General features: G+C 39.2%; 2 protein-coding genes and 2 non-coding genes across 7 annotated transcripts; 2 read left to right on the plus strand and 2 right to left on the minus strand.

Moving 5' to 3' along the window:
* Positions 1–21,263: 21,263 nt before the first annotated feature.
* LOC103696405 (probable 3-deoxy-D-manno-octulosonic acid transferase, mitochondrial) lies at positions 21,264–75,342 on the minus strand. Its single transcript, XM_039129871.1, is given in 13 exon segments — positions 21,264–21,870; positions 21,872–21,964; positions 22,436–22,506; positions 22,605–22,724; positions 36,979–37,069; positions 60,486–60,583; positions 61,091–61,207; positions 61,487–61,565; positions 61,638–61,757; positions 68,134–68,256; positions 68,512–68,554; positions 72,486–72,579; positions 72,680–75,342. Coding segments are annotated over 13 exon segments (1,356 nt in total). The 5' UTR covers positions 72,891–75,342; the 3' UTR covers positions 21,264–21,774.
* TRNAD-GUC lies at positions 51,155–51,228 on the plus strand. Its single transcript has one exon. It is a non-coding gene; the product is annotated as a tRNA-Asp (tRNA).
* Positions 75,343–116,359: 41,017 nt separating the features above from the next.
* Positions 116,360–116,442, minus strand: TRNAL-UAA. The gene has a single exon. It is a non-coding gene; the product is annotated as a tRNA-Leu (tRNA).
* An 83-nt stretch (positions 116,443–116,525) lies between these two features.
* Positions 116,526–142,530, plus strand: LOC103699064 (splicing factor U2af small subunit B-like). 4 transcript variants are annotated; one of them, XM_039129874.1, is made up of 7 exons: positions 116,526–117,056; positions 139,845–139,931; positions 140,103–140,184; positions 140,325–140,451; positions 140,544–140,977; positions 141,100–141,110; positions 142,160–142,529. In XM_039129874.1, exons 1-5 carry the CDS (start codon positions 116,820–116,822, stop codon positions 140,959–140,961), a joined length of 951 nt encoding a protein of 316 aa, XP_038985802.1. In that variant the 5' UTR covers positions 116,526–116,819; the 3' UTR covers positions 140,962–140,977; positions 141,100–141,110; positions 142,160–142,529. The 4 variants fall into 4 exon arrangements, 3 of the variants coding, with proteins under 3 accessions (XP_038985802.1, XP_038985801.1, XP_038985800.1); XR_005513251.1 differs by having other exon boundaries at positions 116,528–117,056; positions 141,100–141,442; positions 142,160–142,530; XM_039129873.1 differs by lacking the exon at positions 141,100–141,110 and having other exon boundaries at positions 116,527–117,056.
* The last annotated feature ends 1,649 nt before the right edge of the window (positions 142,531–144,179 follow it).

The following is a 144,179-nucleotide window of genomic DNA, read 5'->3' on the forward strand; positions in this document are numbered from 1 at the left end:
CAGGGATGTCATTTCCAATTAGGAGAATGTCATCCACATACAAGACAAGAAATGTGATCACTGAACCGTTAGCCCACTTGTAGACACAAGGTTCTTCTTCATTCTTAACGAAACCATACGTTTTGATAGTTTTATCGAAATGTATGTTCCAACTTCGAGAAGCTTGCTTAAGTCCATAAATGGACTTTTGTAGCTTGCATACTTTGGACTCGTCTGTGGATGTGAAACCCTCAGGTTGTATCATATGCACCTCTTCTTCCAGCTCTCCATTTAGAAAAGCTGTTTTCACATCCATTTGCCAGATTTCATAATCCATATATGCTGCTATAGCTAGCATAATCCGAATAGATTTTAGCATTGCCACAGGGGAAAAAGTCTCGTCATAGTCGATACCATAACGTTGACGATACCCCTTGGCAACCAGACGGGCTTTATAGGTCTCCACCTTTCCGTCTGCGCCTCTCTTTCTTTTGAAGATCCATTTGCACCCTATGAATTTTATCCCTTCGGGTGGATCAACTAGTGTCCATACACTATTGATTTCCATGGATTCCATTTCGGATCTCATGGCATTAAGCCATAACTCAGAGTCGGACCTCTGTATAGCATCCATATAGGTAATCGGATTCTCATTGTTCTCATCAAGCTCAATGGGATCTGCGTCTTGGACCAAGAAACCATAGTATCTATCCACTTGACGCAGTACTCTACCTGATCGCCTTAATGGTGCTTCTACATTGGGCTCCGGGTTTGATCTAATCGAATCCGGTTCTGTGGGTTCAGTAGTTTGTGTTAAATATTCCATCTGCTGAGCTTCATTAAGTTCAACCTTAGAGGCAACAATTCCTTCACTAAGGAATTCTTTTTCCAAAAATGTTGCCTTAGGTCCTACGAACACCTTTTATTCATTAGGAAGGTAGAAGTAATAACCCCTAGTTTCCTTGGGGTACCCTACAAAATAATACTTATCGGATCTAGGACCAAGTTTGTCAGTTTGAGAACGTTTAACATAAGCCGGACATCCCCAAACCCTAAGGTATGAAAGTGTCGGCTTACGCCCAGTCCATATCTAATATGGAGTCTTCTCAACAGACTTACTTGGAACTTTATTTAGTATTATACACGCAGGCTCTAAAGCATAACCCCAAAAAGATACAGGCAGACTAGTAAATCCCATCATGGATCGAACCATGTCTAACAGAGTTCGATTCCTCCTTTCGGATACACCATTGTGCTAAGGTGTTCCTGGAGGGGTCCATTGTGAGAGAATCCCATTCTCCTCTAGATAAGTCAAGAAATCACCAGAAAGGTATTCTCCTCCTCGGTCTGACCGAAAGATCTTAATACTCTTTCCAGTCTGTTTTTCTACTTCATTACGAAATTGTTTGAACATTTCAAATGATTCCGACTTATGCTTCATCAGATAGACATACCCATACCTGGATAGGTCAACTGTGAAGGTTATGAAGTAGGCATAACCACCTTTGGCACTTACGATCATAGGTCCACATACATCAGTATGTATGAGGCCAAGAACATCGCTGGCTCGTTCACCCTTTCCAGAAAAAGGTGACTTGGTCATCTTACCCAGAAGACAGGATTCACAAGTTGGCAATGATTCACAATCATTGATTTCTAAAATGCCATGTTGGGCTAACCTGTTTATCCTGTTTTTATTTATGTGACCTAGCCGGTAATGCCACAAGTAGGCTTCATTGACATTATCTAACTTAGGACATTTATTAGAGGTGTACATTACATTCACAGGCGTGATAGAGTATAAATGCCATATTTCAATTGTCCACGAAAAATTTTAATACCATTCAAAATGATATCACAAAAATTTTCTTTTATTGATAAACAATAACCATTTTTGGCCAAAAAGGCCTACAGAGATGACATTCATTAAAATGTTGGACAATAATGACAATCATCTAATATGACTACTCTAGATTCAAAAACAAGCTGAATGACTCCTAAAGCTAGGACTGGAACTGATCTTCCATCTCCAACGTTCAGGAATCTCTCGTCATTCTTGAATCTTCTACTAACTTGAAGTCCCTGCAATGAATTGCAAATATTAATTGGACTTCCGGTATCCAATACCCAAGTGGTAGAATCATAAATTGAAAAATTACAAGATGTTATCATATAATTACCTTGTGCAGCAACTGTTTGCTGCTTTTTCTTCTTAGGCCTGTTTGGATCAAGGGATGCTATGTAAGCCGGACAGTTCCGCTTCCAATGACCCATCTTCTTACAGAAGAAGCACTCTGCCTTGCTCTTATCGGCTTTACGCTTCTTAGTCTGGCTGGGCTTAGAGACCCCAGCACGAGCTTTCTGCACCTTCTTCTTCTTTCCTTTCTTAAATGAAGAAAGTCCTGCAGAAGTCCCACCTACCACATTCACCGACTCCTTTTTGAGTTGGTGATCCTTCTCAAAGGTCTGCAGTAAACCTAGCAAACCATGATAGGATACTTCAGGTTTAGTCATTCTATAATGACTAAGGAAGGTCAGGTAGGACTTGGGAAGTGAATTCAAAATGGCATCCTTGCCCAATTGCTCGTGCAAAGGAAAGCCAAGTTTACTTAGGCGATCGATTTGTTCGACCATGTACAATACATGATCGGTGACCGATGCCCCTTCCCTCATGCGGGCATTGAATATAGCGCAGGAGGTCTTATGTCGTTCAACATCATCAGGTGTGCTGAAAGACTCCTTCAACATTTGAAGGATTTCCACTGGCTACGCTTCCTCGAATTTACGACTAAACTCGTCATTCATCGAGGCCCTCATGATGCAACGCACTGTAGTGCGATCGTTGAGCCACTTCTGATAAGCGTCTCTGATTGCACGTGGTGCATTGGCTGCAGGTTCCTCAGGTGCAGGATCCGATATCACATACAGGATCCGCTCATGCTCTAATACTATTTTCATCTTTCAATACCAGCTATCGAAGTTAGGTCCATTAAGCTTATCATTGTCTAATAGTGTTCGGAGGGATAATAAGTTAGCCATATCTGAAAAATAAAGAAAAAACCCAACTAATCAGTATATGATTTATTTAATCCTAAAGACTTGGACTTTAGTCTAAAGTTTTCCTCCACTATTTTAATCGAATTAATAGCCTCTACCTTTAATTCGAGGAATTACTTTAATTCCCTAATGGGTACTAGAATCCGCATAGACTGCATACGGGCCCGAGGAAGGCTCGGCCAACCCATGTGCATCTAAGGGTAGGTACATTACCAATTATTTCTCTAAACAATTTCTAGCAATCAATTTTGCCCCAAGTGGTAATCAGTAGGCGGAGGCCTCCACTGAAAATCCTGGTTAGGTCCAACCATTAATGAACTAACTCGATGACACTACCTAATGTATGATCAGGCCCGAGGAAGGCTCGGCCAACCTAATCACAATTGGATAGCTCAAAAAGCTATCATATAACGAAGGATAATTTCAGTATTCAGAGGAACACTAGATGGAAGCGTCCTGCATGTTCAACTGTAATATTGGACCCATTATCATTCAACCTTAATGGGAGGCTATGATCTAGTTATCTATATGACTTTATCATTTTAAGGACCTAATAATTTAGAAGATTTTAATTGATATGTGACACTGACTGATAATACTAAATCCTCCCACTGACTTCACCAAATCATATAGAGGACTAGCTTTTATTGGTCTATTAGACACCTAAATCAGTCACACTGATTTTCCTTAATGGCATGGGTGAGTGCCAAGTGTCAAGGTACCTTAATCAAAACTTGATCGACCAAATTGGCTAGGTAAGAGAGATCATGGGAGGGTTACGCCATTAACCTCTTTCCTAGACACCAACTATGTTGGCCAGGTAAGGGGTAGCCTCAATTAAAAACCATGATCAAATGCCGACTTACCTTAGACACCAATTGGTTTATCAAGTTGATTTAGGTTATCCTTGGGAACTCGGGCTCGACCACTGAGCCACAATCAGATCCAATTGAAATGTTTGGATATGATAAACTACAACTATTGAGTTTGATCATTTTATAAACCTTGATTTAGTCTAGTTCAACTATTGATTAGATTAAATCATGTTTCTTAAGTTAGTCCATTTCAATTTGATTTCATGATTAGGTCTAACCTAGTCAACTAATCTAATTGTGCTAACCCATGCCCCAAATCCCATGTTCAAATTTAAATTTTAATTCAAATTTCAAATTTTTGAATTTTAAATCTTTATTTGAAATTCAAATTTTAAATTTTAAATTCAACATTTAATTCTTTATTAAATGTATTATGATCATGGATTCAAGGTGTCAATTTATTCCAAATATAAATAATTTATATTTAAATTTGTGGTCATAATAAATTTAAAACTGAAATTTCATAAACATCAATTGTGCATAATTTTACAAAAATAAACTATTTATTTTATGATACAAATTAATCTCAATTTTGTGCTAGGACAACATTTTCACTATAAGGGTTAACCTTATAGCAGGACAACCTTATAATTCAGCACAAGATTGATATTTTATCAATAAATCAAGATCTAATCTCAATTTAAAAATTAAATCATGCATAATTCTAGATATTATAGGCCAATTCCATCAGCCAACCTGGCTCTGATACCAGTTGAAGGAAAAAAAATTCCGAGTTGTCCGATAAATCGAACGCCAGGCATGAAAATGAGTTTTAATTTTTTTTTTATTTTATTTATAACAATTATAAATATTAAATTTAACTTTTATGTAAAATTACCTCAAGCCCGCAGCGGAAGTTGGTCGAGGTAATCTGGATCTGGATCTGGATCTAGATCCCTGAAGGTAGCTCTGCTAGGCCTGGATTTGCAAGCCCTCTACTTTGCACGCACGTCAAGCTTCGCAAGAAGGTTGGATGATGTATTTACCCGTGCAAAACAATCTTTTGCAAAAGGACCCTTGGAAGAAAGAAAATCCAAAAAAGGACCTTCCCTTTTCTGTTTCTTTCTTTCTTCTCTTTCTTTCTTTCTTCGGTTTCTTTTCTCCCGTTTCTTCACAACACGCCTAGGCCGAACAGACACCCGTCTCTTGATCCTGATCACAGAGGGAATGGAAGGGAGGAGAGGACACCGGACCTGGGCCGAACTCCAAACCACCAGAGAGAGAGGACTCCTTCCTCACTCTTCTTCTTCTTCTTCACGGAATCAACCTATCTCTCTGTCTCACGTTTTCTTCCCAAGAAAAATTCTCTCTCTCTCTCTATTCGAGAGAAAACGGTGGCCTATAAATAGGCTAACGCTGAGAGGAGTTAAGAGGCATAAATGGTCTAGCGTTATTGAATTCATTCATTATCAAATATGAATGAATTTGATAACGATTGTTTCAAAAACAACCATGGAATAAAACAGCGATTAATGTCAATTATTGCCGGATTTCAAAAATCAAACTAAACTGGAATGTTGGCGGTTCAATACCGCACATTCCGGTCCAGTCGGTCGTCTGGCCGGAGGCCGGTTGGCCGCGCAATCGCCGGTCCAAAGGGTCACGGATGCGTGAAACAGAGCTTCTCTGTTTCATGTGTCCCCGCCTCCCAGTGGGAGTCGCGGCTCACAAAAAAGAAAGCTAATGGTCCATGAGGGGAAGCGGTCCACGGGTCCATGAGTACCATTCACGGTCAGTAGCCACTCTAAATGGGAAAAGTCAGCTTGTGATACAAATGGGTTAGCCCATTTGATCATAAGTTAGCCTATTTGGTTCTAAACCAAATTTGCAGCCCATTTGAATGAATTTTTGACCCGAAAAAATTCCACATGAGTCTGACTCATGGGAGATTCAATTGGGTCTAGTTTCGGCTCGATCCAAGTCCGACATAGATCAGAACAAATACGAAATTAAATTCCAATTAAATTGTGATCGAGCCCAATTACACTAATTTAGACCCAATCAAATCCAATCTCAACAATTGAGTCCTGATCAAATTCAATTTCATTAATTGAAGCTTGATTGACCCGAAATACAGACTTAATTAGTTGTTCATCCATGAAATTTAGCATGTACCTCATGTTCAGTGCTAGCTGAACATAGACAGAACCAAATTCCAAATGACCCACAATTTAATTCTTAATTAAATTGAGTCAAGACCTTCCTACTTAACTTGACTAATGTGCGTGACTCCGATAGGTTCGAACACTAAGCCGGTAGTACATGGACTACTTCATGCACTAATCGAGGTGACCATCTAGCAATGATACCCGACATCCGGATAGATCGAATATGCAAAGCAACATTCAAGAACCTAGACGTATGGTTATTGCATAATTCATCCCTATGACCATCGATGCTCAAGATGACTTCAGAGTGGACTGTCGAACTCTGGATCCGGTCATCCATAGTGTATTTCAAATAATCAAATCAAGTGACCTATTACTTGGTTTACCCTGGTCAAGGTTTTACTGAATTGAAATACAGTGAGACATCAACTCCTATAATCTGGAGCGGTCAATCCCATCTTGACTCATACACAGACTTCGCGAGTACTTAACTGCACCCAGCATCCTCCGATCCCTGAATTAGAAATTCAAGTCATCCAGTGCCTAAGTACAGTGAGTTGCTTGCAAGTCACCGTGACAGTCTCAGGTCTAAGGGGTACTTATGCCCATACGCTTTGTGAGCTAACTCCCGACAGTGGAGTGCTATGCAGCTGAGTCACTGTTCAGTGACGATGTACTCCTACATCTCACCTGTATGCCATACAGTGTCTCCACACTCCTTGGTTTAAGAGGACAACCAACTAAATGGCACACAACGACCTATACTTGACATAGCTATCGTCCAATTGACAGCTCATCATTTGATCGCGAACTGGTTTAAGGACTAAATGATAAAACCTCCTTTATCCACTAAATTAATCCTAAGGACTTCATCACAATACACAGGAGTTCAATTTGAAGATGTAACATTTGTGATGAATAAAAATTACCAGAATAAATTTTTATTCATTTTAATAAAACATATACATAATCCAATTTCATACAATTAAAAAATTGGCTTTGGGACACAATTTCCAACAACACTGACTAAATTAATCTGACTAAAACAAAAGCAAATGACCAAAGTTACTCGATCAAACAAAAGCAAAATGCAGCAACATAAAAAAATAAAAATGAAGCAGACTCAAATGGACCCAATCTGGGGCTCTAATGTCAAACTCTGGTGCGGCATGAGTGAATGGCTCTGATGACTCCCTCATCTAAAGGAACGGCTCTAATGTTTCCATCATTGAGGCCTTAACCTATGGCTTTATCTTAGGGCTGAAGCAGACAGTCGATTTAGCCCTCACTATCCCGAGGTGGCACAATAGTCCTCCAAAATGCCCTGTATTACCCTCGCCATCCTCCTCGTCGCACGGACCAGTAGCATACAATCATCTACAAATAAGAGGTGTAAGATCTGAAATGACTCTAGCGCCAGTCTATAGGCCTCTGGGATCTGTGACTCAGTCGCCTACCGGAGGGCTCTGGATAAGCATCCGAACATAGAATGAACAACAGAGAAGACAGCGGGCAACCCAGACGAAGACCAATCGAGGACTCAAAGAACTATATGGGCGGAACCGTTCACTAGGATCGTGAACAACGGTTTGCCCATGCAACCCAGAATCCAGCCAATCTAGTCCTCGTGAAAGCTGAAGCTCCTAAGTGAACTCCTCAGAAACTCCTAGCTCATCCTGTCGTGGGCCCTCTCCAAATCTATTTTGATACTCATCAGGCTCCTCCGGCAGGGGGCTCTCCGCAAATCAGACATGAACTCCTGGGCAATAAGAACATTATCTGAGATGCTTCGCCCTCCCACGAAATCCTCTTGCTTTGGACTGATCAATCTCGATAGTATGCCCCTCAATCTGTCAACCATCACCTTCGCTGTCGCCTTGTAAAGTGTAGTACATTGACTGATTGGTCAATAGTGAGCCGGCTCCGTGGCATCCTATCTTTTCGAAACCAGTACGACAAAAGTCCTCTTCCAATCTTTTGGTAGACCTGCCGAACTAAAAAACTATTGTAGAACAGTGCATTAATTCTCAATGGTCACTCAAGGATACTGAATGATTGGGATTGAATTGCAACATTAAGCTTGTGTAGGAACATGAAGTCCAATTGTTTTCATCCAACTTACCAAAGATTCAATAATGCAATATTTTTACTAGTCAAGTCAACTAAGACTAGACCGGAGTTAAACCTAATTCAACTTAGATTAGATCCAAGTGGAGGATAGGCCAATAAGAAAGGGGCCACCGACTTTCTTTCCTATTTTAGGCGATATAATAGGGCACTTCCTATAAGAGTATAGCATCATGTGGAGGGTTGCACCCACATAAGAGCCGACTCTATCTCTCCAATTAGAATCCAATTAGGACTCTAAAGGACCTAGTGAGGGTGCCCCAGGAAACCATAGAGTCTCCCTCTTCTATAAATACTAAGAGGAGACGTCCTTGGGCTTGAGAGAAACAAAAAAAGATAAGAGAGGCATAGGGTGGCCAAAGAATTTCTTCTCTAAGAAAGAGAGATAGAGAGAAGGTTTGTTCTATCAACTACTCTTTGAAAGACAAAGATACCCTCTTGTCCACATTATGTTCCCCCCAATCACTTTCACATGTCGCCTTCATCCTATACATTGTCCTTCCTTGACTCCAAAGACCATCTGCCATCTCTCTAATCCTTTCTAGGCCCTCCCTACTCCAAAGCTCCTTTATCTCTCCCATTGATCAAATATTCTCAAATCCCTTACAAGGTGTTATCCCATGAATTGCCTCCACTACCTATCACACCTGCAAACACCTCCTCCCTAACATTGCCACAGCCTTTGCCCAATTGATCTTTGCTAGCATTCGACCCAACCATGTCAACCCCATCACCCTCCTCTCTACCTCCGCCGACTTCCCCTCCGCCTATGCACTCCCTCTCGGTTATGCCCTCCATGCCCACACCTCAACGACTACCTCGTCTCATATCACTACAACAATGGCCATGCCTTTTGTCCTCATGATCACTCTTGTGAATATATATATGCAAAATGTAGCCACGTAGATCTTATTTGTGGAGTGGTCGACCAAATGCCACTCAAGAACTCGATCTCTTGTGACACTAAATGTTTGATAGAAAATAATCTCATAGACATGTCTAGTAGCATGAGTAGTTCCCCATTCGAAAATTTTTCTTTCATCAAAGGCTTATTATGTCATAAAAAATAGTCTAAACCATATATAGAGATAAAATAAATCTTATCACATCTGTTAATTATTGATTCCTAAGAGATGCTTTTTTTCTTCATATTTGTTATTTTAGTGTTATCATGCCTCTTGATCTTCTCAACAATAGATCATTTTTTCTCATTTTATTTTACACCATGCAGGTATGTAGGACTATAGAAGGAGTAGTTCTAGCAATTTGTATTAGGTGGGAGGAGAAATTAAGACTAATATGAAATACCTCGTGGCCACATCAAGGGGAATCCAAGAAAAGATGCAGAAACCCTAATGTGCCACCTAGAAAAGAGAGACAAGGGGAGAAAGAAGAAGTAGAAGATTGAGATAAAAAAGAGGTTGCCGAGTAATTCTTCAAGGTCTATTGGTTGCGACGTGTAGTCTCTAGAGGTTCCTCTATTCTTCTTCTTCTTCTTCTTCACCTCTTTATGTTCTTCTATCATCTTTGTAGGTATACATCCCTCATATTATGCATACTATCTATGATTTAATGGTGATTTATTAAAAAGAGTGATCATGTTCCATACTATTTATATTATTTCAGTACTAAATAATTTGCTAGATTGGTTTCATGCTATTCGTATTTATGTTAGATTTGTATGAATTCATAATTGTTTTGGATGGCTTCTGATTATGCATTATGTAAATCACATGAGATGTGAATGGTTGTTTGATCAATCTGACGTGAGATGATGATTATAAAAATATAATTACATAATAATTTTTGATTTGATCTATATCAATTTACAACTAGATTTACTCAAACATGTGTAGTATTCTAGTATATCATGCAACATGTGGATTTTCTATATCATATATCTCATTGGACAAGAAAGGAAAACCATGGATTAAAGGAAAACCATGGATTTATTTTAATCCCTAAGAAAATGTTCATATCTGATTTTAATCTTATAGATTTGAAGTTATTCCTCTCATGAATTTTCTATTGCTTTTCAGATTTGATTACATATATCTTCTTCTTTATGTGATTAGGAAAGAAGGACCATCTTGCATATCCATGTTATCCATTAAGAATAGAATATGCGCATCCTTCAGTTTGATTTAATTTAGCTAGATCCCTTGTTTTTAGGCTTTTCAGTTTATTGTACTACTTTCTTGTACTTCATGGGCAGCTATGGAGCCTTTTGTATGGCTAGGAGTTACATATGGTCTCACGGATGAGATTCACTAGGGCTGGATGTGAGAAAACTAGAGTCTCAGTTATAATAGGATTCTAGGGTTTGCTATTGAATCCAAGAAAACTTTTTGTGATCTCATAAAATCTTTGCTTTCTTATCGGTCTCACATCAGCAAAGCTAGGATTTTTGGATTTTTTTTTCTGCCGCTCATTTCATATTACCATGCTTGGGGCATTCCATGGGGTGTCCACACTTTATCTCATGTTGCTACCCCCCTAATCCTTATCCCTTTGCAAAGTCCTAGTTTACTAGAACTTAATCTCCAATTATCTAGGACCAGATTTTTTAATTTATTTGAACTTAGTTTATTATTTATTGCTGACCATCTTATCTTGGACTCTTACCAAATTAGGACCTAATGCTAATTAGAAAACATTGAGATTAGCTTAGATTCCCATAGTTGGATAAGGATAGATTTATGTATATCCTAGTGAAACTAATTTTATATGATGCCCCACGCATTTGTAGGATACCTTAAAATACTTATAATTGAATCTAAAAATGGACAGGATCATAAAAAAGTTGCTTAGGTGGGTGTGTAATTAAAATTATTAAGTTTTACAAGAATCCTAATTGGACTAGGACTCCAATAAAATTAATTTTTTTGAGTTCAGATATAAGCATCCATATTCTTATCAAGTTGGAACTTTTTTATGCATTGAACCAAATATGTCTATGATATGGAAGGTTTCTATATCTCGACTTCCACATCGACTTTGGCTCCTTCCGCTTTGGCTAATTCTTTCCATTAAATTTTTTCACCCAAAAGAAATTTTTGCAGTAATTAGTTCATTAGGGGCCTAAATAATGAAATTTAGTCTTGTTTGCTAAACTCGTTAGAAAAAAAAAGGACTTTAATCGGATATCATATGGGCAAGTTAGGATTTCTAAAAGTTGGGTGTATGAATCTCCAGATGTGATAAATCTCACTCGTGGATCCTATTAATCCTCCCCATAGTGGTTGGAGTAGGCTACATCAAGTTTGATCATTCTTTTGGATCCCTTGAGAAGCAGAAGATCTCAACTGAGCACACCCAAGTCAAGAGTTCGACATTTCAAGTGCCAGGGGATGGATAAGCAGTGTCCCGCTAAAATATTAATTTTCTACTTGAAAAAGAAGTCCATTGATGAAGCCCCCGAGATGCGTTGTGAGAATGAACTCATTATGGATCATAAGAAAGAGCCTAGTTATTACTCTTTCATTCTTCATCGTGTCATAGCTTCCCCTCTGAAGGAGGAAACGTGGATTAGAGGTGGCAAAAACATCTTCGTACATCAAGTTGTCTACCATGATCACTACATTAAGGTTATCATGGATGGTGGCAGCAATAAAAACGTTGCCACCAAGGATCTTATAGATAAACTCAATCTCCCAACTATCTATCACCCGATGCCTTACCAAGTCATTTAGGCTAATGACTAAGCCTTCACTATAAGCCACAAGTGTTTTGTCTTTTTTAGATGGAACTAGGGGCAAGAAGAAGAGGTTTCATGTGGTGCGATACTATTAAAGATCTGCCACCTCCTTCTAGGCTAGCCATGTCTATGATCGAGAAGCCATCTACAATGATGGAGATAGTACTTGCACCTTTACTCTTAATTAGGGATGCAAATGGATCGAGTCGGATCGGGTCCTGAGTGACCCCGACCCGAACCGGTTTTTTGTTCGGGTTCTAATTTTAAATCCAGATCTGACTCAGTTGAATATCGGGTCGGCTTGGATCGGGTTCGAGTCGGGTCCGGGTCGGATTCGGGTCTAAGTCGGATCAGGTTCGGGTCTGAATCGGATCCACTTTCTTTGTGCTTTTGGAAAAGAATTTGGGCAAATCTAATTTGGTCGTATCATAATTATGAGGTGCTGGGTGACCCATGACTTGAAAGACTTGTAATTGACCTCTAGTTAGAACAGATGACCAATGACTTACTAAGTCGGTGTACAAGCTAAATTTCATATCACACTATTTTTTATCTATATGACTGATTGGACGGAACTTGGTGTCTCCCTGTTCCCTCTCACGAGGGCAAAAAAATTCCTTGACCTTCTTCCAAAATCCAAATCCATGCAGAAAACCGGCACATGACCCATATTCAGTTCAGTGTTCCCTCACTTTCTGTGAGATTCCGAAATTGGGCCCGGTCCATTGACCGGCCCAGCCCAAATTTTGGCCTCACGTGCGTCGCACGTGAGGGCGTGTGAGAGGGGGGGAGCCATCCCGAAGAAGCCGGCTCCCCCATTCTTTTTTAGGGCTTCTCCTCTCATTGAAGGGATTGGAAGAGGAGCCGCTGCCGGCCGAGAGAGAGGGAGAGAGAGAGAGAGCCACTGAAGCCCCGCTCCTCTTCGGTTCGGGTGGTCTTCCGCTACTTCCTTTGCCGCCGGAGAAGAAGAAAGCCGCCGGATCTTCGCCGAGGCTGAGGTAAGGTTCCTAATTTCATTTTTCTGTTAAACCATTTAAAAAGAAAGAAAGAAAGAAAGAAAGAAAGAAAGAAAGAAAGAAGAAGAGAGGGAAGACGGGACTTACCCGTGTGCGGCCGCGAGCACCGCCGATGCTGCGGGTCCCCGCTGCGGGCTCTTCCTCTCTTGAGCTCTCTTTCTCCTCCATGGGAAGAAGGAGAGAGCCGGCGGACGTCTCCTGAGCTCGTCGACCTCCCTTCGTGGGAGAAGAAAGAAGAAGAGAGAAAGGGGGGGGGAGGAGAAGAAGTCGGGAGAAGAGGAGGAGGAGAAAGAAAGAGAAAGAAGAAAGAAAGGGGGGGAGGAAGAAAAGAAGTCAGAGGAAGCTTCGGGAGAAGAAGGAGAAAAGAAAAAGAAAAGGGAAGGGAAGGAAAGAAAAAAAAAGAAAAAGAAAAGAAAAAGAAAATAAAAGAAAAGAAAAGCAAGAAAAAGAAAAGAAAAAAAAATAAATAAATAAAGAGAGAGGGTGGTTTACGGGTATGAACCCGAACACGAACTCGAACCCGGGGCGCTAGACACTTCTGCAGGGTCGGCCCTGGAAGAATGTTAAAATTTAAGTTTTATATATATTGTGATTAATTTTAAAAGAAAATATGATTTTTGGATATTAGGTTCTGCAAGGAATTTGTGAGATTAATTGGATTGTTGTGGATCGCGTTCAATGTAAGTAATGAACTGCCTTCTCTAGACTCTTCATTTATATAATATTATTTTTGCATCGAATAAATTGTTAATGAATTTATATGTGATTTATGAATTTTACGAGATAATGCTTTGAATGAAAAATGGATATGTGAATTGGAATAATATTTTTCGGACTATTGTTATATTACTGTTCTTGCATCGTATATGCATACTTAGATCGGATTATGATATATCTATTATGTTACAAAAGAATTTTGATGTGCATCAGATTTAGAACTCTCAGCCTGGCTATGTTCTGGACCCTGCCAATAGGGGGTTATGCATTGGCAATTCTGGCCCCACCACAGGGTATAAGTGTGGTATTCTGGCCCACTCCGCAGGGTATAAGTGCGGTATTCTGACCCACTCCGCAGGGTATAAATGCGGTTCTGTTTCTGGCCTAGCCACAGGGTATAAGTGTGGTCGTAGCTAAAGGCTGATGAGATGAATGTGATTTGTTTCGAATCAGATTTATGATTATGTATGTGGATATTTGAAAGATACGGATTTCAATGAATTTGTGCTTGAAAAGAAATTGATTATGTTATTATGTTGATTCATCGTAATTTGTATTTATATTTTATGTTATTATATGAATTGACTAGTTAAGGTGTTTATTACTTACTGGGCTGTCTAGCTCATTATACGATTTCTTACTGTTTTTATAGATCCGAAAAATTAGCTCGATCCGGGGTTTTACAATATGGGAGAGCGAATACAAGAATTATGACACAAGTTATCTTAGATTAGGTTTTATTTAAATTAATGTTCTATCTTTATTGTTCCGCTGCGCATTGAGAACTGTGAAACTTTATAATTTGTGTCAGTCAATGGAATAAGATTGTATTTATTTCAGCTGAATTATTTTATCTATATAACTGAGATGTTTGGTTAAGATGCCTTGCATGCTCGTGGGGAGAGTTCCCTACGGGTGTGCGGCGGTTGGCGCGGACCCCCGGCTCGCGCTCTCGGGCCGGGGGCGTGACAACTTTTATGGTATCAGAGCGTAATTGGATAAATTATGAGATAAGAAAATCTGACATGACATGAGTGTAGGTGGGTAGACACTAGGGACATTGGAACGTTAGTTTATGATGATTGTAACAACCATTCTATGTACTTGTAATGAACTGGTAAGCTTATTATTGGCATGCTGCTATATGATAGACATAGCTCAGGATGCCTCCACGTCGGACGAGAAAGACTACTCGCAGAGCTACTAATAAGGCACCCAACCCGCAAAATAACAGCACACCCCAACAAGTTGGTAACACCCCTCAGCAGGAGAGAATCGTCAATCCTGCTAGTGATACTCAGACAGGACAACAAGAACCGGGCCTAGGCCAGGTTATGCAGACCATAGTGGGCCTTATGCAGATGCAACAGTAGGTACAACAACAGTTGCTCCAACAACAAGCGCAGTTGCCCCAGACACAGCCACAGCAAGGACGAGGGGAACAGTGTGAACAACGTAGCAATATTGCTGAATTTAAGAGGCTGGCTCCTCCAGCTTTCAAGGGGACTACAGAACCGTTGGAAGCAGACAACTGGCCTACAGAGATGGAAAAAGCATTTGCTGTCTTGAGATGCCAGGATGATGAAAAGATTTTGTTTGCATCATACATGATGCAATGTGAGGCATTCAACTGGTGGCGGATGTTGGAACATAAATATGAACAGGATAGGGAGCCACTCACTTGGGAAAAATTTCGAGGAGCCTTTTATGATAAGTATTTTTCTCGGAGTGTAAGGACGCAAAAAGAGCAGGAGTTTATTCATCTAAAGCAAAGAAATATGACTGTTGCAGAATATGAAGCTAAATTTACCGAGCTAGCTAAATTTGTTCCAAAGTTAGTCAAGGATGAGCTAGATCGAGCGCATAAATTTGAGATGGGACTAAAGACTGAAATTAGAAAACAAGTGGTACCTTATGAATTGACTACCTATGCAGCTGTGGTAAATAAGGCTTTGATAATTGAAAGGGAAGTTAATGATGAACGGTTGGAAAGGGAAAGAAATCAAAAGAAGAGGAACAGGTCAAATGAATTCCAGGGTCAAAGCAATGAAAACGCCGAAAGTTCAAACAAGAAATCTACGAGTGACAATCCTAAGCAGATGAATAACAATAAATGTTCTAGATGTGGTAAGGCTCATGTAGACAAGGATTGCCATTGGAACACCAGCGCCTGTTTTAGATGTGGTAAGATAGGTCATAAAATTGCAGACTGCCCACAAAGAAACGAGACTAGACCTACTCAGGCAATGAAAGGAAGCCAGGGGCCAAACACTTAAGGAAGAGTAATTGCACTTACACAGCAAGATGCACAGGCTTCTGATGTGTTGACGGCAGGTATTAATCTAGTCCCAATATTTATTTATATTTATTGTTTAGCCATGCCCACTGATCTTTGTTAGACAACTCATTATGCTGCTAGAAAGGATTAAATAGTTACATAATTTTTTTTTTGATTAATTGTCAAAAGAAGAATATAAACTTTTAAATTTCGAAAGTGTTCACACGGATGAAGACATAAAAATGAATGTACCAATAAGCAAGTAATTCTACAAAAAAAAAAAAAAAATCGAGACTTGACACGAGTATGTTGAGGTTTAAATCAGTGTGTGCAGAGAAAGTGTGGTGAATGGAATTATTTGATATTGATCAAAAAGACGACTTTGATTTGAAAAGTGTTATGACTTGATTTGGAAGAAGTATTCTCTACTCTTGAACTGCATGTACGAAAATTTCGTGGACGAAATTTCTTTTAAGGGGTGGAGGATGTGAATTCCCGAAACTGGGCCCGGTCCATTGACCGGCCCAGCCCAAATTTTGGCCTCACGTGCGTCGCACGTGAGGGCGTGTGAGAGGGGGGGGGAGCCATCCCGAAGAAGCCGGCTCCCCCATTCTTTTTTAGGGCTTCTCCTCTCATTGAAGGGATTGGAAGAGGAGCCGCTGCCGGCCGAGAGAGAGGGAGAGAGAGAGAGAGAGAGAGAGCCACTGAAGCCCCGCTCCTCTTCGGTTCGGGTGGTCTTCCGCTACTTCCTTTGCCGCCGGAGAAGAAGAAAGCCGCCGGATCTTCGCCGAGGCTGAGGTAAGGTTCATAATTTCATTTTTCTGTGAAACCATTTAAAAAGAAAGAAAGAAAGAAAGAAAGAAAGAAAGAAAGAAGAAGAGAGGGAAGAGGGGACTTACCCGTGTGCGGCCGCGAGCACCGCCGATGCTGCGGGTCCCCGCTGCGGGCTCTTCCTCTCTTGAGCTCTCTTTCTCCTCCATGGGAAGAAGGAGAGAGCCGGCGGACGTCTCCCGAGCTCGCCGACCTCCCTTCGTGGGAGAAGAAAGAAGAAGAGAGAAAGGGGGGGGGGGGAGGAGAAGAAGTCGGGAGAAGAGGAGGAGGAGAAAGAAAGAGAAAGAAGAAAGAAAGGGGGGAAGGAAGAAAAGAAGTCAGAGGAAGCTTCGGGAGAAGAAGGAGAAAAAAAAAAGAAAAGAAAAGAAAAAGAAAAGAAAAAAAATAAAAGAAAAGAAAAGCAAGAAAAAGAAAAGAAAAAAAAATAAATAAATAAAGGGAGAGGGTGGTTTACGGGTATGAACCCGAACCCGAACTCGAACCCGGGGCGCTAGACACTTCTGCAGGGTCGGCCCTGGAAGAGTGTTAAAATTTAAGTTTTATATATTGTGATTAATTTTAAAAGAAAATATGATTTTTGGATATTAGGTTCTGCAAGGAATTTGTGAGATTAATTGGATTGTTGTGGATCGCGTTCAATGTAAGTAATGAACTGCCTTCTCTAGACTCTTCATTTATATAATATTATTTTTGCATCGAATAAATTGTTAATGAATTTATATGTGATTTATGAATTTTACGAGATAATGCTTTGAATGAAAAATGGATATGTGAATTGGAATAATATTTTCGGACTATTGTTATATTACTGTTCTTGCATCGTATATGCATACTTAGATCGGATTATGATATATCTATTATGTTACAAAAGAATTTTGATGTGCATCAGATTTAGAACTCTCAGCCTGGTTATGTTCTGGACCCTGCCAATAGGGGGTTATGCATTGGCAATTCTGGCCCCACCATAGGGTATAAGTGTGGTATTCTGGCCCACTCCGCAGGGTATAAGTACGGTATTCTGGCCCACTCCGCAGGGTATAAGTGCGGTTCTGTTTCTGGCCTAGCCACAGGGTATAAGTGTGGTCGTAGCTAAAGGCTGATGAGATGAATGTGATTTGTTTCGAATCAGATTTATGATTATGTATGTGGATATTTGAAAGATACGGATTTCAATGAATTTGTGCTTGAAAAGGAATTGATTATGTTATTATGTTGATTCATCGTAATTTGTATTTATATTTTATGTTATTATATGAATTGACTAGTTAAGGTGTTTATTACTTACTGGGCTGTCTAGCTCATTATACGATTTCTTACTATTTTTACAGATCCGAAGAATTAGCTCGATCCGGGGTTTTACAATATGGGAGAGCGAATACAAGAATTATGACACAAGTTATCTTAGATTAGGTTTTATTTAAATTAATGTTCTATCTTTATTGTTCCGCTGCGCATTGAGAACTGTGAAACTTTATAATTTGTGTCAGTCAATGGAATAAGATTGCATTTATTTCAGCTGAATTATTTTAGTTATATATTTGAGATATTTGTTTAGATGCCTTGCATGCTCGTAGGAAGAGTTTCCTACGGGTGTGCGGCGGTTGGCGTGACCCCCGGCTCGCGATCTCGGGCCGGGGGCGTGACACTTTCTCCCTTCAAAAGTTAAAAAGAAACAAAAACCAAAAAACAGAAGGAAAAAACAAAAGCTAGCTACCGAGACACCAGAGGTATCAACAGTGTAATCGATCGAGAAAGAATCCTGACGGGCCGAGGTTCCTTTGGATTCTGTGAACCTATGCTGCTTGCTATCCTTCCACGCTTGAACCCTACTCCCCTTAGGGCGTTTCCTCTTCTTTTTTATTTTTTATTTTTTGATACAGAGCTTTCCCTCCTCGTTGGCTGGCATTTCCCATCCCTTAGGGAGCAAGCTAACAAGCTCCTGAGAAACCCATATCTCCTTCTTGTCTGCCTTGAAAATCTGCCATAAATTCACTTAAAAACACCACGACCCCCACACACAAAAAAAAGAAGAGACTCTCTTTTGCTCCCCCCCCCCCCCCCCCCCCCTCTCTCTCTCTCTCTCTCTCTCTTCGGGTTCATTCGGGTCAGGTCCGGTCCGTTCGGTAAACCCAGATCCGATCCAAAAAATGATTCGGATCCAATTTTAGGACCCGACCTGAACCCGCGGGTTCTAAAATTTGGGTCGGGTCGGGTCTACGCGGGCCAGGTTAGGTCCCGGATCGACCCGACCCATTTGCAGCCTTACTAGGAGAAGAATCAAGCTACTACAAAAGCCCAATAAGAACGAAAAAAATGAGATAGCAGCTAAATCCAAAGCACTAGAACCACCTGACTATCAAAAGTAGCCACTACTCGAAATCTAGATTAGCAAACTTGACTTTAGGTTATAGTCTAGTCTACCTATAGCACAAATATCAAAGAAATTTTTTCGCACCATGTTGACAACATCAACCTAAATTGTGGAGATTCATTGAAGAATATTTTGATTGATAAATAATTTTATAGGGGCCATTTTTTTTCTAAAATGAAGGTATTAGAAGTATTATTTTGAAAATAATCTAATACATGATTTTTTTGTTTGTTTCTATGCATCTTTAATGTCGTATGTTTACGAAGAAAGAATGGATTATGCAACTTCATTTTCAAAAGTTTAATAAGAAATATAGTCTAACTCATTGATAACCTGCTATCATTAAAAGGAAAATATAAGCTAAAATTCAGTATAAAGCCTTTTATATTGATAGCTATTTCATAACAAGCAAATGCCTCATGACAAAAAGAACCATATCCTACAATGAATGTAACTAAATTGTGATAACGTTTTCCCATTATGAGCCTCTTCCTATCTCTTGCATAAGATTCATTTGTTTTGACATTTACTCAAAAACTATTTATTTTAGTAAAATTTCTCAATCTTCCAATAGTGAAATTTCTCTCTTCTAGTGTTGGACCAAATGTCAAATATGTTATTTTAGTCCATCGCAAAGTTATGATATACTTTTTATGATTATTATACTCTAAACAAGAATCTTTCTAAAATTGTTGTGTGCTCCACTGTAATAGAGTTGAAGCATGCACCAACTTTTTCACTTTATATGTTTTGATTGTTACTCATAAAACTTTTTTTTTTTTTTCGAATTGGCACCCTGGTTTTGGTTTGGACAGTGAAAATGTTATGCAACAACCACTATTCCCATCATACTGAACTCAATTATAGGATGATAGGCAAATAGTAACAATTTTTTAATTATTCCTAAACCATAGACGTAAGAAAACTTAAGATTTTGATGGGAAGAAGTGTTACCCCAATACTCGCACCTCTTAGATACCAAGACTTTTAGATTCAAATCTTAGATTATGCATCCCAAGAATTAATCTCTCTCTTAAAGAGAAAAAAAACAAAAATTTAGTATCTTTGACCCCTTTATAGGAACTAAACATTGTAACCTTAGTTATTTAATGCCAACATCTCCTATTCTTCCGTGTGGTCATTTTCAACAACTTTACAACTATTGCTTGTCTATGAAAACTTTTGATTGTATTTTGGAAAAATAAAATTATAGTACTACAATAATGGCTATCATTGGTCTCTAGAATAGAAACTAATATAAATAGCAATTTGATTGCCAATTTTTTACTCATTGAACATAATATTTATTTGAATTAAACAAATACTGTAAAGAAGAAATAACAATTGTTATTCGCATACATGTTTCTATATGCATAGGTTAGTTGATTTTGTATACTTAAAATGGCTAATAACATTATAATGTCATTTAGACTGGTTTTCCTATACCAACCAAACGGTCAAGGATGGGTCTACTCTGAACCGCAGATGCTTAAAAAGCCGAGCATCATCCAATTTGATTCAACCCAACTACACCTAAGTTCCACCCAACCATGAGCTCTTAGACCCAAGTGTGTAATTGTATGGTGCCATTAGCCTTCGCAAAAGAGAAAATAAGGTTATAGAGACGGCTGAGGTTCAGAAAAACCACCTGAGCTCACTAGCAATACAAAATATAAATATTAAGTACAAAACTTACGAACATGCATACACGACTTCTGTTGGCATGGCTTTAACATTCCAACACACAAGCTTTCTTATGTTAAGAATGGACAAGATGATTCGCACTCTTTATCTTGCTGTAGACATCTTGAGACATTTGCAAATCAAAACAAGTTACAATCACAATCTAGTCTTTTCCAACTATTTTGGTTCAGCATAATGGATCCCATTTGCCGAGTATTCCTATGTAGAAATTATGAGTATTCTCATACTAAAATTATAGCTTGATAAAAGAAAATGTTCTATTTCTAAATATAAAATCGTATAAGTGCAAAGAATAGTTGAATCTTGTTTTTATGTCTTGTACTGTGATGAATGGTATGTATGGTACCGACTAAGATTTCTATTATATCTGAATATGCCAACCCCGGGCTGCACATAAAACACATGCGCGCGCATGCGCGCGCATGCGCGCGCATGCGCGCGCACGATACCCTGCTAAACCCACATCCCGCATACAACATAGACAGGACAAAGAGAACATGAAGTAGGAAAAAGAGTTCTTACTGTTGCACATAAAAAGACTTGTTCATTGATGTCTTGACTTGTGATGAATGGTGTGGATCATGCCAACGTAGGTTTCTGATTTTTTCGGAATATGGCACTAGTATCCTTTTTCCACCATGTGTAGTAGCATACTAGCATCCACATCCACCCATGAACATGTGCACATATTAACACATGCGCGTGCACCCCCTCTTACAACCACCGCCGGACATAACATAAACAGTACGAAGAGAAGATAAGAAAAGAGTTCTCACTATTGTACATGGACGGCAGCAAAGAAATCAAAACTGGGTAAAATGGCGTGCACAAAATGGTAGGCTGAAGGAGCTGGTTGTCAGCACCAATTGACAGGCAAATATATATAAGTACTTTGCTACATCTGTATATCGGATTCCGACGCTACAGAATTGTAGATAGATCAGAGAGAATAGCCTTCAAATAAGATGAATCAGAGTCCTCATGTCAGGAGTCACTTTCAGATTTGGGCCAAGATCATCCTCCATCTAGTTTTCGGTGGGCTATTTCGAGAACAAAGTTACTAACAAGATTCCACACTCGGTGCACAACCCCATTCGAAACAGCTGAAAAATGCTCGTCTTGCAGCCTCTTGTCGTGCTTTTAAAACTTTGACCTCACCGAGCAGCTGTTTGAGTGCTTCTACTAATTCAATATTTCCTCCCACCTGTAAAGAGGTGAAATATTTAATACAAAGGAATAGTAAGCAACCTTTGATCAAATTTTCAAGGAAAAATCTGAATGTATCGAAAAATTGAAAGCAATCAGCTTTGATGCCTTAAGCATGTGACGCTTGTAGCAGAGACTACAAAAAAAGAGTCATAGTAAAATTGGTAATTCCACTATTATGACTATATTCGCATGCCACGTTTTGTATTTCAACAACAGATGAACAGCATGCAGTCTAAAGTTGCAGCAGCTCATCTTACATGGAATTAGCAGATCAACATAACAATTTGATGTGACTAGGTTAAAAAAAACTCAAGCTTCCTCAAGTTACAAGGTTCACAGCTGGAAAAATCAACGACCATAACAACTTAACGGAGTTATTAAGCGAGGACCATTTCAGTGCACCTAGAACCTTGGTCTGGACTTGACACATGCAGATTATTAACAAAGAAAAATGGACCCCCCTCACCTGCATAATTGACAAACGATCTGATTGTAGCATTTCCACTAACATATTGGAGAAATGTCCAACATAAGGACCTGAAAGTTGGTCAAAGCATAGAAAGGAGCATCATGGATCCAACATATAGAAGAGCGCGCCATTGTTGTCGCGCATGTATGCTTTACATGTGCTTTACCTGTCAATACAGCACAACCAGCTGCAGCAGCTTCAGAAAGATTGTGTCCAGCTAAACCAGGTAAAAAGGAACCTCCAATCACAGCTATTGGGGTAACCCTATAGAGCATTCTTAGTTCACCTGTATCATTAAAGCAGCCATTATCGGACAATAATTGATAAGATACTATAAAATATTCGATCAGTAATTTTTTTTAAATTGCATCAATGTATATAGTTTATCAAATAAATCATGTGAAACATGAGAGTGGGACTATATATTTCTTTCAGATGCTATGATGAGTCAGTGGGCCATTATATACCATGTCCCATAATATTCAATGGGCAAATCCCAACTTCACACTCTGCATCTTCTGAAGCTCATGATATATAGCCTATAGCTTAAAACAAACAACTTGTTCAGTTTGGGGTACACAATCCAACGATACAGAAAGCATATAAAATGATAATTGCAACTCAAATCTGGGGAGCTTAGTCCATCAAGTGGTACATTCACATAAACCTCCACCCTCAACCATGATCCTTGACTATCAGAAATAGATGGGACAATCAAAACATAGCATTTACTAAAATTCGTAAAAGACAAACTGATTGGGTTTGTTATACTTTGGTTACACATAAAATGTATATCTACCAACTCAAACTTCTGCCAAAAAAAAATCACCTTATCGGGACCTACACAAACAAATGCAAAAAATTATATTACTAAACTAACTACTTCAATCTCCTCAAACACAAACCCAGCCTCCAACACCACATTACCAGAGAATGCATTTGCTACCTGAATGGCACACCATGCCACGTGTCAAAAACTTCTATGTTGAAGAAACTATATCACTCAATGACTGATTGATCTGGAGAAAAGGAGGACATAATGGCATAGAATCAGGCAGGAAAGTGTCCAGATCAAGACCACATGCAATGAAAGGTTCTGACGATCAGGAGGTTAGGGTCTTACCTCTACCGGCAACTTCTTTGGAGAACTTGCCAGTCAATTCCATATCTAATGACCATGATTTTATGTTGCTAATCTAGCCAACCTTCCTCTCTAGTGTCTTCTTTCTTTTTTGTGTTTTTCTGTTACAATCTAGTTTAGGAGAGAAGTAGATAATAAATAAGAGCTGCTTTTGCGCCCACTTGAGAAAATTAATGTTGCCTATATCCAACTGTCAGAAGAATCTTAAAACAACTTTTTGGAGAAGGTGGATTTGAATTATGCACACCAGCACTCCTTTTCTTTCTTTTAAGAGTCTTAATTGGATTTAATAAGTGGCTGCTATGCTAGGCTTACCTTAGATAAACTAGATCATAGTTTGTAGGAATCTTAACTTAAGTCAAATAAGTTGGAAAATGTAGGGGTCTTTGCCAATTTATTTAGGTCTTTCACTTTCCAATTTTAAGATTCCTATATTAATTGTAAAATGTCTTGGAAAGGCAATGAAAAGTCCTACTGACACGGGAGTGCAAGGAGAGTTCTTTCCAACCAGGGAAGCCAAAAAGAAATTTTGTCTATAGTGATTTTGACATAGGTGCTTAAGGAGAGTCCTTTTCAACCAGGAGAGCCAAAAAGAAATTCTTTCTATGGCAATTTATTTTTGGTTTATGCCTAAGCAAAGGCAAATTTTGGAACGCCTATTTATGGTGTTTTTTCTTTTTTTCTAAGTTTAGGATGCTTTTTCTCACGTTTTTGGTTATGATCTTATTTCTTATGGTTTTTTTTTCTCCCCACGTTTAGGATTATTGATTGTAATTGCTTGAAAAAGCATTCCAAACGTACCTATATAAAGGCATGCCCTATGTTATATTTTCAGAGAATTTAATTTCAAGTTTGAGTGAATTAAGGATTAAGCCTTTGGCTTGACGAGTTTCTTCTTTTGGGTGATTGTGTCTCTAGGCGTTTCTTTGGGTGGTGAGCATGTTCTTGCTTTGTATCTCAGAAAGATTTTCTTTGAGTGGTGATCACTAGAACTCTGTATCCCTAGGAGAGATTTCTTTGGGTGGTGAGTTTTTTTATCAAACTCTATATTCCTTGGGTGGATTTCTTTAGGTGGTGAGTTTTTATCTATCCATTGTTTTTGTCCTTGGAAATTTGGGTTTACTATTATTCTCAGATTCCTGGGTGGTTCTGGTTTGCCTGTTGTGTTAGTCTTCCCCGTTTTATTTTTTTTCTCGACGTCAGATTTAGTATTGGAGCCTCATGGCGGCCGTGGTGGAAGAGGCAGGAAGTTGAAGGACCAAACCACGAGCGGAATTTTTGTGATGCTACGAATGACGAATTGTGGAGAGAAGTGCAGCGGCTTCAACAAAATTCGGCGTGTCTTCAAACTTTGAGACATAATATCCCAAATCATGAATCAGAGGAAGAAGATTCACATGATGAGGAAGAAGAGACCAATTTTTTTCATCGTGATCATAGCCCGACATCTAATCGTTCCCTGAAGGAGTTGCGAGTTTCAATGAGAGTTCGACATCAAAGTTGATATTCCTGATTTTGAAGGAAGGGCGCATCTTGATGAGTTCATTGATTGGCTGCATACGATGGAGCGTGCCTTTGAATACAAAGATATACTAGAAGATCGCAAGGTGAAAATTGTAGCCATCAAGTTGAAGAAACACGCCTCTATCCAGTTGGAGGATCTCAAGAAGTACAGGATATGTGAAGGAAAAAGACGAATTGTGGCATGGAAAAAGATAAGAAAGACGCTAAGACAGAAATTTCTTCCAGATAATTACAGACAAGATGCTTTTCTCAAGTTTCATAATTTTAAGCAAAAAGATTTTTCTATGGAAGATTGCATTGCTGAATTGGAGTATCTAATGTTGCTGTGTGATGTTGAGGAGCTCGAGGAACAAACCATAGCTCGTTATCTTGGCGGGTTACGTGGTGAAATTTGTGACGTGGTACAATTGCAACCTTATTGGACTTTTAACGATGTGTGCAAGCTTGCAGCAAAGGTGGAGAAGCAATTGAAGGAGCCGCGTAGGAAAGTTTTTCGCCCTACAAGTCGTGGCACTCCTTTTTAACTGGGGGAATGCCGGACCGTCTAAGATTAATTTCACCAAGGTGTCTTTGTGAAAAATTTCTTCAAAGACAAAAAGTTCAGCAGTTGGTTCTAGTCATTCCCTTGCTCCTACCGGTTGTTGGTGCTTCAAATGCTAAGGTATAGGCCATATTGCATCTGATTGTCCTAACCGTAAAATTATTTCTCTTGTGGAGGAAGACGAAGGTGAAGTCGAAGATTTGGGTGAGCGAACATATGATGAGGAGGTAGAAGAAGAGAAAGTGGTTTATGCCGATCAAGAAGAAATTTGTAGGAGCTTGAGGCGCAGCACAAGTAGAAGATAACGAGTGGCTTCGCAACATCTTCCATCACGATGTACTTCCCATGGCAAAGTCTGCTATGTGATTATTGACGGAGGAGCTGTGAGAATGTCGTGGCAGCATCAATGGTGGAGAAATTGAAGCTCAAAATAGAAGATCATCCTCAACTATATAAGCTTTCTTGGCTTTGCAAGGGTAATGAGGTAAAGGTTCACAAGCGTTGCCTTGTTCAATTTTTTATTGGCAAGAGATATCCCGGTGAGTTACTTTGTGATGTTATACCTATGGATGCTTGTCACTTATTACTTGGTCGTTCGTGGCAATATGATAGAAAAGTGATACATGATGGGTTCAAAAATATGTATTCCTTTGTGAAGGATGGGGTGAAGATTGTGTTAGGGCCTACTAAGATCGAGAGTAGTCCCAAGTCTTCTAAAGAGGAGAAAAATAATCTTTTGTCCAAGACTAAAATTAAAAAGGCCATAGCGGAATCTCATAGAACCTATGCCCTTGTTATTCTAGAGGAGAATGAGGACATTGTTTTCAATGAAATTCCCCCTGGACTACCATCTATGAGAGAGACAACATTGCATTGACTTCATACCCGGTGCTAGTATCCCAAACAAGGTAGCATATAGGATGATTCCTAAGGAGCAAGAAGAGTTACAAAAGCAAGTAGACGAGTTGATTGCTAAAGGGTTAATGAGGGAAAGCATGAGTTAATTTGCGGTTCCAGCTCTTCTCGTGCCTAAAAAGGATGGTTCTTGGCGTATGTGTGTTGATAGTATAGCAATGAACAAAATCACAATCAAGTATCGGTTTTCAATTCCACGTCTTGATGAGCTACTTGATCAATTACATGGTGCTTCTATATTTTCGAAGATTGATCTTAGGAGTGGTTATCATCAGATCCGAATGAGGCTGGGAGACCAGTGGAAGATTGCATTCAAGACAAGAGATTGATTGTATGAGTGGATGGTTATGCCATTCGAATTGTCAAATGCTCCAAGCACTTTTATGCGCCTTATAAATCATGTGTTTAAACCTTTTATTAGTTTGTTTGTTGTGATTTACTTTGACGATATTTTAATGTACAACAAGCACATTGATCAACACTTGATGCATCTTCTCAAGTTTTTGAGAAGCTTCGGGAGCAAAAGTTGTATGCGAACTTGAAGAAGTGTCACTTTTGCACTACTAGCCTTATCTTTTTAGGCTTTGTGGAAGTGATGGAATCAAGATGGATCCAAGCAAGGTGGAGGCGATCACAAGAGGGCTTGTTCCGAAGTCTATTCATGATATCCGAAGTTTTCATGGGTTAGCTTCATTTTATCGTCGATTTATGAAAAATTTCAGTACTATTATTTCTCCTATCATTGATTGTTTGAAAGGGAGAGTCTTTATGTGGACTAAAAAAGTTCAGAAGAGTTTTGAGGTTTTGAAGAGGAAGGTAACTGAAGCTCCTCTGTTAGCATTGCCGAATTTTGAAGACCATTTGAAGTAGATTGTGATGCTTCTAATGTGGGGATTGGTGCTGTCCTTAGTCAAGAAGGTAAGCCTATTGCCTATTTCAGCGAGGAGTTGAGTGAGTCTCGGAGACGATGCTCTGTTTATGACAAGAAATTCTATGCTATCATGCGAGCCTTGGCTCACTGGAGCCATAATCTTTTGCCCAAGAAATTTGTTCTCTTTTCTGATCATGAAGCACTGAAATACATCAATTGGTAGCACAAGCTGAACCAACAACATGCTGAGCGGGTGAAATTTTTATAGACCTTGTCATTCACCGTTAAGCATAAGTCCGGACTTCAGAATAAGGTGGCCAACGCACTAAGTCGAAAATATTCCTTACTATCTACTATGCAAGTGAAGGTCTTAGGCTTTAAAGTTCTTAAGAAGCTGTATCAAGATAATCCGTATTTCGATACTATTCTAACTGAATGCATGAAAGGGCCATTTAATCATTTTGTCTCGCAGGAGGATTTCTTTTTAAAGACAATCGGTTATGCATTCCTCAATGCTTATTGCGGGAGGCAATTATTTTAGAAGCTCATGGAGGTGACCTAGCTGGACATTTTGAGCGAGATAAAACTCTATTGTTGGTGGCGTCTCATTTCTATTGGCCTAGAATGGAGCGAGAAATTATGAGGCACTTGGAGCGATGCAAGACTTGTCACATAGCCAAGAGTCATGGGCAAAACACAGGCTTGTATACCCCATTACCAGTTCCAAATTTACCATGGGAGAAAGTTAGCATTGACTTTGTGATGGGGCTGTCACGGACACAAAGAAACAAGGATTCTATCATGGTCGTTATTGATCGTTTTTCGAAGATGGCGCATTTTATTCCATGTAGCAAACTGTGGATGCTTCACATGTAGTTGACTTATACTTTCAGAAAATTGTGCGACTTTATGGCATGCCAAAAACGATTGTCTCGGATTGAGATACCAAGTTTATGAGTCTTGGCACCCTTTATGGAAAAAACTTGGAATGAAGTTACTTTTCAGCACGTCTCATCATCCTCAAATTGATAGTCAAACTGAAGTTGTTAATCGAAGCTTGGAAAATTTATTGGGGAGTCTTGTAGGTAAAAACATTTGTCAGTGGGATCTTGTGTTAGCTCAGGCGGAGTTTGCCTACAACTGTTCTGCAAGTCAAACTACTGGTTGTAGTCCTTTTGAAGCAGTGTATGGCCTTAATCCAATTAGCCCCTTGGATTTTGCCCCTATTCCTTCAACACAACCATTCAGTGGAGATGCCGATGAGCGAGTCAAGGCTATTAAGAAGATGCATGAGCAGATTAGAGAGAAGATTGTCAAGCAAAACGATAAGTATGTGCTAGTACCAATAATCATCATAAGCCGGTGCCTTCCAAGGAAGGAGATTTGGTATGGATTCATCTTCGGAAGGAGCATTTTTCAACTGAAAAGTATGGGAAGCTGATGCCTCGAGCTGATGGTCCATTCAAGGTGTTGCGACGTGTCGGGGAGAATGCTTACAAGATTGAACTTTTAGGAGATTGTTGTTTCAGCCACATTTAATGTATCTGACTTGTCCCCTTATCATGGAGATGAAGATGAAGCTGGTACAGACTCGAGAACGAGTCTTTTTCAATCGGGGGAGCATGACACGGGTGCTTAAGGAGAGTCCTTTTCAAATGGGAGAGCCAAAAAGAAATTTTGTCTATGGTGATTTTGACACAAAGCTTAAGGAGAGTCCTTTTCAACCGAGGGAGCCAAAAATAAATTTTTCTATAGTAGGAAAGGCAAATTTTGGAACACCAATTTATGGTGTTTTTTTCTTTTTTTCCCAAGTTTAGGATGCTTTTCCTCACATTTTTGGTTATAGTTTTTTTTTCTTATGGTAGTTTTCTTTCTCCTCACGTTTAGGATTATTGATTGTAATTGCTTGAAAAAGCATTCCAAATGTGCCTATATAAAGGCATGCCCTATGTTATGTTTTCAGAAAATTTAATTTCAAATTTGAGTGAATTAAGGATTAAACCTTTGGCTTGACGAGTTCCTTCTTTTGGGTATTCTATATCTCTAGGCATTTCTTTGGGTGGTGAGCTTGTTCTTGCTCTGTATCTCAGGGAGATTGTATTTGAGTGGTGATTACTAGAACTATGTATCCCTAGGGTGGATTCCTTTGGGTGGTGAGTTTTTTTTTTCCATCAAACTATGTATCCCTTGGGTGGATTACTTTGGGTGGTGAGTTTTTATCTATCCATTATTCTTGGTCCTTGGGGATTTTGGGTTTACCGCTATTAATCAAATTTCTGGTTGGGGTTGGAGTGTTCGTTGTTGTCTTTCCTCTCCATTTTTTCGGGCATCACCTACAGAGAGCCATTAGGAAAGTGTTATACATTTGTTACAAATAAGAAGTCCTCTTGAAGTCAGGATTAATTTGTCATTATTTTTCCCCTCTTCTCCCAATTCCCTCTACTTAAACATTGTTTCATCTCAATTTCTTTCTCAACACTTTACCACACTTAATTTTGTTTATACTTGCTCAAAATTGTTGTCTTTTCTTAGATTAACTGTAAGAATTTTCTTCTCCTTTAACTGTTATTGTGGAATCAATCTAGACATAGATCTGTCCTCCATATCTCAATCTCGATACATACTCACAGCTTTCCTTCACTCTAGAGTCATTAATTCTGAAATTTAGTCCTATAAGTAATCTCATCGATTTCTAGGATTATTTAACATGCAGACTCAGTGTTCTTGATGCAGGAAATAGCTCAATCCAATCATAAAGCCTAACAGTGACTGAACATTAAGCCCCTTCTCCTTGCCTTCAAACCACAATAAACCTTTTATTTCTACAGACATTACTTATTCAGGAAACTTGAAAAAATTCTAAAACTTTTAGATTCTCGCATTTACAAAAATACATACTTTCTGCCTTTTATCATAAGCAGACAACAAGCCATTGGAATTACTTGAACCCAAAATTTCATAGCCCCTTAAGCTAACCAGAACTATAGCACGTTATGAAGCATGGACATGGTTACGGAATATGGATACACCAACTAGGGAAAGCTTGAAAATGTATGATACAACATGGCTAGGATATATCAAGAAATATATAGTACACACTAAACACGTGCACATATGCGTTCTCACATTTCCTAAAATACATACTTTCTGCCTTTTATCAGAAGAAGACAACAAGCCATTGGAATTACTTGAACCCAAATTTTCGTAGCCCCTTAGGCTCACCAGAACTATAGCCAATTGTGAAGCATGGACATAGATATGGAATATGGATACACCAATAAGGGAAATGTTGAAAATGTACGATACAATATGGCTAGGATACATCAAGAAATATATAATACACACGCTATGTATGTAAATGTATACATGTATATATGTATATATACGCATATGTATGGATATGTATGTATATATGCATGCATTTATTTTATAAATACTACATGCATACATACACAACAAAATACGCATGTATGTGTATAAAAAAGAAAACTGATAAAGCATAATATGCTATCATAATAATATAGTTCATACTTTATAGAGTAGCTTTAACTTTAGTCCACACTTTATACAGTAGTATTAACTTCTACAAGCTCAACATTAGTCTTTCCTCCATAGACCATAATCTATATTTTATAATTTAATATAAATATCGATAGACTACAAAATTGACCTTCCTTAATAGGAATATTTCAAGTGCATCCAGGGAGTATCTAAAGTGCAATCCACGATGAATCCAAAGTGTTTTTCAAATTTTGAAAAATAGGATACTTAACAAAGGTATCAGAAACTGATGTGAGAAGTATCCCATAAGTATAATAATCCAATATGAATACAATATGACACATGGTTTGTAGTATCGATCGGTACCGTACTATACTGGTACCAAACCAGTATGTTGTATCATACTGTACCAACACTTAGTACGCCGAGTTGTATCCGACACTCGGTACGCCGAGTTGTATCCGAGCTGTATCGTACCGACACTGTAATAGGATGGTGTCGGTACGGAGTCTAGTACCGAGACAATGAACTTTGATAGATACGATGAGTGATTGAACTATCTATGCTTAGATAACAGGCCATCCTCATGTAGTCCTACATCAACAACACAGGAAAAATTCAATGCTTTTGTCTATGTTCTCATTGTGAATCATAGGAAAATCAATCATGCTATATCTATCCTTAACCATTCCAAGGAGATTTCCTTTTTGGATCAGGTCCCAATTTTGCAATCTCCCCACTCTTGTCCTCCAAACTCAAATGCTTCACATAACTGCAGTAGTTAATTCACCAACAAAATATTCAAAAATGGGCCAAGACATTTCAGCCTTATTCTCAAAGAACTGATCTCATCCTATCACTCCGTATGCATAAAATGTATTTGCAGTACAGTATATCAGCCTAAGTTCGGGAAATATATTGAGCTGCCTCCTTCTTCCACCTGTCTGTTATTATATTGGCAAGCATAGGCAACTTGTTCCATGATGACCGACCAACAAGTTGCAACAAAGTATGCATCAAACATTACCAAATATGAATGATCACTAAATGTTCTCTTGAAACTAGGAACAACTCACAGAAAGGTCACAGCTGTGGGAAATATTATCCTCTAAATTTCATGATTATAGTTGAGACTACTTCTTAACGTATGAAATCAATTCCTTAAAAAGGTTGAAATGTGAGTATGGGGAATAAATTGATCAATTACTAATAGATTGGCTTTAACATTAGAAAAGCACTTGTCAATTCTAACTTCTATTATATAGAAGATGAGATACCTCAAGAATACTCCCTTTTAACATTTTCTACTTGACTATTCAAAAAATTGACTATATAGTTTAATTACTATTAATATCTTTCATGTGTAGCCCTAAATTCGTTTGCTGCTATTGGCAAGATAGATACTCGGATATGCTTCAAAACTCTATGTGTATATCCATGTAAAGTTGGTGCATTTATCCTATGGACACCATACATCTATGTTATATCAGAAGCCAAAAATCATGTAACATATTTTGGCAAAACATAAGGTCTAATCAACATATTCACGAGCACTGTAACAAGTGCAACTCAAATGATAGGTTCTAATGAAAGCCATAACTTGTGTGGACGGAACCAACTGTAATAGGCTCCTTTTAACTGCAATTTCCCCTTTTGAGATTCTTCAGAAGAATTGAATCTCCAACCTACAGAAAGGAAAACCATGTGTATCATTGAAGATAGACAAAGGAGGGCAACCTTATGCTCTAGGTTCAAAGCATTTAGAAAGTCCTATATGACAGTTCTAATTAACTATATCAAACTTAATTGCAAATTTATATGCCATCTTAAAAAGCATCATGCCCTACAGGCATTTCATCATATTTGGAAAAAACATATATACTTGAAGAAATATAAATAAGTCATGCATGAAAGACATCAAACAAATGAGGGATGCCTAAGATTTGGAGTATGCATGCATAGTCCATTATATATTTTACCTCTTTCCATTGCAATGCAGCAATTTTCCCTTCAAGGTCATGAATCCTATGAAATAGTGTCACCATTCTCTTGATTCCATTATTTAAGAGCAAACTTTGCTGATTTAAGGAGGTAGGCAATTCTGAATGTTGGAGAGCCCGCCCTATTTACTACCAAGCTCAATCACCACCTCCTATGATTCCATATAAGCTAGAAGTTTTCAAAATGGGATGGTGATCAGCACACTAAATTAGTTGCTGCAGCAGCAGTGAGGGGCAATGGTCCAAGAAAACCCTCGTCGGTGCTCCAATCATGCTTCAGGGAAGAGGACAATCCATCTGTTATTGGCCACTACATGATCTAATTGCTCCCATACTAGAGCTCCACAACTCTATTATTGCAGTATGTAAATGGCTGTCCATCAAACCACTAATTTGTAGCAATATTATGTTGCAGAAACTCCAAAAAATCTTAGCTGTCTTGTGTGATTTGATAAATGGAAAAAAACATCATCTATTTTGTTTCCAACCTCATGATCAACCATAAATTCAATGGCTTGCTTACCTTGATTTGTGACGTGGCCCAACTCAAGCACGCTCTTTTGTTCTTTTTGGCCACTATCCCCTCATATCCACCTTGGCTATTAGTATTATGTGCCACATTTCTCACTCACGATCTCCTATTCCTAGAGGCTTGCTTCTTTGACTAATTGATTTAATTGATCTCATGATCAGCGACTTGAGATTGTCTATGCGAGGATTCAAAGGGGGAGGGGTAACCAGGTTGAAGTAGCACTTGACTAGTGGCCATCCTGATATATGTATATGCCGAAAATGCCCACAGAAGGTTCAGCAACTGATGAAGCACTTCACTGATTTTAGAGCAGTGAAGGGAAGAAGTGACAAAAAGAAGACAGATGTAGGCCGTCGAGCGGTAGAACCACCTTTCTATCACTTTTGAGAGTTAGAAAAGACTTCCGCTCCATATGATAAGAAGGCCCAGATTCAGACAGCCATTCAGGCAAACTTGGATGATCAGTGGCACCAGGATAAGGTGGCCAGCCATAGGGCATGATTTGGGCCCTCACACTACGAGTCAGGTTTTGATTCTATGACCAACAGAGCATATCTATAGTTCAGGAGGGACCTCCTCACTTAGGAAGGTCGTTCAGTAGAAGCGGTGGCCTGTAGTTGAATCTACGATGGAAGCTTTGGACCAACAAGATTAAGAAGACCTCTAGAGAGATTCCACCAGGAGCCACCATCCATGATTTAGATCCACATGCCTTCCCCAGCAAGATTCAAAGCAACAGAGAGTTGACTTAAGAAGAAGAATATGTGGCGAGCTATTAGATCTGCGGTTCTACTTAATCACATCCCAACGAATGCGCAGGCAACACGTACTATAGGTTGTCATTTTCCTCCATACAAGTTGTCAGTTCTGAGTGTAGATCCTCCAAGACTAAAGGACATCGATGGTGAGCTTCTTGACAACGGACAAAGAAAAGCTACAGAAGTGGATTGCTTTATACTAGAACAAGTGGCTCATATATAGACTGACGGTAATGAATGATGGTTGGACCAGTCATACCATACGAGGCATCAATTTCTTAACATATTGGGACCCAAACTTTCTTCAGAAGTCAATTGAAACTTCCAATCAAGTGCACGATATCATGTACATCCTCATATTGATGAAGGTGATTAATCAAATAGAAAAAAATATCGTGCAAATCATCACTAACAATGGGCCAAAATATAAAGCCCCCAAGAAGTTTTAATGGAATGACAACCATATTTTCTAGATCCCATATGCTGCATATTATATTGAACTCATGTTGACGAAGATTAGAAAGATTCATATAGTGCAATAGACAGTGGAGACATCCCAAACCATCATCAGATTTATTTATAACCACACATGGGTTCTATCATTGATGAGGAGTATGTAGGGAGAAATCTTGAGATTCGTGTGATGCAGTTTGCTACTAGCTAAATTGCACTTAGTAGTTACTCATACAATCTATCTTATATGTAATTTTCTTCAACATTTTTGCAGCAGAATGGTGGATTCATTTTGGTTTGCCGGCAAAAAAATCTTAAGTGGCTAGCCATCCGGATCCTACCCCAGACAATCTCTTTCAATGGCTGTGAGCGCAACTAGTCCATCTTCACCCTCATCCACAATAAGTAGAAGAATTGTTTGACACAAAGGCATCTCAACAACCGTGTATATGTTAACTACAATATAAGGTTGAGATAGAAATGCATTCAAAAGGAAGTAGAGTTGAAGTAACACGAACCCGATCCATAATACTTTTGTTAAGGGTGAGGATGATCCTATGATCAGATGGCTTGTGACCAACAGCAGGAGATGGAGCTTGATGAGACAGAATTGTCTCCATGACGGGCTAGTTTCGTAGCCAGCAAGACTAGGGTGGATGCAGGGCAATGGACAAATCGCAACATTCCACGCATCCTTCCAGCCGATCAGCCACAGCCACAGGGGTCACTAGTTTCAATCATTACATGACTCCTTGTCCAAGATATCCTCTTAGAAAAATGATCGAGTTGCTTAGACAATGCCACCATGTTATCTGGCCTTCGATTCACCAGTGAGTCTCCATTTACATATGCCACACAGAATAAGAACCATGATGCACAAGCTGATAGAGCCCTTAAGGATACAATTGCAAATAGGAGATGGGCTCCTTGAGGTTATTTAGGTCACAATGCAGCTGCAGATGACCTCGTATGTAGAGTGGGATCCATAGACGTATCAGATTTCAAGTCGTATGCTAGATCCTAGTATCCGCCGCCATAGGCCGCCTATGATCCATACAAATATAGATAGTGCATCTGAGGCATCCTCTTTTAGTGGCTACTATCCTACGCAACCTGGAGCATCTTACAGGTCAGATTTTACTATCGATATATTCGGACGGGCCCCTCCACAGTCGTATTATCAGTCAAAGGACACCTCTCAAAGCTAAAATTTCAGTGAAAAATCCGAGACTAATTATAACCCAGAGCGTGTTCCTCATAGAATGAGCACATAGACCTACAACACCGCTTGATTAGAGAGGTGGGTTGATGTGCATTCTGATTATGCTAATGATCTAGATATCTACAAGAGACATTGCCACTCAATGAGATTCTAAATATCAGTATGTATGGTGCACTTTAAATACATATAATCGGTTGTATCATTTTATGTTATATATCTATCTAATTGATTTTAGGATATTTCATATTGCTTATCCTGGCATGCAAAACTAGGATTACCACCTTTTTTTCTTTACATTTTGAATTTGGCCTGTCACTAATGCAAAAGCTTGATAGCAAATCCAATGACAGATTTGCCAGATTTTGTCTTCCTAAGATAGGATTGTTTCAGAGAATGCCAAAATGTTGCAGAAACATCAAAACAAAACATCAAAAAGCATCATTCTGGATGTACCAAGGTGATAAAACATCAAAATATCAAGAAACATCAAATTACACTTAATATCATTCAAAATTTTTAAAAAATGATTGCCATTAATTGAAGCTTAAAAAATTGAAAAAAATATGGCATGCTACTTCGGAACTGACACGCCACACCATATAGTGTTCCAGTATGGTACTAAGCCGATACCGTACTAAATCGGTCGCTGACCAATACAGATCCTGGTATTAGTTTAATGAATCTTAGTTTAAGCATTGGTTTTCAAGGGTTTTAGAATCTCTTTGAATAGCCACTAAAATCCCATTTTGCTGTTATGTACACAATCTCCAAATTTTGAGGAAGTCTTCATGAAAGCGTGATCATAAATTGGGCCTTTAGATCCTACCCTAGGTTGCATGTTCCCCACTATCAAGAAGATAATATATCAGAGTTAAATCGAAAGTATCTAAAAAAGAAATATGTGTGGAGGTTCTGCGGAATGAAATTTGTGCAACAAATAATACGATAGTAAACATAGTAATATATGAGCAAATCACAGCAGAAAACGTATTAACAAGCCAAAATGCAACGATGTTTAATATTGCATAATCTACTACACAATTGAAGACCAAGAATAAAAATATTAATTTCAAGATACCAACCTAATGTGTCCACTACGTAGATGTTTGTGCAAGATGAAATTATTTCATTTCGGGACCTCAATGCAACATTCAGCCCCTGACTCTTTAATGCCTATACAAACAACAAAATGTGCATGAGACTATATGGTGGATGGACTGTGAATGATTCATCTGCTAGCAAGCTCGTTAAAACCTCAATAAAGCAAGCAGATTGGAGGCACTTCAAATATCTAGAATGTATCATGAGGTATGATATTGATGAGGGTAGGCAACTGTTAGTAGATAGCTGGGGTGAATACATGCCAGCCAGTTTCTGTAGTTTGCAGGGATCTACATGCACTAACAGCAAATGCTTATCAAGCCTAGTCTTCATATGTATAGCAAATATCAAGAGCTTATCATAAAATTAAACTTCAAATAGTGATTGCAATGTACTGAAGCCTGCACATAAAACTATAATACATTATAAAGGAAAGAGTTTTTACATAAAACAATGTAAGGGCATCTCTAGTGCAAAAAGATAAGGATTTAGGCTGTGTTTGGGATTGCCATTGGTAGTAGTGTTTTTAGAAGTACAACTTTTGCTAGTAGAACTTTTAATAAGAAGTTATTTGCTGTTTGGTAACTACATTTCTAACATGCTATGGAACTTTATTAACTATTTGGTAACCAAATTAAAAATGTGCTTTTAGTATCAAAAATAATAATAAAAGACATTTCTTTTTCAAACCCTACTGCAGCTGCACAGACCCTTCTCACATGCCACAAATGCCCCACAAATAGGAAGAATCCTAGAACAAAATGAGAGGTCGCTAACCCGCTTCAAGGAGAGACATACTTGGCTGCATTGATCTCGGTAGCTACGCCACCCACTGAATTTAAAGAACCTAAAGGAGCATGAGTCATATATTCTGCCGAACGCCGTTCTTGCCAAGGTTGTATGTCTTTTTTCAGCCTACTCAAGTCCAAACCGTTGGGACCCCTTAGGGGTTCCAACTAGGAAGCATGAAGATCCCAAAAACACAGTTTCTCCAAAAATAACATCCCTGGTTGGGGAATGCATTAGATATTTACCTAAACCAGTAGGTCCTTGGGCGGATCCCACGTTAGCTCCAAGACGTTGGTCTCTAACTAGAAAGGTAAATGCTTGAGCTTGAGAAGCTTCTGGCCCGGTGGGTCCGTAAAACTCACTAGGATAAGCGGTATTATTGAACCATACGAAACAACAAGCGATGAAACCAAAAACAGATAAAGCACCTAAGCTATAAGACAAGTAAGCCTCTCCAGACCATACAAATGCACGGCGAGCCCATGCAAAGGGTTTGGTTAAGATATGCCAAATTCCACCAAGTATACAAATGGAACCTAACCATACGTGTCCTCCAATTATATCTTCTAAATCGTCCACACTAACAATCCAGCCTTCTCCCCCAAAAGGAGATTTTAGTAAATAACCAAATATAACACTTGGGCTAAGTGTTAAGTTGGTTATTTTTCTTACATCTCCCCCCCCAGGGGCCCAGGTATCATATACGCCCCCAAAATAAAGAGCCTTGAGTACTAGAAGAAAAGCACCTATACCTAACAAAATTAAGTGAATACCCAAAATTGTAGTTATTTTAATTCTATCTTTCCATACATAATCGAAAAATGAAAAAGATTCCTCAAGAGTCTCAGGTCTAAGAAGCGCATGATAAATACCACCAAAGCCTAAAACTATAGAGAAAATTAAGTGAAATATTCCAGATACAAAGTGTGGAAAAGTGTCTAGAAATCCCACCCCCCTCAGACCTACCACCCAACCTAAAGTAGATAGGTGCAGAAGTAAAATCAATCCTTATTCATACATGGGTTTCTTTGGTATAAAATAAGCCACTTCAAATATGTTCATTGCTCCAACCCAGAATACAATTAATCTAGCATGGGTTGCGTGAGCTCCAAGTAGTTTACTAGAAAAATTGATAAGTCTAGCATTCCCAACCCACCAAGTGAAACCAGTGGTTTCTTGGTCATGACCAGCTAAAACTAAAGTTGGGAGGACCTGTGCGGGCGTGTGTTTAGTCCCACATCGGTTATTCGCTGGGTAGATCTTGGGTACTTATACAGGATCAAGGAACCCAAACAATACCTTCCGGCTAGCCATTTTGGGTGAGATCCTGAGTTGTTACAAATGGTATCAGAGCGGACCCGGCCCATAACCTAGGGGATATTGCAGCACGGATCCATTGGAGCTGACCACGGCCCGATCGTGGTGTTTGTGATTAGATTTGAATGGATATGAACCCTTAGCCTGATGAGGACGTCAGGGCTTGAACGGAGGGAGTATGTGAGGACCTGTGCGGGCGTGTGTTTAGTCCCACATCGGTTATTTGCTAGGTAGATCTTGGGTATTTATACAGGATCAAGGAACCCAAATAGTACCTTCCGGCTAGCCATTTTGGGCGAGGTTCTGGGTTGTTACAAATGGTATCAGAGCGGACCCGGCCCATAACCTATGTGGACTAGGGGACACTGCAGTACGGATCTATTGGGGCTGACCACGGGCCAATCGTGGTGTTTGTGATTAGATTTGAATAGATATGAACCCTTAGCCTGACGAGGACGTCAGGGCTTGAACGGGGAGAGTATGTGAGGACCCGTGCGGGCGTGTGTTTAGTCCCACATCGGTTATTCGCTGGGTAGATCTTGGGTACTTATACAGGATCAAGGAACCCAAACAATACCTTCCGGCTAGCCATTTTGGGTGAGATCCTGAGTTGTTACAAATGGTATCAGAGCGGACCCGGCCCATAACCTATGTGGACTAGGGGATATTGCAGCACGGATCCATTGAAGCTGACCACGGGCCGAACGTGGTGTTTGTGATTAGATTTGAATAGATATGAACCCTTAGCCTGATGAGGACGTCAGGGCTTGAACGGGGGGAGTATGTGAGGACCCGTGCGGGCGTGTGTTTAGTCCCACATCGGTTATTTGCTAGGTAGATCTTGGGTATTTATACAGGATCAAGGAACCCAAATAGTAACTTCCGGCTAGCCATTTTGGGTGAGATCCTGAGTTGTTACAAAAAAAGAAAGAGCTCAGGGGCGCTGTGGTCATCCGATAATCAGACGGCCGTGATGCTTCCGGCATCACAGGATGCGTTGTCGTCCTCATTGCTCTCTTTTCCACTGATGGGGTGAGAGAGGATCGAACACTCGACCTTAGGACGACTTTTAAGGGGGAGAGAATGTGAGATACTGGGCTGAAGCCGGCAGCCCCAACCGACTTCAACCCAACACCCCTTTTGGAAGGGGCAGAACAGGGGATCGCAGACGCGATCCCCTCCGACATCTCCGGGCACAAGGACGCCGCTACACCGCGGAGGCACCACGGAGGGTCCGCGTCCACCCCGCGGCCGCAAGAGAGGCCATTGATCTCGCCCCACCGCCGTGAAAATCGCGGCGGGGAGCCGTTGAAATGGGGCGATAAAACCCCTATCTTCCTCTTTGTAAGAGCACCTCTGAGCCCTCCTCCCTCTCATCCGTCTCCTCCGCTTCCTCTCCCTTCTTCCTCTTCCTCTCCTCCCTCTGTTCTTGCCTCCCAAGTGACCGGCGAGCTCTCCCGGCCGAGTACCGTCCGAATCCCCTCACGGCCTTCCCCGGTTTCTGGATCTACCTCCTCTTCGGATAGCACCGCCGCCACCGCCGCTTGACCACCGGATCGAGCACCGTCGGCCGAGATCTTCCTCCCACTGCCTCTGCCACCACCGGTAAGCCCTCTCTTGCCTTGATTCCATGCCAAATAGCATGTTTTTTCTCCTCTGCATCGGCCCACACCGAGACCATTCTCGGTTCTTCCTCAACGCCGGCCGCCGCAGCAGCCACCGGCTGCCACCATGGCCGGCTGACCGTCGACTGGACGACGGCCTCCGACCACCCAGGCCGGCCACCCCGCCGGCCCTCTCTCTCTCTCTTCCGTCTCTCCTTCCCCTGTCTGTGGCGGGGGGTTTTGGGGAAGGAGGCCCATCACGGGCCAAACTGGGCCCGTTGGGCCCTATCCATTGCAGGCCCAACTTGGGCCCAGTCCAGTCCGGTTGGGCCCAGTTGGGCAGTACCTTTGTGGGCCCAACTTGGGCCCAGTTCAGACCCAAAACCCGAAACCCGAAACCCAAAACCCGAAACCCGAAATCCGAAATCCAGAATCCGAAATCCGAAACCCAGTTCAGACCCGAAATTCGAAATCCGGAATCCGAAACTTGAAACCCAGAATCCGAAATCCGAACCCGTTTGGCCAATAAATGAAATTTTACAGTTAAGCCCTTGATAGTATACTATTGCACAAAAGAGCCTTCTGTAATTTATGTTTGATCCCTAAGAAAGATTTATTACATAAAGGTCTCCAACTATATTTATTTAGTCCATTCAAGCTTTATAGAATAGTTTACTGTAATTAAGTATTAGTCCCTGCAATAAATTTTATTGCATAAATGAACCAATTAGAAGCCAACCTTGGGGGCCCTATTTAGCTGGGTCTATGCGGGCCCATTGGGCCGTGTTCGATATGGGTCCTATTGGGCCATGCCCATTATGGGCCAACTCTGGGCCCTGTTGGGCTGTGTCCAATAGAATTATTTTTGGATTTTGCTTAGTTCTGAAATTAACAAAGAATTAATTAAATTTAAACAGATGAACCTGATCCGCCTATCTGAAGCAGGGGTTAAGCGAGAAGAGGTAAGTAACTTAATGCTTCAAAGTGCATTTCTCCAAATTATTTGGTAAAGTAATTTATTACTGGATTAAATTTTGAAATATGTTTTGTGTTTAGTAAAATGGGTCTGGCATATTAAATTTTATTTGAAAATTTTATTATATGCTCTGAATTCCGTGAAACATGCCTGTACAGTTTATGAAATCTATTTTTATATTTATGCATTCTCAGCATGGCTATGATCTGTTCTGTTCTGTTCTGGCCCCGCCAATGGGGATTATACGTTGCACCTGTCGACTTGTAATCTGTGAGGAACCGGTTTCGACACCGCGCCACCGGTGATTAGAATAGTGGTTTCTGGACACCGTTTCCACCGGTGACTGACAATAGTGGTTTCTGGCACTCTGTGCAACCCATGCCACTGGGTTACGTGGCCGTAGCCTATCATGTTGAGATTCTGATATCATATTTTTGGAAAAATGATAATAAGTTTTGAAAACAACAAAACGATGTTATTTATGATTTATTCCAGACATTATTCTGTATTTTGATCTGATATGCTCTGACCCCACTCTGGGGTATTTTGTTGCTTACTGGGCTAGTGTAGCTCATTATTCTATTTTCTTCATTTTTCAGATCCAGAGGCTTGATCGCACGGGATTGGGGAGTACGTTAGATTTTCCGACGATTCCTTCAGTTATTAGTCCTTTAGTTAGATTGATGAAAGTATGACTTACGTAAGCATTTGTTATTTGAAATTTTGTAAAACCGCTTTTGAACAATTTAAATAATTATGTCAGTTTTGAATATTTGTATCTGCTTTGATATGATCCGATGCCTTGCACGCCTGTGCCCACCGTACGGGCGTGCGGCGTCTGCCGTGCCTCGGGCTCGGGGCGTGACAGATTTGGTGGTATCAGAGCTCAGGTTTCAGATTCCTAGGGATTGTGTTTGAAATAATTCTGATGGAGCTTAAGTTTTAGGATCTTTAGGATTCGTCGGAAAGTTTGAGAGATGGGTGGACATTAGGCCATTAGACGAAGATATTTATTTGCTTTTGCTATTGATAAATTTATATTATTTTATCAGAATTTTGAAATGCTAAAATTAAAATGCAACCTAATTATGGCTGTAACCAAAGTGTGAATAAGTTATTCTGAGAGTTTTCTTGGTAGAGCAATTTGTATTTCAATGATTAATTAGATTTTGACTAAATTAAGTGAAGGAATATTAATCATGAGATATTATCGTGCAATGTAATTATTTGGAAAGTTTAACTTGATATCAGGCACTGTGGATATTGCTTCTAGTTGAAGTTAATTATTTTGGTAGCAATTTAAGATTCATCTATAAAAAGATGTTTAAAGCTTGGACTAGAAAATATTCATTGAAATCTGTATGTGGATCATGCATGGAGCTCGTATAAAGAAGGAAAATATACTTGGGGATGAGACTTAAGAGTTCTTATTTGGCTCTACTTGAGACTTGAAACAATTAAGATTGATATTTTGATGGAAAGTCAATTAGTAAATCTTGAGAATATTGGTGGATTAAAATGTTTTTGGGTTGGTCGAAAATAGGACTTGTTTGATTTGGAAAAGTTCTTGATGCTTTTCCTTGTTAAAAATAATATAAAAAAAGATTATTGGAAAGTATAATACTTTTGATTTTGATCGATATGGATATCATTGTGTTATTAGTAGATTCTCTAAGTCTAGTAGATTTACAAGATCCCGAAATGTTTGCAGTACTGCAAATAAAAATATTTTACTTATTTAAGGAGTTGATCTCAATGTAAAATCATAGAGCTTATATCTTGGTGGAATTTCTTGTAAATCTTTGAACCATATTATTAGATTCTTGTGAGTTAAAAATTTATAAATCAAGGCCATAAGTTGATTGTGGATTTTGTATCACCATATGAGAAATGCAAGTGGGATTTCATGAGAGGCCAAATGAGTTTAGCCTAAAAGAAAAGATTCAGGATGATTGAGTAAGCTCCTGAGTAAGTTAATCTAGAATCTTTTAATCGAAGCTTGGAATAAATATCAACTTGTATAATGGAATTGTCAAGGAAAACTAGAATTGGCTTAGTTCAAATTTGGATCTAGAATATGATTACTTGATTGTATGATGGTACAAATACGACAACTATCTCAAGGGTTAATAATGACCTAGTGTACTTGGAAAGCAAGGATAAAATTTTGCTTGGATATTATTAAAAATAAAAATAAAAATGTTGATGATCTGGGATCATTAAGAAATTTTGGAGAATATTGATCAGAGTTGCGTAGCGAAAGTATGATGGATTGAGTCAATCTAAACTGGTCAAAAATATTGACTGTGTTTTGGTAACATGTTATTATGAAAGACTATGTTAATGAAAGATTTTGTTGATTCTCAGGTCAATCATGATATGATTATGTTATCCCTTGGATAGAATTTGCTATTTTTTGGGTATGCTAAGAAAATAATAATAATAATAATAATTTGAGCATATCTTGACTCGGGTTAGTTGATTGTTGACCAAATATGGTCTAATTTGTTAAGTATCTGAATAAACCATGCATTATTTGCTCCCATCTTATGATTCATGAGTTTAAGTTCAAAGCTTTGTGGCATATTGAATCATGGTATCAATACTTTGCCTTCTCAGACCTGCTTTTGTGATTTGATGCAAATCATTTTTGGGATAGACCGTTGCTAACTAATGATCATCAGTACATGTTCATTTTGTGAATTACATTCCTAGCCATATAATGATTTGACTTTAAGGTTGGTCATTATCCTTTGAGTGATCAGCACACTACCATGATAAGTGTATGAGAACTATTTGAAAGATGATAATTTCAATTCTATTATGAATCGATCCTGATCCGATCTCGAGTGAACATGCATCAAGATGATAATTTCAATCTGAGATTTTAGTTAGTCACTTATCTAGTGTTAATCTTGCGAGTTTATATGAAAGTTTTGATAATTGATTCAAAGTTATCTATCACACTGATTTTTAACGAGAAGAATACGATCCTGAATTTATATTACTCAATGGGCTGAGCATCTTTAAATTTGAAAGGCCTAGATCTCTCAAATTTCGAGGACGAAATTTTCTTAAGGGGGAGAGAATGTGAGATACTGGGCTGAAGCCGGCAGCCCCAGCCGACTTCAGCCCAACACCCCTTTTGGAAGGGGCAAAACAGGGGATCGCAGACGCGATCCCCTCCGACATCTCCAGGCACAAGGACGCCGCTACACCGCGGCAGCACCACGGAGGGTCCGCGTCCACCCCGCGGCCGCAAGAGAGGCCATTGATCTCGCCCCACCGCCGTGAAAATCGCGGCGGGGAGCCGTTGAAATGGGGCGATAAAACCCCTATCTTTCTCTTTGTAAGAGCACCTCCGAGCCCTCCTCCCTCTCATCCGTCTCCTCCGCTTCCTCTCCCTTCTTCCTCTTCCTCTCCTCCCTCTGTTCTTGCCTCCCAAGTGACCGGCGAGCTCTCCCGGCCGAGTACCGTCCGAATCCCCTCACGGCCTTCCCCGGTTTCTGGATCTACCTCCTCTTCGGATAGCACCGCCGCCACCGCCGCTTGACCACCGGATCGAGCACCGTCGGCCGAGATCTTCCTCCCACTGCCTCTGCCACCACCGGTAAGCCCTCTCTTGCCTTGATTCCATGCCAAATAGCATGTTTTTTCTCCTCTGCATCGGCCCACACCGAGACCATTCTCGGTTCTTCCTCAACGACGGCCGCCGCAGCAGCCACCGGCTGCCACCATGGCCGGCTGACCGTCGACTGGACGACGGCCTCCGACCACCCAGGCCGGCCACCCCGCCGGCCCTCTCTCTCTCTCTTCCGTCTCTCCTTCCCCTGTCTATGGCGGGGGGTTTTGGGGAAGGAGGCCCATCACGGGCCAAACTGGGCCCGTTGGGCCCTATCCATTGCAGGCCCAACTTGGGCCCAGTCCAGTCCGGTTGGGCCCAGTTGGGCAGTACCTTTGTGGGCCCAACTTGGGCCCAGTTCAGACCCAAAACCCGAAACCCGAAACCCAAAACCCGAAACCCGAAATCCGAAATCCGAAATCCGAAATCCGAAACCCAGTTCAGACCCGAAATTCGAAATCCGGAATCCGAAACTTGAAACCCAGAACCCGAAATCCGAACCCGTTTGGCCAATAAATGAAATTTTACAGTTAAGCCCTTGATAGTATACTATTAAACAAAAGAGCCTTCTGTAATTTATGTTTGATCCCTAAGAAAGATTTATTACATAAAGGTCTCCAACTATATTTATTTAGTCCATTCAAGCTTTATAGAATAGTATTCTGTAATTAAGTATTAGTCCCTGCAATAAATTTTATTGCATAAATGAACCAATTAGAAGCCAACCTTGGGGGCCCTATTTAGCTGGGTCTATGCGGGCCCATTGGGCCGTGTTCGATATGGGTCCTATTGGGCCATGCCCATTATGGGCCAACTCTGGGCCCTATTGGGCTGTGTCCAATAGAATTATTTTTGGATTTTGCTTAGTTCTGAAATTAACAAGGAATTAATTAAATTTAAACAGATGAACCTGATCCGCCTATCTGAAGCAGAGGTTAAGCGAGAAGAGGTAACTTAATGCTTCAAAGTGCATTTCTCCAAATTATTTGGTAAAGTAATTTATTACTGGATTAAATTTTGAAATATATTTTGTGTTCAGTAAAATGGGTCTGGCATATTAAATTTTATTTGAAAATTTTATTATATGCTCTGAATTCCGTGAAACATGCCTGTACAGTTTATGAAATCTATTTTTATATTTATGCATTCTCAGCATGGCTATGATCTGTTCTGTTCTGTTCTGGCCCCGCCAATGGGGATTATACGTTGGACCTGTCGACTTGTAATCTGTGAGGAACCGGTTTCGACACCGTGCCACCGGTGATTAGAATAGTGGTTTCTGGACACCGTTTCCACCGGTGACTAACAATAGTGGTTTCTGGCACTCTGTGCAACCCATGCCACTGGGTTACGTGGCCGAGCCTATCATGTTGAGATTCTGATATCATATTTTTGGAAAAATGATAATAAGTTTTGAAAACAACAAAACAATGTTATTTATGATTTATTCCAGACATTATCCTGTATTTTGATCTGATATGCTCTGACCCCACTCTGGGGTATTTTGTTGCTTACTGGGCTAGTGTAGCTCATTATTCTGTTTTCTTCATTTTTCAGATCCAGAGGCTTGATCGCACGGAATTGGGGAGTGCGTTAGATTTTTCGACGATTCCTTCAGTTATTAGTCCTTTAGTTAGATTGATGAAAGTATTTGACTTACGTAAGCATTTGTTATTTGAAATTTTGTAAAACCGCTTTTGAACAATTTAAATAATTATGTCAGTTTTGAATATTTGTATCTGCTTTGATATGATCCGATGCCTTGCACGCCTGTGCCCACCGTACGGGCGTGCGGCGTCTGCCACACCTCGGGCTCGGGGCGTGACAAAAGTTCCATTAAAAAGCATTTCCACAGGGTAGAACCTCCTTAGGAAATATAAGGTTTTCATGAGGTTGATCCTAAGCAGCCATCCAAGAATGAATACCTCTGTTTAAGAGGATATTTTTGGTGTAGAAAGTCTCAAATTTAGGATCTTCCGCTGCACGAATTTCTTGAGAAATGAAGTCATAGGCACAGAGGTTCAAAGCTAGGCCGACTACCCCAAGAGAACTCATCCATAAACTAGTTACTGGTACAAAAAGCATAAAGAAATGTAACTAATGTTTATTGGAAAAAGCAACCCCAAAAATTTGGGCCAAAAGTGCTTAGTAATGACTATTGAATAAGTCTCTTCAGCTTGAGTTGGGTTAAAAGCAAGAAATGTATTTGCACGATCATCAATCTTCGAATAAAGTATTTACTATGATAGCACCATGAATAGCGCATAGTAGAGCGGCACCTAATACTCCGGCAACTCCCATCATATGAAATAGGTTCAATATCCAATTATGAAACCTTTGGAAGAAAAGGATGAATCGAAATATAGATGTTATGCCAAAACTAGAAAAAGAACCAACCAGATTGGCCCAGTGGATAAATCAAGAAAATAGAAACAAAAATAGAAATTGGAGCAGAGAATGTGATTACATTATAAGGTCAACAAATGCACAACTCGAGTAAGTTTGAATTGACGTAACATAAAACGTATGAGTTCGAAAACAGCAACAAAAGTCCACAGCCTATCTAATTAACATGGAGTAAGGCCCTATTTGGGGGAGCTTTTGGAGGGCAAAAAAGCACTTTCTAGCCCTCCAAAAGCACTTTTGGATAAAAAAGGGTATTTAGTAAAAATTTCCAAAAGCTGTTTTAGCTTTTTCAGAAAGCTAAAAACAGCTTTTTGGGAGCTCCATTTTGAAGCTTTCCGAAAAGCTGTTTTGAGTTTTGTCGGAAAGCTGATTTTTTGACCAAAATATCAACAATAAAATATAACAATTACATGCTGTCCCTCTATAAATCTAAAAATCTGCTGGAGCCCTAACAAAGAACTTTAGCCGTGGATCAGACTCCCTTCCATGCAAGAAAAGGTATTCTTGTTTTCTATTATTATTTTATACCTTTATTATTGTATTATACTATAAATATAATATTATATTATATTATATCATAATACATTAATATGTTATGTTAAATAATTTAATATTATGTTATATTATGAAAAATTAATTTATGCTAATAATTATAATATTTTATATCTTTATTATTGTATTATACTATAGATATAATATTATATTATAATACATTAATATGTTATGTTAAATAATTTAATATTATGTTATATTATGAAAAATTAATATACGCTAATAATTATAATATTTTGTACCTTTATTCTTGTATTATACTATAAATATAATATTATATTACATTATATTATAATACATTGATATGTTATGTTAAATAATTTCATATTATATTAAATTATTATGCTATTGTATACAATATTATATTAATATATTATAATAATATTATATTATATTGCAGTAATATTATACTATATCATATATTTATATATTAATATATGTTATATTTTATTATGCTCTGTTGTATAATACTATGCAATGTCCTTTATGGTAATTTTGTCATACAAAAGTACTTTCTCGGTTTGTTTACCAAACACATGTTAAAGTGCCACAGTACTTTAAAAATATAGTTACCAAACAGCAAACAGCTTTTTATAAAAGCTCTACTTCCAACAGCTCTACTTTCAAAAGCTCGACTGTCAACAGCTCTTCCAAATAGGGCCAAAAATCCCCTTGTACTTGAGGACCTCATATAGCAACAAGAAATGAACTTAACTATTCGCAGGAGTGGAAACTGCAGCAGTCAAGAAATTGCAACATTCCAAATAGAAACTAGCCAATCCATAGGTACACCATGAAATTACAAAAGTTGTACCTATAAACCAACCTCCTAAAGCGAAATAAGCACAAGGAAAGAGCATCAGGCCAGACCAGCTTAGAAAGACGAAACGATCCCTCCATAACCAATCACCCATTATAAGAAATAAATCAATTCTCTTCTTTGGTAAGCCTACCAAGGGATATAGTCAGTGATCCTCCTATTCAATTACTTCAACCATTTTCGAACACCTCATATCATTTTCAAGGCATACGATAGTTCGATTATCTATGAATGATATCTCGCCCAATGCCCCTTAAAATGCATTTCGAAGATACAAATGTCTTTTTTTATTAGGCCACAAATTAACCTAGATAAATTGATGAGCTCGATACAATTGGTCCTTATTAATACTATATATAACCATTTGAACTCTGCATTGTTCTATGACTTATTCCAAAGTATATCTTTTAATGGAACAGGTCAAACAAAAAAAATCCCTATTTTTTCCTGCCCCTAAATTAAATAATAGTAGATTGAAAATAAAAGTCCCTTTCTCACATTCATTCTCTATTGCATTGGCGTAAAAACAACACAATATCTGATTGCTTGAAATTAGGGAAAGATATTGAAAAATCAATTTTCGAAATCAACTTTCATATGCAGCAAAAAAGAATAGCGATTTGCTCCCATGAAGTATCCAGTAACAAGAAAATTAAATCGAAAATATCGACAACTTGTCATGCATGATCTAAGGAAAAAAAAAAATCAATCCAGTTGTACAATTTAATATATATCAAATTTAAATATCAGAATAGCTGATATTCTCATCATTCAATGGGTCAAGTCCACTTACTTTTTATTGATTTATAATTTTATGGTGGGACTGATAAGAACAATGCAGAAGTAAGAATACTTTGGTTTGGTTATTAATAATAGGGATTGGATATCTACAACATTCTAGATTTTTTCTATTATATTCCAGGACCAAAATTTGAATAATGATACATGAATAGGATTACTATGTCACTACAGGGTAGACTACTCCTAATAAGTGCAGTTAGTTATTATGATAATGAATAAATGTTCAACTTTCTAACTATAACTCATAATAATCAGAACTCATTATAATGATGGTTACCTTTTTCTCTTTTTAGAGAAAAAAAAATCCCTATTCTTCGCTGCAAAACGAAGACTAAAGCTTGAGTTTAGTGGAAAAAGCTTTATCGGATTTGAACTGATGACATATGCCTTACCATGGCATTACTCTACCGTTGTGTTAAAAGGGCCCATTTTATTCAATTCACGAATTTTTCATTATGAGTCTAATGCATATATGTTTCCATATACATATATATCAGCATATATGTATCTATGTACATATATGCATAGGGGTTCATACAAGAACCTTCAAAGAAAAAATCTAATGCCCAACATAAAAATAGGAAAGACTCTTCGGATCTAATCATACTATTAGATTCTATTGACAATTTTAAAAAACTATTCAAAGTTGATAATACTACAATGATGATTATCATAGTATGATGATGGTCGGGTGGATATGCCACCATCGTCTAGTGGTTCATGGCATCTCTCTTTCAAGGAGGCAGAGGGGATTCAACTTCCCCTAGAAGTTGATCGTAGATTATCAATAAATCTAGAATTAAGTCTTTCTAGGTCGATGCCCGAGCAGTTAACAGGGATGGACAATAAATTCATTGATGGCATGTCTATGCTAATTCAAATCCAACTCCGCCCAATAATTCGTTGCTCCATGAATATGAAATAACCAATTTGTCTTCCAAAAATATAAATGCCTGATCCGCAAAAATGAAGAGAAAGAGTCAATTTTTTCTCCATCCATGTTTTTCTCATTATTTCTGATTTTCCTAACGATCTAGATTAATGATACCTAATCTTAATTATCATAAAAAAAGGTTCTTTCTCACATTGAAAAATTGATTATCCATTTTTTTGGCAATTAAATAACCACTAGTTACTAGTAATCTGTGTCGCTCTCACTATATTCCATATCCATGTGGATATTCAGTATATCATTCGTGTTTCTGTTACAACACAACGAATAGAATGTTCTTATAAAACTAGTAAGAATATGTATGCCATACACCTTGCTGGGATTGTAGTTCAATCGGTCAGAGCACCGCCCTGTCAAGGCGGAAGCTGCGGGTTCGAGCCCCGTCAGTCCCGAACTAGGATCCGATGAATTTATCAATTCATCTCTCCATTTTCTGTGAAAGGGGGGACAGGTAACAAGATCTAATCCCCAGCGGGGATCCTTATTTCTTTTGTTTTTCGTTTCGCATTTATTATCAGACAAGTACGGGAATTTAAATTTCTTTCACTAATACCGATTGATAAGGGGAGACATATGTAAGTTGGTACAATCGGTGGCATTACTATATTCAGTATTTTAATAGATACCATACTCGTCTGACTTTCTTTTTCAATTGTTCTTGAACGATGAAATGGAATAGAGTTCCCCTATTTTTACCGGGAGTACATACACAAATTGTATTCGTTTATTGTACGATACACAATGAACTTAACATAATTACCTCAACTTTGTTTGTGTATCCTCAATTACTAATTGGAAACAATCTATCTATTCTCATGCAAATTGCACACTGAATTTTTGATGTATGCGTTCTAGTCTCAATCCAAGAAAGAAGAAGAGATACTATACTAATAAAATAAAAGACCAAGCAACGCCCCTTTTTAGTAAATTTGTTGGAATATTAGATCTTTTCCACTTAACACCCGTCCTTTTTTCCATCTCACTTCTACTGTTTGGATCTGTGTGACCCATAGAATACCGGTCATATAATATCTCATAATTGTATGTATAAGTATAAGGAAAGAGAGTTGTTATGGAAAAGAAAAAAAGTGGAAAAAAGGATGAAAAATTCAATGGAATTCCTGATCCAATAAAGAATCCCATTTCGGATTTAGTATGGATAAAATAAAAGATTTTCTTATGTTATACTATTCAATTCTCGACGATGAATCGATTTGATAGATCAGATATTGTTATTCATAATATTGATCCGATTCAGTATCATCAGAATTCAATTCATCCCGTTGAATTGACAGGAGTAAAATTTCTTATCTCTATGGGATTAGATCCCGAGTTATTGCGAAGTAAAAAAAACAATGAGATTATGGAAGTAAATATTCTCGCATTTATTGCTACTGCACTGTTCATTCTAGTTCCTACTGCTTTTTTACTTATCATCTACGTAAAAACAGTCAGTCAAAATGATTAATTTAACTGAAACTTGGTTGGATTATTAGTTCTTATCAATGATTGAAGAAATAAAAGAAAGGGATTAAAACTCCAAGTTTTAAATGAAATTATTTGAGATAGTACCACTTTACACAAGCTACCGAATATATACCATGCCCGTACAACTGAAGAGACATCAAAACTTAGGGTAAGCTTCAAAATCCCAGAAATTCATGTCTGTATAGAAAAACCTTGTATTAAGACTTCATTTTTAGTCAAAAAACCTAAGACAGGGAGTTATCCTAGGAAATCCCTTTTTCTTCTTAATCAAACTATTCACCGTCACGGAGAAGGGCATTACAACCCAAATTGAAGGTAAACATGCAACATTTGAATTTTGTACTAAACCAGAAGAATCCTTCCTCAATCAGTTTAAATAAGCAATTGAGTATAAAGAAAGCTTTGTTAGCGAACTATCATATAAGATACAAAATGCTAGGACAGATAAAGCCCTATCTAATCCTAAATTCCAAGAAAAGGTGAAAATCTTGGAAAATCAGTTCAAAGATAGCATTTGTGCTGAACTACCCTCAGCCTTTTGGTACCGTAAAAAGCATCAAATAAGCCTACATTATGTCCATGAGTTTAATGAACAAAAACTTCCCACCAAGGCTAGGCCAATACAAATGAACAAAAGGCTTCTGAAAATATACAAAGAAGAAATCCAATCTTTGCTTGAAAAGAAATTAATCAGAAAAAGCTCCTCCCCATAGAGTTGTGTTGCATTCATGTTGAAAATGCAGCAGAAAAAGAAAGAGGAATCCCTAGGCTGGTAATCAACTATAAGCCTCTAAACAACATGTTGCGATGGATAAGATATCCAATTCCTAACTGTTGCCCAGATATGCAACCCAAGAGGGAGGGTGAATTGGGTTTTAAAATCTTTTTAGTAGAATGCAGCGGATTAATAGAGATTTCAGTTTGAAAGATATTAATGCTAAAGCAGTGAATGAATAATGGCAGGAATTAAAGAACAGAAGTGTAAAGAGACAAGCACATACAAACACAGAAAATTTATAATGGTTCGGTGTAACCCACACCTACATCTGCTCCCCAAGACTCTTGAAAATTTTACTATAATCTCCCTGATTACAGTGCGGTCGTTTTTCGAGCTCACAACCCAACTCCTTGTTTTCCGGAATCACAACGAACCCAGTCGGTTTTCACAGGATCACCAACCAAAACCTTAACCCATTTGTTTTCCGGGCTCACAAACAACCCAGTCGATTTTCACAGGTGCACCAACCAAAACCATTACACGTTTGTTTTCCGGGCTCACAAACAACCCAGGCGGTTTTCATAGGTTCACCAAACAAAATCTTTTTCTTTGTTGAATCCCATGATTCAACAACTTCCAATTCAGGTGTGGAAGAACCTTTACCAGTTTCAGAACAATTAAAATTGTTACAGCAGAATTAAAGCTAAGTAATAAATGTTGTAACAATGTAAATTAAGCTTCAAAATAAATGAAACAATAAATGTAAATCTGAAGCTTTGAAGATGGTCGTTGGCTGCAGCTGAAAGTCTTGATAGCACACTAGCAACTCTATGTTGAATATCCCAACTATTTTCTCACACAATGGTTTTTCTCTTTAAGCACTCTCGTGAGGATTTGATCTTTGGAAGCTTGAATTTTTGAGCCTTTGGATTTTCTCTCTTATTTTTCCTTGGTGTTTCTTTGAATTTATAGGCTACATACTGACCAGAAAGTACCAAATAGCCGTCACACCAAGAAACTATCCGTTGGCACCCAGCAAAAGTACTATTGAAAGTAACCATTAGAGCTATCGGGATAACAGAGGTTGGCTCTCCAGGTTCAGGGGTCGTCCCATGTACTGAGGGAGACGGCTCACTAAGCATAAGAGTCGGCTCTTCCTTCAATCCATATTAAATTCCTGCGCTAGCCCCAAAGGATCGATGCATGTAGATAACGAGTCGGCTCTTTAGAAGCAAGGGTCGGCTCATTCCTTCAGTTCATATAAAGTTTCTGCGCTTGCCTCAAGGGTCGACTCTTCAATGTCAGGGGTCGCCTCATGTAGATATTGGGTCGCCTCCTTAAACACAAGAGTTGGCTCATCTAGTTGGTCTCAGACGGTGATTCTTCTTTGTTTCTCTTGAACTACACAGGAGTCGACTCCTTAAACAAAAGGGTCGGCTCACTCAGTTTATAGACAGAATTTCCAGGATTCTTGATTTTGTTTTTCTTGATTCTTTGGAGTTTGTAGGTGCAATTTTCGTCTTGAAATTTAAACCTTCGCATTTAAGCCAACATCATTAGAGTACATATTTAACTCAATTATTTTTATGATCATCAAAATCCATCATTTAGGATTAACACTAACAAACAGGATCTCATAAGAAGGATTCATGGATTTTTGCTGCCAATTTGGATTCTTCTACCACACTAGATAGTATTGTATATTTTTATCATATAAATAGTATGATCATATAAATTTTATCATATAAAGTTGTATACAGATATGGTTTTATATAGATATAGATCAATTTACAATATGTACATCTAATACATATACATCGAAATAGCAGTCTAATTCTATTTCTTTTTTTTTTTCGCTACATCTACTTGTATGGGTTTCCAAAATAATCCAAGGCCAACTCTTCTAATTCCTCGGCTTCTCATAACTTATTAACTTAATATATAGATTTATATTAATCAAGGTCCGCCATACCGGTACCGGTCGGCGTACCGGTGGCCGCCCGGACCGGTACGGTACCGGCCCGGTCCGGTACGTACCGGCCGATACCGGTACGCGGTGGTTTCAAAAACCATAGCGCGAGGCGCTGTGGTTCTAAAAAAAAATCATATCGGTGCGAACCGGCCGGTTCGCACTGGTACGAGGCTGGTACCGGCCGGTACGGGCTCCGAACCGGCCGGTACGCACCCGTACCGGCCGGTTCGTCTAAAAAATCGGGAAATACCGATTTTTTAGTGGTTCCGGTACCGGTCTAGGACCGGACCGGTACGGGCCGGTACGGCATTCCATGATATTAATAATTAGATGTATATATAATTTATAGTTATTTATATATAATAAACTAAATATATATATAAGTATAAGTCCCGAGATCCATCGAAAAATCAATGGAGGAAAAATAGTATGGGTATGGGCATATATTAACTATATAAAATAAAAATAAAAATAAAAGAAAACAAAACCTAGGAATCTTTTTTTTTAGTTTCGCAAAACGATCAATTAAACGATTGATACAATTCGATCACTCAATCGATTATTCAATTAGTAGTACCCCTAGAGTCCACTTCTTCCCCATACTACGAGTGAGAGGGAAAATGTAAAGACGACCATTAAAGCAGCCCAGGTGAGACTTACTATATCCATGTGAATTATGTCTCCTATCTCTATGAAGGAATTATTTCATTATTGATTATTGATCAATAATCATAGTGGAATCAATGGTGCAGAGTCAAAAGAAAATAAGATTCTGACTTAAGGCTATTGATGAACTAATCCAATGAATCTACTCGTAACAAGTTCCTATATTATAAAATTTCTGGTAGAATCGGGAAGCATTAAGCACAAATATGATACACACACCTTTTATTTGGAAATAGCAAAGGAATGCTCCTAATGGAACATGTAGAAATAGTAAGACCTATTGTTTGTTACCTTTCTTTCATAAGCAAAAGACGTCAAAATATACCATCAAGATAGATAACCATCTATCAGATATCTCTATTTTATTTGATCTAAGACTTTCACTCTGTGAAAGAATGGAATGAATGGAATGGTAAGACACCACCACCACTATTAGTTCCAACGTCCATCGAACCGGTACCAGAACCCATACCGGTCAGCGGCCGATACGGTTTGGTACCGGTTTGGTACTGTACGGAGGCCGGTACAGGGAGGGCGTGCCGATTCCATACCAAAATGCCCCTTTTTTTTGAAGTTTTCAAGAATATTTAGTTGAACATTTTCAATAAGTTTAAGTCTAATTTGATGTTTTCTTAATATTTTTTGATGTTTCTATAATTTCAATTTAACCTAAATGATGCATCTTATTATTTTAAAATGATATAAATTATAAAATAATTGGTGAGATGTTGCATGCTACAAAGAACATAAAATATCATCCAATCAAGTAGTGACGTAAAAATTATAAAATAATACAATCAACTACATATATTTAAAGTACAACAGATATACTGATATCTAAAATTGGGTCGAGTGGTGATGGCTCTCGTAGATATCCAGATCATCAGCATAATCAAAGGGCACATCAACCCACCCTTCTAAACAAGCGACGTAGTATTGTACGTTTATCCCATAAGAAACGCGCGCCAAATATAAGCACTCTCGAATCTCTTGTTGAAGCTGTCATGTCTGATAATACGATTATAGAGAGGTCATCCAAATATACCGGCAGCAAAATTCGACTCGTGAAATGCTCCAAGCTGCATAGGATAGTAGCCACCAAAAGATAACTCAAAACACCCCATATCCATATCTATATCCGTATAGGTCATAGGCTGTCTGTGACTGCAGATAATAAGATCTAGTATACGACTGAAAATCTGATACGTCTATGGATCCTACTCCACATACAAGATCGTCTGCAGCTGCATCGTGTCCTTCTAAATGACCTCGAGGAACTCGTCTCTTATATGCAATTGTATTCTTGCGGGCTCTATCAGATCGTGCACCGTGATTTCTATTCTGTGTAGCATGCGTAAACTGGGACTTACCAGTGAATCGAAGACTATCCTGCGGCTGTCTCAAATGGTGGTCTCCTGTCCTCCACTCCCTAGCCAGCAAATCCATAACCACTAGAACTATTGTACCTAGTCTCTGAATCCGAGTGAGCTGACTCCTCGACACTCTTCATTGGGGTTGCAGGTGTCTTTTATGTTTCTTTTTTGGTGTGTTGGGCAGCTGCTTCTTACCCTTCATGCCCCTCTCTATCTGGTTATACTGAAAAAATGTATGTCGCCCTCCTAACCGAGTCGACCGAATAGCGTAATAGCCTCGTCTAAGCATCAATGTAGAATCATTTAGAACCCAACAATAAATGCTACATATATTTTTCTAGACCCTTGGGTATGCATCAAAAGCTATTTATTTCTTAATTTTTTTTTCAAATTTAGGCTTAGGCCACTATACGCATGATCGCATCGAAACTTGAATAAATGGACACTAAATTTTTATGGAGAGTAGGTCGCATGCCCCAAATATATTTCTAGTTTTACATGTTTTTTAATTTTTATTAATTTTACAAAATTAATATATTGTTAATCGAAATATATATTTTTTATTTTTAAAAATTATATATAATCCAAAAATTAAAAAATTTTATGTTATCGCATAGATCGTCCATAAATCTACAACATATAATAAAATCAAGCCCAAATCAAAAATTTTGGCAAGATCTTCATTTATTTTGTAATTTTTGAACTATTTTTTCAAGCCAAAAAAAAAGAGAAAATGAGATAGAGAAGAGGAAGCACACCTGATTTAGGTTTGGATCATCCTTCGGAGCTGCTGAATCGGCAATTTTTTTGATTGTTTGGAAAGAAGTGGCGCAGAGAGCCGCCACAAATTATTTATCATTAGGAAGACCTTCTCGAGCCTTCCCAATAGCAACCTGATTCAAAACCGAGTTGATTCGATGAGAGCCAGCCGGTTGGCACCGAGTCTACACCGAACAAATTGATTCCGATCGGTTCTGGCCAGTTCGGACACTTACCGGTCAGTTTCAGTCGGTAAAAAACCGGTTTCGGCCAGTTCGGTAGGGGCTCCGGCTGGTACAAGGCCGGACTGGCCAGAACCAAATTAATAAGGCAAACCAATCCGGTTCAGCAGACATTGGTTGATGCTATGAGGTTCCATTTGATTGACAGTGGTGGTGCTTGCAGTGATGAGACAAGGCGTATGACGTAGTGCAATGTTCGCAACCAGATTTTAGATCTCCTACCTTGTTCCTTCAGTGATTGAAATTTCATCAATATGAATACCAGCCCAATAATCTAAACTCAATTACAGAGCAGCTAGTTGGAGTTTCATATCAAATCAAAACTGATATTATAATTAACAGGCTGCTAAAATTGCAAAATAATATATCTGTTTCAAAACAGCCCTGTAATCATAGCAAAAGATGAAAATATGAGTACAGACTTAAAGCTTTTGACCTCAGTTGCACTAGGAAATCAGTTTTCAGACTGATTTCTAGTTGCATTTCTACAGTGGAATAGCTCTATGAAAATTATTTGCATATCCCAGGCACAAATCTTTAATGAAAGATTCTTAATAAGATATGCTTACATGACCTTTCATCATCAAATTCCAACCACATCCCAGCCTTAGGAATTTCGGGTTGTAATTCTTACTCTAAGATATCCAACATCAACTCTTACTCTAAGATACCTTGGGTTGTCCAGTCCAAATAGAAATCATTTGATGTGCTTCTCAAAGATATATTCTGAAATACTGCACAATTTTATCTCTATGTCTATAGTATAGCCATTTATTAACTTTAAATTGTTCCTGTCACCAAAATCCTCCCTTTATCTTTTGGATTTCATGAGAAGGGAAGGAAACCTTCCCAGGTCCAAGCAAAAGTAGAGAGAGAGCTTTCAACAAACCAAATCGAATCCAGCTGCGACCTAACACCCCAAATCCAATATCATTACCTATGCTCATTTCTCGATCTCACAAGATAAAAAATAAAGAAAAAATAGGGAGGAAATTTTAGTATCTTGATCTCGATCTTTGTGGTCCAAACCTTAATGTCTCAACGATGGCATACATCACCCTCACCCTCGTCTACCATGTTGGGCTGATTAAAGACCAGGTCGAGCCTTCCAAAATGCGCTCTGGGCCTAGGTATGGGCCTTAGATTTCAGGCCAACATTAACTCTGGGCCTGGTATAGGCTGGCCAAGGACCAACACACGTCCCATCCTCAGCCTGTATCTATCCTAAACTACTACTCTTCTCAATTACTTCTCCCCCTCTGTTCTATTCTCCATGAACTAACCTTAATCCTCGATCCCTTTTTCTCCCATCTTCTATTCTCATCTGATCGCCTCCAGACTTGGCACGGATTTCCCTGTTGCCAATGCCATCATGTGTCACCCCCATTGGCCACTGTCACTGCCATCTGCCTCCAGTATCACTACCTCGTGCTGCTACTATCTTCATTGTACTCCATCATCAGGGAAATGAAGGGAGAAGAGTAGAGGAAGAGAGAAGTGGCAGGCAGCAAGCAAGGGAGGAGAGAAGTAGAGAGCAGCAAACAATGAGAGGCAGCGAACGACAAGGGATGGTGAGGAAGGCAAGGAACAAAAGGTGAAGGAAAGGATATGATGGGATGGCAAGTCATAGAGGACATTGATGATAGTGAGCAGCAAAGAACAAGAACGGTGAGTGATGGGCACAGAGCAGAAGCCTGAAAACATTCCCCATGTTTTCTTTTTCCAATTCATTTTCTTTAAATCAATATTTGAAATTAGTAGGCTTTAGGCCAAACTCGGATCGGGCCTAGTTCTATTATTCTAGGACAGGCATAAGGTGGGCTTAAACTAAAAAGGATTAGGGATGAGGTCAAGCCTTTAGGGTCGGGCCAAGGCTTTTGATGTCTGGCCCAAGCCCGGCTCATTGACAATACTGTTCAACACATAATAGTTTGTAAAAAGTCAAAGCTTTAATTTTCTTTCCAAAATCAATTGATATGTTTTAGTCAAAGCCCAATCTAGCTCATATTTTCTCTTGCATCAATTGCTTGCTCCCTTATTAATCCATTTGCAGCTATTGAGTTTTTGTCAAGCCTTCCAATGGCATACGTTGTAAGGGAAACAGAACATTTGTCATTATGGTTTCCTCTTTCTAAAGAGTTCACTTGTTGGGCTTTCTCCCTTACGAGAGAGCCCACCGTCCTGTTGAACAGATTTGAGATATGAGATAACCTGCCCATATTGGATTGGTTTGGAAGCTTTGGATGTCACCACACCTCAACTTGTGCAAAATAAGGGCTTACTGTCAAGTGGCAAAATCTTTTAGTATAAAAAGATAAAAGATAACATTTAAGCACAGAAATAATATTTCAAGCAACAACATGCTTGTTGACAACATAAACAAAATTAGCAATGCATTACAAAATCAATCAGAAATCAGTCAGGTGCATACTAGGGCAATCTGCTGTCCATGTTGTGGATGCCTTGTCACAAGTATCAATATCAAGTCAGGGTACGACTTGATTAGTTCCAGGTGAACCCAAAGCATGACTGTGATTCAAATTTGGACAGGAAGACATATTAACAAAGCTTAAATCAAACTTAAAACTTGCATGCAAGTATCTTGGATATCAAAATAATTGATAGATAACATGGATGCATTTATTACATATATAATCTTACATGTCATAATCTAAAGCATAAATTAACACAAAGGAGATCAAAGAATAAAATTTAAAAAAAAAACGATAATGTCATTTATAATGGCTAACAGGCTACTGAAAAGGATTGCATGGAAGGCCCAAAAGAGAAATCTCTCTCTAAAACATAACTGGTGTCCCTATTGCATTATACCATCAAAGAAATCATAGAGTGAAATGGTTTTCTTTCATTTTCAATCAGAAATATAACCGGAAACCCTTATCCCAATAATTATGACTGGATACCCATAAAGATTAAAAGAAAACAAAACAGATCAATTTGTATTTCATAAACACAATATGGTAGTAATGGAGGCATAGCAAGGTTATGAAGGAAAACCAAATTATAGGTGCTGACCTTCTTCTTCACCCTTATGTAAAGATGCTGCCATCCAAGTTGGCCTTTCAGCGAGCTGTAGCTGAAGATCTTTGATCTTCATACCCTCCTTCTCAAGGATATCAAAATCTCCTACAGCTAGATAAACATAAGATAATAGTGTAAATGGAAGTTTGACACATAAAGTTAACTATCTTATCTATCTCCTCACTTGAAAATCAATATACATTATAAACTAAGAATTTTGCTCAATTTCAATTGTAGTAGTGTATGAGAAGAAATCAGAACTCACAACTACTGCACAAATACATGTTTTTAACCTTAACCTTCACAAAATAAAAGCTGTCAATTTTACTTGCAAAAATAAATTGGATTCAACTAAACTACAAACATTTGAACACAAGAAATCGAGCATACCATATTTCAAATCACCTGCAAAATTGATGGTAGATGGTGATGCATGTAGCAATTGGAAACGGATAGCCTCAACTGTGCTCTGCTAAACCCAATAAGAAAATAACAATGAAGCAAATGGTTCCAGACATAAACAAAGAATACAAGTTCATACCAATGGGACAATCAAAGATAGTTTTGACAGCATGAATGAGATCAATGGCAGGGCTATTGGTCCTGACCAACGCTTAAAAGATCTGGATGACATCCGAGCATTTAATAATGCTACAGTGATCTGCAAAGAGTATAGGATGATGATGTATCAAAGGAAACAATTGCTTGAGATATTAAACATGAAAATTGGTGGTTATGGTGGTGGTGATGATGGTGGTAATCATAACAGAAATAGTAATAAAAATAACTATAGGAGGAACAACAATAACGACAACAATAACAACAACTAATCAAAAGTAGCGATGACAATACTAAGAATAGTAATAATAATAGTGAGAAAATAGGAAAGTAAGGATTGCAAGCAAATCACATGATAACAAGGAAATGCACTAACTTGACTATCATGCGGGTATGTTTGGCCACAAAGCAGCAAGGGAATAACCAGAAGTTGTGTGTGATGATCAAGCACTTAAGCAATCTTGAGTTCCCCAGATAAAACAGACACACTAAAGCTGATCTTCATTCTATATAGAAGGTGGTCAATAATGAGACTTTCTTATAATATATTTGATCTTCTCAACAGAAACAAGACAAGCTCACTAATACTCTTCACCGCAACCAGCTAAAGGCAGCGTTGTTCAGGCTACAAACGGTTAAAACAGTAGTTTCAGCTTAAAGGGATGGCATGATATTATTCAGATTTTATCAGATATTGATGGAAACTTTGTGGAGATTTTATATTACGAGGCTCTTCTATACAGAATACAATCATAGAGGCAAATCTGCCTTTTCTTGCCTTCTATTTCAGTGATGGAACCAACTTAACTGTATACATTTTATGCCGGCTAATTAAGTGATAGGAACCAATCTCTCCCCCACCCCCCCACCCCCACCCTTCTAGTTTCATTGTTTTAACTTCTTTATTTTCCTTAAAAGAGGACACACACAATGAAAATATGGTACAACCTATAATCAATTACTACAGGTGTAGATTGATTTCATAATAATCAATTATGATGCGATTGATTAGACACTTTAGCAAATACTCATCATCCCAAAAGAACATCATAGAGGTATGTGAACGCAAAACAAAACATGATAGATATCTTATTAATGAAGCCTAATCAATGAAATATAACTAGTTCAGCAAACTGAAAATAACCACAATAGAACAATAAAAAAAATAATGCCAGTAAACTCGAATTCCAAGGATGTGATAGATGGCAACGATGGTAAAGATGATGGGTGGAGATAATGATTGATGGACGAAGAAACGAGGGCTGGGCAAAAGATAATAATAGAACTAGTCGGATAATTACTTCTGCGAGTTTGGTCCCTCCAATTCAATAAGAATCTTCAGGCCGTGCTCCACCAAGGTATCGAGATGAAAGATGGTTGGGCAAAAGATAATAATAGAACTAGTCGGATAATTACTTCTGCGAGTTTGGTCCCTCCAATTCAATGAGAATCTTCAGGCCGCGCTCCACCAAGGTATCGAGATGAAAGATGACAGGGTCAAAAAGGTGGCTTCAAGAAATAGGTCAAGAAGCAGGATGAAAGTGGAAGAAAAAAGGACTCTCAGGGCTTCGCCCACGGCGGCACTCATCTTTCTAGGATTTTTTCTTCTCACCTTTTTTTTGGCTATTGTCCTTTCTTTTTATAGGCCGAGTTACTATTCCGTGAACAGTAACCAGGTCGGGTTACTGTTCTATGAAAAGTATTTAATTTTTTCTTTTTTTTTCTAACTTTCTTCCCTCCTTTCATACATTCAACATGTACAATTCTATCTCCAAGACTATCATCCATCCTCCTCCATTTCTAAAGATGAGTAATGGCCGTGGGCATTGAAGAAAGGCCAAGGCTTAAGCAATTAAGTGTGGTGGTTTGGGGTTGGGTTAAGCTTCCTATCACACCTAGGTGAATCTTTTTTACTTGGCAGTCCTAGTACATGACTCGACTGAAAATCCAAGCCTAAACATGGCTTTGGATGGAGAACACAGAAACAACAAAAAATATAAACTATGTCCAAGATGGAGACTACATCATTTCTCCCCAACTGTGAAGAACTCGACTCCTGACGAGTAGGCCTCCTGTATGCGCTATAACAAATCAGGTCTCTGGCGCCTCAACTCGTCCTCGCTGATCCATTAACTGTCTGACATAGGTCTCCCTTGCCAACGCACAAGGAATCTGCGATACTGCCCACGCCTAGTGTCTACTGCTCGCACGTCAAGAATATCCTCAATACCTTCATGGAAACTAGACTCTGAGCTAGGGCTGGGTAGATCTGGAACTGCAACCGCCTCTGGTGGATCTCCATGGAACTAATACAGGTCAGCGATGTTGAAAATTGAAAAAGTCTGGATGTTGTCTAGAAGTTCTAATAAATAGGCATTCTCCTCCAGCTTTCGACGTATGCGGAATGGACCATACTTTCACGGGTTGAGCTTGTTGTAACTGCCGATAAAAATCTTTCTTCTGAAATAGGCCATCACTAGATCACCCTCAACAAAGTGAACCTTCCTACGATGACGGTCCGCATCATCCTTATACCTAGTACTAGAGTCAAACAGCGTTGATGGACTTCCCATTGGATGTGACGGACCTGCTCAATATTGTTCTCTGCTTCGACACTTATCCGACTATGATAGGGAATGAAAGCACGATCAAGTATGTGTGGAATAGAAAAACCATAGATGATTTCAAATGGAGACTTACCAGTACTATGATTTATAGAACTGTTGGATGCAAATTCAGCCTGTGCAAAAACCAAATCCCACTGAGTAGGATGCTCACTAACCAAACATCTAAGCATGTTACCGAGTGTACGGTTCACTACTTTTGTCTGACCATCTGTTTGGGGGTGATAAGCACTGCTGAAGTTTAGTTTTGTTCCTAATTTGCTCCAAAGAGTTTTTCACAAAAAACTAGTGAATTTTGTGTCCCTATCAGATGTGAATGATCTTGGAATACCATGCAGTCTAACAATTTCTTTAAAAAATAAATGTGCTATATGAGATGCATCAGATGTTTTTCTACATAGAATAAAATGTGCCATTTTTGAAAACTGGTCCACCACAACAAAAATCGAATCAACCTTTCTAGCAGTCATGGGTAGTCCTACAATGAAGTCCATGGCGACATCCTCCCAAGGGCCACTAGGGATAGGCAACAGGGTGTACAAGCCTATATTCTGAACCTTTTTTTTCCCTAACAAACTACCGAGTCCTTTTCAGTTCAGCCTTGAAAGTTTTTGAATTTAGAATCAAAGCCCTTTGAGTAGGTTCTTTGCCTTTTTCTTTTACAGAATTTTTCGTGTTATACCCATACAATTCTTTTTTGTGGATAAAGTGTGATATTCATTTTATCTTTCACAAAAAAATATGTATTCTTTTTTCCATCATGTTGGATCTTCCTGTCGTACTGCCAAGACCTACCCAACAACACGTGGCACACCTCCATAGGCATAACGTCACACCATACCTAATATTGGTATCGTTTTCCAATGCAAAACTCTACTAAACACCTGTGGGTGACTGGAACTTTAACTTCCTCCTTAAACCAAGATACCTTATATGGTTTATGAATCTTTTATATAGGTATCTTTAGTTTATCAACCATGTGTTGAGACACGAAGTTTTCAGTACTACCACTATCAATCAAGATAGAACATCTATATTCCCTTGCACTACCTATAGTCAAGAACATACTTCGCCTCAACCTATTGTCCGGAACAGATTGCTTAGGTGCGACCATGATACGGTGAATCACCATGAGTGGGCCCACTTCATCATCTGTAATGTGGACATCGTCGTTCTCCGACTCATCCTCCTATTCAGACTCACCCTCATTTGCCTCTGGATTGGGTTCATCTGAATCGTCCTAGCGTCCTTGCTCAATCAAGTATGACTGAGACTAAAATTTTCTCAGAAAATATTCAGAAAATTTGTCCAGGTTGTCCGCACTTATAGCAAATGATAGTGGAATCAAGTGTCGGTGCCAGTATGCCTTTGCCTTTGTCCCATAATTTTCTGTTAGAATTGGGCTCTAGGGCAGTTATGGTCTTGGTAGCGTTCAAAAAACTTACTGCCTTGTTTCCAAACAGACTCTTTCCATGGGTAGTGAAGTTTCTGTTTGAGTCTCACTTTCGACCATTGGTTCGCCTTTGTTGTGCTCTATTCTCAATGCACGGCGATGGGCATCATCAATACTCAAGACATCGAACATCTCCACTTGATCCAAGATGCCCTATCTTAAGTCATTGATATATCTACTGGCAACATGAATGGGATCCTCACTAAGGCCGTTTCTTGCTTGGAGCTTATAGAACTCCTCGATATACTCATCCACGGTCCTAGTCCCTTGTCGGAGGTTTTGAAATTTCAAATAGAGGTTTTGGCGATAATCCAACGAGATAAATCGCTTCCTCAACTTCTCCTTCATCTTACTCTAGGTACAGATCTTATCCTTACCTTGCTAAACTCTTTGTTTCTGGAGTTGCTTCCATCAAACCAGGGCGTGTTCCTTTAATTTGAAGTTCATAAATTTGACCTCTTTATCCTCAGAGATTTCTTTCCAAACAAAATATTGGTCGATTTTGTCGACCCAATCAAGAAAAGAATCTAGCTGGAAACGCCCCTCAAAATCCCCAATAGCTATCTTAATGCCATCATCCCAACGTTTGGCATAAGGAGGTTCTCTATGTGGTGGTCTCTCTCTGTTCCTACGTAGTGGTCGGTCGTCTAAGTTATTTTCTATCTCATCTGACTCACTACTCTCGACTATCCTCTAATTGACCCTTTGTCTACCCTAAGGTCTGAATCTACGTCTCGATTCATCCTGATGGTTTTCCTCTCTCCTAGGTCTCACTAACTCAAGTATGTTCAATTCTAGTCTAGTCATGAAGTTGGAGAGGTGTTCTACCTGTCATTGGGTCTGCTCTAAGGTTTGTTGTTGGGTTCTAAATGCATCTTGCCAATTTTCGAACATGATTGTAGGCTAAAATTCGACCCAAAACTGTTTCGGAGGTATTTCTAATGCTATGGAGGTAAAACAGATTTTTTTCAGAAAAAAAATTGGATTTTTTTAATGCCGAAAATGAATATTTTAATACATAAATTAATATTTTAATGCATAAATATTTTTTGTTTTTTGTTAAGTGCAGAAAATGAATGCAGAATATTTTTAATGCAGAAACTAATTTTTCTATATTTTAACTCCAAAAATTAAAATTTTTGTATTTTTAAATGCAGAAAATATAATTTACTGTTTTTTTTAATTCAGAAACTATATTTCTCTGTTTTGAAGTGCAGAAATTTAATTCTCAAAATTTAAAGTGCAGAAACAAAAGAATGTTATGATGCAAACACAATAACGAAGATTTCTAGATATGCAGGACCTATTAACTCTGATACCACTTGGGTGCAACCTATAATCGATTACTACAGGTGTAGATTGATTTCATAATAATCAATTATGGTGCGATTGATTAGACACTTCAACAAATACTCATCATCCCAAAAGAACATCATACAGGTATGTGAACGCAAAACAGAATATGATAGATATCTTATTAATGAAGCCTAATCAATAAAATATAACTAGTGCAGCAAACTGAAAATAACCATAATAGAACAATAAAAAAAATACTGCCAGTAAACTTGGATTCCAAGGATGTGGTAGATGGCAATGATGGTAATGATGATGGATGGAGATAATGATTGATGGACGAAGAAACGAGAGCTGAGCAAAAGATGGTGATAGAACTAGTCGGATAATTACCTCTGCGAGTTTGGTCCCTCCAATCCAATAAGAATCTTCAAGCCACGTTCCACCAAGGTATCGAGATGAAGAATGACGAGGTCAAGAAGGTGGCTCCAAGAAGAAATAGATCAAGAAACAGAATGAAAGTGGAAGAAAAAGGGTCTCTCAGGGCTTCGCCTACAGTGGCACTCACCTTTTTAGGATTTTTTCATCTTTCCTTTTTTTGGTTGTTGTCCTCTCTTTTTATAGACCGAGTTACTGTTCCGTGAACAGTAACTCAGGTCGGATTACTATTTCCATGAATAGTATTCACTTTCTTTTCTTTTCTTTTCTTTTTTTTTCTAACTTCCTTCCCTCCTCCAATACATTTAATATGCACAATTCTATCTCCAAGACTATCATCCATCCTCCTCCATTCCTAGAGATGAGTGATGGCCAAGGCTCAAGCAATTAAGTGTGATGGTTTGGGGTTGGGTTATGCTTCCTATCACACCTAGGTGGACTTTTTTTGCTTGGCAATCCTAGTACATGACTTGACTGAAAATCCAAGCCTAAACATGGCTTTGGATGGAAAACACAGAAACAACAAAAAACATAAACTATGTCCAAGATGGAGCTTTGAGACTACCTCAAAATAAGACTTTTAAACAAAATGAAATGAATATAAGCACAGTCCAAGATCCACTTCTAGTATTTATATAAGCATTTACAAAGATTACTGAAGGATCACTCACTCCTTTCTCTGTGGCAGAAATAATGAGGTTGGGCCAGAGTTCACTTTCCATTAATAGGACTGCTACTGGTTTCCAATATGCAAGAAAGGCATCCACCGCCAAAGGAGAGTCAAGAGGAGCTAGCTGTAACAAGCATCCTGTCAGCACAAAAGTATGAAGTGTTTGCAGTAACACAAGAATCAGAAATTTGATATCGGCAAAGAAAGATAATCCAGTAAGTATGAAAATGAACCACAGGCAAAATCTCTTGATGTGTATCTGCACATGCACGCTTGTGTATGCACACCTATGCTGTTGTGCAATAATTTAAATATTAAAAAATGAATGTGCAAATAATTTAGAACAGTATACACATAATGAGATAAAGGGTTAACATACCTGATAGATGACAACATTTGGTAGCTGGTCCTTGATGACCTCACTGAAAGATACCAGAACTGGCATTTACTATTATGCAGTGCAATTTGAGGATGACCTATGACTATGGCATTCATCATTTTCATCATGTACTCCGATATAAGTATAAAAAACAACTAGTATTCTTGAAGAAAAATTACAAAAGGAAATTGAAACCACCCTACATCACCAGAAACCGGACCAAACTATGAATTTTTACTATTTGAGGATGTGATGGGGCTGTGCATCAGCCAAAACCAACGCCACAATTCTCTCACTCTCGAATGTCAGATCCATCTCTATCAATCCTCTTTTTTGGAAAAAAAATATAAACTCGATCTTTAAACCTTGCCAAATCCCTCAAATTTCTCTCTTCTTTATCCCATATCATCTTCTATGATATCTATCCTCTCCCTTTTTCTCATTTTAATGGACACTATCGTCTCTATCTGTTATCTTCTTCAAGATATTTCATGTGGATCAAGAAATGCGAAACCATCCCGAACCGCCCAATTTGGGGCGTACCTAACCGTACTGGCAGCTAACAGAAATTGTTTCGGCATTCAAAACAAGAAACCAAAGGAGGGGGGAGGAAGAAGGAAAGAGAGAAAAAGAGAGGGAGAGGGAGGAAAAGGGAGCCGAAGGGAGATGGAGGGTGGCAGACGGCCAACAAAGGCCTGCGAAGGACCAGGGAGGGGCACCTCTTTTTAATTTTGAAAATTATAAGTGAAGTTGGCGCAGAGGAATGGAGGACGGGCTCTGCCCTTTGGACCCTTGTTTCAAGTGCAACAAGAATCCTGGACGGGGCCCTTTTTACTTTGAAAATTTTATGTGAAGTTGGCACGTCGTGCCCCTCCCCGACCCTCTGCAGCACTCCACATACCTCCATCAGCCGTCCTCCACCCTCCATTTCTCTGCCTCCCCCTATCTCTCTCTTTTTCTCTCTCCTGTTCTTCCTCTCCTCCACCCTTTATAGTGTCGAGCCGCACCCTGCCAGCCTCCACCCTCTCCATCCCTTCCTCTCCCTTCCCTCCCCCTCTCCCTCTTTTCTCTTCTTCCGTTCTCTCTCTCCCACGCTCTCTGCTATGTCGATATAAGCTCAGTACGGAACGACATGGGGCATACCGAACCATGCCACCGGCCAACCGGTACGGGCCCGGTACCAACATAGCAATCCTTGATGTGGATGCCTATCATCTAATGTCACTAGTTGAAATAATGTCAAGATTGATTTCTAAAATGGAAAATGCGCTGAAACACCCATAACTGCAGAAGAAAGACCGAAGAAAGATAAGTAATTACTCTTACTCTCGTTACATAAGCATCCTATTTTTATCTTTTAATGATGATGCAACAATATTTTTATTTTATTTCTCCATCAGAAAAATAAACAACACAATACCATTTTACCTTAATACATACATGCGCATAGATACATATATCCATATATAACAAATCTCCACAGATACCTTTCAGGAAAAAACACAATATCATGTTAATTTAATTGTCCATCATTTTAATCAATAAAATATACAGAAACTGGACTTTCTTTCTTTCCCTGCAGATAGTTAGTGGTCATAAAAGATGCTTATTAATATATATATATATATAAATGAATAGATTTTCTAAATGTAAAATGTCACCCAAACGTTAAAGGAAAATGATAAGCACTAGTAGAAATAATGATAAGAACTGATATAAAGAATTTTTGTATTAAAAATACAGGATTCAATTCAAGGTTCGCAGAACCGATTGTACCGGCGTACCAGTGAGCACCGGCACCGGTACGGTTCCGGTTCGGTACCGGCTTGGAACCGGTACCGAACCGGAGACGCGCGCGCGGAAATAAAAAAAAACAACAAAACGCGTCCGCGCGCGTCTGGGACGCGCGCGGACGCTTCAAATGCCACAGAGTGGCATTTAATGCCACTCTGCGGCATTAATGCCCCCACGCGGGCTGCCAGCCCGCGTGGGCACGGTGCCCCGCGCGGGGAACCGCGCTCGGGCGCGATTCCCTGCTGGGAATCGCGCGCGGGCGCGTTTCCTACGCACGGAAACACGCGCGAGCGCGCGCTCCGCTCGCGCGCGTTTCCCAATTAAAAAAAAACGCGTCCGCGCGCGTCCGCGGACGCGTCAAATGCCACAGAGTGGCATTTAATGCCACTCTGTGGCATTTAATGCCCCCACGCGGGCTGCCAGCCCGCGCGGGCGCGATTCCTACGCGGGGAATCGCGCGTGGGCGCGCGTTTTCCGCTCGCGCGTCCGCGCGCGTTTTTCAAAAAAAAAAAAACAAATGCCACAGAGTGGCTTTAAATGCCACTCTGTGGCATTAAGAGGCCCACGCGGGCTCCAGCCGCGTGGGCGCTCTTCCCCGCGCGCGGGCGCTCTTCCCCCGCGCGCAGGGAAAGTGTGGCTTGGACCGGTGCGAACCGGGCCGGTTCGCACCGGTACCGGCTTGTACCGGGCCGGTTCGCACCGGTACCGGCTTGTACCGGCGCGAACCGGGCCGGTTCGCACCGGTCCAAGTACAGAACCAATCGATTCCGACTCAGTTTGGGTCGGAACCGTTTTATACCCCTGTACCGGACCGGTGCCAGTTGGCACCGGTCCGGTACGGACTGAACCGACCGGTACAGGTCGGTTCAGCAGACCTTGATTCAATTACAATTATTATTGCCAAGGTCTGTCACACCACCGCCCGGTACAGGACGTATCGGTCCGTACCAGGAGAAAACTAGTATGAAACACACCTTTAAGTCGGTACAAGCCCTGTGTCGCCCGTACTAAGGCGTATTGAGGGGCGTACCGGTCCGTATCAAGCCATACCGAAATAAAAATTGAGAAAAATAGTTAGAGAGCTATTTCGACATAAAGATGCATCGTACGATACCGAATCAATAAGGTACCGATACAGTACCCGGTATAATACAATATCCGCTACTGATAAGGTACTTCGTACCGAGATTGTAAACCTTGGTTATTGCAAATATGATAGGTTGTATTTATAGTTTATGTTCACTCACATAGCTATAGGATCAAAGCAAGGTGATACTTTTTTATTAGCCCCCAAAGAAGAAAATCTAGATTCTACGCCTGCATCATGCCACTAAATACTAATATTCAAATCAGCAGCATAACCTTCACCATACAAATGGGAAAAGGCTTGTTGCTTAAGGTTAAAAAGTCAACCATGTGTCCAAGAAGTGTTTGCCAAACAAACAGAGTCAGCTTTACAAATATCTATTTGCCATTTATTATAAATAAGGATTCAATTGCAATGTAATAGAGTGGGGTAAGTGCATGCACAGCTTCAAAACCATGCTAGAACTGAAGAAACTTCTATCAATGAAGACCGAAAAAGGAACAAATACAGACTAACAATATGGTTAATATTTGTATATATAATGCACCTTGAATACAAATATATTTTTTAAATGCTACATTATTGTAAATAACAGTATATCCCAGGCCTTTTCAATCAAATTGCAAAAACAATCCAGGACTCCTACTACCTAGAAATAGTATAGATGAAGTCTTATTCTCCTCCGAGCAAAATCTGGCTCACGTTATTCTATAGTGTCTCCAGCAGTCATAGGCTAGAGCTGACTGAGGATGCAGTGCCTAATGGGACGAATTAAAGCCCACTTACAAGTGATAGGAACCTAAATGATGTGTAGGAAATGGGCAACATCAGCCATCAAAAGGCTGCATTATCACATAGATCAAGCTAACGCATGCATCACCTATGCTAAAATAGATTCCTTGGAGAAAGATAATACAATCTTTCTCTTGTCTTCCTTTCTTTACAAGATAGGACTATTGTTGCTACATGCACTGCAGGGCCCTGAAGCTAAAAGATATGTCGAGAACAGGATTGTTTATATACTGGCGGAAACGAATTTTGTGATATGAAGAGATAGGAGAATAGGGACGGGGAAAACACAAAAAAATCTTACAAGGCTGAAGTTGTTGTGGTTGTCATTAAGACAACGAAATCGGGGTGCCGCCCAACGCAATGCTTGATCACAGGGATCGCAGCCAATCCTTCACCTGAAACGGAGACATAGAAAGAGATAGGAATCAGATGGATGGATGGTTGAGAATTGGGGCTGAAATGGTAAGAAAGAATAGACTTTGAGATAGGATATACCCAAGGATACAGCGTGAAACCAAAGGAGAGGGCCGGGGGGGCGGGGTGAGGAAGGGCGGCCGAAGCGCTCCGGCCATCGAGTGGGATGCTCCAAGCCCCGCAGCCGCCGCCAGTGGAGGTGCAAGTATATCAATGGGGCCGCCACGAGGGTCACCACCCGGTACAGCCTGTACGCCAAATTCCCCCGCACTGCCATCTGCCCGAGAGTCATCTAATCATCTTTCTAAAATCGCCCTGAAATAGAACTTTATAGACTGCTTTTTTTAATCAAATACTTTTAAAAGATGAATGTAACGATAGCAAAACCATACATATCGAGATCTTATCGGAATCTTAAGTATAGTTATACGAAAACTTGTCATGGCACTTCTAAATGAAAATACAACACCAAAACAAAGGGAAAAAAGTGCAAATATAATAATTCACTAGCTTCATATTCTTTAAATAACACCATCACTTTAACTAGCTCCAAATTCCTTGAACTTCTTCTTGTACCTATTCTTTCCTTGAACGTATTCTTAGAGTACCTCCATCGATGATTAAATGAGACTCCTTTTCAACAAACATCATTGTCGAGTTCTCATTTAAGAATCAAATCAGAGCACAGGATTCAGGTAGATAGCAGGGCCATGGTTGCCAATATTAGAGCGTGATGGAGACTCTTAGAACACATTGAGGAAAATAACAGGGATGACGGAGTGTTGAAAAAGGAAATAAATGACAGATATGGATGAAGGGAATTACTATCAACAATCATGTCTCAGAGATGAGATGAGATGAGATGAAGACATAAAGATGGAGTCAGGTTTGGATCTTTATTGGTTACTAAGTCTCGGAGCATGCATTCTATCAAAAAGCAAGAAACAAGTTGATTTCTACATGGGATTTGGATTCTCTTCAAAATTGGTAGGAAAGTTGACTTCTGGAGTTACTTTGCCACACGATATGCAGGTGGGCCATTTATAGAATCTAATGAATATGGTTAGTAATGGTCCAGATGCCTCAATTAAATTTAATGGCTGTCGTTGCTTCTAGAGAGAAAGTATTCATACTTTATACTATTTAGGAAGATTACTTCCTGCAATTCTCAAAAAACATATATATTAAGCAAACAAATAATGATAATGGTGATGCAATAAGGCATTTGATTTTACAATAGGACTATGTAAAAAAACAAGAAGGAAGAGAATATCCTTTTGACTTAATGAAAGACGTGAGATACCTATGTAAATGTTATAGTCACAGTAATTGGAAATATCCAATTTATGGCAAAGTTAAAATACTAATATAGATTGCGAAAACAAAGAGAGCCATCAAGATGTCTACATCCAAAGTGGCATAATCAACCAAATATGCATAAGGCTACATAGCTACATATGATCAACCAAGTATCTTCTGAGCTTACATACGTAACTGATTATATTTGCAGAACTTATACCCCACACAGAACAAAAAAAGAAGAAGCTAATAATACCTCTTTACGGCATTTTTTTATTTTTAATGGACTGACACATCTACCTCCTTTCTTTTCCCTCTCTCATATACGAGGTACACAGCACATCAGCACCAGTCTAAACATTGCAAAAACTGCCCCACCACAAGTTATAAATTTTATTAAAAAACTCACAGCTGCCAAATATCATTAATCAATCCAGTCAGATTGAAATTTATATACTTTTTGATACCAAATATTAATTAAATATCAGAAAATTTAAACTACGATATAAATCGGCACACAATTTCTTTTAAGAAGAAAACCCGATCCAACCATTCAAATTAGTTTTAGCGAAAACTATTTATCTATAATTTGTTTGCACCTCATATATGTTAAAATTTTCTTCCTAATTCGATAACATACTGTCGGGATGACTAGTAATTTCGACATATTTAAATTACCATTCAATATCTCCTAAATAAAATGGAAAAATGTGAAGGATCATGTTCTAAAAGGAAATATTAGATGCAAAAGTCAGAGGAGCTAAATCAGCTCAGAAGCTAAGAAATATTTATCAGAATAATATAACAATTACTACCAGAACATTTAGTAAAATAATAAACGTTTATTTTTTTCAGCATGCATTTTCACTCCAGAAACATAATTTAGCTGCAGAATCCATTTCTTCTAAGGCATGATCATGTGAACCTACAACAACCGGAAAAGTCCAACAATATTTAAAGCAGGAAAAATAAAATATAAAGATGATCCGAAGACACAATACAAAAACATAAACATATTGGTCCAAATGAACCTACAAAAATATTTAAAGCAGAAAAAATAAAATCTAAAGATGATCAGAAGACACAATATAAAAGCATAAGCATATTGGTCCAAATGGGGGGAAAAAGAATCGAGCCAGATACATCCTCATCCAGAATCCAACACATACCACAGCAAAGGAATCGGAACAAAGAAAAACGTCAGAAAGATACGCACCGGTCTATCATATCCAAAAACCATTAAAAGAAAAAGGACAGGAAAAGAAAACAGCTTATAGATGATGATAAGAACGACACCGTTCCCTCGACACAAAAAAAAAAGTAATTATTGAAGATTTCGAATTCCACGTGCGATTCGAGATCATCAGGGAGATCCTCGGAAAACACTACCAAGATCTTTGACGGAAAGAAGAGCAATAAAACCCTAATACAGAGAGAGAAAGAAAACTTACCCCAGAACTCCATGTCGATCGATACGGGAGTAGAAAGGGGGGGGGGGGGGGGGGGGGGGGGCTCCTCTCTGTCGAGCGAGGGAGGGGGAGACCCGAACAGGACCTAACCCAGACCCGAACTAGACCCAAATTTTTGGGTGGGTCCGAGTTATACATGGACCGGACCCGACCCCGAATGACCTGTTGGGTCAAAAATTATAGCAATAGATCCAACCCAACATGATCTTCTATTAGGTTGAGTCTGAGTCCAAAATTAGAATCCGAACAAGAAACTGGGTCGGTCGGAGTCACTCATGACCCGACCCGACCCGACCCATTTGCACCCCTAAGTGTATGAGGACTCTGCATGAGGTTTCTAAATAGATAGTTTTAAATATTTTCCAAAATGCTTGAGCTTTTTTAAAATAATTTATGCATGGGATAAATAATTTTTTTAAAATATTATTTATATAGGGATTATAAATGGACACCTTTCTATTATTGTATTTTTTAAAATAATTTTAGATATTTTTAAGCATATTTCTAATATATTTAGTAGTTTTAATGAATATAGATATGTTCAATATGCTTAGATAACTTAAACACATCTAGATAACTTTTTTAAAAAAAAAAATAGATATTTTAATCTTGGTTTCTACGATTTTTCTTCTAATTTTTTAAATTTTGGACAGGGATTATGTTTTCACTCTCCTTTCCATTTAATCTCTACAAGAATGATACCTACGCAAAACATAGAGAGATAACAAAAATTAAATATAATTGGATGATTATAGAAGGATAGTAGCAACTTAAAGAATAAAAAATATATACACTATAAGTGAAATATATTTAATAATTATTGATAATTTTACTATCAACATCTTACTAACAAAAAGATCAGCAATAATGGAAAGATAAATTATTTAATATAATAGTTAAATATTTGTAGTAGGCCAAAAAAAATTATGTAATTATATGGAGATACGCGATCCTTTTGATTTGATACTGACAATTCTAATTCCTTCCTTTTTGAACTTGAGCGGTTATTTTTATTTTGGTTGCAGCATTCATCTTGTGATTAAATTTCAACCTACAACAAAAATAGAAAAGAAAAAATTAGTAATATATACCAGATTTAAATAAATAAGTAAAAAAATAGTATAGCTATAATCTTTTCTTAGACTCATCATACTGGGCAATAAGCTTGGAAAGAATACTTTTTTCAACATGATTCATTTGAAATATGCTACATACACCCTAGTTAAATCTTTCATATGAGGAGTTGTTGTTTGCTATTAAACAAAGATATAGATATAATATTAAATAATAATATTTAATATCAAATATGACTAAAAATATTAAATTTATATTAATTTTTATTAAATATGTATTAAAAATAAAAATCTTTATTAAAATTATATATTAGATGTCAAAATATGGTTTAAATATTAATATAAAATATTAAATAAATTTTATAGTAAATATTAATTTTTATATTAATATTAAATAAATACAAAATAATTATTAATATTATTAATATTAATAACTTCTATACCATTAATTTTTATATTCATAAATAAATTTTACATTAATAGTATATTTAACTATATATTAAATAAATATTAATAAATATTAATATTAATTCAATATTAATAAATTATATATTAAATTTATATTATTAATAATAATAATTTATTCATAAATATTAAATATCCTTTGCATAAAATTTGAGTATTAAATTAACTTCAATTAATAGTAAAATTAATATTTATTAAATATTGAAACTCTGTTAAATATTTAATATTTTTATAAATCTACAAATTAAATAGATATTTATATACAAATCTTTATTAATAATAATATATTCTATTAAATTATGAGAAAATCAATTTGGTTTTATACTTATGAAAGCTATTTTTCTTCTTTGAAGATTAATGAAAAAAATTGGAGAAAATAAATAAGATCTGTTGCCCAGTAGATACAACCCAAGAGGGGGGGGTGAATTGGGTCTTTTAAAACTTTTAAACTACTTCTAAGACTTTTTGATTAACTATGCTAAGTTATATAGATGCACAGTGGAATTTAAACTTAGCAACAGTATGATTTATTAAATGGGACTTGATTAAGTAAATTGAGTATGCTTGCAACTAAGGGATGCGTAGATACGAGTTAAGCAAGCAATATATCTAAGTAAGCAAGTTAGACAATGACAAAAAGCATCACAAACACAATAAACATATAGTGGTTCGGTGCACCCCAGCACCTACATCCACTCCCCAAGACCTCTTGGGAATTCCACTATAATCCTACAGATTACAGCCGGTTGTTTTACAAGCTCACAACCCAACTTGTTGTTTTACGAGCGCACAACGAACTCGGTCGGTTTTCCCAGGCTCACCGACTAGAACCACTCCGATTGTTTTCCCGGGCTCACAATCAAACCCTTACACGTTGGTTTTACCCTCGGCTCACCAACAAACCTAAACCCCGTTGGTTTTCCCTTTGGCTCACCAACAAACCTTACACCGTTGGTTTTCCCTTTGGCTCACCAACAAACCTTTACCCCTTGATTCAATCCCGTGATTGAATCAAGTTACAAGATATTATAACAAAGTTTAAGATAAATCAAAGCTTCTTAAACAAGCAAATATAACACTATAAGCAAATAGAGTAAAGTGAAGTCCTCAAACGAGTTTGGAAGATGAAGGAGCTCGACTTCTTCTTTACTTGACCCTCTTCTGATTTGGCACGAAGTGGAGGATCACTGAGGCAGCACACGGATGGAGAGGAAGCTTTGGGATTCACTTGGATGCTCTTCTTCCCTCTATTTCACTTTGAATGGCCCTTTTGTGCTTTTGGGAGATTTCCCTTGTAATCTGTTTGGAATCTCTTCCCTAAAAGTTCTCTCCCACTTCCATACCTTCTCCCCTAGCTCTTCTCTTGATTTTATAGCTTTAGATGGCGTGGAAACAAGAATATAGCCGTTAGAGACAAGAAAAAGAGCCGTTGGACACAGTCTGCATTTCCTGACAATGTTACCGTTGGGATCGGAGTCGACTCGCGCGATCAGGAGTCGACTCGCCTGTTGCAGGAGTCGGCTCGTGCTTTACTGGAGACGACTCGGCTACTGTTCCAAATTTGAATTAAAGTGCATGCCTTGACTGGGAGTCGACTCGACTTAACCCGGAGTCGACTCGCCAACATCTGGAGCTGACTTGGCATCTTCGGAGTCGGCTCATCCCATGAATCCAGAGGACATACTTTCTGATTTTCTTCCTCGAGTCGACTCGGATTCTCTTGGAGTCGACTCGGCTCTCAGAGCCCGAAAACTGATCCTCTGCATTTTTGGGGTCGCGCTGCCTTGGAGTCGACTCGAACTGTCTGGGAGTCGACTCGAATCTCAGAGGCAGTAACTTGGTTTTCTGTCTGTTGATGGTCGCGGAGTCTCGGAGTCGACTCGTGCAATGCGGGAGTCGACTCGAATCTCAGAGTCCCAAAAATGCTCTCTGACTTTTTCCTTGTGTTCCGCTGAGAGTCGACTCTTGCTTTCTTTGGAGTCGACCTACCAACCATCGGAGTCGACTCGCGTTCCACTGGAGTCGACTCGAATCTCAGACCCGAAAACTGCTCTCTGACTTTTCTGCCTGTGACTCCTAGGAGTCGACTCATACTTCTCCGGAGTCGACTCATACTTCTCCGGAGTCGACTCGAATTCCACTGGAGTCGACTCGAAGACTGTTCTTTTGAATTTTTCTTTTGATTTTACTCCTCCAATTTGAATCCTTTGAACTTTAAACTTTGGGCCAATAAATTGTAGCTTTCTTCCAACTTGAGAGCTTTGGAGGCCTTCTTGTGTTCTCCCAACTTGCTATGTTCCTTGCAAAATAAATATCTTTCTCCTTGCAACATAAACATTAGTATCTATACTTCAAGGTTTTGTGATCATCAAAATCAATCTATGAATCAATCTTTGGGTCATCAATCTCCCCCTTTTTGATGATGACAAAACTTGGAGTATATGCAATATAAAAGATATTGATTTCTAGAAGTAATACATAGCTAAGTTGCATGAAGTAGAAAACATATATATTTAAAAACATACTTCATGATAATGCTTTAGATTTAATCAGCTTAACACAATCAACATATTTAAATTTTAAGCTGATTTGTATTCAATTCAAAGTAATAAAGCATTCTGAGTATATAGCATATACTTAGATATTTCTCCCCCTTTTTGACAACATCAAAAAGATAGTGAAACATTAAGTACACAGATCAGAGCAGAACACATCGAGTGTGAATTCAAGAGGTTTTTTAATTTGATACCACAGATAGTTTTCTAATCAAGTGTAGGTGGAATCTTCCTTAGGTTAATTCAAGAAGTACCACAAATGATAGTCAAGGAAAAATATGAGTGGAAATCTAACCTCTCTTTAATAATAAGTATGAAAGCTTGTTCATTGAAGAACGTTTGCCCAATCTATTAAGTATTTTATCAACATGAGAGCAATTTAATTGATTTTCAGAGTAAAAGATCAAAACTTATATACTTGAAAAACATATCATCATGTTGGATCATGACTTCAAAGTTCTTTTTATGATAATAAGAGCATTGGGGCACAAATACCAAAATATGAATTCATGCAATTTATGATATATCTTAGAGCTCTTTTAAGGACTTTCTTTTATTCCTTTAGAAAATAAGCACGATTTGATACATATATAAAAATATGAATTGGCACAATATTGAAGTTCTAAAGAGCAAGCCAATTAGGACTCATTAGTGAATTCCAAAATAGATTTTCTACGAGATACTCAAGAAAATTTAACACGTTGTTCTCCCCCTGTTTTATTAAATTAGAGGCTCTTAAGATTTGTAATTTGGTTCATGAGTGATGCATAAGATATACTAACCAAATAACACGCCTCAAGGTGTATCATAAAGATTTTCAGATTTAAATTTCAGATGATACATATTGGAGAGTATTAGGATCACTTTTCATTTAGTATTCTTTCCCTCTCCTATAGATTCATGTAATTAAGTTCCATAAGACCTCTCCTTCTGAAATTTTCTTTCTCCCCCTCAATTGATCATTCCATTTAAGAGTTTAGAATCCTAAGATAATGTTCATAAAATTGTCAATCTCAAAAATATATTTTCTATAAGTTTCAGCTCATTTTCATAAGACTCAAGGTTTGAGATAAGACAGCCTTTATAGAACTCATCTCAAGGTAATTAAAGCATGTCTTGCAATATAAGGAGGTTCATCAAAATCAATCCATAAAATTCAAGGTATGCATCAAATTAAAGTTTCTTTAGGATAAGATACTGAATATCTAAAGCTCCCCCTCAAAAGATGCATTCTTCTTTAATCATAGTTTTTCAGCAATGTATACATGAAGCACAATAAATATATTTTTTTTTTTTATATCAAAATAGAATCATATATTTAGAAATTTTTGTTTGCAATCAAGATCATCGAAAGACACATCATTTGAACCAATATTAGTATACTTTGAAGATAAGAAATGATATGTTTCGGATGCGTATCGGAGCAATCATCAAAGGCATCAAAATTAATTCTGTTTTTCTTAAAGTAAGACTTTATTTTAAAAATCACATTTAGTTTAAGCTTTTATACAAAATCAGATTCGGAATTACATAGGATTTTCAATCATACTTTGAGATATGTATCTTCCACAGTATAGCTCATCTTAAATGATTACGATTGAAAATACATATTTCAAACATATAAGAGCATATTCAGAATCTTTGTATTAAATGTTGAGTTTTGGTACGAATTTGAACATTATATACCAAATTTAGGCAAGTTGAAGGATAAAACAAAATCAATTTATTTTCCCTAAATAGAGATGTTCTTCTCTTCTCCTTTCTACAATTTTATTTAGCTTTCAGATTTTAACAATGATTGTGAATGACAAATCTGAAATTTCTTTTCAATAAAACTAGACAAAAGATGTTATGTAGCAATTCAAACATTCAATCAAATTGTCCAAGTATGAAACATTACAAAATATTGAGAATCCATAAATCAAGACATCATACCATATGCAAAATATACCATGTGTTAAGTCATGCATTAAAATACTAAGTACAAGAATGTCAAGGATCAAAATCAATTCTTTTCAAATAAACTCCCCCTATTTAAATATAATCTTGCAATAATTTCATCCTTAAAGTGTGTTTTCAAGTGATTAAAAATTTGACTTAATTCTACTTTCATTTACTTTGTTTTTCATTTATAACTTTCTTATGCTCTATACTCTATTTGCTCCCTATCCGGTGGAGTTGGGAAGGGGCACGAGGTACTACCACTAGCCTCCCTCTTGTGCCGTCCCTAATATGCCCTACACCGAATAGTTGGGTCAAATAGTGCCGGGTACTACCACTAGCCTCCCCATTGGCACCATCCCTATGATGAGCAATATAGAAAGGTTAAAATGTTTACTTCAAAACCTCCCTATTTAAGTGTAATTAATTATGGATTTTATCCCTTCCAAAAGAATGCTCACACAAGTCTCACAAATGTGTCGAATATATTAAGTTTGTTTTGCTTTTCCTTAAGGTTGAAGTGTTTGCCTCTACTTGGATTTTACTTCTCTTGAATAATATCCATTTTCTTTTCTTTATCTCTCTCTCTTTTTGTTATTCTCAAGTAATTTTCATGAGAGAGCAGAATAGAGAATTAATCTTACGTATCATATATATGTATATCATGCAAACAATATTTTCATTATGCCCAAGAATTCGTAGCTTCTCACAAGTCATTCTAAATCAGAGTTTTAATCATATACTTGTGTATTTCATGGTTATGATACAGCCATAGAAATATTTTAGATTGAGCAAACCATGAAACAATTTCTAAAAGTATAAGTCAGTCAATACACATATAGACATGATATCAAAAATTAATAATTAAAGAATTTAATCATGCCATAATAGGATTTAAGTTATTGACTTTGCTCAATTAATTTGTGAGAAAGGTATCTAAAATTACCTATTCATTATATGTTCTTCAAGCCAAATTAGATTTCTTATGTGTGAACTTTTGGCTGAAGAAGATCCTCTCTCTTGTTTGCATGTGAATGTTTAGTGTATCTTACATGAAGATATCCTTCAAGTTGAAATTTCTCATTTTTCTTTCTTGAAGGAAGGTCATTAGTTTCTTTAAGATACAAAGCATTCATCCAATATATATATATTTTTTAATTAGATGACTCAATATGAGATATGACAATAGTTGCATGTTGAGTCACTTTATTCAAGAGATTGCCTAAATATAAGCAAGCACATATCACTTGAACTAAAGAGATAGATTCATTAACCAAGATAGTTCAAGGACAAGCATGTGAGGCAATAGACAGATTTATCAAGGTCAAATCAATTTAGTTTAGATTCTATTTGCTTAAGATAATTATCAATAAGATGTGTTAACTAAGTTTTAATCAACTTATCTTAAACGTTTGTTTCTATCAAAATTCAGATTATGACGTATTTGTTATCAATAAAATATGATTAATTAAAGTTAGATTGAAGTCTTGCACAAGGTCACATAATGAGCATACAATCTGGTCTACTAGCTGTATGATAAAATAATTATTCTATCATGCTTCAATACAGCTTTAAACAATAGATCTACTTTGCTCATCCTTTACAATTTCTACAAGATGGGGTCATAGATATACCTTCTTCACGCCAATCTTCTATAAGAGTTTTCTTATGGACTAACGTTGGTCAATGAAGATCCCCTTTCTTGTTTGTCTTAATTTGGAGTTTGAGAGAAGATGTTAATTCATTCATCATATTTCAAACTCACTTTGCAATATAACTCTTCATTAGTAGAACCAAAAATGATGTCATCAATGTGTGCTATGAGCAAGCAAGATATCATAGATTCTTCTTTTTGATGCATAGATTTATCACTATTACTTTCTATCAACAAGGTTACCTAAGCTTTTATATATCAAGCTTTTGATGCTTGTTTTAAATCACATATTGCTTTATCATATATGTAATGTGTAATTTTTAAATATGGTGGTTATTTAACATAGATCTACTTTTTAATGAAATAACCACATAGGAGTGAATTCTACACATTCATTTGACAGAATATAAAGCTCATGAGTCAAGCAAATGATAGTGGTGATCTTTACTTTTAATCATGCAAGAATCAAGATCTATTTCATCTTTTCTTGATTCAGTCTTTTAGTAGTTATCAATTTTTCTTCATTAAGTGCATTTCTGAAAAACTCAATTTTGTTATAATTATTAACAAGTTTTCAGATTGTTATATGTAAAAGATTAACCATATATAATTTGATCTTAGTATCTTGACAGTAAATCATTAGTCTCATAGAGAATAAGACGACTTGATATTTTTGCAACTAAAATCTTTTCATTGAATATTCTATATACATTGCTTGATGAATGATATCCAAGGATAGACATATCTCTATCAGATTTGGCATTATTTTTCATAAGAACATATCAAGCATAACATGTACGACTGAAAAATATGAAAGATATGCAATGGTTCATTTTCCATTTTTCAGAAGATCAAAAGGAGTTTTCATCAAAAATAGATCTAATAGAAATCATATGTATGACAAGCAGTGATGATAGCTTTTTAAAAATCATTTAAGTAGATGACTATCATACACAGTTGTCTTTTTCATTTCTTCAAGAATTCTATTACCCCTATTTTACTTAAGATGTCCTTGGTGCTGAAATAGTTAATTTCTGCATAAACTTTATCAGGATTTTGGTTTTCAACACTGTGCCATGATACTCTTTATCTTCACAGTTAGGAAACCTTTATCATTTGAAACACTTTTACAAGATTCAGCAAATACAGAAAATATTTTCAAGTTTATTTTCCAAGAACAAATCCAATGTAAGCTTTTGAAAACTTAGAGATGGAAACAACATCTTTAGATTTAGAAATGATTTTTGGTTGTTTCCTTAGTTAGCATGCATAGCAAAACTTTGACCTTTAAGAAGATAATTTAAGTAAGCCAATGGCAAGGTCTTTTGAGATTAAGTATATACTAGCATGAGTTGATTTTGTATGCTAAAGATGGTTTCTTTAATCTTGGTATTCATAGTGCATATATTTAAAAACATACCAAGTACACATTATCATATCTATGATCAATAAACAATAATGCCATGGATAAAAACTCTCAATCAAGCATATAGAGAATTCATAGAATTATTCTTAATAAATTAATCATTTTGCAACTTATCCAATAGTGAGTAAAGTACACTATGAAGTGATTTGATCATATTTCCAAAAGTATTTTCTATATCACAAAATTGATCACTATTAGCAATTCATATCAAATACTAAGCAAAAATAATGATGAGATGCAAGGATTACTGATTTTTGTTAATAACTTTTCATAAGTATATTTTAAGTTTCTTTTGTTCCATGGGTATCTTGGTACACCTATGTGTACATCCTCATTTTCTCATTTTGGGTACCCAAGCTTGCTTGAGTCCTTGAGAGTTAGGACATATGGTTCCTTTTGGAACCCATATCTGTTTAATAGTAATAACTTTACCATTTGATTTAATTATACTAGAACGATAGGTAAAGTTGTTATTCCCATCCTTTTCATTTTTGAAATAACTTATCTTATTTAATGGTTTGCTTGATGAATTGATAACCTTTTTCTCTAGAGATTTATTGTTAAGTAAAGGAATCAAGCCAAGTTTTGATTTATCACAAGCAACATATTGGCTTTCAAACATCATTTTTAATCGTTCTGAACTTACGGTGAATTTGTTAATAAAAGATTTTAATTGATTAATTTCTTTACTTAAGTTTTGATTTTCTTTAATTAAGCTATGATTTTTCTGAATCAATTCTTCTGAAAATGACCTTAAACTTTTATTTTCAGAATTTAGTTTGTCTTGTATTTCAGTAATAGAATTTCTTTCTTTTGAAATTTCCAAATTTAGCTTTTTAAGATTTTTATTTTTCCTAGCTAATTTTCTACATTCACTATACAAATCATGAAAAGCATTTAAAAGTTCATCATAAGAATATTTTTCATGAAAGTCATTTGGTGTAAGATTAGATTCAGATTCTACTTTATCTTCTTGTACCATAAGACATAAGTTAGTTACCTCTTGTAGTTCATTGTTGCTCCTAACTTTCAATTCCTTGTCTGACTTTCTCTTGGTCAAGGCTTTCTTGCGCTTTACCTCTTTCTTCCTTTCTTCTTGCTTCCTCTTCTTCTTTGTCTTTAGGAAGCTGATTTGCCTCGGAGTCGACTCGGACCTTATTGGAGTCGACTCGACTAACTTGGGAGTCGACTCTGAGCTACTTGGAGTCGACTCGACTGAGGGAGATTCATCACCCTTTTCTGCAGTCTCATTGTTAGTATATAATTGAAGCATATGAGAGCTAATCTGAGATTTATCATAAATATTTTCTAAAGTATCCCAGATCTCCTTAGCAGATAAGCATGCAGAAATTTCATTAAACTTTGTTTCTTGAATAGCACAATATAATATGTTCATAGCATTAGCATTTAATTGTGCTAAGTCCTTCTCATTAATATGAGAGAGTGTGTGAAGGTCATTTGTTATGATTTTCCATAAATAATAGTTTTGTGATTGAATAAAAATGCGCATGCGTATTTTCCAATGTGGGTAGTTTATACCATTAAACAGTGGAGGTGTATCAATTGATTGTCCTTCTCCTAGAAAACTATCTATTTGAGTTGTCATGATCTTTGGCTCTAGTCGGTTAAGACTACAAATAATATTTGAGCACCTGCTCTGATACCACTTGTTGCCCAGTAGATACAACCCAAGAGGGGGGGGTGAATTGGGTCTTTTAAAACTTTTAAACTACTTCTAAGACTTTTTGATTAACTATGCTAAGTTATATAGATGCACAGTGGAATTTAAACTTAGCAACAGTATGATTTATTAAATGGGACTTGATTAAGTAAATTGAGTATGCTTGCAACTAAGGGATGCGTAGATACGAGTTAAGCAAGCAATATATCTAAGTAAGCAAGTTAGACAATGACAAAAAGCATCACAAACACAATAAACATATAGTGGTTCGGTGCACCCCAGCACCTACATCCACTCCCCAAGACCTCTTGGGAATTCCACTATAATCCTACAGATTACAGCCGGTTGTTTTACAAGCTCACAACCCAACTTGTTGTTTTACGAGCGCACAACGAACTCGGTCGGTTTTCCCAGGCTCACCGACTAGAACCACTCCGATTGTTTTCCCGGGCTCACAATCAAACCCTTACACGTTGGTTTTACCCTCGGCTCACCAACAAACCTAAACCCCGTTGGTTTTCCCTTTGGCTCACCAACAAACCTTACACCGTTGGTTTTCCCTTTGGCTCACCAACAAACCTTTACCCCTTGATTCAATCCCGTGATTGAATCAAGTTACAAGATATTATAACAAAGTTTAAGATAAATCAAAGCTTCTTAAACAAGCAAATATAACACTATAAGCAAATAGAGTAAAGTGAAGTCCTCAAACGAGTTTGGAAGATGAAGGAGCTCGACTTCTTCTTTACTTGACCCTCTTCTGATTTGGCACGAAGTGGAGGATCACTGAGGCAGCACACGGATGGAGAGGAAGCTTTGGGATTCACTTGGATGCTCTTCTTCCCTCTATTTCACTTTGAATGGCCCTTTTGTGCTTTTGGGAGATTTCCCTTGTAATCTGTTTGGAATCTCTTCCCTAAAAGTTCTCTCCCACTTCCATACCTTCTCCCCTAGCTCTTCTCTTGATTTTATAGCTTTAGATGGCGTGGAAACAAGAATATAGCCGTTAGAGACAAGAAAAAGAGCCGTTGGACACAGTCTGCATTTCCTGACAATGTTACCGTTGGGATCGGAGTCGACTCGCGCGATCAGGAGTCGACTCGCCTGTTGCAGGAGTCGGCTCGTGCTTTACTGGAGACGACTCGGCTACTGTTCCAAATTTGAATTAAAGTGCATGCCTTGACTGGGAGTCGACTCGACTTAACCCGGAGTCGACTCGCCAACATCTGGAGCTGACTTGGCATCTTCGGAGTCGGCTCATCCCATGAATCCAGAGGACATACTTTCTGATTTTCTTCCTCGAGTCGACTCGGATTCTCTTGGAGTCGACTCGGCTCTCAGAGCCCGAAAACTGATCCTCTGCATTTTTGGGGTCGCGCTGCCTTGGAGTCGACTCGAACTGTCTGGGAGTCGACTCGAATCTCAGAGGCAGTAACTTGGTTTTCTGTCTGTTGATGGTCGCGGAGTCTCGGAGTCGACTCGTGCAATGCGGGAGTCGACTCGAATCTCAGAGTCCCAAAAATGCTCTCTGACTTTTTCCTTGTGTTCCGCTGAGAGTCGACTCTTGCTTTCTTTGGAGTCGACCTACCAACCATCGGAGTCGACTCGCGTTCCACTGGAGTCGACTCGAATCTCAGACCCGAAAACTGCTCTCTGACTTTTCTGCCTGTGACTCCTAGGAGTCGACTCATACTTCTCCGGAGTCGACTCATACTTCTCCGGAGTCGACTCGAATTCCACTGGAGTCGACTCGAAGACTGTTCTTTTGAATTTTTCTTTTGATTTTACTCCTCCAATTTGAATCCTTTGAACTTTAAACTTTGGGCCAATAAATTGTAGCTTTCTTCCAACTTGAGAGCTTTGGAGGCCTTCTTGTGTTCTCCCAACTTGCTATGTTCCTTGCAAAATAAATATCTTTCTCCTTGCAACATAAACATTAGTATCTATACTTCAAGGTTTTGTGATCATCAAAATCAATCTATGAATCAATCTTTGGGTCATCAAGATCTTTATATGATTTTTTATTGATTTAGAAAATGTATATGATAGAGTTTATAGAAAAGACTTATGGTGGATATTAGAAAAGAGAAAAGTTTTATGTTACTTATATTAATGTGATTATGGACATGTATAATGGAGGAATTACTAGTATGAGAATTGCTAGTTGTAATACAATGAGTTTTCAATCATAATAGGTTTGCATTAAGAATTTTTTCTAAGTCTTTAACTTTTTGTGCTAGTTATAGATGAGCTTACTAGGTATATTTAGAATGATATTCCTTAGTATATACTATTTGTAGATGATATAGTCTTAGTAGATGAAAATAAGGTTGGAGTTAATTGTGAGTTAGAATTATAAAGGAGTACATTAGAATCTAAGGGTTTCATATTACATAGGACCATTATAAAATATATCAAATGTAATTTTAGTAAAATTAGAAATAGAGATGAAGATGAAGTGAAAATTGAGGATCAAGAAGTTCATGAAAGTGATCATTTTCAGTAGATAGGATCAATTATTCATAAATAAGGAGAGATTGAAGAGGATGTTATCCATAGGATTAAAGTAGAATGGATAAAATGAAGAAGTGCAATTGAGATATTATGTAGTCATAGGATATCTGACATGTTAAAGAAAAAATGTTATGGAACTATCATACGACCAACTATGATTTATGCTACTTAATATTGGGTAGTTAGATAATAACATATGTACCGAATGGGTATCGTTGAAATGAGAATATTAAGATAGATATATGATAATACAAAAAAAATAGAATAAGAAATGAAACCATTCTTAAAAAGATAGACGTTGTAGCAATTAATGACAAATACAGACAAGAGTGACTTAGATGGTTTGGGCATGAAAAACGTAGGTCAACGGATGCACAAGTAGAAGTAATTTGATGTAAGGGAAGAGGGTCAGAGTAGATAAAAAAATATATGAGATGAGCAGTAAAGAAGAACTTAATATTGCTACATCTTTCAAAAAGTGTGACTTTGAATAGAGTGAAATTGACGCAGTCGGATTGTGACAATGGATCAAGAACCTTAATAATGGCGTTTCTCTCTGAATTTCTTTTTTTTCCTTTTCTTTTCTCTAATGGCCACTAAGACTCTATTGGAAGGAATGGAAACTCGGAGGATTGAAAGACCAAAGGAAGACACAGGACGGAAGTGGGATGAAAAATTGTCTGCAGAGCTGGGGTCGACTCGAACTAGACTGAGGTCAACTCGACTGATGTTGGAGTCGACTCAAGGGTTGGAGGAGTCGGCTCGTTACAGAATCCAGAGATCAAGCTTTCTGTCTTTCAGCAGGGGGTCGACTCGAGTACCTTTGGGGTCAACTCGCGACGACGAGGAGGCAGCTCGAGGAGACCTGGAGTTGGCTCGAGAAGACTTGGAGTTGACTCTTTCACAGAGTTTCCGCATATCAGGCTTTCAGTCTCTCAGGTGGGTCGACTTAGCTAAACTTGGAGTCAACTCGAGTTCTGCGAGGTCAAAATTTTAGAAAACGCAGAAGACTTTGGGATGGAAATTCTCAAGAAAATGATGAGGGATTGGGCGTGGGGAGTTGGCTGGATACTACAGTGGCAATCTAGGAAGGCTTGATTTTAAGGAGGGAATAAGAATGAGTTGGTTGTGGGATTCTCACCCAAACTAAACTCAACAAGGCAAGAGGGGAAGACGCGTCTCACCCCTTTCCTTCAGCCGATTGGCGTCACACTAAGAAGGGGAGAGTCTCTCTCACATAGGCAAGGGTTTCCTTTCAAATAACATTCAATCCTCCTCTTTTATTCTTCATACCTTCCTTTATATAAAAAAGGAGGTTGGAAATGATAAGGACTACAACCAGAATTCAGTTGGACTCAAAATCAGATAAGGACTCGTTTAAAATTCAAAACTCCTAACCGACGAACTAAACAACTTATTAATTAACTCTTAACACCTATGAATCCTTATCTTGGGCGTGTGGATTGAAAATTCACTTGGCACAATCCTTGACACGCCATGTCTCCTTCCATGCGCATGGGATTAAGTCCAGATTTCTTAGAACCCTCTCCCATATGACATGTGTCCAATCCTAACTTAATCAAAGAGCCACTCAATGCCTTGGACTCAATCTGATTAGGCATTGAAGATACTAAACCATTGTGAATTAAATCACTTATTACATGGACTCGATCACACCACCACTTTGGACTCAATTTTTCTCACATGCCTTAACCCAATGTTCCATGGCCTAAGGTATGAGGATGATGCTCTTGCATCAATTCCCTCCGGCTAGAAAAAGACTCGACTCTATCGAGTTTTGCGACTGGTATAGCTCGTAGAGATCCGGGTTCAGCCGTTGGACTTCCTCTGTCTTCAACCACGAGCAATCTGAAATTGGTCAGCCAGTGACTAAAATTTTTTGATATCCTCCTCGACGTGTGGACACGATTTGATCATCCAAAATATCTTCAATAGTGTCCTTTGGGGTTGTTCATCATGGTAGGGATGGCGACATTGGAGGAGGGTCTTCTGCTTCAATGTAATGTCCTTTATAGAGCTATAGGTCTTCAACGTTGAAGATTGGGTTGACCTGCAAATCATCTGGTAACTCAAGCCCATAAGCATTACGTCCTAGCCGTTTTAATATCTTCAAAGGACCAGCTCGACGAGGTTGAAGCTTCTGAAAATTTCTGTGGGAGAAATATTCAGTACTCAACCAAATTAGCACAAGGTCTCCTTCTTGGAACTCAAGGGGATGTCGCTTCAAGTCTGCTTGTTGTTTATAATTCTCGGTGTTGATGACCAAACGACGTCGAACTTCAGCATGGATGTTTTGTATGTACCTAGCAAAATTCTCACCACCTTCGCTGGTCCTCGTGTTGATGGAAAGTGGAATAAGATCAATGGGCTGCCGCGACTTCAACCCGAGAACAATCCGATAGGTGAGAATCCTGTGGTTCGGTTGACACTGCTGTTGTAGGCAAACTCAGCATGGGGCAAAATCAGATCCCATGACTTCACATGATCCCGGACTAAACATCGAAGGAGATTCAAGACTGCGGTTGACCACCTCGGTCTGTCCATTGATTTGGGGATGATAGGCGCTGGAAAAAGAAAGACGTGCGCCAAGCTTCACCCAAAGTATCTTCCAAAAATAGCTAACGAACTTGACATCACGATCAGATACAATAGTCTTTGGTAGCCCATGTAAGCGAACCACCTCTTTCAAGAACAAATCAGCAACTCGGGATGCATCATATGTCTTTGTACATGGCACAAAATGCGTCATCTTAGAGAACCTGTCAACAATGACAAAGATAGAATCATGTCCTCATACCGTCTTGGGCAACCCTAGCACGAAGTCTATGCTAAGGTCCTCCCATGGTGAACTCGGCAATGGTAATGGAGAGTAGAGGCTAGCATTAGATTTTGCTTCCTTGGCGAGTTGACAAGTTCGGCAATGCTTGATGATTCGGTGCACATCCTTGCGTAGGGTCGGTCAATAGAACCTATCCCCCATCGTGGCGACGGTTTTGTTACGTCTGAAGTGACCGACAAGGCCTCCTCCATGAACCTTCCGAATGATGTGATCGTGAAGAGAAGTTTCTGGAATACATAGGCGCATGCCACGGAAGAGAAAGCCATCATGGATCGAAAAATCAGAATGCTGCCGATGATTCCCTGCTAAAATTTCGGTATAGATAGGCTGAAAATATGCATCAATAGGATATAAAATTTTCAGACCATTGAAGCCCATTACTTCCGCATTCAAGAGAGTGAGAACATGTGTCTTCCGGCTAAGAGCATCAGCAACTCGATTTTTTGCACCCGGCCTATGCTTCAAAACAAAAGTAAATTGCTGCAGTACATCCACCCATCTAGCATGTCGCGCACTCAACTTCTTTTGAGAGTTGATGTACTTTAGAGAGTCGTGATCGGTGTACATGACAAACATCCGATGCGGGAGATAGTGCTTCCAATGTTTGAGGGTCTGACTATAGCATACAACTTAAATCATAAGTGGAATACCTTCGCTTGGCATCATTGAGCTTTTCGCTGTAGAAGGCGATGGGATGACCATCTTGGCTGAAAACTTCACCAATTCCAATGTGAGAAGCGTCACAAGCGACCTCAAAAAGTTGATCAAAATCTGGAAGTCGAAGAATTGGGGTTTGGGTTAGATGCTCCTTGATGTCTTCAAAAGCTCTAGTGGCAGCCGACGTCCAATGGAAATTTTCAGCCTTCATACAATTGGTGATCCGTGCTACTATGCTGCTGAAATTTCTTATAAACCTGCGATAGAAGGAAGCCAAGCCGTAGAAGCTTCGCACCTCATGGATGTTGCTTGGTGTGGGCCACTCACGAATGGCTCGAACCTTCTCGGGATCCGCTGCAACACCTCGATCTGAAATTATAAAGACAAGAAACGGTTCTTGTGATTCAGCAAAGAAGCACTTCTTCAAGTTGACATAAAGCTTTTCTGATCTGAGGATATGAAGCACTTGGGGAAGATGTTGCTAGTGTTCCATATGGCTACGACTGAAAATTAATATGTCATCAAAATAAACAACTACAAAGCGCCCAATGTGCAGTTTCAGCACTTGATTGATGACTCGTATGAAGGTGCTTGGCGCATTAGAGAGACCAAAGGGCATAACCATCCATTCAAAGAGTCCATCCTTGGTCTTGAACATTGTTTTTCACTCATCCCCATGTCTGATTCTGATCTGATGGTAGCCACTTCGCAAGTCCAACTTCAAAAAAATAATGAAACCATGCAGCAAGTTAAGCATATCATCTAACCGTGGAATGGAGAAGCGATACTTCACTATTATTTTGTTGATTGCTCTGCTGTCCACGCACATCCTCCATGAACCATCCTTCTTGGGAGTAAGTAGAGCCAGGACAGCACATGGGCTGAGGCTCTCTCTGATGAATCCTTTATCCAAAAGTTCTTGGACTTGGTGGTGAGCTCTTTGTGTTCTCTAGAATTCAGCCAGTATGCAAGAAGATTCGGTAGGCTTGAACCGAGCACCAAATCTATGGCATGTTGGATATCCCTCATCGGTGGAAGCTCTGTGGGAAGGTCCTCAGGGGTTACATCAGAAAAAATCATCCAATATAGACTTGAAATCAGAAGGAACAACTTCTGAAATTTTAGCCCCAACTTTCTAAGACACTAGTGCATACATGACTCCAATCTCTCGGCGACAAGCTTCAAACTTTCTCATGGTTAAAATCCGTTGGATTATCATATTTTCAGAGGTAAAATTAGTGATTTGAAGGAGCTTTAATACAATTCTTTTGTTGGCACAATATAGAGAATAACAATTAGATCGACCGTCATACTTGACACTACAATCATACAACCATGGTCTTCCTAGAAGAAGATGGCACGCCTTCATGAGCAAAACATCACACCATACTTCATCTCGGAAGTTCTTACCAAGTGAAAAACTGATCAAGCATCTTTGTTTAATAGGGATTAAGGAGTCTTCGATCCAACTTACTCGATACAGCTTTGGATGCGGTACTGGTTTCAGGTTCAGCTTTTTCAGCACATCTTCGGATATGATATTCATGCAGCTTTCATTATCGATAATGAGGTTTAGAGACTTGTTGGCATACTCGACACGAGTATGGAAGATATTGGTGCACCTCCAATCTTCCTCCATGTTCTCCTTCTGTTTGCAACTCGTAAGAATCCATCGCACGACGCATTATATGGGTAGATCTGAAGTTTCCAGCTCAACCGTAGGGGCTTCTTCTTTATATTCTTCACTCCCTCCATTTCCTTCTTTATCAGCGGGCTGAGAGGAAGGAGGAAATTCAGAAGGCCCTATGATCTCGTATTCCTCACATACCAATGTAAAACATTGGTCTCGGGTGGGGCAAACAATGGCAAAATGGCCTCGCCCGCTGCATTTGTAGCATTCAATAGAGTTCTTTCCTTGTGGCGTAGATTAGGGCATAGGACCTTTACCCCTTTCATTGACCCTTGTGGCACCTTTATCCTGATATGTACTTCAATTAACAGAGGTTTCATATATGAAAACAAAGGTGTTATCTCGAGGAAAAGGAACTTCTCGGTTGGTGCTGCGTTCGGAAAACCATCGTGCAACCGGTGCTTGCGCATGGCGCCTTTGTCGCAGCTGCGATTCAACTTGAATGGCGAGTTGGTATGCCTTCTCTAGGCCGAAGATGCGCGTCGTCATCAACTCCCTTTTAATGTCATCCCTCAGCCCGGATCGGTACTGAGTTAGGGACTGTCGCTTCATCTCCGTGAAGTTGCTACGGATCATCAACTCATGGAACCGAGTATGGAAGAGCTTCCTTGATGATGTTTCAAAAGTTCTTCGAAGAGTGTCTCTTCATAGTCGAGGAAAAGAAACTTCTCCTTCAGATAAAGTTTCATCTCCTCCCAATCATTGATAGGGGCTGTCGGAATCGATGAAGCTTCTCTTCAACGCTGTGCCACCATATGCGTGCTTGACCCTTTAGGTTCATCTTTACGAATCACACCTTGGTTTCGTTGGACATGTTGAACTACTCAAAGTAATCTTCGAGGGACAACAGCCAATCCTGGAAGTGGGTTGGATCAATGCTTCCACTGTAATCAGCAACTTCTACGTGAACCCGCTTCATGGCTTCGTCGGAGTCATTGCGCTCCCACTGATTTTGATGAGCATAGAGATTTCTGAAATTATTTCCCATACGAGGAATATTTTTGGAGGTGGCATCCGCTGACCCCTAGGCGGTCTTTGGGGTGACAGACCCCTTGGAGAGAAAGCTTCAACGTCGGGTTCTCCTCCGAACAACGCTTCTAGATTTTCAGGGTGTGCAAAAATGCCATGGTCATCTTCAAGATTGTTTGGCTCGGGAAAGAGGCGGTATCCATCATCTAATTCAAGGTAGCCACTTGCTAGGTGAGTTCATGCATGGCTTCAGCAAGTTGCCTCTCCAGATTGTAGGGGCGTCCACTGCGAGTACTCATGGCAATCTTCACTCTGATACCAATTGACGTAGTCGGGTTGTAGCAAAGGATCACGAACCTTAATAATGACGTTTCTCTCTAAATTTCTTTTTTTTTCTCTGATGGCCACTAAGACTCTATTGGAAGGAATGGAAACTCGTGGGATTGAAAGACTAAAGAAAGATGCAGGATGGAGGTGGGATGAAAAGCTGTCTGCAGAGCTGGGGTCGACTCGAACTAGACTAGGGTCGACTCGAGTGATGTTGGAGTCGACTCGAGGGTTAGGGGGGTTGGCTCGTTACAGAATCCAGAGATCAAGCTTTCTGTCTTTTAGGAACTAGACTCGTGGTGACGAGGAGTTGGCTCGAGGAGACCTAGAGTCGGCTCGAAAAGACTTAGAGTCGACTCGAGATCTGGAAGTTGACTTTTTCACAGAGTTTCCGCGTATCAGGCTTTCGGTCTCTCAGGTGGGATCGACTCAGCTAAACTTGGAGTCGACTCGAGTTTTGCGAGGTCGAAATTTCAGAAAACGTAGAAGACTTTGGGACTGGAATTCTCAAGAAAATGATGAGGGATTGAGCATGGGGAGTTGGTTGGATGCTATGGTGGCAATCTAGGAAGGCTTGAGCAAAGGAAGGCTTGATTTTAAAGAGGAAATAAGAATGAGTTGGTTGTGGGAGTCTCACCCAAACTAAACTCAACAAGGCAAGAGGGGAAGATGTGTCTCACCCCTTTCCTTCAGCCGATTGGCGTCACATCAAGAAGGAGAGAGTCTCCCTCACATAGGCAAGGATTTCCTTTCAAATAACATTTAATCCTCCTCTTTTATTCTTCATACCTTCCTTTATATAGAAAAGGAGGTTGGAAATGATAAGGACTACAACCAGAGTTTAGTTGGACTCAAAATCAGATAAGGACTCGTTTAAAATTCAAAACTCCTAACCGACCAACTAAACAACTTACTGACTAACTCTTGACACCTATGAATCTTTATCTTGGGCGTGTGGATTGGAAATCCACTTGGCACAATCCTTGACACGCCATGACTCCTTCCATGCACATGGGATTAAGTCCATATTTCTTAGAACCCTCTCCCATATGACATATGTCCAATCCTAACTTAATCAAAGACCCACTCAATGCCATGGACTCAATTTGATTAGGCATTGAAGATGCTAACCCATTGTGAATTAATCACTTATTACATGGACTCGATCACTGATAAGTGCTAAATAATACATAAACTAATATCTTATTCATAACACTTATCATTATTTTAATCCGCATATTTTGTAAATTTAACTAAAAAAAATGTTACCTTCATCATTGCATTTTAATAAATTATAAAAGTAATTCAAGTTTTACTTATTTACTGATTGAGTCTAATGTATGCAAATAGTCAAGTTCATTAGGGATTATTCCTGGACCTAAACCACATGCACCCTGCAAATCAAGACCCTCTGATTCAGTCACTTAACTCTTTTCCACATGATCCAATTCTCCTATTTTAATAAAATCCCTTCAATTATTTGTTTCTCAGATTTCAAAGCATACCATCTTAGTTGCACGGATCCCAAATCTCCTTCCACGTCCGCAGCATTCAACAATTCCAACTTCATCCTCCCAAATCATTTGCGATTGAACAACATCCTCTCAGCCGGGAACAGCATCACACGTTTGTTCCCAAGATATCATCGAGCTTCACAGATTCCTCTGTTCCGGAATAACCACCAGCTGAATCCCATGATCTTTGCTCATGCATCTTGCTCAACTTCATCTCCCCTGCTTCCGAATTTCCCAGATTTCTTCCCAGCTGCCAGCGTCCCAGCTTCATCTCTTCCATCTCGGATTACTCCCCCTGTTTCGGAACCAATCCCAACCGAATCCAGACTTCATCCGGATTTACTCCCAGCATCCCGTTCGTGAACCATATCCTCCCCTGTTCTGAGTTCATCCTTTCTCCCACGGATCATTCTACATCTAAAGAACAGGCCAACCTCCCTCCGAATCACATCTTCCCAGATTTTCTCCCATCCGGGATCACATCCACTCTCAGCCGTGAGCACTGTTTCAGCCGTGAAGAACAAAATCCCAGCAAATCGTGTCCACGTCGTCCCAAGAGCATCCGCGATCCATCCTTATCCAGTGGCCAGATAAGCGTCCCGAGCATCTTCTCTCAGCCGTGATCGTCATTCCCCTGTTTCACGCGTCTTCAACCAGCCCGTCCGCAGCATTCCAGCCATTCGGATTGACTTCATCTTCCCACGCGTCCGGTTTCACGCATCTTCTCCTTTGATCAGCTCCCAGCTCCCTTGTTTCCAGCGGAACAAATCATATTTCCTCTCAGCCGTGAACAGAATGCCCAACGCGTCCGAAGATCAAGCAATGATCTCGCAGCTTCATCCCCTTCGATCTATCCTTATCTCGACGAGGAAGAGGGAGGGGGAGCTTGCAGCTATAAAAGGGGAGGAGACGGGCACCATGAATCTCATCTCTCGGAGGCCAAATCCCACGGGAAGAAGAAGAAGCAAAGGGAGAGAATACTTTGGCTATTTTGGGAATGACTTCCCGTATAAAGAAATAAAGAAGTAACCGTTCTCAGGGGAGTCGCCAGAAGAAGAAAGGAAGAAGAGCTGGTCGCGATGGAAGCCTTCTCCACTACTGCGGCTGTTCAATTCTCCATGGAAGGCTAATCGGACTGGATGCAGCCCTAACAAAGGGACACGGGTTTTATATTTTATTTTATATTTTTGGAGTTGTATAAACTTTATTTTGTTCTTAATGAATATTTTATTTCATCTCATATTTAATTTCTGTGATTTTAAGTATGACGTTTATACAACTGTTTTTCATGATCACCAAGTAAATATAAGATAGTCCATGCTTAAGGAAGATGCAGTGTGCTACCACCTTAGATTAGGGTAGACATTTCATGCCAACTGAAGATGGATTATTTCCAAATTGCTTTTGTGAATTTCTATTCGAATGCTTATCAGGCTTGTAGCCAATTTGCATGTTAATCCAAGAACGAAATAAATTATAAATAACCCTTGTTCCGATGTTAATGGTGAATTCCTTGCCCTAGTTTCTCCCAAACTGATATCATTTTAATTGCATTTCTCTTAAATTATTTAGTTCAATAGTCTTCCTAAACTTTCTTTTTAAATATTTTTTTAAGAAAACAACTGTACCCCAATCCCTGTGGATCGATACCCGTAATCACTATCCTACCAGATACGTGCTATTGCGTGGTCTTTAAAGTTGACTATCAATTTTTGGCGCTGTTGCCGGGGATTGTTAGCATAGTTGTTTTTCTTTAAAAAAAATTCAAAAAAAATAAAAATAAAAAATAAAATAATAATATATATATATCTAAAATAAAATAAAATATTTTTTATTTTTTGTTACTTTTCTTATTTTTTTTTCTTTTACTAATTTTTGATTTTTCTCTTGATATTATTTGATCAGGAATCGAAGAGGAACTCTGGGACGATCAAAAAGAGAACTGCTGGAAAAAGAATGCTGTAAAGGTTTGCTTTAAAAATAAAAAAATTGCTGAAAAAATTCTCTTTGGTAACCTCTAAACCTTTCTTATTTAAATTGATCCCTAGTTTGCTTGAAATTTTATAGTGATTGTTTGATTTTAATTTCAGTAAAAGTGTGAATGCATGCTTGATACACATCCACCAATTAATCTGCACATAGTAAGGGCCATCACCCCAACAAGATAAGAACTGAATTTCATCACCAGATTCTTGCCCAAATTAGGTGAACCAATTCGCACATAGCTATCACTTTAATTAAAATTAATTAGACGTTGGCCCCTAGGGACATTCGAGCTCAATAGGACGAAGATCACCAAAAGTTGCACCAATTTCGCTCTGTGGCTCAGTTGATGTCTAGGCAAGCTTTGTCCTAAGGGAGATAGTTCATCTGTTCGAGGCAAGTGGTTTTTAAGTGGGACCTTTATGAACGCATCGTGACCCCCCCACTTACCTGGGAGCTTACCTGGTTAACTCAGTCATTAGACCGAATTGGAGGCTTAGGTGCCCTCTTCAAACCAGTTAGGAGCTGTCTAGTGATTTTAGGGTAAACATAAGGAATTGATGTGTTTTTCTTTTAATGCATGCTTGACCGCACTTGACTGATTAGAAAAGCATTAGTGTATGCTAGGGTGTCGTTCCAGATTTCCTGAATTAGTACCTTTTGATTCTGAAATAGAGCGTTCTATTAGGGCCCTTCGAGCTGAAATCCGCACCTATAGAACCATAGGATCTACACCCACTTGTCGAGATGGCTGAAGAGCACCCAAACTGTTAAAGGAGTACTTCACTCCTTCTATTTATACCTCTCCATCTTGTATTCGACTTCCTGATACCCACTGCTGGCTGTTCAGTTTGAAATTAAGTCTAATGTCATCCAAATGCTTCCCTCTTTTTATGGACTTAACAATGAAGACCCACACAAACATTTAGATGAGTTCCTTGAGATTTGCACCACTGTCAAAATTCAGAACTTCACTGATGATGCTCTGAAACTTAGGTTGTTCCCTTTTTCCCTTAAGGACAGAGCTAAACAGTGGCTCCATTCATTAGAAGCCAATTCTATTCTCTCTTGGGCTCAAATGCAACATGAATTTTTGAAAAAAATATTTTTCCATAGGAAGAACGAACCAATTTAGGCGTGCTATCACGAGCTTCTCCCAATCTGACGGAGAAGAATTTCATGAAACTTGGAAGAAATTTAGAGATTTACTCCGAAAATGCCCGCATCATCAAATACCCAAATGGCAATTAGTGCAATATTTCTATGACGGGTTGTTCCGAATGAAATTGTCAAATGGTTGATGCTTCTTGTGGGGGAACTTTCATGCTTAAAAGTGAACATGAAGCAAGATAATTGTTTTGAAAATCTTAATGAAAATTTCCCTCCACCATGCCTCCTCTGCTCGTCAAGCACCCCCGAGTTCTCAAAGAAAAGGAACCATATATGAAGTTAGCCAATCCATAGGTCTATCTGACAAAGTAGATGCACTATCCCGCAAGTTGGACCAGCTAATGTCTAGAGAACAGCTTCCAAACTTTTCCCAAGCACAAGTTTGTGCTCTTTGTTCTAGCTCGTCTCACCCCTATTCATGAATGCCCTTCGGCAGCTCAATTCCCTGAATTTGTGCAAGAACAAGTTAATGCTGCCCAACACAGTCCAAACTGGGTAATGACCCATTTTCCAATACATATAACCCCAGGATGGTGTAACCATCCAAATTTCTCTTGGAAATAGCAGACCCCCAATACTTTCCAACCTTTTTTCCAAAACTTTCAACCATTTCAGAATGTTCATTCCGAACCGTCCTCCTACTCACTATTCACAATTTCAAACATGTCCCTCCTTCAGCACCCCAAAGAGATATGGCTTTTGAGCAAAAAGGTTTGACTGCCCTTCAAGGACTCGAAGCCAATACACAATTGTTTGCACTCCCATACCCAGTCTATTACCAAATTAGAAACCCAGCTAGGGCAGCTAGCGAGTGCACTAAATAAAAGAGAGGAAGGCAAGCTTCCAAGCCAACCAATGAGTAACCCAAGAGGGCAGTACATGGCTCAAGAGACTCACCTGAATGATGTTCACCATGAACAAGCTAATGCCATGACTATCTTAAGAAGCGGACGCGTAGTGGACAATAAAGTTGGAGAAAAAGAACATAAGGAAAATGAAGATAGGAGTATGACTATGCCTAAAGAGATCCCAAACTCCTCTAGGTCGCCATCGAACCCAGTATCGACCACACCTTTTACACCGAAGGCCCCTTTTCCTCGATGTCTGAAAGCACCTTCTCCCTTTGGCATGAAGGAACTTCATTGGAAGAAATAATGGAGGTATTCAACAAGTCAAAATCAACCTCCCTCTCCTTGATGCCATAAAAAAAGTTCCATCGTATGCCAAATTTCTTAAAGACCTTTGTACCCAGAAACAAAAATCTAGGACACATGTGCCTAAAAAGGTCTTCCTAACTGAACAAGTGAGCTCCATCCTCCAACACAAAACCCCTCCTAAGTTCAAGGATCCTGGTGCATCTACCATCTCTTGTGTGGTAGGAGATATCCGATTGATCGTGCACTATTAGATTTAGGGGCAAGTGTTAATCTTCTTCCTTATTCAGTCTATGAGAAGTTCGGATTAGGTGAACTAAAGCCTACTTCGGTGTCTCTGCAATTGGCTGATCGATCTGTCAAAATACCACGAGGAACAATTGAAGATGTCCTAGTCAAGGTAGATAAATTTTATTTTTCAGTTGATTTCATCGTCCTTGATATGGAACATGTGCTAAACCTTAAGATACAGATCCCTATGATTCTCGGTCGTCCCTTCCTAGCTACAACCAATGCATGTATTAACTGTAGAAACTGGGGTGATGGATATATCTTTTGGAAACATGAAAGTTAAACTAAATGTATTCCATGCCTCTGATCAACCTGCAAGGGAAGATGAGTGCTTCCTAGTTGACAAAATGGACGATCTTGTAGAAGAAGCCCTTCCCTATATTCTGGCAGATGACCCTTTGAAAGCATGTTTAGCCCATTTTGACATTGATAATTTTGATTTAAAACAAGGCCATAGAAGACGTCAATGTCCTACTTGACAATCCGTCTCCCACAAAGTCTCATCCTTGGCGTATCCGATATGAACCTCTTCCTACCCTTTCTAGTACGCCACAAGTGCCCTTCCATCGAGTCCCCTCCCAACTTGAGCTAAAGCCACTTCTGGTAACCCTTAAGTATGCTTTTCTAGGACCCGAAGATACCCTACCCTGTAATCATCGCGGCTGACCTGTCTGACAAACAGGAGAGTCAACTTTTGAGTGTACTCGGAGAACACCAAACATGCAATTGGATGGTCTGTAACTGATCTGAAGGGGATTGACCTATCCATTTGCATGCATCGCATTCACCTAGAAGAAGATGCAAAACCAACCCGTGAAATGCAAAGGAGACTCAACCCAAACATGAAAGAGGTAGTCAAGAAAGAAGTAGTAAAGTTGCTAGATGCCGGAATCATTTACCCTATCATCTGATAGCAACTGGGTGAGTCCGACTCAAGTAGTACCAAAGAAGTCGGGCATTACTGTGGTTGAAAATGCAGAAGGAGAGTTGATGCCCCACACGCACGACCACTAGCTGGCGTGTTTACATTGACTACAGGAAGTTAAAACTCCATGACTAGGAAGGACCAATTTTTTTTTTTTTTTTTTTTTTTTGCTTAAGCAAAAGGGGTAGGGGGAGGAGGGACAAGCCCACCCCCGCGTAGCAACCCCACTGGGCCCCCGCCCCGCCAGGAGAATGTTCGATGCGGGCAGAAATGGCCGTGTGTTGGGCACCCGACCGGTTTTACTCATACCCTCCCACCCGTAGGCTCGGCTCAGCTACTCCTCTGAGCTCTGGCTCGAGTCCCACGTATGAGTACGTCCACACCCGGCACCACCCGGCTACTAGCGGTTCAAGAGCGGTCCTACACCACAAGTCCAAGCAGTGGCCAAAGTAATGAGCTTCGGTCCACAATTTAATTCGTCGCCGCAGCGATTTATTGAACCAAATATTGGAAAGGTTAGCCGGTCAGGGGTTTCACTCTGTTTCCTAGATGGTTATTCTGGATATAACCAAGTGGCGCGTGTATCCCGATGATCAAGAGAAACCACTTTCACACGTCCATGGTTGGGACATTTGCGTATAGAAGAATGCCATTTGGACTCTGCAATGCACCCGCCGACATTTCAACGATGCATGATGGGAAATTTTTTCTGACATGGTAGAAAATTTCTGGAAGTAATTCATGGATGATTTTTTCAGTTTTCGCCCCTCATTTGATGATTGTCTCAGTAATTTAGCCCCTAGTTCCGAAAAGATGTAAGGAGACCAATTTAAGTGCTGAGTTGGGAAAGAGCCATTTCATGGTTCAAGAGGGTAAAGTCTTGGGACACATTGTGTCAGAAGGGGTATTGAGGTGATAAAGCAAAAGTTGATCTTATTTCTAATCTTCCTCCACCAAATCTGTGAAACAAATCCCGTTCTTTCTTGGCCATGCTGGTTTTTACTGTCATTCATTAAAGACTTCAGCAAAATCTCTAGGCCCTTGTGCAATCTCCTTGCCAAGGATACACATTTGTCTTTTTGATGAAGCATGTAAAGAGGCCCTTTGAAAAACTCCGATCTAAGTTATCTACAGCACCTGTCATAACAACCTCCCAATTGGACCCTTCCATTTGAACTCATGTGTGATGCTTCTGACTATGCCATTGGGGCGATTTTAGGGCAACGGCTAGAGAAGTTACCTCATGTCATCCTACTACGCTAGTAGACACTTTCAGATACGCAATTGAACTACACCACTACTGAGAAAGAATTACTAGCTGTAGTGTTTGCCTTGGACAAGTTTCGATCCTATCGTCTTAGGATCCAAGGTTATGTATTCACTGATCATTCTGCTCTTCGGTACCTTCTTTCAAAGAAGGACACCAAGCCCTCGTCTAATTCGATGGATCCTGTTGTTTACAGAAATTTAATCTAGAAATTCGTGACTAAGAAAGGCCACCACAAATGTTGTAGCAGACCATTTGTCTAGAATCCTTCTCGAGCCTTCTCATAAGCACTTCCCCACTTCATGACTCTTTTTCCAGATGAATAATTGTTTGAGGTACAATAAGTAAAAACACCATGGTTTGCCAACATACGTGGAAACTATCTTGCCATAGGACGAATTTTTCGATCCATTGGTCCAAGCAGGACAAGGATCGATTTTTTTTCGCAAGTTAAGTTCTACTTTTGGAATGACCCGATCTGTTTAAGTATTGTTCCGATCAAGTAATTCGTCGATGTGTGCCTGAATGTGAATTTCAGAGTATTCTTGATTTTTGTCATACCCAAGCCTGCGGGGGATATTTTGGGGGTAGAAAATATGCAGCTAAAGTCTTACAAAGTGGATTTTATTGGCTCTCATTGTTCAAAGATGCTCAACAATTTTTTGCCAAACTTGTGAGCGATGCCAGCAAATGGGTAAATCACCCGTAGAGATATGATGCCACTTAACCCCCATTTTAATTCTAGAAATTTTCGATGTCTGGGGTATTGACTTCATGGGCCCTTTCCCGCATTCTTTTGTTTGAGTACATTCTTGTCGGGTAGATTATGTCTCAAGTGGGTAGAAGCAGTTGCCACTAGGACTAATGATCATAAAGGTTGTGGTTAAGTTCTTACAAACAAATATATTAGTCGCTTTGGCACACCCCCGAGCTATCATTAGTGATGTGGATCACATTTCTGCAACCGATCTTTTGAAGCTTTGGTTCGCAAGTATTCAATCACCCACAAAATTGCCACCCCGTACCATCCCCAAACAAGCGGGCAAGTCGAAGTTTCTAATAAGGAGATAAAACATATCTTAGAGAAAACAATACACCCTGATAGAAAAGATTGGTCTCAAAGGTTAAACAATTCTCTCTGGGCTTATCGTACTGCCTATAAGACTCCTATTGGCATGTCTCCTTATCAATTGATTTTTGGAAAAGCTTGCCACCTACCGGTAGAACTTGAGCATAGAGCTTTTGGGCCATTAAAAAGTTTAACTTTGATATGGCAGCAGCTGGTTCTAATCGGAAACTTCAACTCAATGAGCTTGAAGAGTTACGCAATGAAGCATATGAAAATGCCAAAATTTACAAGGCAAGGACTAAGACTTTTCATGACAAATACATTAACCGTAAGTCTTTCAAGCCTAATCAAAAGGTTTGGCTATTCAATTCTAAATTGCGTCTCTTTCCTGGTAAACTTCGCTCTAGGTGGGATGGTCCTTTTTAGTTAGAAAGGTTTTTCCTCATGGTGCAGTAGAAATTCAACACATCAATGATGGTCGTATCCTGAACGTCAATGGTCAATGATTGAAATCTTACATAGAGTGTGTTGCAGATGGACAGTTGATTGAATCTCTTGATTTGATGGATCCTATTTATCGGGATAATTAAGGATATACTGCGTCTGGCTGAAGACGTTAAACTTAGCGCTTGTTGGGAGGCAACCCCAATTTTCATAGGTTATTTTTGCACATTTTCTTGTCGCATTTTTTCAGGTGTCCTCATATTACTGATGCAACTAAGGTACATGCTTCTATCCCTACATATGCATCATATTTTCGTCCAAAATAAATAACAAAAAATTAAAAAATTATAATAATATAATATTAAAAAAAATATTGAGGACAATGTCTGATCTAGGTTGGGGGGTATAAGATTGAAATTTTGAAGAAATTTTTCGGCATTTTCGCATTTTTGAATAAGATTTACTTAAAAAAATACCTAATTTCCATGCCTTAGTGCTGAAATGATAAATACACAAAGTATATAAATCTAAAAAGCCCAATGATTAGTCAGGAGTAAGACAATTTGAGTTCTTTTTATTAAAAGTTCTTTTAGTGAGTTGTAAGATAATTTTTACTTTGGAATTTCACAACACACATTGCCTACACTTCTAAGGGTTAGGTTCAACATTATGTTGTTAAGTCTGGTAGCAACCTTGAGTCCTGATGAATCATACTTATCTAATTCACTTTTATCAAAAAAAGAGTGAATTTAGTCAGGTACATCGAAAAGGGCTACCTATTGTCAAAGGTCAGTGGGCTTGTGATGATGAACCCGAGCATAGGTCGTAGGGGAGTCTTGATGCCCAACACCTTATGCCATCAGGTGTGGGAGTTGTTGACTGAATGCTTGCTACACGGAGGAATCATTACAAGGGTAAAAGTGTGTAATTTATTTATAAATACAAATAAAAAATATAAAAAAATATAAAAATAATATTGACCTTGAAAAAGACGATAGTGTGAAAGTCGTTGTTGTAAAAATTCGAGTAAACTGGAATATTACAGATAAAGCCCATGAGGTATTAAAGTAAACATCCACAACTCTCGAAATCCTGCAAGATAGGATGATTTTGAATCAATGATTAGGTTTATTGACCAATTCTTGGAAACTACTAGCTTTAGCAGTATTTTGGAGAATCTAAAGTCTTAGCTTGTGTATGGTCCAGATATACCGAGCACCCAAGTATAAATTAGCCTTACAATTCTCTAACGGAAACTTAATGACTTCAACTTAAGTTGCCATACTGACCTAAGATTGGGCTGACTTAGTAATTAAAACTTTGTGTGCTTTTGAAATTCTTGGCACTTATGCATTTGAAGTTAGATTTTATAAAACAATAAACCCTTTGGATAGAGACAACAGTTTGTGGGTATCTGAGCTGGAAACCCTCACGAGACAAAACTCGTCCACTAGGGCCACCTAGGGGTTTAAAGCCTTATTGCATATGGTAAATGCAATCGCGATTCCTGCGAAAGTGAGTTAGTTTTTATTTTGCTCGAAGACTAGTAAAATGTAGGTTTGGGGGTGTGATAAGTGCTAAATAATGCATAAACTAATATCTTATTCATAACACTTATCATTATTTTAATCCGCATATTTTGTAAATTTAACTAAAAAAAATGTTACCTTCATCATTGCATTTTAATAAATTATTAAAGGTAATTCAAGTTTTACTTATTTACTGATTGAGTCTAATGTATGCAGGTTGAGTCAAGTTCATTAGGGATTATTTCTGGACCTAAACCACATGCACCCCGCAAATCAAGACCCTCTGATTCAGTCACTTAACTCTTTTCCACATGATCAAATTCTCCTATTTTAATAAAATTCCTTCAATTATTTGTTTCTCATATTTCAAATCAACCATCTAATCGCATCGCCCCTTTGGTTCACCCGTCGTCTGCCGGCTCTGCATGCCCTTTCGGATCCAATCTCCTTCCACGTCCACAGCATTCAACCATTACAACTTCATCCTCCCGAATCATTTGCGATTGAACAACATCCTCTCAGCCGGGAACAGCATCACACGTTTGTTCCCAAGATATCATCGAGCTTCACGGATTCCTCTGTTCCGGAATAACCACCAGCTGAATCCCATGATCTTTGCTCATGCATCTTGCTCATCTTCATCTCCCCTGCTTCCGAATTTCCCAAATTTCTTCCCAGCTGCCAGCGTCCCAGCTTCATCTCTTCCATCTCGAATTACTCCCCCCGTTTCGGAACCAAACAACCGAATCCAGACTTCATCCGGATTTACTCCCAGCATCCCTTTCGTGAATCATATCCTCCCCTGTTCCGAGTTCATCCTTTCTCCCATGGATCATTCTACATCTAAAGAACAGGCCAACCTCCTCCGATCACATCTTCCCAGATTTTTTCTCCCATCCGGATCACATCCACTCTCAGCCGTGAGCACCGTTCCAGCATCCACACCATCCCCTGTTTCAGCCGTGAAGAACAAAATCCCAGCAAATCGTGTCCACGTCGTCCCAAGAGCATCCGCGATCCATCCTTATCCAGTGGCCAGATAAGCATCCCGAGCATCTTCTCTCAGCCATGATCATCATTCCCCTGTTTCACGCGTCTTCAAACCAGCCCGTCCGCCGCATTCCAGCCGTTCGGATTGACTTCATCTTCCCACGCGTCGGTTTCACGCATCTCTCCTTTGATCAGCTCCCAGCTCCTTGTTCTAGCGGAACAAATCATATTTCTCTCAGCCGTGAACAGAATGCCCAACGCGTCCGAAGATCAAGCAATGATCTCGCAGCTTCATCCCCTTCGATCTATCCTTATCTCGACGAGGAAGAGGGAGGGGGAGCTTGCAGCTATAAAAGGGGAGGAGACGGACACCATGAATCTCATCTCTCGGAGGCCAAATCCCACGGAAGAAGAAGAAGCAAAGGGAGAGAATACTTTGGCTATTTTGGGGAATGACTTTCCGTATAAAGAAATAAGAGTAACCGTTCTCAAGGGAGTCGCCAGAAGAAGAAAGGAAGAAGAGCTGGTCGCGATGGAAGCCTTCTCCACTGCTGCGGCTGTTCAATTCTCCATGGAAGGCTAATCTCTTCTCCAGGGCTGGATGCAGCCCTAACAAAGGGACACGGATTTTATATTTATTTTATATTTTTGGAGTTGTATAAACTTTATTTTGTTCTTAATAATATTTATTTCATCTCATATTTAATTTTTGTGATTTAAGTATGAACATTTATACAACTGTTTTTCATGATCACTAAGTAAATATAAGATAGTCCATGCTTAAGGAAGATGCAGTGTGCTACCACCTTAGATTAGGGTAGACATTCATGCCAACTGAAGATGGATATTTCCAAATTGCTTTTGTGAATTTCTATTCGAATGCTTATTAAGCTTGTAGCCAATTTGCATGTTAATCCAAGAACGAAATAAATTATAAATAACCCTTGTTCGATGTTAGTGGTGAATTCCTTGCCCTAGTTTCTCCCAAACTGATATCATTTTAATTGCATTTCCTAAATTATTTAGTTCATAGTCTTCCTAAACTTTCTTTTAAATATTTTTTTAAGAAAACAACTGTATTCCAATTCCTGTGGATCGATACCCGTAATCACTATCCACCAGATACGTGCTATTGCGTGGTCTTAAAGTTGACTATCAATTTTATCAACCCCACTTTGGACTCAATTTTCCTCACACACCTTAACCCAATGTTCCATGGCCTAGGTATGAGGATGATGCTCCTGCATCAGAAATGAAGACAAAAGTTTCACGTATTGTCCCCAACTATTTAGGATTAAGGTTTAGTTCCGTTTAGTTGTATCCTAGTCCCTATCAGTGGTAAAGTGGTCATGACTTTGGATGTGTTCATTACTTGTTGTGGCTATTTCTTATTTCTCCACTTAATGTACTAGAACAATTGCTTCCAACACTCTAATAGAGTTCCAGACCATATATTCAAAGTTCAATTATCCATATGGAGCGGATGTTTGAGATGGTTAGTGAAGATCACCATGGCATGAATAACGATTATGAAAAAAGTGATAATCATCTATTTTAAACAAATAAAAATTTACTTCTACCATAACAGACTATAGCATTTCTTGAGAAAGGAAGAAAAGACATGGAAACATAGAAGGAATAACAAATCACAAGAAAGAACCATTCCAAAAGGGAAAAAGAAAAACTAGAGCGTATGTAATAAAGTACATAATGGATACAACAACACCAAGCAAGATTCCTTAGCATAGCAAAATTAAAAAGAATGACTGATGACGTATGGTTAAGAGAGAGATGTGTGTATAGAGCAAGCACAATATCTCGCAATGCAATACACGAACAGATGACAAGGGACACAGGTTGGTAGGAGATGATCTTCTTAGAGGATGGCACCAAGAAAGAAAGATCGATTTTAATTGCAAGGGAGGGGCCATCAATGGAGAAAAAATAAAAAATATAGACAGAGAAGTGCACCCAAATTTCTACATGGTTTTGAGAAATTATCGAGGACTATATTATAAATGCATGAGCACTTACGCATGGAGTAGGTTGTTATGCAGGACCGGTACTTAGGTGATAGAGTAGTTGACCATATGAACTAGAGGGTTGAGCATGTTTAGCAGATGTTAAAGAAGGGCTCCACATTGGTTGGGGTAAAAGAGTCCATGAAGTCATGAAGACCATGAAGTCATAGGCCAAAAGTTTGGGAGTAAGACTTAGTTGAGTTGAGATGTATCCTAATTCCTATCAGTTGAGTACTCACTAACTTTGGATGTTGTTTCATGGCTGCTAGATTAGCCCATTACTTATTTGTGGGTTTTTTTTATTTCTGTACTTAATTACATCGGAACAAATTGCTTCCAATCCTCTAATAGAGCTCAATGCCATAATATTTGAAGATTCAATTATCAACATAGAGCAAATGCTTGAGATGTCTTGTGAAGATTCACCATGCCATGGATATCAATTTTCAAGAAAGTTTTATTTTGTTCTAAATAAATGAAAATTAACTTTCTACCATGAGGGACTATAGGCTTCTTTGAAAATATTTTTCATTGAAAAAAGAAGAAATAACCTAGAAACATAGAGGGAACAATGTATCACCAATAGATAACTGTTGTGGTTCAAATTGGCCCGTGGGTGACCACGCCGGAGGAGTCAAGGGAGCTGCCGGCTGGAGCGGAAGAAGGAGAGCCACCTTCCGCACAACGGTGTACCTGCACAAAGCCACACCAGTGGTTCCGATGAGGGCCCTCCGACGCTAAAGTTTGGGTGGATCTTAGTTGGTCTAAAAGTTTCGTATTGTTACCTAATGGAGTTATATACAGTCCTCGAAGAGGTGTCCAGGTGGCGGAGGTATGGCCCATCCTCATCATGGGAGAAGATAGATTTCAAACAGATGGTGCACAGCTAGAGCTTGCTTGAGGCGCACGGCATAGGCTATTTCTGTGAATGGTAAGGCGTCGATAGGTGTGACAGAGTATAGCTGGAGCAGCATGGTATTGTCCTTGATTATCATTGTCTAGCAAGCAAAGCATGGCACAGTGACATTATAGTGTACGGCTACGTAGGCGAGCGTGGGCACACACGTGGATGCGGTCATGGGCGAAGCCGAGCTCGATGAGGGGTCGCATCGTGTATTCGACGAGGTCATCTTGGCGGGTGCTGAGGTCGGCCTAGTTTCCTCGATTCGAGGTTTGCTCGGCAGGGCGCCCCGAGCTTAAGGGTCGGGGTGTGTCGTCGAATATTAAGGGCATCCCGAGTTCAGGTCGGACGTGTCGTCGAATACTAAGGGCGCTCCGAACTTGATCGAGGCATATCGTCGAATATTAAGGGCACCCCGAGCTCGGGTCGGAGCGTGTTAGCGAATATAAAAGGTGCCCCGAGCTCGGTCGGAGCGTGTCGTCAAATATAGAGGGCGTTCCGAGCTTGGTCGGGCGTCTCGGCGAATATAGAGGGCGCCCTGAGCTGATCGGGGCATGTTGGCGAATAGTCCTGCAGTTGAAGTTCTTTAGCCCGCAGCTGACACAGCAAGGCGTTCCGAGGTTGGGCTCGGGATGTCATTATAAACATCAGAGGAGGTTGCTGCAGGTCATGGCAGCGGAGAGATCTGGCCGAGGTCGGCTGAGCCTTCGGCGGATTTCGAGGTTGGACTGGCTCTTAGCGAGACCGAGGTCCGACTCAAACAATGTTGGGGTCTATTTGGTTGAAATTGGGTGGTCCTATTGTTGTGAGCAGGACGATCCATTTTGCCCCCCATCATTTGCTCTCCAACTTTCGAAGTCAAGTTGTTCTTTAGCTCGGATGAAGAAAGTAGTTGGATTGTTGGTCGTCCTGCATCGTGACTAAGCGCTTATGAAGATGTGCGCACCGAGCAGGAAACACTTGGTGTATGTTGGGGCCGATGGCTTCGAGCCGGGCTTCCTGAGCCAGGCTTACATTGCCACATCACTCCAAGCAGATATGGTCGTGCGAACTCTTTAATGTGCCACGTGCGTGCTTTTTCTGAGGCGTTGCTGCATGGAACGCGAGGAGTCAGTCATTAATGGCCCATTCTCCGAAGCGGCTCTCATAACCATTTCAGTCTTCAATGTTAGGATCCAGGAAGATCTGTCAAAGGAGCTTCTGGACATGCTACGTGGCGTGATTTGACTATTTGGGCATTTGGTTAACCCAATCTGAGCCGTCGAGGTAGGCTATATAAGATCTTGGAGGGGGATCTTAGGGCCTTCACTCGATTTCTTTTACTTTCATCTTCTTCCCTGGCTGCCATCTTCATTGTGAGAAGTTGCAGGGATGGTCTTCAGCAATAAGACCCCGATGGCTCGACATAACGAGGTGGTTGCGTCGGATGGAGCTCGGTCCGAGGGGAGGTCGAAGAACCTCATTCCCGGCGTCACGAAGGGCTTGTCGAGGTGTGCGAGCTCGTCGCTGAGCTGACGGTCTGGGATGCTGCAGAGGTTGTCGCTACGACCGGGTCGGAAGCTGCTCAAGCTGACAATTCTTTTCTAGTTTTCTTTTTCCTTTTGTTTTTGTTAAATAGGCCACTTAAACCTTTTTGTATTTAGCCTGACCTTAGGGTTGGCTATTTTTGTACTTAGCCCTTGGTCTTTCAACATGGATGAAGTGGTCTTTTTTAACTACTTTGTGTCTTGAAATCTGGCATGGTGTTTGAACTTATTTCGTTTGGAGCTTTATGCTTAGCTAGTAAGACCCGAACTGCATAGTTTAGGTATTAGCTCAACTCCATGCTGCCATGTAGCTCTGCATAGTTGGTAAAGAGCTTGCTGGGTCGAGACGAAGACCGCTCGAGCTAACTAAGCTTTCCTCCAACTACCCTTTTTCCTTATTCTTGTAAAGTCGGCCACTTAAATCTCTTTGTAGTTTATCTTTGTATTTCGTGCCAACTTCAAGGTCGGCTTTAGGACGGACTTTCTGAGCCGAGCTCGAATGACTGTCACATCACTTGAAGCGAAAATGGCTACAGGGGCTCTTTGGCTTGCGATCGACACAATCGCAGGGCGCCCCGAGCTCAGGTCATGACGGTCACCAGTGATAGGCCCCTTCGACTCTTAGTACATGCGGTCATGGGAGCTCTTTGGCTCGTGATTGACACAATGCAGGGCACCCCGAGGTCGAGCCCGAGATGTCATTATAAACCACTGCAGTCGTGGGTGCTCTTCAATGGCTCCCAGTTGACGCCGCAGGGCGCCCCCCACTCAGCTCAGGGGCACACTTGTAGATTGCTACGGTCGGGGAGCTCTTTAACGGCTCTCCGTTGACACCGCAGGATGCCCCCCACTCAGATCAGGGGTGTACTTGTAAATTTCTGCGGTCGGGAGAGCTCTTCAACGGTTCTCCATTGACACCGCAGGACACCCCCCACTCAAATCAGGGGCGTGCTTGTAAATTGCTGTAGTCGGGGGAGCTCTTCAACGGCTCTCTGTTTACACCGCAGGATGCCTTCTACTCAGATCAAAGGTGTATTTGTAGGTTCTTGTGATTAGGAGTGCTCTTTAACAGCTCCCCGTTAACGTCACAGGGCACTTCGAGCTAAGCTCAAGGGGCGACTTTATAGATTCGGGTCCTGCAATCGTGGAGCGCTTTGGCTCGCAGTTGATACTACAAGGCGTTTCGAGCCGAGCTCGAGGGACGACTTTGTTGATTTGAATCCTGTAGTCGCAGAGCGCTCTGGCTCGCAGCCAATACTGCATGGCGTCCCGAGCCGAGCTCGAAGGATGATTTTGTTGATTTGGATCTTACAGTCGCGAAGCGCTCTGGCTCGCAGTCGACACTGCAGGGCATCCCGAGCCGAGCTCAAGGGATGACTTTATTGATTTGAATCCTGCAGTCACGGAGCGCTCTGACTCGCAGTCACCACTGCAGGGCGTCCCGAGCCGACCTCGAGGGACGACTTTGTTGATTTGGATCTAGCAGTCACGGAGCGCTCTAGCTCGCAGTCAACACTGCAGGGCATCCCGAGCCAAGCTCGAGGGACGACTTTGTTGATTTGAATTCTGTAGTTGCGGAGCGCTTTGGCTTGCAGTCGACACTATAGGGAATCCCAAGCCGAGCTCGATGGACGACTTTGTTGATTTATTGCTATATATATAACTCATGTCACGGAGACAACCAAGGCATGTCGAGTCAATTAAGGCATTTTAGAGACGCTTTAAAGAAGTCTCAGAGGATAATTTTATTGATGACATATTTTGGGATTTAAAACCCTAACCTGGAGGGGCTAAAGTCCCGTCTGGAGGTTGTAGCTTGAGTCTCGAGTCGTTAGACCCAGGCTGATGGGGATGAGGCCTCTTCACTGCCCCTCGAGGTTAAGAAGCCGCTAGCATGTGGGATACACGGCTACGGTGTTGATGGTGCCTGCGATGGGACGGTTGTCGTTCTGCCCGTCGCGTGGCTCCGGGCTCTATCCCTCGAGTTCCCTTCCATCGGCTTGACCACGGACAAACCGATCCAGCAGACCTTGGTGGACAAGTGTCTCGATCTTATCACGGAGCTGATAGCAGTCCTCCGTCTCATGACCGTGATCTCTATGGAAGCGGTAGTACTTGTCCGAGCGCTTCCGTGACCTTGATGGTCGCATCTTGATGGGGGTTGGAGGTAGCCACGACTCTCGATCTCCATGAGAATCTCTGCTCAGGTGGACATGAGGGGAGTGTACCTCCCAAACTCTTGAAGGAGAGCATATTTCCTGGGCTTCTAGTGGGGAGACATCAGACGAACCGGGCTCCCAGGCCGGGAAGGATCTCCTTGCACCGGGGGGAATTGCTTCTTGATCGACCGTGCTCCTTATGGTGTTCCATGACTTGATCCCAGAGCGTCAAGATTTGTCGCTCCAATTCTTCGACTTTTTTGTCGAGCTCGGCATCGGACGAAGCTCCTGTCTGCTGGAGGCCTTGAACAGCCGCTGTAAGTACTTGGACTTGCTGGACAAGCAGGTAAAACTGCTCTAGCTGGGCCCGAGGGGTTTGGTCTGCCAACATAGATGTTGTAGAGGGTGGACTCTGAAGCGAGGTGCCGGGTGTTGGTACCCGGCTGCTCCATGCATTTAGAGCTCCGTGACTCTTTAACCTCATGATCATGACTCAGGCCATTCCTCTAGCACCAAATGTTGTGGTTCAAATTTGGCCTAAGGGTGACCACGCCGGAGGAGTCGAGGGAGCTGCCGGTTGGAGCGGAAGAAGGAGAGCCACCTCCCGCGCGATAGTGTGCCAGCACAAAGCCTCATCAGTGGTCCTGGTGAGGGCCCTTTGATGCTCAAGTTAGGATGGATCTTAGTTGGTCCAAAAGTTTCTGTAGTGTTACCTGATGGGGCTATATATAGTCCTCGGAGAGGTGTCCAAGTGGCGGAGGACCGTCCTCATCATGGGAGGAGATAGGTTCAGACAGATGTCGTATAGTTAGAGCTTGCTTGAGGTATACGGTGTAGACCGTTCCTGTGAATGGTAAGGTGTCGATAGGTATGACAGGGTATAGCTGGAGCAGCATGATATTGTCTTTGACTGTCGTTAGCCCGCAAGCAAAGTATGGCATGGTGACGTTGTAGTGTACGACCACGTAGGCGGGCGTGGGTACGCACGTGGATGCGATCGTGAGCAAAGCCGAGCTCAATGAGAAGTCGCATTATGTATTCGACGAGGTCGTCTTGGTGGATGTTAAAATCGGCCTAGCTTCTCCGATTTCGAGGTTTGCTGGCAAAGCGCCCCGAGCTCAAGGATCGAGGCGCGTTGTTAGATGAGGCGCCCCAAACTTGGCCGGGGCGTATCGTCGAATATTAAGGGCACCCCGAGCTCGGGTCGGGGCGTGTCGGCGAATATAAAAGGCGAATATAAAAGAATAATGCCGCACAACGAATATAGCAACACCAAACAAGATTCCTCAGCACATCAAGACTAAAAGAATGATTGTTGACAAATTGATTAAAAGAGGGACATGTGTGTGGAACAAGCAATGGATGAGGATTAACACAACATCTCACAACCTAATACACGAACAAATGACAAAGGACGTAACTAGATAGGAGATGGCCTCCTTGGAGAATGGCACCAAGGAAGAAAGATTGATCTTAATGCCAGAAGATGAGCTATCAATGGAGAAAAAATAGAAAAAAAATAGACAGAAAGTTGTGCCCATATTTATGCTTGGTTTTGAGAAAATATTGAGGAATATATTACAGAAGTATGGAGCAACACTTATGTATAAAGCAAGTAGTGGATAGGGATCAGCATAGCATCTCGCAATGTTATATATGAACAAATGACAAGGGACGCAATTAGGTAGGAGATGACCTCCTTGGAGGATGGTAGGAAGGCGGAAAGATTGATCTTAATTGCAGAAGAGGAGCCATCAATGGAGAAAAAAATCAAAAATATTAGATAGAAAAGTAATGCCTGGTTTTGAGAAAATATCGAGGAGTATATTGTGAATGCATGCAGCACTTATGTATGGAGTAGGCTGTTGTACAGAATCAACACTTAGGTGATAAGGTAGTCGACTATGCAAGGTAGGGGGCTTTAGCATGTTGAGCAAATGTTAAAGAAGGCCCCAACAATGGTTGGGGCAAAAGAGTCCATGCAAAAAGTAGAAGAATGATCCCCAAATTGCAAAATGGATAAATGAAGTGCCTATACAAATAACATATGATATGAAGAGGAAAAGAGCAAAAAGGAAATTGCAAAATGATTTGACGACAAGTTTTTCAAACTAGGAACTCTAGATAGTTCTGTGTTTGAAGTAGGGAAAGAATAGAAAATGTATAGAGAAATATAAAGCAGCAAGGTGATCTTTTATATTTTTTATAAAAATCAAAAAGGAATTGGGATAAAAAACGTGCTGGCTATGGGGTTCGAACCCATGCGCACTTGAGTGCAGAAGATCTTAAGTCTTCCCCCTTGACCACTCGGGCAAACCAGCTACCTGGTGCATTCGGTACATTACAATATTGTAATTTTATTGTCTCCAGTCCGAACTCCCCTCCCTCCCTCATCGGAGGCTGGCGCGGCGGCCTTTTCATCACGGGCCCGACGGCCCGTGAGTCCCGCCCCGGACTGGAGAGATCCCGATCTATCTGTGTACCGTTCCTCGCTGGTCCCTCTTTCCCGTCTTCTTTTATTAAATCCGGACTTCCCTCATCATCCCCCACCTCCCTCTCTACAGTTAATTCAGTTTAAGCAGAATCCTCCTCTCAGCTCTCCTTTCTTCCCCTGAATCCTGATGTCGATCTGAACGGTTATTTGACGAGGAAGGAAGGAATATTTCAGTTGGTTAGGGTTATTTTGGGGGGAAGAGTGATGGCGGAACACTTGGCTTCGATCTTTGGGACGGAGAAGGATCGGGTGAATTGCCCCTTCTACTTCAAGATCGGGGCGTGCCGGCACGGCGACCGCTGCTCGAGGCTCCACACTCGTCCCAGCATCAGCCCCACCCTCCTCCTCTCCAACATGTACCAGCGTCCCGACATGATCACCCCTGGTGTCGATCCCCGGGGCCAGGCCCTCGACCCCCGCAAGATCCAGGAGCACTTCGAGGTTGTGTTCCCCCCTGCTTCTTCAGCAATGTTGTTTTTAGTAGATTTCTCTTTTTTAATTTTTGATTCGGGTCTCTCTGCTTCTATTTGCATATCATTTTGTTTTTCTTTCTTTAAATTCTTATTCTTTGGCACATACCTGTTTCCATGCACTTGTTGATTATATTTTGAAAGTATTAGTCTTGTTATGCATGTTATCATTCCCATTGCTGACTAATGTTTTGATGCAAAGTCCTGATTTGTGCGACATGGATTTGTGCGACATGGATTTGTGCTACAGCATAGGGAAGCCAGCAATTTGATTTGGTTACTGGAGGGATTTATACATGTTGATCTAGAAAAAAAAAAGCTTGAAGCTATTTAAATCAGCCAAACAATTAAATTCCATAATGAATCTATACATGTTGGTATTGATTAGGTATTTGATACGCCTAGAAAGATGTGGGGAAAAAATAGGAGGCATAAGGATTTTTACTAGCACAAGCAGTTCAGGCATATGATAAGTTTTAAAAAGATTTAATCATGGATTAAGCATAGCATATCTTCTTGATGGAATTGCTTAAAATTTATTGGTTTCTAAAGGTTTTCGAGGACCAATAAGTGAATTTGAGTTTGGATTTTGGAGATGTGGGACTCTTACTATGCATACAATTATTTGAAATCCTGGCATGGGACTCTTATCATTCAAAAAATTGTAGAAAGCCAACTTGAGGAGAGAATCCCCTTTGGATTAGAATCACTTTATTTAGAAGTTTAGCTTGATTCAAATCTTTGAGGGGGAAATCTAATTAGGGTTATTATGGAAATTGAAAAATTGGGAGGTATAGCTGCTTTTATATAGTGCTAGGAATTTGGATAGACCTTATCAAGGAGTGACTCGAGAGGCAGCATGTTGCATGCTTGAAAAAGAAAAGATGAAAGAGAAAAAGAGGAAGACTTTTGGCTTCTTGTAGATAGAACTCTTTACTAAGAGAAGAGCATTACTGCTAAATATTCGAACTCAAACATGACTTCCTCTTTGAGAAGAAGATTTATTTTGCACATGGATGGGCGTCTGCTGTTGGGACTTAGACATGGTCTAGTAGCTGGTGTGAATATTGGGGTTTTCAATTTTTAAGAAGATAGTATGGACTTGTAAGAGTTTATACCAAAACCGTAATCTCGGTATCGAGTACCGTATCGGTACCTTATTAGTTCGGTATAGTATGGTATGGTATATCTCTATGCTGAAATAGCTTTTTAACCATTTTTTTTCAATTTTCATTCCAGTACGGTTCGGTATGGATCGGTACGTACCTCAGTACGTCTTGGTATAGGGCGGTATGCCTCGGTACGGGCGGTACGCCTCGGTATAGACAGTACGAGACTTGTTCCGAATTAAAGGTGTGTTTCGTATTAGTTTTCTTTCGGTACGGTACGATACGCCCTGTACTGGGCAATACGGCAGACCATGGTTAACACAATACATAATAAAAAGGCATGCCTATAAAAATTCTGACTTTAATACTTTCCACTAAAGTTCGCTGTTTTGATATCGGATCTCGTACTGGTACCATCTTATTACAGTGTCGGTACATAGTACGGTACTAAACGGCGAGGTGTATCGAGTATCGGTATGATACGAGACTACATATACGGTATGCCCGGTACGGTGAATCTTGCTTTCCTCGTTCTACGAAACTCTAGAAAATCATAGGAAAGTCTCATTATGCTTCCTTTACTAACCAACTCCAGAATTCTAGGGAGAGATGAGACATATTCAAATGCTCTGTCAACAACTCATTTATAACTATAATCCCAAAATTTTACACCGCACTAGCTTTGCTAGTGATATTGCTTGATGCTAGTATCCACTTGTTTTAGATATCGAGATACCAAAGGAAGGTGATGCAATAGATATGTGAATTGATGACATAATCTAGGTGATCAAATGTCTCAACTTTGTCATTTTGATAGTACACCACAGTACTTGGATTTCCATCACTATGGCAGCATGGCATTTGTTCATGCCTATGTATGTTCATAGAGACCTATCTCTCTTGAAGTTCATAAAGCTTGATAAAATATTTGCTATTATCATGTTAGACTTGGTACCTTTCATATAGAAGCTCAAAAGGAGCATGTAACGTTGATGGCATCACAACTTGATGTTATGAAATATTGAAGAGTGCTATGAACTGTGCCAAGTATATCTTGTGGCATGTTAAAAGATCCAAATTTTGGTGCTAGGTAACACTCGACCTAGATTTGTTGGCATTGATAGGCTATGGAGACAATTAACAAGTTTAGCCTAGTCGTTAGGCATGCTATGTTAAGGAAAGCTCATTATTTAGGCTGCATTTGACATCGTTGTCAATTTTCTTTTTAAAAAAAAATAAAATAGAAAATATTTTTCTCTTTTTTTTCTAAATTTTTGACAACAAAAACATGTTTGGTAGTCACTATTATTTTTTTTATTTTTCACAATAAAAAATAAGAAACATGTTTGGTAAGCCAAACATAGGAAATTCTTTTGCAATGCATTTCCCATAGTGGGCGTTAGGCATGCAACTGCCCGTGATCATCAAGTGGAGGATACGTGAGATTGAGAGGGGCGGTGTCGGGGTGGGAGGAGAGCTAGAGGAGGTATTAGAGGGAAAGGGAGAGGCGAGGGACTGGAGGACAAGATGAACACAAGTGGGGTGGAAGAGATGGGAGGGAGGACCTTCTTGGTGAAGCGAATGGGGATAGAGGCTACGAGGTAGTAGTCGCCGAGGGTCGAAAAGAGATAAATCATGAGAGTTGAGAGTTGATTTGATTTCATGCTCAAAAGTTATTTTTAAAAATAATGGAATTAAAATTTTTTTACTTCCACTTTTTCATAAATTACGGAAGTTACTTTTATAAATAAAAAAAAGGGAACCAAACATCTTTCTTGCATTGGATTTCCTGTTTCCCTTTTAAAAATAAAAAAAAACTAAAAGTGATACCAAACAGGGCCTTAGTTATTCTACTGATCAGTCATCATGTGCATGTATTGGCATGTTTATGATATCATTATATTAGTCAGCAGATTAACTTCTCAGTTTGGAGAATTACTTAGTCCAACTTTTGTATTGCAACCTTGTCTATCTAGGCCACGTTTAAAGTTTTATTACATGCAGTATCATTTCTAGCATGAGATTTTATTTCTCATGTGTTTATCTGAGGTCAGATGATCTGAATTTGTATTTAGGAATTCTATGCTCCCAAACTGGACCCAAGTTCAGTAAAATTAGTAGTAGGAGCTACATAGATGGGATTTTAGTTATCAGATCTTTTTGGATGACTTTGAACTTTGAGTGTTGCCCCACTACTAGCCTTAAAGCAGCACCCGTCACTTGTTAGCAGCTTGTTGCTTTTTTAAAACATCATAGTTGAGATTTTGACATTCAAAGTAAATTTTTCCTGATTTAAAAAATTATGTTTTGCCTTAAAACCTTCAATGCTGTTTCGAGTTACCTCCTTGTTGCAATTCCTAGCCTTCCTTGAACATAGACAATTTTAACCTTATCCTACTTTAGCACATGTGCACCTTAGTGTCTTATCGGATCTTATGCTATGCTATAGTAAATAAGTTCGCCAATCTATTATCTAGTGGTTTTTTTATCACATATTTTATTCATTGCCATTCATCAATTATTGGTCAAAGTTAACATATGATCTTGTACATTGATGAAAGAGACAACTTTAATAATCATTAACCAAATCATGCTCTAGTAGCCAGAATTTATCTTGATAAGGATTTTTTTTTTCATTTTAAGCCACATAGAAGTCAAAATGACTAAGTTATGTATGGGTGCTTTGTCAAGTGCATGCCATCCTTTTTAGGAATGAGCTCACCACTTATCTTTAATGACACATTTGGGTTTTAGTTATGAGCTTCCTTTCTCCAATTGTTTCTTTTATGGGCTACCTCTAGAATTATTGTCAATTTTTCAATGTTCTAAGTGTCAACCAAAATGGATCAGTTTTAGCAAAATTGACTCCTAGTTTCTGTGGTTTCGGTTGTTTTCATCTAAAAACTGCCAGCTACGGTCCCATTTTGGCAGTTTTTGGTCAGTTTTGGTCGAAACTAACCGAGCTATTGATAGATTCTTTTATAAAGTTACATTTTAGAGTTTATAATTATCTTAGATTCATTTTTTTTCATTGAAATACATAGGTTATAGAATATCTACTTTCATTCACATTTGTTTATTTTTATTAAGTTAGAAGAGGAGATAGATATTAAATTGAAGACTTGATGGACCAAGGCTTCCAAAAGAACATTATTATGGCACTCTATAGGGAGTAAATAGTAATTTGAACGGGTAGAGTTGATGCAATTCACAAAGTGCCACCTTTCTATATGAAATGAATGTGACATTCAACAAATACATGCATTTCACTAAATAGAGTCTTATCCTCAAAAATATTTGAAAATTTGTCCAAAATTCAGTATATTCATGAGTTCTACTAAATATGAAATATATGAATTTTAAACAACTACTATTTGAGAAGTAAATAATGTATACATTACATGCATATAAACATACAGAGATACACATATACAAATAGTTTAATTTTTAAAATCTTGTACAATAACTTTTCATCTTCTTTTATTTTCTTTTTTGATTTTTTGATTTTTTTCTTATCCTTTTAGCAAAACTCCACAACTTGGAGTGATTCAGGAGCATCTAAGAGGATTCTTTAAGTCTAATCAGACCCATTAAGTCCATTGGACCAGTTCATTAGTTATTAAGTGTTTATTCTTTATCTTATGTTATGTTTTATGTTTTCTTTTAGTTTCAGCCAGTAGTTATGTTCCAAGTCATTTAAAAGTCATGTGACTTTCTGCCAATAGTGATGAAAGGTTGTGATGCTTGGGTTATTGGAAACCTGGTATAAAAGGTCTATTAAGAGTCTTTGACGGGACTTTTGGCCATTTTATGAAAAGAATACAGATCTGAAATTTCTAGGGTTCTTGAACCTAGGATTTTTCGTTTTCAATTCAGTTTTATGCCTTCTTTGCTGTAATCCTTTTCTGTTCTTGTTGGAATTCCGTTCTTGCTGCATGATGGAGCAAAACTTCCAAAATCTCCAAAATTACCAAAACAATAACTCTATCCAAGGGATTGAAAGAGAAACCGAAAAGGAGTTTCAAAACCTTGTTTTTCTCCAAATCCTTTCTGAAAACTTCTATTTGTGAGCCTAAGTTCTATGCCCGTTCTGTGATCCTTTTTCATGGATCTAAGTACCACTTCTAGAAGCTTTCTCTAATCTTCATTGCATAGACTTATTGTGGAGTGATTGATTGTACCCCTATTTGATTTTGATGAGCTCAAAGCATTTGAGTATATTTCATGTTATACTAATGAATTCAATCTAGTGTTTCAGGCGAATATATGTGAATTTATGTTTAAGTGCATCGAGCCTTGGTTCAAAGTAATTTGGCTAGGTGATTGAACTCAATTGAATCAAAGTCTGAAGTTCGAGTCGACTCCGGAAGATTGCGAGTCGACTCTAAGTGTTTCAGAGGTTCTGGCACAAGCTCGAGTCGACTCCGGTACATTACGAGTCGACTCCGACTGAGAACAGACAGAAGGACAGAAAGATGAATTTCAGACCCTGTCACCGAGTCGACTCCGAAGATTACGAGTCGACTCCGATACTTGCCGAGTCGACTTCCGACGGTTCCGAGTCGACTCCAAAGGGTAACAGACAGAAAGACAGAACGATGGTTTTTAGACTCTATTACCGAGTCGACTCCAGAAGGTTACGAGTCGACTCTGATGTTTGGCGAGTCGACTCCCAGTTATGTCCGAGTCGACTTCCAGAGGAAAGCAAGTCCAAAAGGCAGAGAACCATTTTCGGAGACCCTGTGAATGAGTCGACTCCAAGTGTTCCAGAGTCGACTCCCAAGTCAGCCGAGTCGACTCCAACAAGGTGCGAGTTGACTCCGAGGCAGTTCAGATCAACAGACAGAGGATTGGCTTTTCGGACTCTGAGAGCCGAGTCGACTCCAAGAGAACCCGAGTCGACTCGAGAGAGAAAAGCAGAGAAATGAATTTCTGGAACCCTGAGAACGAGCTATCTCCAAAAGTGCCGCGTCATCTCTAGATATTGGCGAGTCGACTCCAGGTTTGGTTCGAGCCGACTCCAGGACGGGACAGCACTTTAATTCAAATCCTGAACAGTGGGGGAGTCGTCTCTAGTGAAGCATGAGTCGACTCCAACAACAGCTGAGTCGACTCCAGATCGAGCGAGTCGACTCCAACCCCAACGGATACATTGTCAGGATGTGCAGACTGTACAGAACGGCTACAAATCAGTGTCTAACGGCTATTTTTCGTAGGGAACAGTTTAAATAGCCAGAGTAAACAGTAGTAGATGAGATTTGAGCCATTCCATTGTGTGCATTAAAGCTTTTCAACCACCAAGATCCTCTTGAGAAAAATACAAGCAAAAGAAGGGAGAAGTACATTCAACTCAACCCAACAAGTACTCCTTCGCAATCAAGGCTCTACTACTGTCATTCAATCTTCTGTGCATTCAAAAGAAGACTCAGAAATCGAGAAGCCCCTACTTTTCCTTCCAAAATCTGTTTGAGGGCTTCTAATCTTTCTCTATTAATATTGTTCACATTTGCTTTTTAGAAGCTTTCCTGGTGATTTTCCCAAACTGTTTTTCTTACTTGATTCAATCAAGGGATTGAATCAAGGGTTGTAAGGTTTGTTGGTGAGCCAAAGTTAAAACCAACGGTGTAAGGGTTTGATTGTGATCCTGAAAAAACAATCGGGTGGTTCTAGTCGGTGAGCCTGTAAAAACCGACCGAGTTCGTTGTGATCTCGCAAAAACAACAAGTTGGGTTGTGAACTTGTAAAACAACCGGCTGTAATCCTAGGAATTATAGTGAACTCCCAAGTGCGGCTTGGGGAGTAGACGTAGGAGCAAGAGTTGGCTCCGAACCACTATAAAGTCTCTTGAGTTTGTATTGATTAATTGTCTCTTCCCCTCTCTCCATTCACTACATTTAGTAATCTATTTAACCTGCTTGCAATAGATTTAATTAATTACTCATTAAGTTTTAATTTATCAATAATTAATTAAAACCTAATTCACCCCTCCTCTTGGGTTGTCTCCTTGAGCAACAAATGGTATCAGAGCAGGTGCTCTTATATCGATTGGTGTTCCAATCCCCAAAAGAGTAAAAGATTAAAATGACAACCCCTTTTGGATCTTTCCTTAGTGAGGAGCAATCCACCAATAGGCCTCCATTGTTCAATGGAACTAACTATACCTATTGGAAGGCTAGGATGAGGATATTTATCCAAGCCCAAGACTATGATGTTTGGAGCATCATAGTTAATGGACCATATACTCCTTCTATCTATGTAGATAACATCGCCATACCCAAACTAGAAAAAGATTGGGATGATAACGATAGAAGGAAGGCACAACTAAATGCCAAAGCAATGAATGTACTTTATGGTGCCTTGGATCCTAATGAATTCAATAGAATCTCTACTTGCAATTCTGCAAAAGAGATATGGGATAGACTTGAAGTGACCCACGAGGGCACAAATCAAGTCAAGGAATCTAAAATAAACATGCTAGTTCATAAATATGAACTATTTAAAATAGAGTCTAATGAAACCATCTCTTGGATGTTTACTCGATTTACTGATATTGTCAACGGACTAAAAAGCCTTGGCAAAAGTTATACTAACAGTGATCTTGTTAAGAAAATTCTTTGCTCTTTACCAAGGTCATGGGAAGCCAAAGCCACGGCAATCCAAGAAGCAAGGGACTTGAACAAGCTGCCACTCGAGGAGCTTCTTGGATCCCTAATGACGCATGAGCTCACAATGAAACAACACAGCGAAGAAGAATCCTCTCATAAGAAAAAGGTAATGGCCCTCAAATCTACTTCTTCTAATAAGGATCTATCTTGCAGTAGCAGCAGCGAAGAAGAAGACAATGAGGGAGATGAAGATGAGGCTCTTCTTGTGCGAAAGTTCCGAAGATTCATCAACCGGAAGAAGTCCTTTCATCAGAAGAGAGGTTCCTCAAGTTCCTACAACAAGGATAAAGGTAATGAAAGGGAAAGTGAGGGAATCGGATGCTATGAATGCAAGAAGCCGGAACATTTCAGAGTCGACTGTCCCTTGCTGAAGAAGGGCAGCAAATACAAGAAGAAGAAAGCTCTTGTCTCCACTTTGACAGACTCCGATCAATCATCATCATCATCGGATGAGGAACAAGAGAAAAAGGCCAATCTTTGCTTTATGGCAAATGAAAATGAGATAACATCTGAAACTCATTTAGATTTTACTTTTGAAGAATTGTATGATGCCTTTAATGAGCTAATGGATTAATATAAATCAATAAATCTTAAAATAAAGATTTGAGGCTAACTAATCAATTCTACAGTCATAAAAATGACAATCTGATTATGGAAAAGGATTCCATTGTTAAGGAGAACTTAAAACTTAAAACAAGCAACCAATTGCTAACTCAAAAGAACTGTACCCTAATTAAAGACAAAGAAAGACTAACTAAAGAAATTTCAGAACTTAAAAACAATAATCAAACTCTAAAAGATAACCTTACAAAAGATTTAAGCTTACTAAAAACAGAAAAACTGAACTTAACAAAAAAACTTGAAAAATATAAACTCATTGTCGAGAAGTTCACTTATAGCTCTGAAAAATTAGAAATGATTCTTAATAATCAAAGAGCTGTGTTTAATAGAGCTGGTTTAGGGTATAAGCTAAAGAATAAGCAAAAATTTCTTTAAAACTTTTTTGTAAAAGTCGGAGAAAGTAAAACTAAAAATGTAACTTGTTTCTGTTGTGGAAAAGTAGGACATAAAGCTAATGTGTGTGGCCATAGAAAAATAAAAGCTAAAAGAAAATTAAAAATGTTTGGGTTCCAAAAGGAACCAACAAAGCTAACCTTGAAGGACCCAAGAAAACTTGGGTACCTAAGACTATATGATTTTCTTGTGTAGGAGTATCTTGCAGCCAAGCTCAATAAAAACTGTTGGTACTTGGATAGTGGCTGCTCAAGACATATGACGGGTGACAAGGAGCAATTCTTCACCCTAGAACCTAAGAAAGGAGGTGTGGTGACTTTTGGAGATGATAACCAAGGTCACATCATGGGTATTGGTAAGATACAAATCACACCTTCAACCTTTATCGATAATGTTCGGTTTGTAGATGGTCTTAAGCACAATTTACTTAGCATTAGTCAACTATGTGATAAAGGTTTTGATGTATTGTTTAAGCCATCTATGTGCATCATAACCAACTCAACTAACAATAGTTTAGTTTTCAAAGGATTAAGACGTGGCAATGTTTATGTAGTAGATCTTAATAATCTTGCTAAAAACAACCACTGCTTAGTAGCTAATGATACTAAGCTTAGTGAGGCAAGTTGGTTATGGCATCGTAAATTAGGTCATGCAAGCATGGACACATTATCTAAATTAGTTAAAAGAGATTCCGTGATTGGTTTGCCAAAGCTGAAATTTGAGAAAAACAAAATTTGTAAAGCATGTCAATTTGGCAAACAATCTAGAAGCTCTTTTAAGTCCATAAATTGTCTCTACAACTAGATCCTTTGAGCTACTTCACATGGACCTTTTTGGACCAACTAGGACCACAAGCCTTGGTGGAAACAAGTATGGACTTGTCATAGTTGATGATTTTTCTAGATACACATGGGTCATGTTTTTAGCTCATAAGGATGAAGCATTTTCTGTTTTTAAGAAATTCCACAAGAAAGTAACAAATACAAAAAATAGTTCAGTTATAGCAATTAGGAGTGATCATGGAACGGAATTTGAAAATCATCTATTTGATGAATTCTGTAGGAAAAATGGGATAACTCATAATTTCTCTGCACCTAGGACACCACAACAAAATGGAGTTGTGGAAAGAAAGAATAGAACCCTAGAGGAAATGGCTAGGACTATGTTGTGTGAAAGTGATCTCCCAAAGTATTTTTGGGGAGAAGCCATTAACACATCATGTCATATAATAAATAGAGTTCTATTAAGACCAATTATAAAGAAAACACCTTACGAACTTTGGAGAGATAGAAAGCCCAAAGTAAACTACTTTCATGTGTTTGGCTGTAGATGTTTTATTCATAATAATAGCAAAGATAACTTAGGTAAATTTGATTTCAAATCTGATGAAAGTATCTTTTTGGGATATTCTACATCGAGTAAGGCTTATAGAGTCTTCAACAAAAGAACCCTTGTTATTGAAGAATCCATTCATGTTGTTTTTGATGAGTCTAATGATGCTTCCTCTAGCAAGAGAGTAGTATTTGATGATAATGCAAGAATAATTGAAGAAAAGATGGATCACATGACTCTACAAAAGGATGAACCCAAGCAAGTTGAAGAAGCTTCAACAAGCCAAGAGGTAATTGCCGAACATGGGCTTACAAAAGCTTGGAGGTATGCTCACGGTCATCCTAAAGAGTTAATCTTAGATGATCCATCTCAACCTGTTAGAACTAAAGCCTCTCTCAGAAACTTAAATAATCATCTTGCATTTGTTTCACATTTAGAACCTAAAAACATTGAAGAAGTGAAAGTGATGTAAATTGGATAAATGCTATGCAAGAGGAACTTAACCAATTTACAAGAAATAAAGTATGGAACTTAGTTGAAAGACCCACTGAATACTCAATAATAGAAACTAAATGATATACAAAAATAAACTTGATGAAAATGGAGTTGTGGTTAGGAACAAGGCTAGACTAGTAGCAAAGGGCTATAATCAAGAAGAAGGTATAGACTTTGATGAGACTTTTGCTCCTGTGGCTAGACTTGAGGCTATTAGATTGTTACTAGCATTTGCATGTTATAAAGATTTTAAATTATTTCAAATGGATATAAAAAGTGCCTTGAATGGGTATATTAATGAGGAGGTTTATGTAGAACAACCTCCTGGTTTTGAGAATCATCAATACCCCAATCATGTTTATAAACTAAATAAAGCTCTTTATGGTCTAAAACAAGCCCCTAGAGCATGGTATAAAAGACTTAGCAAATTTCTATTAGACCATGAATTTTTTAGAGAAAATGTTGATACAACCCTATTTTTAAAAAAGAAAAACAAAAATATGTTAGTAGTGCAGATTTATGTAGATGATATTATTTTCGGTGCTACTAACAATCGTCTTTGCGAAGAGTTTGCTGAATTAATGCAGAGTGAATTTGAGATGAGCATGATGGAAGAATTGAACTACTTCCTCGGACTTCAAATCAAACAATCCAAGGAAAGGATTTTCATCAATCAAGCTAAATACATCAAGAAAATGCTAAAGAAGTTTGATATGGATGGAAACAAGTCAATTGGCACTCCCATGAGCTCATCATGCAAACTAGACAAAGATGAATCAGGTAAATCAGTAGATCAAAAGCTGTATAGAGGTATGATAGGATCATTATTATATCTTACAGCAAGTAGACCTGATATCATGTTTAGTGTATGCATGTGTGCTAGATATCAATCTAATCCTAAGGAATCACACCTAATTGCAGTTAAGAGAATTTTTAAATATCTAATAGAAAAAAAAACATAGGTCTATGGTACTCTAAAGAATCAAGCATAAACTTAATAGGGTACACTGATTCTGACTTCGCTGGGTGTAAACTTGATAGAAAAAGTACCAGCGGGTCATGTCAATTTTTAGGAGAGAACTTAATCTCATGGTTTATAGAGTTGGGCAACGGGCCGTGCCGGGCCGGCCCGGCCCAGGCCCCCCGGGCCAAAACTCTAAACGGGCCGTGCCTGGCACGGCCCGCTTATGAAGCGGGCCGTGCCTGGCACGGCCCGTGAGGCACGGAAGGCAAGCCCGGCCCGGCCCCCGGCCCCTCTATTGGTGGGCCGGGCCGGGCACGGCACGGCACGGGCCGGGCACGGCACGGCACGGGCCGTGCCAGGCACGGCCCGTAACGGGCGGTAACGGGCCGTGCCAGGCACGGCCCGCAACGTCTCTAAACGGGCCGTGCCTGGCACGGCCCGTAACGGCTCCAGACGGGCCGTGCTTGGCACGGCCCGTCTGGAGAGGGGGGAAGAAAATAGCCGTTTCCAACGGCTATTTTCGGGAAAAAGACGGTTTTGCCCCTCCTAACAGTCCTATAACGGCTGAATTGAGGGGTATTTTGGGAAAAAATTTTTTTGGGCTTCTATAAATAGCCCATTCCTCCCTCATTCTCACCACACCAAACCTCTCATTCTCTCCTTCTCTACTGCTATTATTTCTCTCTTCTAAAGTGCTCTTCTAGCAATTTAATTTTTAGTTTGTTCAAGTGCTACACAAGAGGAGGTTCCTGTTGAGAAGAGAAGGTCGCTTCTGTTGAGAGCACAAGAGGAAGCTCGGAATCTCGGCGCTGCCTCTGCCCTCCGACCCTCTACTCAATTCCTCCTTGCGGTTAGTTTTTATTTTTTGAATTAATCATAGATATGTCATCTTTTGAGGAAAGTCAGTTTGGCATTCCTGTTTCTGAGGGGGAAGAAACTAATCCCCAACCCCCTGTTCCTAGTTCCTCTAGAACTGGTGAACCGAGTGAAGGTCAAACCTCTTCTCGTAAGAGGACTAGTACTGTATGGAATGAATTTGATAGAGTTATGGTTGAGGGAGTCTGGAAAGCTAAATGTAAAAAATGTGCCAAACTTTATAGTTGTAGTAGTAGTGGGGGAACAGGGCATTTAAAAAGACATCAAGAGAGTCATAGGATGCATGATTCTCATGCTCAAACTCAAAGTAGCCTTAATATACAAGGGGGATTACTTGTAGGTAATTTTGCATATAATCATGAAAATCAAAGAAAAGCACTTGTAAAATGGATAGTTAAGGATGAATTACCTTTTAGTTTATGTGAATCTTTTAATTTTGAAGAATATGTTCAATTAAACCTACAACCTGCTTACAAAAGAACTAGTAGGCGTACATTTAGAAGAGTAGCTATGACCAATTTTTTAGCAATGAAACAAAATTTAATTGAAACACTTTCTACTTTAAATGTAAAAATTTCATTAACTTCTGATATTTGGTCAGCATCTGTAGGTAGTAATTCTTTTATTGCCATTACTGCTCATTATATTGATAATGATTGGCAATTAAATAAACGTATTCTTGCTTTTCGTGCTTTTGATTTTCCACATTCTGGGCAACAAATTTCAAATATAATTTATCAAACTGCATGTTCATATAATATTAATGATAAAATTATGTCTATTACTTTTGATAATGCATCTAATAATAATTCTGCTGTTGTATTATTAAGAGACTCATTGCATCCCATATTAGATGGAAATTTACTGCATATTAGATGTGCATGTCATATCTTAAATCTTTCTGTTCAAGCTGGCATGGGCATGATTCAAGATGTGATTTCAAAAATTAGAAATGCAGTTTCTTTTATTCATGCTTCTAGATCAAGACTTCAAGAATTTAAGGAATTATGCATAAATCATGGTAAACGTTTTAAAAAATTTAAACTTGATGTAATTACTCGTTGGAACTCCACATATAGCATGATACATGATGCATACCCATATAAAAATTTATTAAGTGCATATATTAATGATCGTGGATTAGGATTTACATTGACTGAAACTGATTGGAATAAAGGAAAAATTTTGGAAGATTTTTTGCTTAGTTTTTATAATGCTACCAATGTTCTTTCTGGTATTTATTACCCTACTTCATGTTCATTTTTACAACAAGCATATATAATTAGTCAAAAATTTGCAGAACATAGATATGATGATGTTTTAATGCCTATTATTCACCTAATGGAATCTAAATGGAATGAGTATTGGGACAGGATATGTCCTATGCATAACTTAGCTGCTGCATTTGATCCTAGAGTTAAATTAAATGGCGTGCTAATTTTACTTGATGCATACGCTGAAAATATGAATCAAGATGCTGAATCTGCTAAAGATGAGGTAAGACAACTTCTTTATGATATTTATGCTATATATGATGAAAAAATTCGTGGATCTAGAACACAAATACAAACCTCTATTCCTCCTTCTAGTAGTTCTCGTTCGTCATCTATTTTTTCATTCATTGCACAGAGAAGACACACACATGCTTCAAGTTCCTCTTCATCTTCTTCATCTTTAAGTAGTGAACTAGAATTTTATTTACGAAATGATCTTCAGTCTGCATATGATGAAAATCAAATAGAGAATCTAGATGTATTATCTTGGTGGAAGAGTGTTAGAAATCAATATCCTGTTATGTCTGCAATTGCACGCGATATTTTAGCTGTGCCGATGTCCACGGTAGCATCGGAATCCGCTTTTAGTGCAGGTCGGCGTGTTCTTGACGAAAAGAGAAGTAGGATGACGGGCGAAACGGTGGAGATGCTTCTCTGCTTCAAGGATTGGCTGGATGCTGAGGCAAGACTTCAAGATAAAGGTGGACATAATACAACATCCTCTGATGATGATGATACAAACACTACTGAAGACTGAAGACTGAAGACTGAAGAGTGAATACTGATTCACTGAATCACTGATGATTAGTAAGATTTCTTAATTTTTTATAATTGTACATTTTTATTGTATTCTGGAGGTCAGACCAAGGTCCAAACCTCGGCCCTTTCTTAGTTTCTTATTGTATTCTAGAATCTAGAGGTCAGACCAAGGTCCAAACCTCCCTTCATGTACCATTTTGATTGAAATTAATAAACTGGTAGGGGTCTATGCCAAACCCCCCACCATTAAGGTGGCTTTATATTCATAAATCAAGATTTCTTAGTGTTCATAATTTATTAATGTATTAAAAAAATTTTATCGGGCCGAGCCGGGCCCAGGCCCGGACCGTGCCAGGCCCGCGTGCCAGCCCGGCCCAGGCCCTTATGGGCCGTGCCGTGCTGGCACGCGGGCCGTGCCGTGCTTGGCCCGCGTGCCTAGACCGGGCCGTGCCGGCCCAGGCCCGAAGCGGGCCGTGCCTGGCACGGCCCGCTGGCCAGGATTCGCTAGCCCAGCACGGCCCTATCAAAGGGGCCGTGCCAGGCACGGCCCGTCACTGTAGCTGGCGGGCCGTGCCGTGCCGGGCCGTGGGCGGCCCGGCCCAGTGCCCATCTCTAATGGTTTAGCAAGAAACAAAACTCGGTTGCACTATCCACGGCGGAAGCCGAATATGTTGCTGCCGGGAGTTGTGCTCAAATTTTATGGATCAAGCAACAACTTGAAGATTATGGCATTAAACAAGATAAGATTTCCATAAATTGCGATAATACAAGTGCCATAAATCTAACTAAAAATCCAATTCAACACTCAAGAACTAAACATATTGAGATAAGACATCACTTCATAAGAGATCATGTGTTAAATGGTGATGTGATGCTTGAATTTGTTTGTACTGATGATCAACTTGCTGATATCTTCACAAAACCCTTGAGTGAAGATCGATTTTGTATCCTTAGAAGAGGGTTAGGAGTGATTGATCCATTTTTATGATACTCTCCTATAATTCATTGATTTTGATGATTAGCTTATGTTGGATATAGGATTTCTCGTCTATGGTCACCAAATCATTCATTAAGTTCAAAAAAATTTCATATCTCTCTCCTTTGGCACGGAATTAACTGAGTTTTTGATTATGTGCCAGAGTTCGAGTCAACTCGAATAGATTTTAGAGTCGGCTCGTGGGCGAGTCGACTCGCACATGTTTAGGAGTCGACTCGCGCATGTTTAGGAGTCGACTCGAGGTCGGAAATCCGACTTTTAACCCTAAGCGAAATATTTTTTCTCCACTTCTATTTTCAGCCGCCACTGTTCAAAAAGCTCTAGAGTCGTCTCCCACATCGTCCCCGACCTATTTTTGGCCCTTTCTCTCGTGTTTTCTTCCATTTTTCTTGTCCTTCCCTCGGTTTTTAGGTCAAAATGCCTAGGAAAGCCGTTGTCCCGAGCTAGAAGAGACCTCTCACCGCGAGCGGCGCCGAGAGACGGTCAAAGGCACGGAACGAACCCGTGAGGCCACCACCTCCGGTTCCTTCTCCGCCTAGGCCGGTTCCCTCACGTCCGTGCGCCGGAAGGGTTGTCTCTACCGGGAGGAAAGTCAACTTTGACTTCCTCTCCCAGGAAGGGTTCATCCTAGGGCATCGTCTTAGGGCTCAGGGCTTGGAGTATTTTTGCTCACTTGACCTCCCTACATACTCAGGGTTAGGGAATTTTACGGGACCGTCGCACGGGATGGCGGTGGTATCCAAGGGATTGTAGCAGGTGTCCCTATTTTCATTTCGGAGGACTTCATTGCTCGAGTTCTCCATCTTTCCCGAGAGGGGATTGTTCCTACACATCCATCTGATAGGACTGAGGCCCTTACGGCCATCTTAGGGAGCCCACCTCAATCCCCCATAGAGGAGGTGTTTGCAAATCAGCTTTCAGCTGAAATGCGACTCCTCCTAAGTATCATCTCTAGGACTCTCTTTCCTAAGACCGGGAGGTTTGACTTCATTTCTGAGAGAGACCTAGGCTTGATGTTTCACATTCTACAGGACATCCCCCTGAACTTTTTCAAACTCATCTATAGATATATCTGTGAATCCCTAGACAAACCTAGGTTGAGTCTCCCGTATGGCATGCTTTTCACACTCATCTTTAGGGAGTTAGAAGTCCCTATCCTTGAGGGAGAACCCTCTCGCTCCCTCAGATACACTGACCACATGGGTGAGGAGACTCTCCACCGAATGGGTTTCCACAAGGTGGAGAGTGTCTGGGTTAGGAAAACATCCACACCATCTGACCCCACTACTCATCATTCACCTAGCTCTGATCATAACCAGGACCACTCCACAGATCCTTCTACCTTCCCATCCACATCTGGTCCTTCAGTCCCTACTGAGCAATCTACTTCAGCTGGACCCTCTACCGTACCACCACCTCAGCAGCCCCTAGAAGTCAGGATCAGCACTGAGCAGCTCCGAGAGCTGAGAGATGAGATAGTGAGGGAGCTGAGAGATGACATAGTGAGGGAGCTGAGAGGTTCACAAAGTGCACCCTCCACTGACGTCGTTCCCTCCACAGCAGCGGTGTCCATGATGATAGCAGATCTTAGGGAGATGTCAAACATGAGGAGCCTAATCCAGGGTCAATACTTGAGCCTTACAGCCATAAAGGAAGACACGAGGCAGATGCGAGACAGCATCAGAGAAGAGATGGGCAGGCAGAGTAAAGGAGCGGAAAGGTTTGCAAACGCTGTGATCTTTAAACTTGACTCCATCCAAGAAAGTGTGACCCAACTAGCGGAGACACAGGCTAGGGCAATCTCAGAGATCATCACGCAACTAGGAAATGTATCTGAGGAGATGAGCCTGGTCCTCCGATCTAGCCGACTAAATTTGGGAGCCTCATCCTCCTCCTCTACTAGACGACCTTAGTTGCATTTCTATTTTTATGATGTACAGTCCTTTGTGGACTTTCTGAAATGTACTCAATCTTGAATTTAATACAATGAATAGAGATTTTCTTTCAAAAAAAACTGTGCAATTTGACTTGTTATCTTTTTCTGTATAATGTGCTTTTTGCTATGATGACAAAAAGGGGGAGAAAATATGATAAGGGATAGTAAAGGGAATCACTAACTAAACAAAAGAAAATCCTTAAAGCAAAATGTAATTTGTTCTTAGTGGATTCGAACCTCGAGGCTCATTATCTCTCTGTTGGGGCTCCTCAAGGAGTAATCTCCAGAATCTATTTAAGGGATATTCGGAGATTAGTTGAATCATACTCAAGAACAAATTGTCAGATTTTCCTTCTGAAAGTAAAAATTTAAGCTCAAAAGTTTCAAAACATTAAAAGAAAATTCAGAAAACTTGAACTGGACTTAAACAAAATTGAATGCACATGTTGAGGGGGAGAATCTGAAATCTTAAGAAAGCAAATTCATTAAACACATATAAGCCAAACAATTGATTGCATGATTTAAAGGCTTATATAATTCCAAATAAAAGGGGGAGCTTTAATTTCAAGATTTACTGATTCATACCTTTCAATTTTGGATAAATTAAATAGCTAGACATTTGAATTCTTTTCAAAACTTTACTATGAATTATCTCTTGGTTGAGCAATTCACTTTACAAATACTTAATGTTTTGTCATCATCAAAAAGGAGGAGATTGTGGAGTGATTGATTATACTCCTATTTGATTTTGATGAGCTCAAAGCATTTGAGTATATTTCATGTTATACTAATGAATTCAATCTAGTGTTTCAGGCGAATATATGTAAATTTATGTTTAAGTGCATCGAGCCTTGGTTCAAAGTAATTTGGCTAGGTGATTGAACTCAATTGAACCAAAGTCTGAAGTTCGAGTCGACTCCGGAAGATTGTGACTCGACTCTAAGTGTTTTAGAGGTTCTGGCACAAGCTCGAGTCGACTCCAGTACACTACGAGTCGACTCCGACTGAGAACAGACAGAAGGACAGAAAGATGAATTTCAGACGCTGTCACCAAGTCGACTCCGATGCTTGCCGAGTCGACTCCCGACGGTTCCGAGTCGACTCCAAAGGGTAACAGATAGAAAAACAAAATGATGGTTTTTAGACCCTGTTACTGAGTCGGCTTAAGAAGGTTATGAGTTGACTCCGATGTTTGGCGAGTCGACTCTCAGTTATGTCCGAGTCAACTCCCAGAGGAAAGCAAGTCCAAAAGGCAGAGAACCATTTTTGGAGATCCTGTGAACGAGTCAACTCCAAGTGTTTCAGAGTCGACTCCCAAGTCAGCCGAGTCGACTCCAACAAGGTGCGAGTTGACTCCGAGGCAGTTCAGATCAACAGACAGAGGATCGGCTTTTCGGACTCTGAGAGCCGAGTCGACTCCAAGAGAACCCGAGTCGACTCGAGAGAGAAAAGCAGAGAAATGGATTTCTGGAACCCTGAGAACAAGCCGTCTCCAAAAGTGCCGAGTGCCGAGTCATCTCCAGATATTGGCGAGTCGACTCCAGGATGGGACAGCACTTTAATTCAAATTCTGAACAGTGGGGGAGTCGTCTCCAGTGAAGCATGAGTCGACTCCAACAACAGCCGAGTCGACTCCAGATCGAGCGAGTCGACTCCGACCCCAACGGATACATTGTCAGGATGTGCAGACTGTACAGAACGGCTACAAATCAGTGTCTAACGGCTATTTTCCGTAGGAAACAGTTTAAATAGCTAGAGTAAACAGTAGTAGATGAGATTTGAGACATTCCATTGTGTGCATTCAAGCTTTTCAACTACCAAGATCTTCTTGAGAGAAAATACAAACAAAAGAAGGAAGAAGTACATTCAACTCAACCCAACAAGTAATTCCTTCGCAATTAAGGCTCTACTACTGTCATTCAATCTTCTGTGCATTCAAGAGAAGACTCAGAAATCGAGAAGCCCCTACTTCCCCTTCCAAAATCTATTTGAGGGCTTCTAACCGTTCTCTATTAATATTGTTCACATTTGCTTTTTAGAAACTTTCCTTGTGATTTTTCCAAACTATTTTTCTTACTTGATTCAATCAAGGAATTGAATCAAGGGTTGTAAGGTTTGTTGGTGAGCCAAAGTTAAAACCAACGATGTAAGAGTTTGATTGTGATCCCGGAAAAACAATCGGGTGGTTCTAGTCGGTGAGCCTGTGAAAACCGACCGAGTTCGTTGTGATCTCGCAAAAACAACAAGTTGGGTTGTGAACTTGTAAAACAACCGGCTGTAATCCTAGGGATTATAGTGAACTCCCAAGTGCGGCTTGGGGAGTGGACGTAGGAGTAAGAGTTGGCTCCGAACCACTATAAAGTCTCTTGAGTTTGTGTTGATTAATTGTCTCTTCCCCTCTCTCCATTCACTACATTTAGTAATCTATTTAACCTGCTTGCAATAGATTTAATTAATTACTCATTAAGTTTTAATTTATCAATAATTAATTAAAACCCAATTCACCCCCCCCTCTTGGGTTGTCTCCTTGGGCAACACTTATATTGGGAGCTTAGTGGTTTCTCCATCACTTCATTTTCTTCATCACATGGCACCTGCTTTTTGAATGGGCCTACAGAAAATGAGACCAAGTATTTATGATGAATCGATCGCAATCATGTAGCTATTTTATTTTTTGTAGGGAGTCTTCTTTCTCTGCACCTTCAAATTTAGCTTTTTCATCACTTCTTGTGAAGCAAACACCTTGTACTTCTCCCATCAATTTATCTTACTAATATATGATTGGAACAATGGGTGTGATCAACCATCAAATGGAGAAATTAAGATGAATCCTAATGGAAATAAAATATGTGGAGAGGGATAAAAAGTTGAGGGTGTGAAGGGTTTTTTCACTTGTTTATAGGTTTGAAACAGTTTTTCACTGCATTAGTTTAATTTAACTTTACAAGGATGATGGTGTTCTCGCTTACATTTCAAGGGTATTCGGTATGAAGTAATCTTCGCAAGATCAAGAGTGATGTGGGTGGAGGTAACGAGATCACTGTGTTTGGTTGCACCATGGTGATCCTACATGGCAGTGAACTCAAATCACTCTTACTCAAATTACCATCTAATCTAGTGATGGAAAACTCGTCTTTGAGGTTGTGTATCTAAGATCACCCCAGGGCAATGTCTTCGGCTGAAATTTGGGGACAAATACCTCTTAATCTAGTTGAAAAATTAGTATTTAAATATATCTTATATATTATATCATATTGTTATTGCATATATTGTATTTATGATATGTATTATATTATAATATATTATTATCATATTATTATTCAGTTATAATTTTAAACTATAATTAAAATATATTATTGTTCTTTATATCTGTGTTATGAAATTTTTTAATATATTACTTCTATTTTTTTATTTTCCTAATTTAAATAAATATTAGTATTAAAATAATTATATGTTATAAGTATAAATGAAAATATTAATTCTATAATAACAATTAATATATTTTTATAAGATTAATAAATATATTTTTTAGAATATATTAGTAATTAATATATTAATAAATATATTAATAATTTATTATAATATATTCTATTTGAGTAATAAACATATATTATAGAATATATCAGGGGTAGTTTTGGTATTATATGATCAGTGATCTTGGATTCTCATGGAATATCAAATAGGTTACTCGTAGATATTTGAGGATCTTTAATCACTAAATATAGCATACCAAATGTGCTGATCTAAGATCATCAAGGATCAAGTTACCTTGGGATAAGGATCACCAATGATCTTAGATCACCTTGGCGATCTTATTTGGGTCACCAAACGCCACCTTCATATAGGAAGGTGGAATATGAGATATCCTTATTTGACTGAAGTTGTGTTGAAGAATTACATTCATATTACTAATTAAGGAGGTTGACATAATAACAAATATTATTGTTCTTTGGTATTCCATTGTAATGGTAAGGTTCTTTTTGTGATTATCTTAGCAATTTTAGATGCTAACCTTGTCTTGAAGGAGATTTAGATGAATTATTTGATGATATTCAGGTTTTGGCCATGGGTTATTGGGCGTTGGCATGTGTCATCTGTGTTCTGAAACTATCTGAATTTTCAGAAGGATGCAATCCTTCCCCCTCCCCCTTAAGCCATGGGTCTTTTGAAAGGACGTCATGGTCACGTTAATATATTGATAAGCACTGAATTCTCTTTCTTTCGGAAATAAACATGAATGGCATTTCCTATTACCCCCCATGGCTCTCAATCTTCTAATCTCTCTCATAGAAAACAAGATAATATCACAGTTTTGTGGACTGATATTTCTATTTCGCTATAAGCATCATGCATGCCTGGAGCTCTAGTTCACGTATAATTGTAGGACTTGGGTGTGTGAGGAACTAGAACTATGAAAAGTTGACAGTGTGATCAGTTGGTTGCAATTACACTTTATAGGTAGCACTTATACAGAAACAAGACTAAGAACTAATGACCACCAAAATGAAAAAACAAAATATTCTTTTGTTTTTTATTTCACCTCCCTGGATTTACTTTTTGGAATAATGGGAGTTGGCCAAGATTTCTGAAACAATTAAGTGGAATTGGCTATGTAGTTGTGAACTCTTACATGATCAATGCACCCTGAGGCTGCTTACAAATGACTTTGTAAATGTGTAATACATTTACTAGGTGATATTTTCTGTTAAAGGTTGGAAGGTAGTTGGCGAAATATGCAGTAGAAAAAAGTTTCTTAGTTGCAAAATAGAAAATATTTTAATGAGAATAAATGGAGATGATAATTTGACAACTGTGCCTACATAAGTAGAGGGGCTCATACATACATGTGCCAGGGGCAAGAAGAGATGAGTTATGTTTGGGTAAACATGAGTCACATTTGTTTGGAAGTATTTTAGATGGCTTGCTTTTATTGTAATTATGATTTATATTATGAAATAGATGGTGTTGTAGAATGATGGAGCCTACCCTAAATAAATGTGTGAATTTCTGTATATGATATTTAAAGATAAAGTTTGGGGGCTAATGAATATGCACGGTTGCTGTCAGATATTCTTTCACATTCTTGTTAAATTGGTATTACTGTATAGGCATCGACCATAAATGAATATAAGATATATTCTTGAAAAAACTTTTGCTATTGTAGAAATTGTTATTGCAATTTAAGATCATTCATGAAAATCAAAGCCATGATGTCCTCTTAATTATCAATTACATGCTAAGTTATACTGTTAATGAAATGATAGACAATGCTTATTGTTCTTCTGTAAAGCTATATCATTTTGCATTATGAGAAATGAAGAATGCTCTTTATTTGCAGGATTTCTATGAAGATCTATTTGAGGAATTAAGCAAGTATGGTGAAATTGAGAGCCTGAATGTCTGTGACAATCTTGCAGACCATATGGTAATCAACTTTTTACCAACTCCATTTGATCATTTCTTCCTTTACCTTTTTTTTTAATTGATGGATAGTTATTACACCGTAATGGATGGCACTCTGTGGCAGTTTCCAAACCATCTTTATACATAATTCTTCCTTTACGTGTTATATCATTGTTTCAACTTCATTTTATAGGTTGGTAATGTATACGTACAGTTTAAGGAGGAAGAACATGCTGCAAATGCACTTCAGAACCTAACAGGAAGATTTTATGCAGGTTAATTTTTGCTTTGGTACTCATATTTTCCTCCATTTTAGACCCTTAAAGCATTGTTATTTACGGCAAGATAGTAAGTTCTTATTGCATTTAATTGTTTGATGCTTTTTGAAAATTTTGAAATGAAATTCCTTTTTCAGGACATCCAATTATTGTCGATTTTTCTCCAGTAACTGATTTTCGTGAGGCTACATGCAGACAGTATGAAGAGAACACCTGCAATCGAGGTGGATATTGCAATTTTATGCATTTGAAAAAGATGAGCCGGTAACTGCCAATCACCTTTTCTACCTTGCATCATCTTATGTTTTAAAATTTGATTTACTCGTTTCCTAATGGATGTATTTATTTGTCTCCAGAGAGTTGAGACATCAATTATTTGGGAGATATCGAAGAAGGCACAGCAGAAGCCGCAGCAGGAGCCAGAGCCCGTACAGGCACCGGAATCATGAAGATCGCTATGGAGGTCGTGGCTATGGAAGGCATTATGATAACCGAGATCGGTACCATGAAGAGCGAAGCAGAAGGCCTAGAAGCCAAAGCCCAGGGCGTAGAAGGGGCTGTAGTAGGAGTCCCGCAGGGAGAAGGAATAGGAGCCCGGTCAGGGAAAGTAGTGCTGAAAGGAGGGCCAAAATCGAGCAGTGGAATAGGGAAAGAGAACAGGCAGATTCTAGCAACAAGAACAATACAGCTAACAGTGACAACAATGGATATGCTCAGAATGGTCGACAGTATCATGATCAGCCACAGCAGAATCAAGGAGGATACAATTATTGATGCATGTTGTTTTCTGGTTTGTCCCTCACCCTTTTCTTATCTTAGTGTTCTCTGCTCTATACACTGAAATGTGCATTTTATACAAAATCACCTGATTAAGTGAAAAATATAACTTACAGCACATTTTTCACTGTGCAGGTGGTGTGCAGGTTCCAATTCTGTGCTGTGGATTATAAAATTTGTCTTAAATTTATGCTTGTTTTCAAAACCAGCATCCCTTTTTTATGCATGGTTTGCATGTCTATGTGATTTCCTTTTTAATCCAAAAGAAAGTTACCTGTTTTTTACAATTGACTGTATATCAAGATTTACTCGAGCATCAAGGATTTAAAGTCCAGGAGGAAGAGTGAGGGTCTCACTGTCCCAAGTTTCAGGGCAGTGTATTGGGACAGGACATGACTGGATGGGACATCCACCGTTCCTACTGTCAACACGTGGCATGTCCCATTCCACAGAAAAACTGGGATGGCCTCATTCTATGGTACTTGAATCCTTGCTTAGGATCATAATTGTTTTTATCATTTTTTCTTACTTCTATAAAATTCTTTTCTTCTTAGTCAAATATCAGCAGTATACTCTGAAAATTTCATTATCATTGCTCATGCATTAAATTCAAACCTCCTACAAAGATTGAAAAAAAAAACCATGTTTTTGGGGGTTGTATTGTGAAACTAATTTTTTCCAGCGTCACACGAGCATTTTACAGCATGTGAAATTTGAAAGGCTGCCATGATTTAACATTAAGGGCAAAGTGTTGAGCACTTCTAAGCTCAATTTTAGCATTTTACACAAAGGTAATTTAAACCCGTGGTTCAAGATATGTGATTCTGTTGGATAAGGAGTTTCTGTTCGTTCTTTTTCTCTTCCTTTTTCCCTGTTTGGCTGGCAAAATCTTGCTTTATATTTCTTCCATGTTGCTGTAGTTGATGCTCATCCATGGTAGTTCTTTTTCGCATCCTTTTCCCTGATTGGCTGGAAAAATTTTGCTTTCTATTTCTTCCAAGGTGCTTTAGTTATTTCTCATCCGTGGTAGATGGTGAATCTTCTATTTCCTTTCTTGTCTGGCAGTTTTAGGCTTTTAGCCGTCTTCTTTCATAGAGTCAAATAAACTAAGCTATATTCATGGAGTTTTGCAGGTCCAGGTATTCCTGCTTCTGAGCTTTGGCCTCATATCTGCTTGTATGGATTTCATTTACAGGTCAAGGACGTAAATTGCTGAATGAGTCAACAGGATATGCGTTAGTCAGGACTCAGGAGTGTCACAGGGATCGTCATAACCCATCAATTACAATACAAGCTTCTCACTCTTTGTAGACAGGCACTTCTGTTCATTTCTAGCTAGTCTGAGTTGCAATATCTCTGGTTTAGTCAAATGAGAGGACTTGGACTGCTTTTAGTTTTAGATGCATTTGGGTGCTTGCTTTTTGTTGAGGAGTGCTTGACAGTGTTCGCAGTTCATTTAAGTTTTAACTTTTGGTTTATCTGAGGTGTGATCTGTCTTAAATTTCACTTTTCGTTTTTTTACAAATTTATGTTCCAGGAGGCATCCAATTTGATATCTTGTTTCATCTTGTTCTAGTGCTGGATCCTCAACTATAGCAGACCGAAGCTAAATAACAGAGGACCCATTGAACAATACTCTGCAGATGGCCCACTGAACAATACTTTGTTCTCGTCACTGAGGACTCGAGCTCTGATCAGGAAGAAGTATGATTTTCTTGACTGTTTTGGCTTCTAAAGGGCATGGCTTGAGACATAAACATGAGTGTTTTAATGCATGAATTGAAGAAAGACTGCTGCTGTTCGTAAAGAAACTTGCAGTCTCCATATCAGCGAACTATCATAATATGCTAAGAAGGCCTTAGCACAGAAATGGAGCTCAACCAACTTCCAGGCCCTGCCATAATATCTTGAAAACAATGAAGAGATAATTCTATGTAGAGTACAAAATTTCCTTGAGAGCAAGATGGCCTTCCTAAATTTCATAATTTGAAGACATCAGATAGTTGCTTTCTCCTGCTTGCCCTCAATCTCGTTCGTTAACCTGGTTCTCTATAGGACAAATAAGTTGAGCCAAGTATGCCCGGTAGAAATGGGTGGTTGTGTAGAGGAACCCTGTTAAGGCATTCAAGGCCGCCAGTCAGCAGGAAACGCAACAAATGTGCAGATTGGCTGGCTAGGGTGGGTGCTTCTGCTGAGCCACTTGAACTGGTTTCAAATTTCAGGTCTCCTTTACAGATCTAGCAATGTAATTCTACCTGATCTTCCGCATAAATTGTCACTTCGCATACTTTCGAACTTGTGTAGTTGCTTCATAATGGTTGTTTCAGATTTTAGGTCTCCCTTGCAGATCTAGCAATGTAATTCTACCCGATCTTCCACATAAATTGTCACTTTGGCATACTTTCGGACATGTGTAGTTGCTTCACAGTGGTCCCATTTAATTTCTTTATAAATAATCTCCCAACACCATCTTATATGAGGATAACAAATTATGGTGACTCCATACAAAGGATGGAGGATTTAGGGTATATGCTATGTATATCATTGGTATCCTAACAGATATACCCTTAACAAAGAAACCAGATTGACAAACTCTCGTGTTCAGAAAGCAGGACATGATATGTTGAAAGCAAACTTGGGGCTCTATAGTCATCTATTTTGGCATGCTGCCAATCATACTTAATACAACTGAGGATGTCGATCATACATTCCTTAGTGTTCTAAAATGTTAATCATGTTCTGGAGAACTTCATTGATGCTCGAAAAGTGAAATTCTGTTAAAAATAAAAGAGATGAATATGCTAGAATTTGGAGAATCTCACAACTTCACCCTTTAGTCTAGGTGATGGTTATCTATGGTGCAGCATGGAGTGTTTTGAGGTGAAGGAGAATGTATTGCGCATTCTAGGCTTAGTAGAGATGCCTGTTTTTAAAGCTTCCAGAATCTCTCGTATGATTTAGAAGAGTCATCTTACTCTGCGTCATGCTTGTGTCATATCTCTGGGCCCGTGCATTTGATATGGATCGCTCTTAGATCCAATGGTGTATTGCTCTATGGTGGTTCAAATTTGGCCCGAGGGTGACCACGCCGGAGGAGCCGAGGGAGCTACCGGAATGTTAAGGAAGAAGGAAAGCCACCACCCACACGACGGTGTACCTACACAAAACCTCACTGGTGATCCAGGTGAGGGCCCTCCGATGTTCAAATTAGGGTG

The sequence above is a fragment of the Phoenix dactylifera genome, chromosome 9 (genome assembly GCF_009389715.1).
Source record: "Phoenix dactylifera cultivar Barhee BC4 chromosome 9, palm_55x_up_171113_PBpolish2nd_filt_p, whole genome shotgun sequence".
Classification (NCBI taxonomy): Eukaryota; Viridiplantae; Streptophyta; class Magnoliopsida; order Arecales; family Arecaceae; genus Phoenix; species Phoenix dactylifera.

What these genes read in the sequence shown, in the direction of transcription:
- LOC103699064 (XM_039129874.1), top strand. Translation starts at nt 116,820, where the DNA reads ATGGCGGAACACTTGGCTTCGATCTTTGGGACGGAGAAGGATCGGGTG. An exon ending in AGATCCAGGAGCACTTCGAG is followed by an intron (nt 117,057 to 139,844) that starts GTTGTGTTCCCC and finishes CTTTATTTGCAG; the next exon opens with GATTTCTATGAAGATCTATT. An exon ending in CATTTGAAAAAGATGAGCCG is followed by an intron (nt 140,452 to 140,543) that starts GTAACTGCCAAT and finishes ATTTGTCTCCAG; the next exon opens with AGAGTTGAGACATCAATTAT.